The sequence below is a fragment of the Entelurus aequoreus genome, linkage group LG28 (assembly GCF_033978785.1).
Source record: "Entelurus aequoreus isolate RoL-2023_Sb linkage group LG28, RoL_Eaeq_v1.1, whole genome shotgun sequence".
NCBI lineage: Eukaryota > Metazoa > Chordata > Actinopteri > Syngnathiformes > Syngnathidae > Entelurus > Entelurus aequoreus.
In genome coordinates, this window is record NC_084758.1 from 14253897 (window position 1) to 14364268 (window position 110372).

At 40.3% G+C, this 110372-nt stretch overlaps 2 protein-coding genes across 4 annotated transcripts; both read left to right on the top strand.

Moving 5' to 3' along the window:
* Window positions 1–2356: 2356 nt before the first annotated feature.
* Window positions 2357–14520, top strand: LOC133644990 (homeodomain-interacting protein kinase 2-like). Of its 3 annotated transcripts, none has more exons than XM_062039777.1 (9): window positions 2357–2485; window positions 9098–9289; window positions 10912–11093; window positions 11191–11314; window positions 11407–11520; window positions 13178–13264; window positions 13356–13549; window positions 13622–13861; window positions 13947–14520. In XM_062039777.1, exons 2-9 carry the CDS (start codon window positions 9176–9178, stop codon window positions 14233–14235), a joined length of 1344 nt encoding a protein of 447 aa, XP_061895761.1. In that variant the 5' UTR covers window positions 2357–2485; window positions 9098–9175; the 3' UTR covers window positions 14236–14520. The 3 variants fall into 3 exon arrangements, with proteins under 3 accessions (XP_061895761.1, XP_061895762.1, XP_061895760.1); XM_062039778.1 differs by lacking the exon at window positions 2357–2485 and adding an exon at window positions 8007–8052; XM_062039776.1 differs by lacking the exon at window positions 2357–2485 and adding an exon at window positions 8809–9027.
* Window positions 14521–32029: 17509 nt separating this feature from the next.
* Window positions 32030–90946, top strand: LOC133644842 (Golgi-associated kinase 1B-like). Its single transcript, XM_062039583.1, has 4 exons — window positions 32030–32783; window positions 66568–66767; window positions 79884–80110; window positions 90539–90946. Exons 1-4 carry the CDS (start codon window positions 32051–32053, stop codon window positions 90744–90746), a joined length of 1368 nt encoding a protein of 455 aa, XP_061895567.1. The 5' UTR covers window positions 32030–32050; the 3' UTR covers window positions 90747–90946.
* Window positions 90947–110372: the final 19426 nt, after the last annotated feature.

Here is a 110372-nt window from a genome sequence, read left to right on the forward strand (position 1 = left end):
TCAGTAGCTGTTTGACTATGTGGACTCCTTTCTCTCCCTTCCCATTGGATTGCGCAAACCAAGGGCTTAGACTTAGACTTAGAATTCCTTTTATTGTCATTCAAATTTGAACTTTACAGTACAGATAAGAACAAAATGTTGTTGCATTATACATACAGCAACGTTAATATTTGGTTACATGTCCCTTGGCAAGTTTCACTGCAATAAGGAGCTTTTGGTAGCCATCCACAAGCTACTGGTTGAATTTTTGACCACTCTTGACAAAATTGGTGCAGTTCAGCTAAATGTGTTGGTTTTCTGACATGGACTTGTTTCTTCAACATTGTCCACACGTATAAGTCAGGACTTTCGGAAGGCCATTCTAAAACCTTAATTCTAGCCTGATTTAGCCATTCCTTTACCACTTTTGACGTTGGTTTGGGGTCATTGTCCTGTTGGAACACCCAACTGCGCCCAAGATCCAAACTCCGGGCTGATGATTTTAGGTTTCCTGAAAAATTCGGAGGTAATCCTCCTTTTTAATTTCATTTAAAGCACCAGTTCCATTGGCAGCAATACAGGCCATGCTTGACGGCAGGCGTGGTGGTCCTTGGATAAAAGGCCTCACCTTTTCTCCTCCAAACATATTACTGGGTATTGTGGCCAAAACATCTGACATCACATGGACAAAGATAAGACCTTCTGGAGGAAAGTTCTGTGCTCGTGACAGAGCATCTGCCAGGACAATGTGCTGACCAGGTGTATAGATCAGTGACATGCAGTGAGGTTTGAGGTTGGGGAGGCACTGACCCACGAGTCAGATTTACATACATACAGTATGATGCTATGTCACTGACTCACAAGTCATATTTACAAACATGACAGTATGATGCAATGGCAAAGGCTCAAAAACATACAGCATGATGCTAGAATAAAAAAATTCAACCCACTTAGCACACAATTAACACGGCACTGCAGAGCAGACACTCGACAGTATATCTTACCTTTACTTGTAAATAAAGTCCATTCGCCTTTCCTTCTGGACGAAGATCTCTATGACTTTGTTGTAGAAGTCCTCCTTTTTCTCTTTTTCTTTGAGTTTTAAAAGTCTCTCTTTCTCAATTAAGATAATTGCCAGGGAAGAAAGTTGTCCTTGGTCAGTCCTATTCAGACTGAATGTTTTGATTATTTTCAATGTAGAAAACGACCTTTCCACAGACACCGTCAATGCAGGTATCTCTTTCTCTAGGTCGTCCTCAGACAAACTTCCATCGTTGTCTTCAGTCATCCCGGTTCTCCATACATCTGGCCAGATCCCGCATCATTCTTGAGTACGTCCGTCGTTCACATATGTTACAGTGGGACGTCCTCATGACCGGTGCCCATGTGTTGGCTCCCACATTACCAGTTTGCTGGCTGGCAGCTCCTGGTGTCTTTGGCAGTGTCCTGCTAGTCTCATTCTCCTAGCTGCTATTTTGTCGCTCACTCTGTGTATTGCGGCATAGAGATTCTCGTTGGTAACATGTGTACTCTTGCTGATGTTGAGCACTACACGGGGCACTCAGGTGTAGCACCCGTCTAGAGACCTCTGCAGGGTTGGCTTCAGGGTCCAGCATTCACTGCCATATAGGAGAACTGATTCCACGGTCGCGAAGAAGAAGCTTGAGTTTTTTTTGTCGGGGGACATTATAGTTCCACACACTGGCCATGTCGTTCAGGGCCCTCCATGCAAGTGCCTTCCTCACTTTTAAAACCTGCTCTGTTGAGTTGACCCATGAGCCCAGGTACTTGAAGTCATTGACTTCCTTCAGAGCAGTGGGCCCCATTCAGCAATAGGTTCATAACTTTTCCTCTTATCTTTCTTCCTAAGTGATTTCCTAAGAGGAGTCCATTAAAATTCATGACGTGTTCTTAAACGCCCAAATTGTTCCCACCTGCTGTTCTTAAGTTGCTGAATGTCAAATGGTTAGTGCGTGCGTGTCTATCATAATTTGCATATAAACACGCCCTTATTTCCCCAATATGCATATGTAAACGCCCTTAATGCTGTAATTTGCATAGGTAAAGGTCCTTCATTCCCCATATAAGGGCACAATTCCGGCGGAAAAGCCGAACATCAGACACACGGAGAAAACAAACAGATTACAGAAGAGAAATTCGTATTATCCCGCGGGGGAAATACATAATGTCAAAACGTAAGTTTAAGAAAGTGGGACTGCTGAGGTAGCCCCGAAGCGGTCAAATAAATATTCGTCACTTCAGCTTGTATGCTGTTTTTGGTTGCATTTGTCCACAATATTCAACAACTCTGTGGAATTGAAATAATCTGGGCTAAGAACCAAGGATTTCCATCGCCAAGCTACAGCAAGCAAGGCAAAGGATACAACTGCACATGGCAAAAATGTTTGCAGCATCTTTGGACACTCAAAGGCCACATTTGGATGCTACCTTACCCAAGATTTTGACAACAACACAATGGCCCACAGAAGCTAACAGCCGGTAAAAGGTATGTGCTTGTGGTGTCTCTGTCTCCCATTGGGACAATGCCTGTTTCAAGATGGAACCTCAGCATGGACTTTATGTCAATGATTGTGAAACCAACTCTGCACGCTTTTGGATTTGGATACCATGTATTGTTTGTGACAAATGGATTCAACAACCGTGATTTCAGCACTACATCTAAAGTACATATGAGTAGGAAGAAGGGATATGTATGGACATTTCTTCTCCTTTTACTTTTGAGCGGTGATATACAACTTAATCCAGGTCCCAGGAAAAATATCAACACAAATGTAGCTGAGTTGCATATTAAGGATCTTCAACAGCACCATCTTGTGGATACTTCTGGCATTGCCCTGATGAGGACTTCCACTGGCCCTGAGCAAGATGGAGAATTCACAATGAAGCTGAATTCGATGCCGCCCATGAGCCATGAACATTCAACAAAGTTAACAAGTGCAAAATATGCAACCAACAAGCAAAAAGAACTGAAATATTTTCACACTGTCAATCATTCAAAGGTGATATTGGACTTAAAAGCCAAGCCAAAAGGCATATTTGGAGGCCATCTTAACATTCGAAGTCTGTTGTCAAAGTTAAATTAAAGGCCTACTGAAATGAAATTTTTTTATTTAAACGGGAATAGCAGATCCATTCTATGTGTCATACTTGATCATTTTGCGATATTGCCATATTTTTGCTGAAAGGATTTAGTATAGAACAACGTCGATAAAGTTCGCAACTTTTGGTCTCTGATAAAAAAAAAAACCTTGCCCCTACCGGAAGTAGCGTGACGTTGTCAGTTGTTCACTCCCTCATATTTTCCTATTGTTTTCAACGCAGCTAGAGCTATTCGGACCATTACCCCATTAATTTGAGCGAGGATGAAAGATTTGTGGACGAGGAACGTTAGAGTGACGGACTAGAATGCAGTGAAATACATATTTTTTTTCGCTCTGACCGTAACTTAGGTACAAGCTGGCTCATTGGATTTCTATTGTGGATCACGGATTTGTATTTTAAACCACCTCGGATACTATATCCTCTTGAAAATGAGAGTCGAGAACGCGAAATGGACATTCAGTGCCTTTTATCTCCACGACAATACATCGGCAAAACGCTTTAGCTACGAGCTAACGTGATAGCATCGTGCTTTAACTGCATATAGAAACAAAAAAAATAAACCCCTGACTGGAAGGATAGATAGAAAATCAACAATACTATTAAACCGTGGACATGTAAATACACGGTTAATGCTTTCCAGGCTGGCGAAGGTTAACAATGCTGTGCTAACGACGCCATTGAAGCCTACTTAGCAACCGGACCGCACAGAGCTATGCTAAAAACATTAGCTCTCCACCTACGCCAGCCAGCCTTCATCTGCCAAGCTACAGCAAGCAAGGCTTGGATACCATGTATTGTTTGTGACAAATGGATTTTTTTTGTGGTAAAAATGCCCCTGTGACAACTTCTTTGCAACGTGTAGTTGCCATTAAATTCTAAGTTAATGATTACTTGCAAAAAAAAATTAAGTTTCTCAGTTGGAACATTACATATCTTGTCTTTGCAGTCTATTCAATTGAATAGGGCTGGCATTGTCTTGTTGAAATAAGCAGGGGCGTCCATGGTAACGTTGCTACATATGTTGCTCCAAAACCTGTATGTACCTTTCAGCATTAAAGGCCTACTGAAAGCCACTACTACCGACCACGCAGTCTGATAGTTTATATATCAATGATAAAATGTTAACATTGCAACACATGCCAATACGGCCGGGTTAACTTATAAAGTGACATTTTAAATTTCCCGCTAAACTTCCGGTTGAAAACGCCTTTGGATGATGACGTATATGGGTCATTTTTTTTATATGGTGCCTTTTGCGTCCCCAGTATAAATCATGTCATATTTTCTCAAAATATTTACAATTGCTCATTCCATTAGTTTCTTTGTGTATGGTAAATTGTTGTCTATCATAAATACAGTGATATGGGCTTCAAACATTAGAATATATATTTTTTAAAGCTTTTGTTAAAGTTCTATTATGCGATTTTGCCATGTCCCTGGTGCTGTTTATTCAACTTTAATCTAGAAAATAACAAATAAAAACATATATTTTTAATTTTTTTTTGTTATGATATAATTATCATAGACAAGCTCTCTTTAGTCATATGGTGTATATTATCAAAATCGTAAAAAGAATTACAAAAAAATAAGGTTCTATGTCTGTCCCTGTGGTCGCTGTCCACTCTGTTAAGTTGCGTTACTGTCCCTTTAAGAAAACAACCACATTTGTCAGTGACATCATTCTCATCAGGTAACATCACACCAGTGGCGGGAAACTCAACTCTGGTAAGCTGTGTGGTTTTTTAGCTCTCTTACTATCTGATGTTGATGTTTTTATGAAGTGAATTTAATGTGGTTGAACATAACGTGTCCACTCTGTTAGGCCTAAATAATAAGGAGATCAATCAAATTGAAATTTTTCAAAACATGTTTGTGTGAAATTATAGATTTCTTATCAATTATTCAAGTCCATGCTAGCTGTTATGTTAACACAGGCAGGCTGAAGGCTAACTTTAGCTCAAAATGTCCACCGTGTTAGTGTCCACCGTGTTAGCCTCATTCAACTAACACGGTGGACATCAACCTAACAGAGTGGACATGTATATAGTAATGTTGACTTATCACAATGTATATGTAGTGCTATTATGCATTCAACAGCAGTTTCTTTCATAATTCTTGGTTAATCATCACTGCTGTTGCAAAATATCATATACAGCAAATACATTGGTGTTAAAAGTACAGTGTTAATGCTATGTACTTGTAGTTACATAAAGATATGTAAGGGGTTGATAATAATGATATAACATTTTAGTAATTTGTATCATAATTCATATTTCTTAAGAAATGAAATAGATTAATATCCCCCGTTCTCAAAAATGCCCTTGTTTTTCTCAATATATGCTATTTAAAAATGTATGTATTCTAAAAATATATCTGCTTAGAGTGAGGGATATACAATCCATATAGGAAAGTCATTATACAGGCAATCATGCACTGAAAACACATGTATGCTGTTATGCATATGTCCTTAACAGAGTGGACATATCCCGTGTGTCACCTCTCATTAATATAGCTAAATATACTATGATTTAGGTGCCTGAGTTCGACCAATATGTTTTTCAGCAAGTTACATATGTCATGTATACAATAGAACATAAAAATATTGGTAAATCAACTATTTATTTTTTACAAGTTATGAAGTCCAAATGGCACCCTATAAAAAAAACGACCCGTATGCGCGTGACGTCGAGAGATCCACGGAAGTGTTTGGACCATATTGGACACAATACACAGAGCTCTGTTTTCTTCGACAAAATTCCACAGTATTCTGGACATCTGTGTTGGTGAATCTTTTGCAAAGAAGAACGTTGTAGGTGTATGCGGCTGGCTGTAGCAACACAACAAGGAGGACTTTGACTTGGATAGCAGACGCTTAAGCGGCGAACTCACCTTGACTTCCTACGTCTCCGGACCGCCGACCGCATCGTCAAACGCTGGAACGCAGGTGAGCACGGGTGTTGATGAGCTGAGGAGGGCTGGCTGGCGTAGGTGGAGCGCTAATGTTTTTAGCATAGCTCTGACGAGGTCCCGTTGTTAAGTTAGCGTCGTTAGCAACAGCATTGCTAGGCTTCGACAGGCGTCGAATACACATTAACCGTGTATTTACATGTCCAGTGTTTGGTTCGGTGTCTCCTTATAATAGTATTGTTGATCTTCTGTCTATCCTTCCAGTCAGGGATTTACTTATTTTGTTTCTATCTGCATTTGAGAACGATGCTATCACGTTAGCTCAGTAGCTAAGTGTGTCACCGTTGTATTGTCGTGGAGATAAAAGTCACTCTGAATGTCCATTTCGCGTGCTCGACTCTCATTTTCAAGAGGATATAGTATCCGAGGTGGTTTAAAATACAAATCCGTGATCCACAATAGAAAAAGGAGAGAGTGTGGAATCCAACGAGCCAGCTTGTACCTAAGTTACGGTCAGAGCGAAAAAAGATACGTCCGGCACTGCCTCTAATTCTTCACTCTAACGTTCCTCATCTACGAATCGTTCATCCTCGCTCAAATTAATGGGGTAATCGTCACTTTCTCGCTCCTAATATCTCTCGCTCCATTGTAAACAACGGGGAATTGTGAGCAGCACTACCGCTTGTGACGTCACGCTACTTCCGGTAGGGGCAAGGTTTTTTTTTTATCAGCGAGCAAAAGTTGCGAACTTTATCGTCGATTTTCTCTACTAAATCCTTTCAGCAAAAATATGGCAATATCGCGAAATGATCAAGTATGACACATAGAATGGATCTGCTATTCCCGTTTAAATAAAAACAATTCATTTCAGTAGGCCTTTAATGGTGCCTTCACAGATGTGTAAGTTACCCATGCCTTGGGCACTAATACACCCCCATACCATCACACATGCTGGCTTTTGAAATTTGTGCCTATAACAATCCGGATTTGTTCTTTTCCTCTTTGTTCCGGAGGACACAACGTCAACAGTTTCCAAAAACAATTTGAAATGTGGACTCGTCAGACCACAGAACACTTTTCCACTTTGCATCAGTCCATCTTAGATGAGCTCGGGCCCAGCGAAGCCAGCGGCGTTTCTGGGTGTTGTTGATAAATGGCTTTCACTTTGCATAATAGAGTTTTAACTTGCACTTACAGATGTAGTGACGAACTGAAGTTACTGATAGTGGTTTTCTGAAGTGTTCCTGAGCCCATGTGGTGATATCCTTTTATGTCCTGGGCATGACGTTAAAGTGCATCCGGCAGTGGAGGCTCCTCTATGGGGTCTTGGGGCACTAGGAGGTTAACCCCTTTACTTATGTTACCCCAGGTGGCCCTTGGCAAAGGCCTAGTACCTGACTGCCCCCTAGCCAGGGATACGGTAAAGACCTCAACGGCGGAGCAGGCGGAAACGGTAGATTTAAGAACTACCACAACGGCTGCGATGGCGGAAGAAGGCTGCAGCAGAAAAGGGTCCCCAGTCTTCTTGGACTCCATGCCCCTGGACCCTGACCCGATTCTGTCAAGGATCGTGTGGTGACTGTCTGTGCACCAGTCTCCCCACGTAAAACGAAGTCACGCACAGGCAGCCTCCATAAAGGGATACACCCCTACCAGGAGGATAGTCATACTCATTCGAGTGACCGCCGACGATGATATCCTTTACACACTGATGTCGCTTTTTGATGCAGTACCGTCTGAGGGATCGAAGATTACAGGCTTAGCCGCTTACATGCAGCGATTTCTCCAGATTCTCTGAACCTTTTGATGATATTACGGACGGTGATGGTGAAATCCCTAAATTCCTTGCAATAGCTGGTTGAGAAATGTTCTTAAACTGTTGGACAGTTTGCTCACGCATTTGTTGACAAAGTGGTGACCCTCACCCCATCCTGGTTTGTGAATGACTGAGCATTTCATGGAAGCTGCTTTTATACCCAATCATGGCACCCACCTGTTCCCAATGGGCCTGTTCACCTGTGGGATGTTCCAAATTAGTGTTTGGTGAGCATTCATCAATTTTCTCAGTCTTTTTTGCCACTTGTGCCAGCATTTTTGAAACATGCTGCAGCCATTAAATTCCAAATGAGCTAATATTTGCTAAAAAATAACAACGTTTCTCAGTTTAACCATTAAATAACTTGTCTTTGCAGTCTATTCGATTGAATATAGGTTGAAAAGGACTTGCAAATCATTGTATTCTCTTTTTATTTACCATTTACACAACGTGCCAACTTCACTGGTTTTGGGTTTTGTAATACTATACTTGCAAATGATACTCGGAAATGTAAGAAAACAAGAAATAAAAAAACAGGACAGCATCATTATCAGCTGTTAAATGTAAAAAAAAAAAATTTTTTATTATCAAACAATTTAATAACATATGAACACAACAAACATACCAAACATTTTTATAGTTGAGTACCTGTATTGATTTCCAGTTACTGTTCAATGTAAAATGTACCCATCCCTACTCTTCCTGATTAGCTCTGTAGTCAAAATATATTGCAGCAATTGCATCCCGCAGGTCCAAAATCAATGTTCACATTAACAATTGTAAAAATCTCCTACGGTCGATTTCTCGACCCCTTTCATGACGATGCTCCTCGATGGCATCACGGTCACCTGACCTGCATGTATTTCTACGTGTGCGTATGTGATTGTGATGTCACGTCGCATCGTCACATTCTCAAAGGCATCAACGCTGCGAGTGTCGTTCATTCATTCGCGAGGTTACCGACATTCCCGAGTGTCGGCGTACACGTAGACACGGAGATGGACTCGTACGGTGTATTCGGTGACCGTATAGTCCCGGGAGCCAGGCTTTACTCGGCGTCCACCAGCTACAAGGTGCTGTCCTTGCTGAGCTGTGGTACTTTTGGCAAAGTTGCCAAATGCCGCAAGATGGATAGCAACAAAACAGTGGCAGTTAAAATGATCAGGAATCAAGGCAGCTTTGCAGAGCAGGCTAAGATCGAGGTAGGCGTGTACTCGAGTAACAACCCTAAAAACATTCCTGAGCCAATAGTTGATCACTTTGTATCTGCAGATCGACATACTACAGAAATTAAAAAAGATCGAAAACTCCAAAAAACACCTGGTTCTGTGGAATCGTGTCTTCAGCGACATGGGGCATATTTGTCTTGAGTTTGAGTATCTGGACAAAAACCTTCACGACTTTATGAAGGAGCGGCAATCAAAACAGCTCCAGGTGAAGGAGATCCGTCCCATCATCCAGCAGGTATGTTCACTGCTGTTTACAAACCCCGTTTCCATAGGAGTTGGGAAATTGTGTTAGATGTAAATATAAACGGAATACAATTATTTGCAAATCCTTTTCAACCCATATTCAATTGAATGCACTACAAAGACAACATATTTGATGTTCAAACTCATAAACTTTATTTTGTTTTTGCAAATAATAATTAACTTAGAATTTAATGGCTGCAACACGTGCCGAAGTAGTTGGGAAAGGGCATGTTCACTACTGTGTTACATGGCCTTTCCTTTTTAACAACACTCAGTAAAGGTTTGGGAACTGAGGAGACACATTTTTGAAGCTTCTCAGGTGGAATTCTTTCCCATTCTTGCTTGATGTACAGCTTAAGTTGTTCAACAGTCCGGGGGTCTCCCTTGTGCTATTTTAGGCTTCATAATGCGCCACACATTTTCAATGGGAGACAGGTCTGGACTACAGGCAGGCCAGTCTAGTACCCGCACTCTTTTACTATGAAGCCACGTTGATGTAACACGTGGCTTGGCGTTGTCTTACTGAAATAAGCAGGGGCGTCCATGGTAACGTTGCTTGGATGGCAACATATGTTGCTCCAAAACCTGTATGTACCTTCAGCATTAATGGCGCCTTCACAGATGTGTAAGTTACCCATGTCTTGGGCAGATCACACATGCCGGCTTTTACACTTTGACCCTATAACAATCCGGATGGTTCTTTTCCTCTTTGGTCCGGAGGACACGACGTCCACAGTTTCCAAAAATAATTTGAAATGTGGACTCGTCAGACCACAGAACACTTTTCCACTTTGTATCAGATGAGCTCAGGCCCAGCGAAGCCGACTGCGTTTCTGGGTGTTGTTGATAAACAGTTTTCGCCTTGCATAGGAGAGTTTTAACTTGCACTTACAGATGTAGCGACCAACTGTAGTTACTGACAGTGGGTTTCTGAAGTGTTCCTGAGCCCATGTGGTGATATCCTTTACACACTGATGTCGCTTGTTGATGCAGTACCGCCTGAGGGATGGAAGGTCACGGGCTTAGCTGCTTACGTGCAGTGATTTCTCCAGATTCTCTGAACCCTTTGATGATATTACGGAGCGTAGATGGTGAAATCCCTAAATTCCTTGCAATAGCTGGTTGAGAAATGTTTTTCTTAAACTGTTCAACAATTTGCTCAGGCATTTGTTGACAAAGTTGTGACCCTCGCCCCATCCTTGTTTGTGAATGACTGAGCATTTCATGGAATCTACTTTTATACCCAATCATGGCACCCACCTGTTCCCAATTTGCCTGTTCACCTGTGGGATGTTCCAAATAAGTGTTTGATGAGCATTCCTCAACTTTATCAGTATTTATTGCCACCTTTCCCAACTTCTTTGTCACGTGTTGCTGCCATCAAATTCTAAAGTTAATGATTATTTGCAACAACAAAAAAAGTTTATCAGTTTGAACATCAAATATGTTGTCTTTGTAGCATATTCAACTGAATATGGGTTGAAACTGATTTGCAAATCATTGTATTCCGTTTATATTTACATCTAACACAATTTCCCAACTCATATGGAAACGGGGTTTGTAAAATGGAAAACACCTTGGAGAGATTTAACTACGTCTTTGTCGACCTTCCAGCTGGTTAGCGCTCTTGACCACTTGAAGTGTGCTCATATGATTCACGCCGACGTCAAGTTAGAAAACATCATGTTGATCGACCATCAGCAGCAGCCATACAGAGTCAAAGTAAGTGACTTCAGCTCGGCCCACGAGGCGTCTGTCACCAAACAGAACTCCAACACACAGAACCACTCATACCGGTAAGGCCTTCCAAGTAGACACTCAAACATGATGAGTTTCAGGAAGCTATTTGTAGTTTTCAAGGCTACCAAGACTTGAGTTATCGTCCTATTGCAGGTCTCCAGAGATCTTACTTGGATCTCCGTACAACGAGGCAATAGACATGTGGTCTGTCGGTTGCGTGACGGCTTTTCTGTACCTTGGCGCTCAACTTTACCCTGGCAGGAATGAATATGAAACGGTAAAAAACACATATATGTTTCTACATTAAGCCCACTGACATTTTGTACAAAGATTGCATTCCATTGTATCTGTGTTGTCTTGTTTTTTAAGATCAGGTACATCATGGAGACCCAGGGTCAGTTTCCAGAAGACCTCCTGGCCTCTGGTAAAAACACCGGAATCTTTTTCCAAAAGGAGAACAAAAACTGTACCTGGAAACTGAAAGTAGGTTATCTTTTCATTTTGAAGCTAGCCTTAAACCGGGAGTTAGCAACCCGCGGCTCCCTGGAGCATTTTTAAAACAGGATTAAAAAATGGAAAAAGATGGGGGAACATTTTTTTTTTTGTTTTACTATGTTTTTTGTTTGAGGACAAACATGACACAAACCATCCCAATTGTTCGAAAGCCCACTGTTTAATATGTTTGTGTGTATGCTTCACTGATGACAGTATTTGGTGAACACCGTTTTGTCCTACTAATTTCGGCGGTTCTTGAACTCACCATAGTGTGGACTGTGGCGCAACAGTTTGTTTACATGTAAAATCTTCCACTCCTTCGTTGTCTCATTTTGTCCACCAAACGTTTTATGCACAAAGGTGCACTTTGTTGATGTTATTGACCTACTGGAGTGCTAATCAGGCCTATTTGGTCAGTGCATGACTGCAAGCTAATCAATGCTAACATGCTATTTAGGCTAGCTGTATGTACATATTGCATCATTATGCCTCATTTGTAGGTATATTTGAGCTCATTTAATATCCTTTACTTTTATCCTCTTTGTATATAATTTAGTTTTGCATGTCTCGTGACACATTATCTGTACGTAACATTGGCTGCATTTCAGATAGTTAGTGTGCCATGTTGTTCCAGACCACAGCAAACGTTACCTAGCTTTCCAAAGATTGTAATAAATCTATTAAAAGAAGACAGCCTGACATTTCCTTTTAACTTGGACACACACATCTATACATTTGGCCAGTAATTTCCAGGAGTTACCTCACCTTCTGAATAGCCTCTGATTTACTAATGATTTCTAATGTTCAAATCAAATCAACTTTATTTATAAAGCACATTTAAAATTTACCACAGGGGTAGCCAAAGTGCTGTACAATGGGCAGGTTAAAAGATAATACGAGAACCGAGCAAACACAACACAACACAAACAGAACACAATAAAAAATAAATAAATAAAATAAATAAAACATATAAACAGGTTCACAGCAGGTGTATTATGGGGCGCCATTGCAGAGTGTTAAAAGCCATGGAATAAAAGTATGTTTTTAAGAGAGATTTAAAAACAGGAAGAGCGGAGGCTTGTCTAACACTCAGAGGTAGGTCGTTCCAGAGCTTGGGAGCAGCAGCGGCGAAAGCTCTTGTCACCTCTAAGCTTCAGCCTTGTGTCTGGGACCGTCAGTAGCAGCTGATCGGCTGATCTTAGGGATCGGGTGGGGCAGTAAGGCTGAAGGAGGTCGGAGAGATATGTTGGCGCGAGGTTGTTTAGACATTTAAAAACAAATAAAAGGAGTTTAAAATTGATTCGGTAACGCACAGAGAGCCAGTGAAGGGACGCTAATATAGGGGTGATGTGCTCACGTCTGCTATGTTGTATGTTATAAAAATGTGTAGAATAAATATTACATTTCAACATTTCTGTCAACGAAGATTTGCTTCAGCTTGCGACACAGTCATTTTGATAGTAGGCTATTATAGCTAATATAGACACTTACATCATGTGTTGCTTTCATTATAACACTTATATAAGACTTCATTTTTTTGCGGCTCCAGACATTAGTTTTTTGTATTTTTGGTCCAATATGACTCTGTCAATGTTTTGGGTTGCCGACCCCTGCCTTAAACAAACCAAAACTACCATCTCTTCAGACACCGGAACACTACCAACAAGAGACAGGATTCCTAGCACGGGACACGCGGAAAATCAAGTTGAACTCTCTCAACCACCTCCTGCAAGTAGGTGATCACAGCAAAAATATAAAGAACAGGACTAAAAACCCAAAATGTAACTGTTGTGCTATTTTAACCATTGTTTTGATTTGGGTAGTTTCAGCCGTGGGTTTTGGTTGCCAAGTACCCTGCTGACAAAGATATCCATGCAGATGATAAGCAGATGTTTGTGGACATGCTGAAGGGAATGCTGCACCTTGAAGCGTCTAAGCGAATGACGCCCAGTCAAGGACTGGCGCATCAGTTCATCAGCATGAGACACTTAAAACCTCATCAAGACATCAGCACTTAGTACGTTAACTCCATTAGACAGCCATCCATCAGACGCAAAATCTGTAACGTTTTGATTTTCTTGTCTCGCAGCGCAAAGTCCTGCTACGAGATAATGGCCCAGTGTGAGAAGGACACATCTCATGCCAGTAAAACAAAGTCTGCGACCTTGCAAAGGACTTCTTCAAAAAGTTCCCACACTGTCCAGCAGAATCACACCACAAGAAAAGTCAACTCAGGAAGGAACAGGACAAGGTCCAATGATGGAACCATAATGCAAACACGTGATCTCCCCAAAAGGCTTAAAATTGGAGGTGAAGACTATCAGCAGAGGTACGCGTTCTCTACCGATCACTGCCTTTCTGGTTCAAAAAAGCTCTAAATGTGATTTAGTTTGTCCATCTACCTCCACATGTAGGCTAAGAGTGGATCAGCCCACCGACCAACCCATCCAAAAAGAAAGAAGCCCAGCTGGGCCTCACCTCACCTGGCCTTTAAACTTCTCAAGACGGGTGAAGGATTCTAAGTACCTGAAACCCAAAACTAGATTTGCTGTGCGCTTCATGGAGGAGCAAAGTGGAAGAGATGAACACCACAGTCCGACTCGAACACACCACCACCTTGGCCGGGTAACAAAAGCTTCCATCGGTAGTGAATCATTCGTCTGGACTCTAAGAAAGGACCCTTCAAAAAGCATATTGACTTAATTGACTCTGGATGCTGCATTTTTAGTTTATTCCTGCTGGTGTCAGCAGAGGACGAGCTATGGAATATTAGAGGATTGCTCGAGCTGAATAGAGGAGGTGGTCAAGCATTCTTGAGAGGCTGAGGCCTGGATTCTACTGTTTCATACGTGGGCATTCATTGGTGTCCTAGCTAAATTCATCTACCTCCTATTATGATGTCACTGCTATTGCTAATGTAATATGACGTTGGATCAATGACGGACATCTCAAAAAGCTACAGAAATTCGATATATGCCTGCACAAACAACTGTCCTCATTACAATTAAAGTTTTTAATGTAATTTTACACACATTCTCTATGCTGTGTATGGAATATTTCCTTGCGTCTTGTCACTAAAGTGTTGCTTAACCCTATAAAAAAAAAACATCATAAAGATAATTCACTGTGGAGGGCTAATCTCACGCTATAATAACTCCCTTCGACGAAGTGTCAAAAGATGGAGCTTACTGTTTTAATGACATTCAGACTTTACTTCAATCAATAACGGAGCAGCATCTCCTCCGCCAGAAATGTGTCCCGTGAAAAACCGTCCAACCAGAACTCTCAAATAACTAAAGTTTCTTGGGTGAATAATGTAAACTCACTATACCGGTATGTTTTAGTGCTTTCATGGTGAGTTTACTGACAGATATAAGTAAGAACTGTACACTACTTTATATTATAAATGGCAACAGCGGAGGGTGAATGTCCCATAACAAGATGATAGAGACAAAGAAGAAGCTTATCGACTACGGTGTCGGCACAGACTACAAAGGCGGATTCGCGCAATTTTAAGGATCTATGCAGATCCCAAATACAGATCAGCTGGTACCACAAGGTAAGAAAAGTTGCTTTTATATTATTGCAAAACAAAACACCACATAATATGTCTTACCTTATACACACACCATAATAATATTCGTATGTTGAAGCACAGTACAATCCATCAAGCGGTCCGGCTTCATAGCTTACCAAAGTCGTACTAAAACATTTTGATGGATTTTTGAGTGCCGTGTGTAATGTTCTATATTTTCAATGGAACATATAACATGTTGTTGTTGTTTACTTGAGTCATATTGCCATCATACTGCAGTCTACCCGTATCTCTTATGTTTGATTGCCACCATGTACCAAATAAAATTGCTTCGAGGTCGGTAAGCCAAACCAGAATTATTCTCTACATAAGGCGCACTGTCGAGTTTTGAGAAGAATAAAAAAGATTTTAAGTGCGCAGTGTATTACAGTTTACATGTATCACACCAAAATGAAGTCTCTTTAGGTATAAGTGAGACCAATGTTTCCCTGCAACTCATCTTGCTAGCTTATTGTAACCAATGATCAGCTGGCATCAAATTCTAAAGTTAATGATTATTTGCAAAAAATAATGTTTATCAGTTTGAACATCAAATATGTTGTCTTTGTAGCATATTCAATTGAATATGGGTTGAAAAGGATTTGCAAATCATTGTATTCCGTTTATATTTACATCTAACACAATTTCCCAACTGATATGGAAGCGGGGTTTGTATATGGGCGGTATAGCTCGGTTGGTAGAGCGGCCGTGCCAGCAACTTGAGGGTTATATATATATATATATATGTATATATATATATATATATATATATATATATATATATATATATATATATATATATATATATATATATATATATATATATATATATATATATAATATGTATGTGTGTGTGTATTAGAGATGCGCAGATAGGCAATTATTTCATCCGCAACCGCATCACAAAAGTCGTCATCCACCCGCCATCCACCCGAACTAACATTTTATCAAAACCACTACCGCCCGCCACCCGCCACCCACCCGTTGTTATATATCTACTATAGACGATGCAAGGCATTAGTGAGGTTAGAAAGCTTTTGCTTGTTAAAGAAAGGAGACTGATCCAATGCAGCAGAGACATTCAATGCGTGCCACGCATTAATATCTCTTGGCCACGCATTAGTGGCTAAGAGATATTAATGCGTGATAACATTATTTATCATTATTATAATATTATTGTCATTTCCATTAAGAAAGTGTTGACTATTGTTATTTTTTCCCCCTGGTCTTTAGTATTCCCTTTTTTAGTTTGTCGCGTACCACGTTTGCCATCATTTTATGTTTTTCTTCTTCCTCTGTTGTGTTGTGGTGTGCTGTGTCACGCCAAATTTCTTCCCCCTCCCCCTACAAAAACATCCTCCCTCCCCATTTACTTCCGTGGTCATGTTTCCTCTTACGTCATTGACAGCGATCGATAGCACTTCGGCTTTGACTGCCCGTCGCTGGAAGGATACTTCGTCTTTGACAGCTGCTGGAATCTGAAGAAGTCGATTATTGTTTTTTTTTTTGTACAGGCGCGAAACAGGACAGTTGCGTGCTGGTTAAGGACCCCCCGCAACTTTGTGACTTTATTGGACGCAGCCCCGGAAGTAAATGGGGGGGGGGGGGAGGTGTGTGTAGGGGGGGAGAAATTTGGCGTGGCAGCTGCAGAGTGCTGCTCGTTTTTCGTATGTGGGTAACAACATTTAACTATGTATATATATTTCCGAATTGGTTCAACCGCCTCCCGCCCGAATCTATTTAAAATCTATTTTTTTCGTTATGCATCCGCCCGACCCGCGGCTTATCCACGGACTCCGCGGTTGTGTCCGCAAACCGCGCATCTGTAGTGTGTGTATATATATATATATATTTATATTTATATATTTATATATATGAACTCCTCTGAAGAGCAGGGAAACCTGTGAAACAGACCTGTAGGGATGAAATAGCCTCCGTATGTTTTTTCCTGACCTAAGGAATATATATATATATATATATATATATATATATATATATATATATATATATTTTAAATAATATATAATAATATATATATATAGCTAGAATTCACTGAAAGTCAAGTATTTCATACATACATACATATATATATATATATATATATATATATATATATATATATATATATATATATATATATATATATATATATATATATATATATATATATATATATATATATATATGGGAATAAGCGGTAGAAAATGGATGGATGGATATATATATATGAAATATATATGAAATACTCGAGTTGGTGAATTATATCTGTAAATAACCACGCCCCCAACCACGCCCCCCGTCCCCAAACACCCCCCACCCCCCACCACCCCACCCCCGACCAAGGCCCCCACCCACCCCACCCCGTACCCCCCACCTCCCGATATTGGAGGTCTCAAGGTTGGCAAGTATGCAATAACATCAACAAAACTCACCTTTGTGCATTCAAGCACAACATTAAAAGTTTGGTGGACAAAATCAGACAGAAAAAGAAGTGGCATAAAACACGTCCTATAAAGTTGGAGAAAGTTATACATGTAAACAAACTACGGTGAGTTCAAGGACCGCCAAAATTAGTAGGACAAAACGGCGCTCGCCAAATACTCGAATCAGTGAAGCATGTTTAATATAAACAGTGTGCTTTATAACAATTGGGGAGGTTTGTGTCATGTTTGTCCTCCAACAGAAATCATACTAAAACAAAAAAAAAAATTTTTTCCCCCCCAACTTTTTCCACTTTTCATACATTTTGGAAAAAGCTCCAGAGAGCCACTAGGGTGGCGCTAAAGAGCCGCATGCGGCTCTAGAGCCGCGGGTTGCCGACCCCCGCTCTAGACTGAAGACTTAGACTTAGACAAACTTTATTGATCCACAAGGGAAATTGTTCCACACAGTAGCTCGGTTACAAAGGATGGAAAGGGTAAGGATGGAAAGGATAATGCAGGTATGAAGTAGAAGTAGTAGTACGAAAAAATATAATCTTGTTCGCCCACGTCCTGTAATGAAAACCTGAACGCTTCGAAATTTAGCATCCTCCATATGTCTTATCTATATGGGTAAAGTTTGAAAATGATCAGAGGAAATATCTTGGAGGACCCGGTTACAGAACAACACCTGGAAAAGGCGAACATCTGGCGAAAATGACCGTTTTGAATGTGTTGAGGTTTAAAATGTACAGAAAAGACACAGAGTGGTATGTTTAACAAATTAGGCACACAACTTATCTACAAAACCCAAAACCAGTGAAGTTGGCACGTTGTGTAATTCGTAAATAGAAACGGAATACAATGATTTGCAAATCCTTTTCAACTTATATTCAATTGAATAGACTGCAAAGACAAGATATTTCATGTTCGAACGGAGATTATTTTTTGTTGAAAATAATCATTAACTTAGAATTTAACGGCTGCAACACATTGCAAAAAAGTTGGCTTTTTTAGGCTTCATATTGCGCCACACATTTTCAATGGGAGACAGGTCTGGACTACAGGCAGGCCAGTCTAGTACCCGCACTCTTTTACTATGAAGCCACGCTCTTGTTACACGTTGCTTGGCATAATCTTGCCGAAATAAGAAGGCTACATAAGTTGCTCCAAAACTTGTACGTACCTTTCAGCATTAATGGTGCCTTCACAGATGTGTAAGTTACCCATGCCTTGGGCACTAATACACCCCCATACCATCACACATGCTGGCTTTTGAACTTTGCACCTATAACAATCCGGATGGTTCTTTTCCTCTTTGTTATGGAGGACACGACGTCCACAGTTTCCAAAAACAATTTGAAATGTGGACACGTCAGACCACAGAACACTTTTCCACTTTGCATCAGTCCATCTTAGATGAGCTCGGGCCCAGCGAAACCGGCGGCATTTCTGGGTGTTGTTGATAAATGGCTTTGGCTTTGCATTGTAGAGTTTTAACTTGCACTTACAGATGTACATTGGCACATTTTCACTTTGGACCTTGGAGGCCAAACATTTGGACACCACTGCCCTACAAATTCTACCTAGCAACAAAGTGACCTGACCAGGAAAAATGGATTGACTGCAAAAAATGGGCTTGTAGACACAAATACTGGTGTCCCATTAAGTCTTTTTAAAAGACACAGTACTGTACTGTAATTTTCCATCCATACCCCACCCTTCGAGGTTGATGCCTCATATAAAAACACTAGCAGCTATAATCCAGGGAGGCCCCGAGGCTCAGCTGGTACATGGCCACATTTTTGATGTGTGCAAGCTGTGGAATATCGCCAAGCTCCTGTTATTGCAGGTTCTTTACTCATCTTCAATGGAGGCCATTCAAAAGCTAGTAGAAAATAATGCACTGTGTGCCTTCAAATGACGAAAATAAACTTTCTATCCTCAGAGATAAGAACTGAAACTGTTTTGATGAAGCTCAGAGACGAACATGCATGCCAGATGTGTGCGGCCGGACAAAAAAAGGGAATTGCTGAGCAATACATGTAGCACAGGATGATTTTCCATGGGAGACAGGTCTGGACTGCAGGCGGGCCAAGAAAGTACCCGCACTCTTTTTTTTACAAAGCCACGCTGATGTAACACGTGCTGAATGTGGCTTGGAATTGTCTTGCTGAAATAAGCAGGGGCGTCCATGAAAAAGACGGCGCTTAGATGGCAGCATATGTTGTTCCAAAAGCTGTATGTACCTTTCAGCATTCATGGTGCCTTCACAGATGTGTAAGTTACCCATGTCTTGGGCACTAATACACCTCCACACCATCACACGTGCTGGCTTTTGAACTTTGCGCCTATAACAATCCGGATGGTTCTCTTCCTCTTTGGTCCGGAGGACACGACGTCCACAGTTTCCCAAAAAAATGTGAAATGTGGACTCGTCAGACCACAGAACACTTTTCCACTTTGCATCAGTCCATCTTAGATGAGCTCGGGCCCAGCTAAGCCGGCGGCGTCTCTGGGTGTTGTTGATAAATGGTTTTCGCTTTGCATTGTAGAGTTTTAAACTTGCACTTACAGATGTAGCGACAAACTGTTGTTACTGACAGTGGTTTTCTGAAGTGTTCCTGAGCTCGTGTGGTGATATCTTTACACACTGATGTCGCTTTTTGAGGGATTGAAGTTCCGTAACATCATCGCTTACGTGCAGTGATTTCTCCAGATTCTCTGAACCTTTTGATGATATTACGGACCGTAGATGGTGAAATCCCTAAATTCCTTGCAATAGCTGGTTGAGAAATGTTGTTCTGAAACAATTTGCTCAAGCATTTGTTCACAAAGTGTTTGTGAATGCATTTCATGAAAGCTACTTTTATGCCCAATCATGGCACCCACCTGTTCCCAATTAGCCCGTTCACCTGTGGGATGTTCCAAATAAGTGTTTGACGAGCATTCCTCAACTTTCTCAGTCTTTTTTGCCACTTGTGCCAGCTTTTTTGAAACATGTTACAGGCCTCAAATTCCAAATGCGCTAATATTTGCAAAAAATAAAGTTTTCCAGTTGGAACGTTAAGTATCTTGTCTTTGCAGTCAATTCAATTGAATATAAGTTGAACAGGATTAGCAAATCATTGTATTCTGTTTTTATTTACCATTTACACAACGTGCCAACTTCACTGGTTTTGGGGTTTGTATATAAAGGGTTTTGTGTTTTTATTTTTGGGTGTCTGGATGGACTTAATTTACATTATGTCTTACCGCTGTAAAACAAATGACCTTATTTAAAAAATGTAATGTACCATTTATTTAAGTATTTATGTTCTCTATAACCACATCCACACTCTGGAAGTGTCATAAGTAGTAGCTTCCTCCTAGACTGGAGTGGACATTGGCAAACACTAAAAACTCTTCAAAGACCATATTTTCCGGACCCTTGGGTGCACCGGATTATAAGGCGCACTGCCGATGAATGAATCTATTTTCAATCGTTTTTCATATATAAGGCGCACCGGATTATAGGGCGCATTAAAGGAGTCATATTATTTATGTATTTTTTTTAAATGTAAAACACTTCCTTGTGGTCTACATCAGTGGTCCCCAACCTTTTTGTAGCTGCGGACCGGTCAACGCTTGAAAATTTGTCCCACGGACCAGTGGGGGGGGGGGGGGGGGGTGGTCCGTGGGACAAACTAAAAAATATATATATATTTTTTTTTTACATAAATAAATACAATCATGTGTGCTTACGGACTGTATCCCTGCAGGCTGTATTGATCTATATTGATATAGAATGTATATATTGTGTTTTTTATGTTGATTTCATAAAAAAAAAAAAAAAAAAAAAAATAATTCTTGTGCGGCCCGGTACCAATCGGTCCGCGGACCGGTACCGGGCCACGGCCCGGTGGTTGGGGACCACTGGTCTACATAACATGTAATGGTGGTTCTTTTCAAAATGTTGCATGGATTATGTTTTACAGATCATCTTCAAGTCAAGTATCAACAGTATGTAAAAAAAAAATCACGATTTTATAAGAAAAAAAAATATTTTAAGAAAATGTAACGGTTTCATTGTTTCAAGAAAGTCATGATGTTAAGAGGAAAACGTTATTAGTATCACTATGTAAACAAAATGACGATCTTATGAGAAAAAAACATATCTTTCACGAAAATGTCACAATGACATGCAAATAAAATTACCTAATACTATGTGAAAAATGTTCACAATTGTTTTGAAACTAAAATTGGACGTAAAATAAAATTTGAAGAATGAAGTCTTAGTAGCAGAAAGAAAGAAAAACTCCTGATCGTATGAGAAAAAAGTCACTTAACAAGAAGTAGCCTCCCAACAATGTGTAAAAAATGAGGCAAATATTTTGACTCGGGGGGGCCAGATTGAGAGGGAAAAAAAGTGTCGGGAGGGCTAACATGTATGTGTATATACATGATATATACACATTTAGCTGTAAAAATCGGCTGTACCGTATGTGTGTTTGGGTACCTTTTATCAGGAACACTCAAATTAAACCACCTCAAAAAACAGAATGGAATGTTACCGTTTTTTTACTTAATGGGACACCTAAAATGTACATTAAAATAAAGAAAGTGGGATTTACAATATTAACTATAAACAATAAAACACTGAATATCAACAACATATGAACGTCGCTCCTCTTTGACTTTTCAGACCAAGCAAAACACTACACAAATGTAAAAAACAGCAAAATATGAATGCATAGTGTAATAAACACCTACAATATGATATATTATCACGTAAAAATCTGCTTCCGCATCTGTTTCGGACACAGGCGTTTGGGGCTGGCTGCTCTGGAAATAAACCCCGCCCACTCTGCTTTGTTCCTCGTCTGAGCTGCTGTGACCTAGATTACCCTAATAACTTGTATAACACTCAAAAGCGCAGCTTTCAACCATTGAAATACTTTCTATAGTTCAAGACTTAAAGGCCTACTGAAAGCCACTACTAGCGACCACGCAGTCTGATAGTTTATATATCAATGATGAAATCTTAACATTGCAACACATGCCAATACGGCCGGGTTAACTTAAAAAGTGCAATTTTAAATTTCCTGGGAAACTTCCGGCTGAAAACGTCTATGTATGATGACGTATGCGCGTGACGTCAATCGTTGAAACGGAAGTATGCAGACACATTGAATCCTATACAAAAAGCTCTGTTTTCATCGCAAAATTCCACAGTATTCTGGACATCTGTGTTGGTGAATCTTTTGCAATTTGTTTAATGAACAATGAAGACTACAAAGAAGAAAGTTGTAGGTGGGATCGTTGCTAAGTTAGCTTCAATGACGTCATTAGCAACAGCATTGTTAAGCTTCGCCAGGCTGGATAGCATTAACCGTGTAGTTACATGTCCATGGTTTAATAGTATTGTTGATCTTCTGTCTATCCTTCCAGTCAGGGGCTTATTTCTTTTGTTTCTATCTGCATTTAAGCACAATGCTATCACGTTAGCTCCGTAGCTAAAGAGCTTCGCCGATGTATAGATAAAAGTCACTGTGAATGTCCATTTTGCGTTCTCGACTCTCATTTTCAAGAGGATATAGTATCCGAGGTGGTTTAAAATACAAATCCGTGATCCACAATAGAAAAAGGAGAAAGTGTGGAATCCAATGAACCCTTGTACCTAAGTTACGGTCAGAGTGAAAAAAGATACGTCCTGCACTGCAGTCTAGTCCTTCACTCTCACATACGTCATCCACAAATCTTTCATCCTGGCTCAAATTAATGGGGTAATCGTCGCTTTCTCGGTCCGAATCTCTCTCGCTGCTGGTGTAAACAATGTGAGGAGCCTTTCAACCTGTGACGTCACGCTACTTCCGGTACAGGCAAGGCTTTTTTTATCAGCGACCAAAAGTTGCGAACTTTATCGTTGATGTTCTCTACTAAATCCTTTAAGCAAAAATATGGCAATATCGCAAAATGATCAAGTATGACACATAGAATGGATCTGCTATCCCCGTTTAAATAAAAAAAATTCATTTCAGTAGGCCTTTAAGGTCATTTAAAAACAGCACTGCACATCAAAATGGCGGCGATAGTTTTGATGTTAAAGGTCTAAAAAAATTATGTAGAACGTGAAAATCTTAATGCATGCAGCCCGTGGGCCGTTTTTTGCCCAGGTCTAAGATAAGGTGATAATGACAAGCGAATACATTGCTCAATAGCATAATAGAATAGTTTATTGTTTAAAAAAAAAAAAATCGGACATGAAAAAAAGTCTCAATATGACGAATAAAATTGCCGTGTTATGGAAATATAAGCCTGGTACCAGGTGTATATGAATACTAGGGATGATGTTTGATAAGAAATTATCGAGTTCGAGCCTATTATCGAATCCTCTTATCAAACCGATTCCTTATCGAGTCCAGATAGGTTGTTGTGTATGGAAAAAAACACACAATATTTGGTTTAACAAAAGCTCACTTTTATTATATAAGAAAAAAATAAAATCTAATAAATAAATAAATATTGACTGTTACCCCCCTAAAAAAAAAGAATAAATATTGACTGTTGTTACCCAAAGTATATTAAGTGGGATTTTTCAGAAAAACAAATATATACAGTAACACAAAAACAACCTGTCTCTGTGATCACTATAGGTGTATAAATAATAATATAGTGTTAAATAAAATCAGTCCCTTGGGCACAAAACTGAAAATAATACAGCTCTCCAAAAAGTGCACTTCTGCTGCTATTTGACATAACTGTTTGTTATGATGCTTTGACATTTTTGCACTTTATTTCTTTATTGAAAGAAAATTCTTTGAAGAGAAAAGTTGTTTGCAAATGTGGTTACAATGCTAAAAAAAATGAAAAGTTAAAGCTAAAAAAAGAAATACACTTTATTGCGTTAGCATTATTTCTTTATAGGGGGAAAGATGTGATATTATGAGCTAGGCTAGGGACTATAACAACTACACTACCCAGAATGCAACGGGAGTGACGAGCATGCGCGGTAGCCTCGAAAAGTGTTGTTGCACGTCACCACCCGGCAGCTAAGAATGAGGTTATGAGCACGCTGTGAAAGTAAACGTCAAGAACTCAGCCAACACGCCTCGTCTGCATTATTTATAATTAGACAGACAACACATATCAGTGTTTCCCATAAACTGCCAAGATACCTGTGGCGGTGGGGGCGTGGCTATGGGCGTGGTCACCATGACATCATCGAGTAATTTGCATAATTTACAACAATGATATGATTTTCTCTAAAAAGGCTAAAAAAATGTATACTTACTAATTAATAATAACAGTTTTGTTTTAAACGTCCATCCATCCATCCATCCATCCATTTTACAATACAATTACAACACTTTATGTACATATTTATATACAGATTTGAACAATAAGTTATTCACTGAAATATATTTATTAATTGTGGTTCTTACAAAGAATATATCTTATAAAATATAAAAGCTAAAATGTCTCTTAAAGCTCTGCCCCTTTAATTAGTGCATACTAAATAATTTAACTTTAGCCTACTACTACAACCATATTATTTACCAGCAACATAAAGTGAAACAGAGGCAGAGGTGTCCTGCCACAGTCAGTAACAAATAAACAGAAAACAGTAGTGGTCAAATACAAATAAGGCAACAAGAGAAGTATCCTACACTTCTCTTTTGTAAAGTAAATCTGAACAGCCTATATGGGCATCTACCTCAACAATATAATTTGCCTGAGAAGCTGGACAGGACAAAAAAAATAAATAAATACAAATAAAAATAAATAAAAATAAAAATACATGTTTTTAATTTTTTTAATTTTTTTATTTGTGGCGGACGTAATTCTTTCGTGGCGGGGCGCCACAAATAAATTAATGTGTGGGAAACACTGCATACACAGTGTGATTTTGTTTTGTTTACAAGGAAAGAAAAACAAAAGTTAAAAAAGGGAGATATGTTGTATATATATGTATGTATGTGCTGCGGTTGCTTTAAGAACGTTGCGACAGCTGCCGTAAAGGAGGTGCGTTGCTAGCCTGGTTGCTATGCTTCCGGTTGGTCGTAAAAGTGTTGGTCATGTGTTTGTACCCTGCTCAAATCTCTCAGTAAAGTTATTCATTGGATTATACCAGGGGTCACCAACCTTTTTGAAACCAAGAGCTACTTCTTGGGTACTGATTAATGCGAAGGGCTACCAGTTTGATACACACTTAAATAAATTGCCAGAAATAGCCAATTTGCTCAATTTACCTTTAACTCTGTTATTATTAATAATTAATGATATTTATCTTTGTGGAAACACTGATCATCTTAATGATTTCTCACCATAAATATATATAGAAACAGATAAATATCAATATGCAACACTTTATTTTTATATTTTCTCCAAGTGCACATTTTTCAAATTGAACATTTTCAAATGATCACTTCTAAGACAGTCTTGTGAAATCACAATATCCCATTTTAACTAGCTAGCCACTAACATTTTTTAACAAATCATGAATTACTTTGCACCATGTTTGTACAAATAATAACTCATGTAAAATACAAAAGTAAACTCCCAAATTTTTAAATCATGTCACACTTTGAACTGGACACCAAATATGTTATCTGTTTCTTTGTCAGTTAGTGGGAAGCCTGGCATTGCATGCTGTTAACTAGTGTGTTGTACTCTGGTGTGTAACTTGACACTGCAACTCTGAGTGAGTCTTGCAGATGTGCATCAGTGAGGCGTGTTCTGTGTTTGTTCTTGATGAAGTTCATGTCAGAAAAGGCTGATTCACAAAGATAAGATTTTTCCTCATTGTTTGCGAAACCTTCTTAATCTTTTGGACATATTTTCACAGCAATCTGGCCTTAAGCTTCCATCCATCCATCCATCTTCTTCCGCTTATCCGAGGTCGGGTCGCGGGGGCAGCAGCCTAAGCAGGGAAGCCCAGACTTTCCTCTCCCCAGCCACTTCGTCCAGCTCCTCCCGGGGGATCCCGAGGCGTTCTCAGGCCAGCCGGGAGACATAGTCTTCCCAACGTGTCCTGGGTCTTCCCCGTGGCCTCCTACCGGTTGGACGTGCCCTAAACACCTCCCGAGGGAGGCGTTCGGGTGGCATCCTAACCAGATGCCCGAACCACCTCATCTGGCTCCTCTCGATGTGGAGGAGCAGCGGCTTTACTTTGAGCTCCCCCCGGATGGCAGAGCTTCTCACCCTATCTCTAAGGGAGAGCCCCGCCACCCGGCGGAGGAAACTCATTTCGGCCGCTTGTACCCGTGATCTTGTCCTTTCGGTCATAACCCAAAGCTCATGACCATAGGTGAGGATGGGAACGTAAATCGACCGGTAAATTGAGAGCTTTGCCTTCCGGCTCAGTTCCTTCTTCACCACAACGGATCGATACAGCGTCCGCATTACTGAAGATGCCGCACCGATCCGCCTGTCGACCTCACAATCCACTCTTCCCCCACTCGTGAACAAGATTCCTAGGTACTTGAACTCCTCCACCTGGCCTTAAGCTTAATTATGATAAATGTAAAATGTTAATGATCGGAAATCTAAAGGGAACGTCCTTTCGAATGGAATGCAAAGTGCCTGTTTTGTGGACAGATGGACCAGTTAACATACTTGGTGTTGTTGTCCCAGAAAATCTGGAAGATCTAGGCTCAGTAAATTATGATAATCGACTAAGAAAGCTGGACAAAATTATGCAATTATGGAAAGGGAAAACCCTAACCTTGTATGGTAAAATGTCTATTGCCAACTCGTTAATTATTCCTTAATTTATTTATTTGTTTTTGTCATTACCAGCTCCATCACAAAACTTTTTTAAGATTTATGAGCGGAGGGTCTTCGATTTTGTCTGGAACGGCAAACCAGAAAAGATTAAAAGAAAGGTTTTGTACAATGAGTATGAATATGGGGGCCTGAAACTTCTCAACCTTGAAGCTATGTGTCCGTCTTTAAAAGCATCAATTGTTCCAAAGATGTATTTAAACATTGAGTGGTACACAAATGTCCTGTTGGACAAAAAACATGTACTGTATCAAAAGAAATTGTATCCTTTTTTACAAGTGATCCCCTCCCATTTTTCTTATGTAGAGAGTCTGCTGGGAAACATGGCGGGGTTCATAAAAGAAACAATCCACTCATAGTGGTGTTTTCAATTTTATGTGCCAGAAAAAAGAGACGATATTTTGCAGCAGATAATATGGATGAACTCTAATATTGTAATAGATGGAAAGCCTTTCTGTTGGAAAAATATGTTTGAAAGAGGAATCATTTTTGTCAATGATATTATCAATCAATCAATCAATCAATGTTTATTTATATAGCCCTAAATCACAAGAGTCTCAAAGGGCTGAATATCAATGAGAATGGTAAAATTATGAAGTATGATGAATTTAGAACTATGTATGGTGATGCTTGCTCAAGCTTTTCATTTAATCAACTAACTGGAGTAATTGGGAAAAGATGGAAACAAATAATTAATTATGGAACTACTAAATTATTAGTTTGTAAACCTCTAATAAGAAATTCTAGTTGGCAAAAAGGAACTAAAATAAATGGAAAAATATATAATTTTTATTTAATAAAGAAATCTTTAAAGGCTGCCCCATACAACACATATGGAAAATGGGAGGACTTTTTTGACTGCCCGTTGCCATGGGATGCCATATTCAAACTAATCTATAAAACTACTATCGATGTGCAAAATCGTTATTTTCAAATTAAAATTATTTATAACTTCTTACCGACAGGGAAAATGTTAAAATTGTGGAATATGGCAGAGTCAGATGATTGCCGATTTTGTTGTCAGGAGCCTGAATCCACCCTGCATTTGTTTTGGTATTGTCATATTGTGTCTTTGTTTTGGGTGGAAGTTGAAAAAATGTGTTTAAGGATTGGTTTGTTTATGAAGCTTAATGTGGTTTCTGTTATTTTAGGAGAGTTCATTGACAATCATGATTTAGTCAATTTAATTATAGTACTCGGTAAAAGGTTTATTTTTAAGGCCAAAAACAGATATTCACTTAGTATTACTTTCTTTAAAACATTTATTCAGTATTTTCTAACTTTAGAAAGTTACATGGTTGAAAACGATAATGATGCCAAAAAACATTAAAAAAAAGATGAGAAGTCCTCAAAGGCTTATTTTGAAAGTATAATTATGTTTATAGATTATATGATATCTGTTGTTGTGTTCCCTAATTTGAGTGACCTGGACATAATCTGGACTGTACATAAATGCTTATTTTGAAAATGTAATTTTGTTTATAAATTATATGCAATCTGTTGTGTTCCCTAATTTTTTTCTGTGTACATGAATGAAGGTGTGTGTTGCTGAGTCCGACTTGGACATTATCTGCACTGGGCCTGGTTTTAAAAACCCTTTAAACAAATCTAATTTCATTGACAACCTGGTCTGTTGAAGATAAGGCCCTTTTTTTTAAAATAAAATAAAATAAGATAAATAAATAAAAAACATTTTCTTGGATAAAAAAGAAAGTAAAACAATATAAAAATAATTACATAAAAAATAGTAATTAATGAAAATGTTAGTGGACCAGCAGCCTATACAATCATGTGTGCTTCAGGGACTGTGTCCCTTGCAGATGTGTTGTCTATGTTGTGGGAACCAGAATATTGGTAGCAGAAAGAAATAACCCCTTTTGTGTGAGTGGGTGTGGATGAGTGTGCATGGGGGAGGTTGTTTGGGTTGATGCACTGATTGAAAGTGTATCTTGTGTTAGATTTAATTTAAAAAAAAAAAAAAAAAAAAAAAAAAAAAATTTTTTTAATTTTTAATTTTTTTATTTTTATTTTTATTTTTTAGAACTGGCCCGCGGGCGACTCATCTGGTCCTTACGGGCGACCTGGTGCCCGCGGGTACCGCGTTGGTGACCCCTGGATTATACCTTTTGTTTTGAACTTTATTACACCTTGGAGCGCTTTTTCCGGTCCATTGTTTTTCCTGCTTTCCCTATCTGCGCCTAATGACTGAGCTACGTGACCTTATTTCTTGTGATGTCTCAAGGGGCATTTCTGGTCGGGACGAGATTCGTTCCCAGAGATTCGAATATAGAACCAACTCTTTTTCTTTACTATAGTGGTCTCGATAACGGGTACCGGTTCTCAAAAAGGGATTCGAGTCCGAGGACTCGGTTCTTTTCTTATCAAACAACCGGGAAAACCGGTTTCGAGTATCATCCCTAACACCTGGTATTTTGCTTTAAAGGCCTACTGAAATGATTTTTATTTATTTAAACGGGGATAGCAGATCCATTCTATGTGTCATACTTGATCATTTCGCGATATTGCCATATTTTTGCTGAAAGGATTTAGTATAGAACAACGACGATAAAGTTTGCAACTTTTGGTCTCTGATAAAAAAAAGCCTTGCCTGTACCGGAAGTAGCGTGATGTAGTCAGTTGTTCGCCTCCTCATATTTTCCTATTGTTTTCAACGCATCTAGAGCGATTCAGACCGAGAAAGCGACGATTACCCCATTAATTTGAGTGAGGATGAAAGATTTGTGGATGAGGAAAGTGAGAGTGAAGGACTACAGTGCAGTGCAGGACGTATCTTTTTTCGCTCTGACCGTAACTTAGGTACAAGGGTTCATTGGATTCCACACTTTCTCCTTTTTCTATTGTGGATCACGGATTTGTATTTTAAACCACCTCGGATACTATATCCTCTTGAAAATGAGAGTCGAGAACGCGAAATGGACATTCACAGTGACTTTTATCTCCACGACAATACATCGGCGAAGCTCTTTAGCTACTGAACTAACGTGATAGCATCTGGCTCAAATGCAGATAGAAACAAAAGAAATAAACCCCTGACTGGAAGGATAAACAGAAGATCAACAATACTATTAAACCATGTACATGTAAATACACGGTTAATAATTCTTAACCTGGCAAAGCTTAACAATGCTGTTGCTAACGACGCTGAAGCTAACTTAGCAACTTAGCAACCGGACCTCACAGAGCTATGATAAAAACATTAACGCTCCACCTACGCCAGCCAGCCCTCATCTGCTCATCAACACCCGTGCTCACCTGCGTTCCAGCGATCGACGGCGCGACGAAGGACTTCACCCGATCACAGATGCAGTTGGCGGCTAGCGTTGGCTAGCGTGTCTGCTATCCAAGTAAGTCCTCCTTCTTGTGTTGCTACAGCCAGCCGCTAATACACCGATCCCACCTACAACATTCTTCTTTGCAGTCTCCATTGTTCATTAAACAAATTGCAAAAGATTCACCAACACAGATGTCCAGAATACTGTGGAATCATGAAATGAAAACAGAGCTTTTTGTATTGGATCCAATGGGCTACCGATACTCCTGTTTCACTGGCTACGTCACGCGCATACGTCATCATCCAAAGGCGTTTTCAACCGGAAGTTTAGCGGGAAATTTAAAATTGCGCTTTATAAGTTAACCCGGCCGTATTGGCATGTGTTGCAATATTAAGATTTCATCATTGATATATAAACTATCAGACTGCGTGGTCGGTAGTAGTGGCTTTCAGTAGGCCTTTAATATGCAGCATTGCACTGTACAGCTGTTGTGTTACAGGTGATAAAGCAAAACATCGTTAGTGTTATATTTAATTTTGTAATAATGTCGACGGTCAGTCAGAAACTAGCTGTGGGCCAAAAATGGGGCTGGTGCCGCACTTTGGACACCACTTCTCTTACACCAGGGGTGTCAAACTCATTTTAGATGGGGGGCCACATGGAGAAAAATCTACTCCCAAGTGGGCCGGACAGGTAAAATCACGGCACGATAACTTAAAAATAAAGACAAATTCAGATTGTTTTCTTTGTTTAAAAATAGAACAAGAAAATTCTGAAAATGTACAAATCATAATGTTTTTTTGTTTTTTTTTACACTTACATGTTGCGGTTAATAGTATTCTATCTTTATTTGTCGTTATTTATATTTTCTGAATACATTATGTGATAATGTTCATCAGTCAACTCATTGGTGTTAATTTTCAATCTATTACGATAAAAAAATTATATCAAAATCAAATTACAGGATGTCATTCATGTAAGTTTGCTCATTTTCCTTAACTGGTGCACTAACATCATGTGGTTTATTTTATTTTTTTTACATATGTAGCATAATCTACAAAGATGCAAATAACTGCTATTGTGACATCTAGTGGACACATTTAGAACAGCAGTTTCTTTCATTCAAAAATTTTGGTTCATTTTTATACTTAGCAAACTCATCCCACGGGCCGGATAAAACCTGTCCGCGGGCCTGATCCGGCCCACGGGCCGTACGTTTGACACCCCTGTCTTACACGCTAGTATATAAACAGCTTTGCTAAAACTACGACGCCGTTTGCACAGTAGTGTCCACATGTCATGTTCCTGGTACCAACAGGGAGGATGGGAGGGGATAAAGTTCTGGCAGGTCCACAGTGGCAATGTTTTTCCAGGGCGCAGTTGCATCCTGTCAAAAGAAATAGTCCCATGACTCCCATCCAAAACCAGCCTCTGTTTGGAGCTCATCCACCATGACCAGAACATAAATGGGTCTGAAGCGCGACTTGTCACGGTTCTGGTTCCGGAGGTGCTCCCTTCCAAAAATGACTTTACTGCTCGCACTCATATATGTTGTTTATTCATGTTTTGGGTGTAAAGTGGACTTTGGTCTGCTGAGCCGGACTGGAGCAAAAGTGCGGGTGAGTGTTTTGCCAAATGAGGACGTGTCGGTTCCGACCCGCCCCAACGTGGTGTACATCACTCTGAAATCCAACCGCCTCAAACCGGCCAACATTCGCGGCACAATCCGACCCAAACTGAGGAGCAAAGCGAGAAGAATCACACGCGAACATCAAGAGTCCATAAAGGGCAAACGGACTTACACGCCGGATTGGAGAGCAGAAGGAGCGGAACCTCCTGGGAGTCCGATCCGGATTTATAGCAAGAGCGCGCCGCCGTGGCTCAGTGCGCGCGACGTGGCCACCATGCGCGCTCTCGCCAGTGCCAGAGTCGTGCGCGTCCACGCCCGAGGACCGCTGCTGATCTTGGAGGAGGAGCCGCAGAGCAGCACTCACCTGTGCGGAGGACCGTGCGGGCAGAACAGCACCCACCTGTGCGGAGGACCGTGCGGGCAGAACAGCACTCACCTGTGCGGAGGACCGTGCGGGCTCGTCCACGACCCGGCTGACTCGGTGGAGGTGTTCGCCTTCCATTTGGACCGAGTGCTCGGACTTAACAGGACTTTGCCGGCCGTGAGCAGGAAGGTGGCCTTCTTACACGGTGGGTCACAACAGTTAGTTAGAAAATATTGTTGGTGTTACTCTTTTTTTTTTTTTCCAGTCTTTATCCGACACCGGGCAAACAAGTTCTCTTAAATGACTCCTTAAACATTAGCTTACTTAACGTTAATTTACACTTCTTCTACATTACTTAAAAAACAACAACACTGTTTGCCCACAGCGCCCCTTAGTGGTGAGGACGAACACATTTTGTTGTTTACTTAAAGGCCTACTGAAATGAATTTTTTTTTATTTAAACGGGGATAGCAGATCTATTCTATGTGTCATACTTGATCATTTCGCGATATTGCCATATTTTTGCTGAAAGGATTTAGTATAGAACAACGACGATAAAGATTGCAACTTTTGGTATCTGATAAAAAAAAGGCTTGCCCCTACCGGAAGTAGCGTGACGTAGTCAGTTGAACATATACGCAAAGTTCCCTATTGTTTACAATGATGGCCGCATGAAGTGAGAGAGATTCGGACCGAGAAAGCGACAATTTCCCCATTAATTTGAGCGAGGATGAAAGATTTGTGGATGAGTAAAGTGCAAGTGAAGGACTAGTGGGGAGTTGAAGCTATTCAGATAGGGAAGATGCTGTGAGAGCCGGGGGTGACCTGATATTCAGCTGGGAATGACTACAACAGTAAATAAACACAAGACATGCATATACTCTATTAGCCACAACACAACCAGGCTTATATTTAATATGCCACAAATTAATCCTGCATAAAAACACCTGTGTGTTTGTTACGCTAGCTCCTAGCTCCTCTGCTAGCTCCTAGCTCCATAGAACACGCCAATACAATTCAAACACCTGATCAACACACACAATCACTCAGCCCAAAAGACCGTTCACCTAACCCAACGTTCATAAAGCTTATATATTTTTAAAAAGTTACGTACCTGACGCGCACATACGGTCAAGCTATCAAATGTTTAGCAGCCAAGGCTGCATACTCACGGTACCTGATATTCAGCTGGGAATGACTAAAACAGTAAATAAACACAAGACATATATATATACTCTATTAGCCACAACACAACCAGGCTTATATTTAATATGCCACAAATTAATCCTGCATAAAAACACCTGCGTGTTTATTATGCTAGCTCCTAGCTCCTCTGCTAGCTCCTAGCTCCGTAGAACACGCCAATACAATTCAAACACCTGATCAACACACACAATCACTCAGCCCAAAAGACCGTTCACCTAACCCAAGGTTCATAAAGCTTATATATTTTTAAAAAGTTACGTACCTGACGCGCACATACGGTCAAGCTCTCAAATGTTTAGCAGCCAAGGCTGCATACTCACGGTACCTGATATTCAGCTGGGAATGACTACAACAGTAAATAAACACAAGACATATATATACTCTATTAGCCACAACACAACCAGGCTTATATTTAATATGCCACAAATTAATCCTGCATAAAAACACCTGCGTGTTTGTTATGCTAGCTCCTAGCTCCTATGCTAGCTCCTAGCTCCATAGAACACGCCAATACAATTCAAACACCTGATCAACACACACAATCACTCAGCCCAAAAGACCGTTCACCTAACCCAATGTTCATAAAGCTTATATATTTAAAAAAAAGTTACGTACATACGCAAAAAAAAGTTGCGCACATACGGTCAAGCGATCAAATGTTTAGAAGCCAAAGCTGCATACTCACAGTAGCACGTCTGCGTCTTTGTCATCCAAATCAAAGTAATCCTGGTAAGAGTCTGTGTTGTCCCAGTTCTCTACAGGCGTCTGTGTATCGAAGTCAAAAGTCCTCCTGGTTAGAGTCTCTGTTATCCGAGTTCTTCCATCTTGACTGCATCTTTCGGGAATGTAAACAAAGAAGCGCCAGCTGTGTACTGTTGTGGCTGACTACGTTCGAAAAATACGTCCATTTCGCACCGACAACTTTCTTCTTTGCTTGCTCAGCTTCCTTCTCCATAATGCAATGAACATGATTGAAACAGATTCACGAACACAGATGTCCAGAATACTGTGGAATTATGAAATGAAAACAGAGCTTTTTCGTATTGGCTTCAATGTGGAAGGCATACCCGTGTTCCCCGGGCTACGTCACGCGCATACGTCATCCTCAGAGGCGTTTCGAACCGGAAGTTTAGCGGCAAATTTAAAATGTCACTTTATAAGTTAACCCGGCCGTATTGGCATGTGTTATAATGTTAAGATTTCATCATCGATATATAAACTATCAGACTGCGTGGTCGGTAGTAGTGGGTTTCAGTAGGCCTTTAAAACGGGGGTGTCAAACTCAAATACAGAGTGGGCCACAATTTTAAACTGAACAAAGCCGTGGGCCAAGGTTGAACAAATTAACCTTTTAATAGGGACCCAAACAAGTTTTGCATTGAATTTTGAACAAGCAAGGCTTATATAACTTTATAGTGACATGCAAAATCGAGTTTCAAAAAATAATAATTCAAAAATATCAATGGCATATCAAATAAAATGTAAATAAAATTGAATGCCTCTTTTCTATTTGCAGCCTTCTGAGGTAAATATCAAAATAAGCTTTTTCCACCGGCTAATAGAAAATTTGAAAATAAAATAATGAATGAATCAAACATTAAAGCCTTGAAGTAGCAAGAGAAAGTGCATGAATAAAACGTTAATTATTGCTCAGTTTGCTACACTGATTTGCTTTAACACCGAATATGGAACAAGCAATGCTTATATAACTTAATAATGCAAAATCAACTTTCAAAACACAAATGAAAAAACAAATGATATATTAAAAAATGGAATGCCTCTTTTCTATTTGCAGCCTTCTGACGTAAATTTCAACATTAAAGGCCTACTGAAACCCACTACTACCGACCACGCAGTCTGATAGTTTATATATCAATGATGAAATCTTAACATTGCAACACATGCCAATAAGGCCGGGTTAACTTACAAAGTGCAATTTTAAATTTTCCGCTAAACTTCCGGTTTAAAAACTCCTTTGGATAGGACATATGCACGTGACGTAGCCAGTAGAACAGAGGTATGGCTCCCCCATTGAGGCCAATACAAAAAGCTCTGTTTTCATTTCATAATTCCACAGTATTCTGGACATCTGCGTTGGTGAATCTTTTGCAATTTGTTTAATGAACAATGGAGGCTGCAAAGAAGAAAGTTGTAGGTGGGATCGGTGTATTAGCGGCTGGCTGTAGCAACACAAGGAGGACTTACTTGGATAGCAGACGCGCTAGCCGATGCTAGCCACCAACCGATGCTAGCCACCAACCGATGCTAGCCGCCAACCGCATCTGTGATCGGGTGAAGTCCTTCGTCGCGCCGTCGATCGCTGGAACGCAGGTGAGCACGGGTGTTGATGAGCAGATGAGGGCTGGCTGGCGTAGGTGGAGCGCTAATGTTTTTATCATAGCTCTGTGAGGTCCGGTTGCTAAGTTAGCTTCAGCGTCGTTAGCAACAGCATTGTTAAGCTTTGCCAGGCTGAGAATTAATAACTGTGTAGTTACATGTCCATGGTTTAATAGTATTGTTGATCTTCTGTCTATCCTTCCAGTCAGGGATTTATGTATTTTGTTTCTATCTGCATTTGAGAACGATGCTATCACGTTAGCTCAGTAGCTAAGTGTGTCACCGATGTATTGTCGTGGAGATAAAAGGCACTGTGAATGTCCATTTCGCGTGCTCGACTCTCATTTTCAAGAGGATATAGTATCCGAGGTGGTTTAAAATACAAATCCGTGATCCACAATAGAAAAAGGAGAGAGTGTGGAATCCAATGAGCCAGCTTGTACCTAAGTTACGGTCAGATCTTTCCAGTCAGGGATTTATTTATTTTGTTTCTATATGCAGTTAAGCACGATGCTATCACGTTAGCTCCGTAGCTAAAGTGTTTCGTCGATGTATTGTCGTGGAGATAAAAGTCACTGTGAATGTCCATTTCGCGTTCTCGACTCTCATTTTCAGGAGGATATAGTATCCGAGGTGGTTTAAAATACAAATCCGTGATCCACAATAGAAAAAGGAGAGAGTGTGGAATCCAATGAGCCAGCTTGTACCTAAGTTACGGTCAGAGCAAAAAAAGATATGTTTGCACTGCATTCTAGTCCGACACTAACGTTCCTCATCCACGAATCTTTCATCCTCGCTCAAATTAATGGGGTAATCGTCGCTTTCTCGGTCCGAATCGCTCTAGCTGCGTTGAAAACAATAGGAAAATATGAGGAAGCGAACAACCGACTACGTCACGCTACTTCCGGTAGGGGCAAGGCTTTTTTTTTATCAGAGACCAAAAGTTGCGAACTTTATCGTCGTCGTTCTATACTAAATCCTTTCAGCATAAATATGGCAATATCGCGAAATGATCAAGTATGACACATAGAATGGATCTGCTATCCCCGTTTAAATAAAAAAAATCATTTCAGTAGGCATACTGAAAGCCACTACTACCGACCACGCAGTCTGATAGTTTATATATCAATAATGAAATCTTAACATTGCAACACATGCCAATACGGCCGGGTTAACTTATAAAGTGCAATTTTAAATTTCCCGCTAAACTTCCGGTTGAAAACGTCTTTGGATGATGACGTATGCGTGTGACGTAACCAGTGAAACGGAAGTATTGGTACCCCATTGAATACAATACAAAATAGCTCTGTTTTCATCTCATAATTCCACAGTATTCTGGACATCTGTGTTGGTGAATCTTTTGCAATTTGTTTAATGAACAATGAAGACTGCAAAGAAGAAAGCTGTAGGTGGGATCGGTGTATTAGCGGCGGACTAAAGCAACACAACCAGGAAGACTTTGACTCGGATAGCAGACGCGCTAGCCACCGACCGCACGGATGATCGTGGTGAAGTCCTTCGTCCTTCCGTCGATTGCTGGAACGCAGGTGAGCACGGGTGTTGATGGGCAGATGAGGGCTGGCTGGCGTAGGTGGAGCGCTAATGTTTTTATCATAGCTCTGTGAGGTCCCGTTACTAAGTTAGCTTCAATGGCGTCGTTAGCAACAGCATTTTTAAGCTTCGCCAGGCTGGAAAGCATTAACCGTGTATTTACATGTCCCTGGTTTAATAGTATTGTTGATCTTCTGTCTATCCTTCCAGTCAGGGATTTTTTTTTTTTTTATATATATGCAGTAAAGCCCGATGCTATCACGTTAGCTCAGTAGCTAAAGAGCTTCGCCGATGTATTGTCGTGGAGATAAAAGTCACTGTGAATGTCCATTTCGCGTTCTCGACTCTCATTTTCAAGAGGATATAGTATCCGAGGTGGTTTAAAATACAAATCCGTGATCCACAATAGAAAAAGGAGAGAGTGTGGAATCCAATGAGCCAGCTTGTACCTAAGTTACGGTCAGAACGAAAAAAGATATGTCTTGCACTGCATTCTAGTCCTTCACTCTAACGTTCCTCATCCACAAATCTTTCATCCTGGCTCAAATTAATGGGGTAATCGTCGCTTTCTCGGTCCGAATCTCTCTCGCTGCTGGTGTAAACAATAGGAAAATATGAGCAGTCCTTCCTCCGGTGTCGTCACGCTACTTCCGGTAGGGGCAAGGCTTTTTTTTAATCAGAAACCAAAAGTTGCAAACTTTATCGTCGTTGTTCTCTACTAAATCCTTTCAGCAAAAATATGGCAATATCGCAAAATGATCAAGTATGACACATAGAATGGATCTGCTATCCCCGTTTAAATAAAAAAAAAAATCATTTCAGTAGGCCTTTAAAACTAGAGATGGCTCCTTTCCTTTAAAAGAGCCGTTCAAAAGAACGTCTCATTATTATTGGGTGAATGCTCCAAAGCATTCACACATGTGGTTTTCTACACCAAAATGTATCTACCGTATTTTTCGGACTATAAGTCGCTCCGGAGTATACGTCGCACCGGCCGAAAATGCACAATAAAGAAGAAAAAAAACATATATAAGTCGCACTGGAGTATAAGTCGCATTTTTGGGGGAAATTTATTTGATAAAATCCAACACCAAGAATAGACATTTGAAAGGCAATTTAAAATAAGTAAAGAATAGTGAACAACAGGCTGAATAAGTGTACGTTATATGAGGCATAAATAACCAACTGAGATATGTTACTGGTATGTTAACGCAACACATCATGGCAAGAGTCATTCAAATAACTATAACATATAGAATATGCTATACCAGGGGTGTCAAACTATTTTTAGATCGGGGGCCACATGGAGAAAAATCTACTCCCAAGTGGGCCGGACTGGTAAAATCACGGCACGATAACTTAAAAATAAAGACAACTTTAGATTGTTTTCTTTGTTTAAAAATAGAACAAGGACTTTCTGAAAATGTACAAATCATATTTTTTTAAAAATTTGTTTACAGTTGCGGTTAATAGTATTTTATCTTTATTTGTCGTAATTTATATTTTCTGAATAAATTATGTGATAATGTTCATCAGTAAACTCGTTGGTGTTAATTTTCAATTTATCAAGATAAAAAAATATATGAAAATCTAAATACAGGATGTTATTTATGTAGTTTGCTCATTTTCCTCGACTGGTGTATTAACATCATGTGGTTTATTTTGTACATATGTTGCATCATCTACAAAGATACAAATAATATCTATTGCCACATCCAGTTGATACATTTAAAACAGCTGTTTCTTTCATTCAAAAATTTCAGGTGAATTTTTACACTCGGCAAACTCATCCCGTGGGCCGGATAAAACCTGTTTGCGGGCCTGATCCGGCCCGCGGGCCGTACGTTTGACACCCCTGTGCTATACGTTTACCAAACAATCTGTCACTCCCGATCGCTAAATCCCATTAAATCTTCCTCCTCGGTGTCGCTCCTGGTATGCCCCGCTAGCGTCCATTCTTTCTGCTGCTCGATCGCCGTTTTCTGGTGCATATTTCACTACGTCCAGCTTGTAATTTGCAGTATATGATTGCCTTTTTGGTGCCATTTTCGTTCAGTCTTTCTCAGTTTTTATAAGTTACCGCCAACGTTGATGTGATCCATTTTAATAGCTCCAGCAGTAGCGTATAGCATTTAGTAGTGATGGGTCCGGCAACGTCGATGCATCGGCGCATGCGTCAAGCTCATTGAGCGATTCCCTGTGTCGGTGCGTGTACCGCTTTTAGAAAGTCACGTGACCGATCATGAGCTGTTTTGGTCACGTGATCGATACGCGAACTGTGTCGCTCTGACGCCTGCTCTGTGCCCTGTGAGCAACGTTCCCTCTAAGGTGCGCGCCTGCGCAATTGCGCACTGCTCAAGCGTACCCTGCGCACAGCAAATATATGCCGCGCACCAAATCAATCCCATCTGAATTCTAAACAAAATATACAAAATTATTCTGTGTAATTTTGCAATGCAACTCTGAGTGACAGTGACAACAATCGGCCCTAACGGTGTTCGTCAACACCGTTCAATTATTGTAACGTCTATCGAGATGCTTCGAGGACAAGAATTATATCGATCACTTTATTGAGCAAAACTGTTTATATTCGGCCATAACCACACCAAAAACATGAGTAAAAAACTTCTATCTCGAAAAACTAGTCATTTTCTGCCGTACAAACCAACTTGTCATCTGTCACCAACACGCATACCACTAAGCCACTGGTGCGTTTATGACCACACAAAAAGTCTGACAACTCAAACACCACACAAAGTTACACTATGACTCCTCAGTCATACGTGTGCTTATTCTACTGTCATTTATTATTAATGTTAATTTATTGATATTAATCATGGAATGCTGTTACTAGAGAAAGTTACAGGAATGCACACTTCATCCTATGCTTACATTTCATTGTGCAACATGAGGATGTTTAAGGGGAACTAAATGTGATCTCTGAAAGGGGTACAAATGATTTCCAAAGCAGGACCCCCACCCAGACATATTGTACAATACTAATCCATAGCTTATGAAAAACAAGATTTCTTTTATTTTCATTACAAGTGGGCCAAATCACTAATATTACAAAATAAACTCATGAAAATGACTCCTCTCATTTGAGTGTTATTATAAAAGATTGGTTTGAGACAGGTATTGCCACGTGTGATGTTGCTCACATGTGCTCCACTGAATGCTCAGGGAGTTTTTGTGTTTGCCCACACACATGAACAATTAGAGGGAACATTGCCTGTGAGCGGGTCTTTTCTACAGCCGGAGAAATAATAACTAAGAGAAATCGTCTAAAATTTAATACGTTGGACAAACTGTTTTTTTTTAATAAAAATGTGTAAAAAAAAAAAAAAAAAAATCCCAGTCCACAAGCATCCTCATTCACAACACGTTCTCTTAGTTTTCCATGTTATGATACATGTTCACATTATTTATTGACTGTATCTAAAAAAGATAAAAATATATTTTTATTTAAATGAAGATATGAAATAATCCTAAATGAAATACAATGACTTGGTTTATATTATTGTATATACTAGGTCATAAAATCAGTGTCAGTTGAGTCGGTCCATAGGTTGCCTGTAGGGATTTTTAATGTCCAGCAGATGTCAGTATTTAGTGACACAGTATCGACACAGTATCAATACAGTTTTGCAATGTGTCGAAACGCTTCATGACGCCTCATCAACCCATCACTAGCATATAGCAGTTAGCATTCCAAAACCCACAATGCACTTCTGCCATGACCCGCCCCCGCCGAATTCTTATTGGTTGGCGTGTGAGTGACAATTGCTGACGTGTGTGTGACGATTGCTGCCATTTGCTTCGTTGCTCACGCGAATGAGATAAATAATATTATTTGATATTTTACGTTAATATGTTAATCATTTCACACATAAGTCGCTCCGGAGTATACGTCGCACCCATGGCCAAACTATGAAAAAAACGTCGACTTATAGTCCGAAAAATACAGTATTTATTATCGTGTGAACGCTCCAATGCTTCTTCTTCTCCAGATTTTGGCACGCTCTCCCTTCCACATTTTTCACCCGATTCAAATCGTTCCAACTTCAAACTGTTCAGCCTATTCGGGAATCGCGGGATTTCCCTTGACAAATTCCAAAAATTCTCAGATTTCTCAGAATTACAGGTTTTCCAGGACATTTTTCAGACTTCCACCATTTCCACATTTTTCAACCGATTCAAATTATTCCACCTTCCAACACATTCTACCATCCTGGAAATTCAAACTACCCTTTTTCAAGTTCCAAAATATTCCAGGATTTTCCAGAATTCCGGGTTAGTCAAAGCCTTTCCACCCTTTTTTCTGGCGACTACTCCTTCCACATTTTTTAACGCATTTCAACCGTTCCACCGTCAAAACATTCCTCTTAACCAGGACAAAAAAGGAAGTTGTTTTTTAACTAGAAAAATTCCCGGTTTTCCCGAAATTCTAATAACATTTCTCAATTCAACATGTTACACTTCAACATTTCTGAACCGATTTGAAAAATTCCAACCCTAACCATTTCAACTCATTCAGATCATTCAAGTTTTTTTTTTTTATCATTTTCAAAAAACTTTGACAGTAATGTCACTGTTTTTAATTTTCTCTACCCTAAAGAACTTTGTAACATGTAATAATATATATAACACTACACAAATAACAAGTAAGAATACAATGTATATGTATATAAAACTGTTAATAAAATTTGAATAAAAAAAATTTAAACAAAATTGGACTACCCTACCTAGTGTGTGTAGGCTTAACCTACATCCAAACAATGAACCAAAAAAGTGAATCTAAGTCTAAAAAAAAAGAACTAATTCATTAAGATAAACAAAAATACAATAATAATGTAGAAATATAAATATTTTTACGAAGTTTCATTTTTTAGTCTGTTCTTAGTCGGGTGATTTGTTATTGTTTCTGCATATGCATTAAAACAACGGCTTACAACTGCAAAACAAAACATTCACTTAACATAACTGTTCAAAAGACTCGATTTGTTCGTAAATGTCATATCTGTACACAAAACGACATAACTGGGCACATTTTGGCATCCATTTGATACCAATTAAATCCATACATTTGAAATACTTTTTCATTTACATTTAAGCGTTTTGCCGGGTAGCTTAGATAGGTAGGTGTGTGGCTTGCTAGACAGGGTAGGTAGCTAGTACAGGCGGTAATCTTTGGGCACTTTAGGATTCGATTACGATTCAGGGACTACAATCGGATTATAAATAAATGATTTATGCATATCTAATTAATAAATTAAAGGGGCACCGTAAATAGGTCTGTGACTATTAAAGTCAAAAGGTAGTTATCGGGGTTGTGCGATATAGACAATATACCATTTAAATTGGATAAATTTGGCCCGCAATAGAGCTTTTAAGAGTATCGTCATATCATGATAATGTACTGTATGTTGATGACACATATTAGCTGTGTGTTACTAATTTGACGGCTACAAGCGAACAAAAGCGTATTTACGAAATATAGCATTCTTGCTAGCAATCCTCGCCTCAATGGTGGAAAATAAACTACGGTTCATACAAGTATTGTCACTGGAAGACAAGGACTAGCTGAACATGCTACACGACACATCATAGATGGATATGCTAACCGTTAAGCTAGAGCTTTTGAAGGTAGGCGGACCGATTTTAAATATCGATCCTACCCCTTTTCTACCTCATAGCAATTCCAATACTAACACATTTTCACTCCTTTTTCTTCATTTGTACATAATTTACATACATTTATTCTGAATACAACAGTTATTTACATAAATAGTTAGGAATTTATGATTCACATAATGAGATGATCAGTATATCATTTTTAGTATGTTCAATACGTTTGTCCTAATTCTCCCTTGTACTTTGTAAACGCTTGTAGTTTTAACAGTTTCTTAAAGTGAATCATATTAGTACATTGTTTGAAAAAATTTGCTTAATCCATTCCATAATTTAATTCCACATACAGTGTTGGAACTGACGCGTTACTGTAACGCCGTTAGTTTCGGCGGTAACTAGTAATCTTAACGCGTTATTTTTTATATTCAGTAACTCAGTTACCGTTACTACATGATGCGTTACTGCGTTATTTTACGTTACTTTTTATGTAGTATGAAGTGTGTTTTATCGGAGCGCTGCAGTGTCATCGTTCTGATTCTTCTTGGGTCACAAGAGACATGCGCTTTGTGTGTGTCTGGGTGTGAGTGTGGGTAGTGAGGGGAGGGGGGGGGGGCATGTCTGATCATGGCGGAGCACAAAGAAAATAACATTTTAGTTAAATGTAAATTGTGCTGTGGATCAAAGATCCCATCTACTGCCCAAAAAGCTTTGACGAAGCTAGTAAAGAGAGACAGAGACTCCGATGCCACTTCCCCTCCACCACCACCACTTAAGGATGAACTCTGCCTCTGCTCATCATTCAGCACTGAAGGTACACACTCTGTCAATCAATGTTCCCTCTAATTTTTCATGTGTGTGAGCAAACGCAAAAACTCCCTGAGCATTGAGTGGAGCCCATGTGAGCAACATCAGACGTGCACACTGTGGCTACACCAGCAGCACACCTGTCCCAAACCTGACTAAATAACAAGTTCCATCTCCATCCTTCCATCCATCCATTTCTACCGCTTGTCCCTTTCGGGGTCGCTGGAGTCCTGCTTTGGAAATAATGTGTACCCCTTTCAGACATTGCATTTAGTTCCCAATTAAAACATTCACATGTTGCACAATGAGACGTAAGCAGGGGGTCATGTGTACATTCCTGCAACTTCCTGTTTGTAAAAAATATATTTTTATTAGTATTTATTTAATATGCTAACAGCATTTCATGATTAATATTTATAAATGAAGATTCCTAATAAATGACAAGAAGGGAGAAGGTGTAAATCTCGCGCCAGGCCGTACCCATATCCGCAGCAGGTCTCCAAGGTGAACAGCCTCTGGCATGTTAGAACAAGTAGATGTTCTAACAAGTAGATGTTCTAACATGCCAGAGGCTGTTCACCTTGGAGACCTGCTGCGGATATGGGTACGGCCTGGCGCACATTTGATTGGTAAATCATAGTGTAAACGACCTGTAATGACACTTTATGTGTGGTGTTGGAGTTGTCCGACATTTTGTGTGGCTGTAAACCAGGGGTCACCAACCTTTTTGAAACCAAGAGCTACTTCTTGGGTACTGATTAATGCGAAGGGCTACCAGTTGGATACACACTTAGATAAATTGCCAGAAATAGCCAATTTGCTCAATTTACCTTTAACTCTATGTTATTATTAACAATTAATGATATTTACACTTAATTGAATGGTTTAAGAGAGGAGAAAACACGAAAAAAATGACAATTCAATTTTGAAAGTAAGTTTATCTTCAATTTCGACTCTTCAAAATTCAAAATTCAACCGAAAAAAAGAAGAGAAAAACTAGCTAATTCGAATCTTTTTGAAAAAATTAAAAAAAGAATTTATGGAACATCATTAGTAATTTTTCCTGATTAAGATTAATTTTAGAATTTTGATGACATGTTTTAAATAGGTTAAAATCCAATCTGCACTTTGTTAGAATATATAACAAATTGGACCAAGCTATATTTCTAACAAAGACAAATCATTATTTCTTCTAGATTTTCCAGAACAAAAATTTTAAAAGAAATTCTAAAGACTTTGAAATAAGATTTAAATTTGATTTTACAGATGTTCTAGATTTGCCAGAATAATTGTTTTGAATTTTAATAATAATAAGTTTGAAGAAATATTTCACAAATATTCTTTGTCGAAAAAACAGAAGCTAAAATGAAGAATTAAATTAAAATGTATTTATTATTCTTTACAATAGAAAAAATAAATTTACTTGAACATTGATTTAAATTGTCAGGAAAGAAGAGGAAGGAATTTAAAAGGTAAAAAGGTATATGTGTTTAAAAATCCTAAAATCATTTTTAAGGTTGTATTTTTTCTCTAAAATTTTCTTTCTGAAAGTTATAAGAAGCAAAGTAAAAAAATTTATGAATTTTTTTAAACAAGTGAAGACAAAGTCTTTAAAATATTTCCTTGGATTTTCAAATTCTATTTGAGTTTTGTCTCTCTTAGAATTAAAAATGTCGGGCAAAGCGAGACCAGCTTGCTAGTAAATAAATACAATTTAAAAAATAGAGGCAGCTCACTGGTAAGTGCTGCTATTTGAGCTATTTTTAGAACAGGCCAGCGGGTGACTCATCTGGTCCTTACGGGCGACCTGGTGCCCGTGGGCACCGCGTTTGTGACCCCTGCTGTAAACGCATCACTGGCTAAGTGCCATATGTGCATGTGTTGGCGCAAGTGAGAAAGAGCGAGCGGCTGCTGTTGATATAACAAAGTTGCTTTTGGTCTGGTTTGTACTGCAGAAAATGACCACTTTTGCTAGATATCATTTTTTTTACTAATGTTTTGGTGATGTGTTTATGGCCGACAATAAAGAGTTTTGCTCAGTAAAGTGATGGATGGAATTCATGTCCTCAAAGCGTCTCGACAGACGTTACAATATTTGAACAAGGATGACGAAAAGTGTTTTCTCTGTCGTGTCGAAAATTGTTATGCTCTTATTTTTTTATTTGATTTTGTGCGTGGCATAGATTTGCCGTGTGCAGAGGACACTTGAGCAGTGCACAATTGCACAGGCGCGCACCTTAGAGGGAACGTTGCTGTCAATTCTCTTATATACTCTTTCATTCTAGACTTCTAGAGTGTTTGATTATCACATCACTCTAAATGTATAGACTATAAAGTTCACAAACATAAAGAGGGATCCTAGTGGGCCAGGCCAATCTTTCCTTATCTCTAAACTAAAACTGGGGAAATGTGTAGAGTGTTCTGGGCTTCAGACATGATTTTGTGTCAGAATTCCTTGAGGAAAAAATGCCTGGTTAGGCTTTGTGTATGTAGTGTGTGCCTTTCTTGCTTTACAGCTATGCTGTTATTATGCTGTTTGTTACTTATGTATGTTATGTTGCAGCTATTTAAAATAGTTTTGTCAATTTGTTTTGGCCAGAAACAAATTGGCCTTTGTAACATATCTTTGTCTTTGTGTGTTGTATGTAGACCACATTGCTTAGCAGAGTTCAGTGATGCAAAAGCATGTCAAGTTGATCAACACATTGTATTATTCTCCAGTGCAATAACAGTACTGAAATGAAGGCTAAAAGGGCATTAATGGGAGCTTTAAAAAAAAAAAAGAAGAAAAAAAGAAGTAACTTAATAGTTACAGTACTTTTCACAGTAACGCATTACTTTTTGGTGTAAGTAACTGAGTTAGTAACTGAGTTACTTTTGAAATGAAGTAGCTAGTAACTGTAACTAGTTACTGGTTTTCAGTAACTAACCCAACACTGCTGATATACTAGGGCAGCACGGTGCGTCTGCCTCACAATACGAAGGTCCTGAGCAACGTTCCCTCTAAGGTGCACGCCTGTGCAATTGTGCACTGCTCAAGCGTCCTCTGCGCACAGCAAATCTATGCCACGCACAAAATCAAATAAAAAAATAAGCGCGTAACAATTTTCGACAGAGAAAACACTTTTCGTCATCCTTGTTCAAATATTGTAACGTCTGTCGAGACGCTTTGAGGACATGAATTCCATCCATCACTTTACTGAGCAAAACTCTTTATTGTCGGCCATAAACACATCACCAAAACATTAGTAAAAAAAAAGATATCTAGCAAAAGTGGTCATTTTCTGCAGTACAAACCAGACCAAAAGCAACTTTGTTATATCAACAGCAGCCGCTCGCTCTTTCTCACTTGCGCCAACACATGCACATATGGCACTTAGCCAGTGATGCGTTTACAGCCACACAAAAAGTCGGACAACTCCAACACCACACATACAGTGTCATTCCAGGTCGTTACACTATTATTTATTTACCAATCAAATGTGTGCTTATTCTAGTGTCATTTATTAGGAATCTTCATTTATAAATATTAATCTTGAAATGCTGTTAGTATATTAAATAAATACCAATAAAAAATATTTTTTACAAACAGGAAGTTGCAGGAATGTACACATGATCCCCTGCTTACATCTCATTGTGCAACATGTGAATGTTTTAATGGGAACTAAATGCAATGTCTGAAAGGGGTACACATTATTTCCAAAGCAGGACCTCCACCCAGACAAACAATACAAGTACACAGTTCATGAAAAACAATATTTTTTGTTATTGTCATTGTAAGTGGGCCTAAACACTTATATTAGAAATGGAAATGACTGCTGTCATTTGATTATAATAATAAGAGAATGTTGTCTGTCTATCTGTGTTGGCCCTGCGAAGAAGTGGGGACTTGTCCAGGGTGTACCCCGCCTTCCGCCCGAATGCAGCTGAGATAGGCTCCAGCACCCCGCGGTAGAAAATGGATGGATGGATGGATGGAGATTGAACTCGTTATTTAGTCAGGTTTGGGACAGGTGTGCTGCTGGTGTAGCCACAGCGTGCACGTCTGATGTTGCTCACATGGGCTCCACTGAATGCTCAGGGAGTTTTTGCATTTGCTCACACACATGAAAAATTAGAGGGAACATTGGTCCTAAGTAGTCGTGAGTTCAATCCCGGCCTCGAGATCTTTCTGTGTGGAGTTTGCATGTCCTCCCCGTGACTGCGTGGGTTCCCTCCGGGTACTCCGGCTTCCTCCCACCTCCAAAAACATGCACCTGGGGATAGGTTGATTGGCAACACTAAATTGGCCCTAGTGTGTGAATGTGAGTGTGAATGTTGTCTGTCTATCTGTGTTGGCCCTGCGATGAGGTGGCGACTTGTCCAGGGTGTACTCCGCCTTCCACCCGATTGTAGCTGAGATAGGCTCCAGCGACCCCGAAGGCTACTAAAGATTCTAAGTGTTGTACCTGCATACAAATGTTTTAAGTTACATGTTCCTCTAAGGTTATATAGAATAATTGTTGTACATTCTTGGGTAGCAGGTTATAGTTTGCTTTGTACATAATTTGAGCTGTTTGAAAAAGCACCAAATCATTGAATTTCAATAATCTTGATTTAATAGATAAAGGGTTTCTATGTTCTCTATATTCAACATTATGTATTATTCTACTTGATCTTTTTTGTATACTTTTTTTATTATTTCCCCATATTTCTACACAATAATTCAGATATGGTAACACTAGCGAGCAGTAGAAAATATGGAGTGGTTTTTGGTCTACAACATATTTTGCTTTATTCATTATTGAAATATTTCTTGCTACCTTGTTGTATATTTTGTATGATATTTAAAGGTAATTTCCTCATCTATTATTACACCCAAAATGTTGATTTCTTCTCCTATGTCTACTTGTATTTGTGTTTAACTTTCTCTTCTACTGTTACCGAATAGCATTATTTTAGTTTTACGCTGCCTGACCAGGGCTCAGAAAATCAGTAGAGACTCCTCCCACCCCCAACAAGGACTATTTTCACTGCTGGACTCTAGAAAGAGGTGTCGCAGCCTCCATAACTGCTTCTTCCCTCAGACCATAAGACTCTTGAACGCATCATAATAATCCTCTCAATTCCGCCCAAAAACGGATTAACTCGCTGGAATATAAAGACAATATAACACACATCCATAAACGTGGATGCATATGCAAAAATTCAATATGTTTATCTGTACAATAATCTATTTATTTATATCTGCACCTTATTGTTCTTTTATCCTGCACTACAACTAGCTAATGCAACAAAATTGTGTTCCTATCCGTACTGTAAAGTACAAATTTGAATGACAATAAAAGGAAGTCTCTCTCTCTCTAACTGATAACAGTAGTTCAGCCGTGATATACTCATGTAAAAATTTGATTTACAGCCCCGATATATTGTTATTGTTTTAATTTCAATGTTCCGTCCTCCACCGTTTGACCAATCGGAAAGTCTGTGAGTGTGTCACGTTACGCACAGCCATCTTCGTCTAACTACTGCCACTGGTAAAGTTACTAAACTTGTCAGACCTTAATAAGTCTAAAAGGCGTCGTTACGATTCTTTACTTATTCATGACAAAGCCAGGAACAAAATGAGGATTTGTATCGGGGATGCCTTTGAAAGATGGAGACCATGAAATATGAAATATTTCATATTTCAGTCATTCACAACTCCTCCAACACGAACATTATTGTTTTTGCACTTTTGGCTTCTTATTAAATAACTTTTTTAAGTAGATTCAATCTTGCACGTGGAAACTTTAAGTGTGGGCTTTAGTTGATACAACACTCCCGTCAGGGGGTGCATTCTACGCCGGGGGTGCATCATCCGGCACAACACCTGTTATATCAGTGCAACAGAGTCCAATAAGCACTCCTTAATAAACTCTCCGTCAGAAAATGCCTTACTTTTTCTGGCGATTTTGTGAGAAATGACGAAACTTGTCCTGACGGCTGCATTCTGGGGGTGTGAAATTTGGCAAAAAGTCCTTGTTGGGTTTGCAGTTTTACCATCAACGCATCAGCCTCCCTTGCGGGCGCTTCATCAGACGGATTCCGTTATTTTTCCTCTTGCTTCGTCGTGTAGTGCCGATTCAAATTATATTCTTTAAACACAGCATGATGTGTACCACAAATTAAGCACACGGCTTTACCTTTAATTTCTGTAAAGAAATACTTGGCAGTCCATGTCAGTGTTTCCCACACATTCATTTATTTGTGGCGGCCCGCCACGAAAGAATTAAGGCCGCCACAAAAAAAGGTTTTTTAATTTTTTAAAAATGTTATTTATTTATTTATTTATTTGTCCTGTCCAGCTTCTCAGGCAAATCATATTGTTGATGTAGATGCCCATATCGGCTGTTTAGATTTACTTTACAAAAGAGAAGTGTAGGATCAAGATTTTTGGAGCTCTTTGTTCAGTGGATCAGATGTTTGATGAAGCTTTGTGTCTATCTACCACCACTACTGTTTTCTGTTTATTTGTTACTGACTGTGGCAGGACACCTCTGCCTCTGTTTCACTTTATGTTGCTGGTAAATAATATGGTTGTAGTAGTAGGCTAAAGTTAAATTATTTAGTATGCACTAATTAAAGGGGCAGAGCTTTAAGAGACATTTTAGCTTTTATATTTTTATAAGATATATTATTTGTAAGAACCACAATTAATAAATATATTTCAGTGAATAACTTATTGTTCAAATCTGTATATAAATATGTACATAAAGTGTTGTAATTATATTGTAAAATAGCCACGCCCCCACCGCCAAAGGTCTCTTGGCAGTTTTTTGGAAACAGTGATGTTGGAAACACGGCATTCGTCATCAACTTTTCTCTTTTTAGCGTCTCATCACTTGTCGCTGTGCACCTTCACTCACACGCCCATAAATAACACTTTTCAAAATAAAAGCAGCACAGTTGCATTGCATGCACGACATAGATGTTTTTTAAACTTTATTTTGTAATTTGTGATTGCCGCTGTTCACATTCACTCACAATCACACACGCGCATACGTCCACACGGAAGTAATACAAATAACGCTTTTCAAAACAAAAGCAGCACCGTTGTATTGCACACTCGACATAGATACTTTTTTAAATGTATTTTGTAATTTATGATTGGCCTCACGCGGGCCGGACAGGGACGCACAAAGGGCCGGATGTGGCCCGCGGGCCGCAGAATGCCCAGGTCTGTCATAAGGCATACTGTAACGCTCAATGAAACACAGAAAACATCCCTAAACTGTGCTAGCACTGTTTCTAACGCGAGTGTAGGTCTGGGCCAGAGGTCGGCAACCCAAAATGTTGAAGCAGCCATATTGGACCAGAAATACCAAAAAAAAATCTGTCTGGAGCCAGAAAAAATCAAACGCCTTATATAATTCTTATAATGAAGGCAACACGTGTTTCTATTACAGTGTTTCCCACACATTCATTTATTTGTGGCGGCCCGCCACGAAAGAATAACGTCCGCCACAAATTTTAAAAAAAATATATATATATATTTTTTTTTTGTCCTGTCCAGCTTCTCAGGCAAATCATATAGTTGATGTAGATGCCCATATAGGCTGTTCAGATTTACTTTACAAAAGAGAAGTGTAGGATACTTCTCTTGTTGCCTTATTTGTATTTGACCACTACTGTTTTCTGTTTATTTGTTACTGACTGTGGCAGGACACCTCTGCCTCTGTTTCACTTTATGTTGCTGGTAAATAATATGGTTGTAGTAGTAGGCTAAAGTTAAATTATTTAGTATGCACTAATTAAAGGGGCAGAGCTTTAAGAGACATTTTAGCTTTTATATTTTATAAGATATATTTTTTGTAAGAACCACAATTAATAAATATATTTCAGTGGATAACTTATTGTTGAAATCTGTATATAAATATGTACATAAAGTGTTGTAATTATATTGTAAAATGGATGGATGGACGTTTAAAACAAAACTGTTATTATTAATTAAGTATACATTTTTTGAGCCTTTTTAGAGAAAATCATATCATTGTAGTAAATTATGCAAATTACTCGATGATGTCATGGTGACCACGCCCATAGCCACGCCCCCACCGCCACAGGTATCTTTGCAGTTTATGGGAAACACTGTATTAGCTATAATAGCCTACAATCAAATAACTATGTGTCGGCTGACACAAATTTTCGTTAACAGAAATGTTGAAATGTAAAATTTATTTTACACATTTTTACAACATTGGAAAACATTAGTAAAATGGAGGCTTCTCAGAGGGTGAGATAACTCCCGGAAATGAATGGCTAAAGGAATAGATGTGTGTGTCTAAAAAAAACGTCAGGCTGTCGTCTTCTGATGGACTTATTATGATCTTTGCAAGCAGGGTAACGTTTGCTGTGGTCTGGAACAACATGGCACTCAAACAACTATCAGAAATGCAGCCAATATTGCATACGTGTCATGAGACATGCAAATATAAATTAAATACACAGAGGACATAAGTCAAGGAAATTGAATGATCTCAAATATACCTACAAACTAGGCATAATGATGCAATATGTACATACAGCTGGCTTAAATAGCATGTTAGCATCAATTATCTTGCAGTCATGCACTGACCAAATTAGCTCTCCACACAAGTCAATAACATCAATAAAGCTCACCTTTGCACAGTATAAAACATTTGGTGGACAAAATGAGACGAAGGAGTGGTATAAAACACGTCTTTCTGTGGCAGAAAGACGTGTTGTACTTGTAAACAAAGTACGGTGAGTTCAAGGACCGCCAAAATTAGTAGGACAAAACGACACTCGCCAAATACTCTCATCAGTGAAGCAGGTTTAATATATACAGTGGGATTGCTAACAATTAGGAAGGTTTGTTTCATGTTTGTCCTTCTAAAGAAACCATATTAAAACAAACAATATATTTTTCCCCCACCTTTTTCTATATTCATACATTTTTGAAAAAGCTCCAGGGAGCCACTAAGGCAGCGCTAAAGATCCGCATGTGGCTCTAGAGCCACGGGTTGCCGACCCCCGGTTTGGACGATATGGACCAAAACCCATAAGCCCATGAATTAACCCATAGATGGAAATATTCATTGATGTAACTAAATATCTCCACCATTCCTTGTGTCTAAGGAATGGATCCCAAATACACAAAAACGGGTACCAACATGTAAGAAAAATAAGTTTTGCATAATTGATCCCAACTTGAGGTGTTTTAAAATAAGAAAAAAATTAAAAGTCTTGAAAATAATACAAGAAATGTCAAATATAATCTCCAATCTTATTAAAAAAAAACATTTAGAAACAAAAAAACTAAATGTGAATTTAAGTGCCTGGTTTAAGAGGACATGTTTAAACGTCATCACCTTTAAAGGCCTACTGAAACCTACTACTTCCGACCACGCAGTCTGATAGTTTACATATCAATGATGAAATCTTAACATTGCAACACATGCCAATACGGCCGGGTTAACTTATAAAGTGCAGAAACTTCCGCTTGAAAACGTCTATGTATGATGACGTATGTGCGTGACGTCAATGGTTGAAGCGGAAGTATTGGGACACATTGTATCCCAATACAAAATAGCTCTGTTTTCATCGCAAAATTCCACAGTATTCTGGACATCTGTGTTGGTGAATCTTTTGCAATTTGTTTAATGAACAATGGAGACTGCAGAGAAGAAAGCTGTAGGTGGGATCGGTGTATTAGCGGCTGGCTGCAGCAACACAACCAGGAGGACTTTGACTTGGATAGCAGACGCGCTATCCGACGCTATCCGCCGACCGCATCGATGATCGGGTGAAGTCCTTAGTCGCGCCGTCGATCGCTGGAACGCAGGTGAGCACGGGTGTTGATGAGCAGATGAGGGCTGGCGTAGGTGGAGCGCTAATGTTTTTATCATAGCTCTGACGAGGTCCCGTAGCTAAGTTAGCTTCAATGGCGTCGTTAGCAACAGCATTGCTAGGCTTCGACAGGCGGCACAGCATTAACCGTGTGGTTACAGGTCCAGTGTTTGGTTCGGTGTCTCCTGATAGTAGTATTGTTGATCTTCTGTCTTATTTCTTTTGTTTCTATCTGCATTTAAGCATGATGCTATCACGTTAGCTCCGTAGCTAAAGTGCTTCACCGATGTATTGTCGTGGAGATAAAAGTCACTGTGAATGTCCATTTCGCGTTCTCGACTCTCATTTTCAAGAGGATATAGTATCCGAGGTAGTTTAAAATACAAATCCGTGATCCACAATAGAAAAAGAAGAAAGTGTGGAATCCAATGAGCCTTTGTACTTAAGTTATGGTCAGAGCGAAAAAAGATACGTCCTGTACTGTACTCTAGTCCTTCACTCTCACGTCCTCATCCACAAATCTTTCATCCTCGCTCAAATTAATGGGGTAATCGTCGCTTTATCGGTCCGAATCGCTCTAACTGCATTGAAAACAATGGGGATATTTGAGGAGCCCTTCAACCTGCGACGTCACGCTACTTCCGGTACAGGCAAGGCTTTTTTTTATCAGCGACCAAAAGTTGCAAACTTTATCGTCTGTTCTCTACTAAATCCTTTCAGCAAAAATATGGCAATATCGCCAAATGATCAAGTATGACACATAGAATGGATCTGCTATCCCCGTTTAAATAAAAAAATGTCATTTCAGTAGGCCTTTAACAATGGTGTTTTTATAAGTAAACTTTATTATAAGACACACACACACACATTTTAGCCAGGAACACCCGCTTCCCAACTGCTTCATGATGCTGTGACAGAATATGTCCTGAAAATTCCTTTTAAAAAGTCATTAATTATAGTTACTCGTTGCTTTACCAAAAAAGTAATTGATTTGCCGTGGAGTTTGCATGTTCTCCCTGTAACTGCTTCCTCCCACCTACAAAGCCATGCACCGGGGGGTATAGGCTGATTGGCAACATTAAATTGGCCCTTGTGTGTGAGTGTGAGTGTGAATGTTGTCTATCTGTGTTGGCCCTGTGATAAGGTGGCGATTTGTCCAGGGTGTACCCCGCCTTCCGCCTGAATGCAGCTGGGTTAGGCTCCAGCACCCACCATGACCCCGAGAGGGACATGCGGTAGAAAATGGACGGATGGTAATTAATAACTAGGGAAAGTAATTAATGTGATCCTTAAATAAAAACAAATACATATCTGGCATAATGCAGTTGGCAGTTCTTTTGAATCTTTTGCTGGTTTGTGTTACCTTTTGTTTAATAAATAGATTGAATTTGATTCCATGGCTGTATGTTATTGTCAACAAACGGTGTATTATTTGGATGGCAAGTGTGTCACTTCAATCATTGATTTGTTGTTTAATTTTCCCTCCGACCCTCGTAGTCACTTGTGCCATGTGTTTGTGTCAAGTTTTAAGGTGGTGAAAAAAATGTTGCCTTTTACTGACCGGTGCCTCCAACTATAACCTTGTTTCTGTCGGAAAAGCGAGTGTGTGAGCCGGGAGGAGTGGTGCGCCCCTATATGTGCATGGCGCAGGAAGGAGACACACACACACAGTGATCAGTGACATGTCCGCGTCAATCACTTGTCCATTTGGTTATGGTTTAAGATTATTTCAAACATGCTTTACAGAATGATGGGCAAACATTTTACTGTAGTTTTATAAAATTTGGATGGATATATTTAGGAGCAAAATGAAATTAATGGGTTGAAATCCCTATTTGTAATGTGCGCAATATTTTTTTTTTCAAGTCGCATGGACTTGCCAACCCTCCCGTTTTTATTCAGCGCCTCTCCCGACAACCTCCCGGCAGAGATTTTCTCCCGACAAACTCCCGGTATTCAGCCGGAGCTGGAGGCCACGCCCCCTCCAGCTCAATGCGGACCTGAGACTGAGTGGGGACAGCCTGTTCTCACGTTCGCTTTCCCACAATATAAACAGCTTGCCTAACGAATGGAAACAAGAATTTCAGTTCATCTAGGACATTTCGAAGGGGAAGATGTATGTTGCCTGTAAATATGTAGAACAGACTTCTCCATTGAACACGGTGGCCAAAATGATATACTCATCATGAACGGAGAAGTTAAACAGGACAATACTGCCATGTAATGGATAGCCACCGGAACACTGAAATTAAAGTATTTCTTTTATGTAAATAAAATAAATAAATATATGTATATATATATATATAGCTAGAATTCACTGAAAGTCGAGTATTTCATATATATATATATATATGTATGAAATACCAAGTTGGTGAATTCTAGCTGTAAATAACCACGCCCCCGCAAAGTTCGCAACTTTTGGTCTCTGATTAAAAAAAAAAGCCTTGCCTATACTGGAAGTAGCGTGACGTAGTCAGTTGATCGCCTTCTCATATTTTCCTATTGTTTTCAATGCAGCTAGAGCGATTCGGACCGAGAAAGCGACGATTACCCCATTAATTTGAGCGAGGATGAAACATTTGTGGATGAGGAACGTCAGAGTGACGGACTAGAATGCAGTGCAAGACATATCTTTTTTCGCTCTGACCGTAACTTAGGTACAAGATGGCTCATTGGATTCCACACTCTCTCCTTTTTCTATTGTGGATCACGGATTTGTATTTTAAACCACCTCGGATACTCTATCCTCTTGAAAATGAGAGTCGAGAACGCGAAATGGACATTCACAGTGACTTTTATCTCCACGACAATACATTGACGAAACACTTTAGCTTCGGAGCTAACGTGATAGCATCGTGCTTAAAGGCCTACTGAAACCCACTACTACCGACCACGCAGTCTGATAGTTTATATATCAATGATGAAATCTTAACATTATAACACATGCCAATACGGCCGGGTTAACTTATAAAGTGACATTTTAAATTTGCCGCTAAACTTCCGGTTCGAAACGCCTCTGAGGATGACGTATGCGCGTGACGTAGACCGGCGCACACGGGTATGCCTTCCACATTGAAGCCAATACGAAAAAGCTCTGTTTTCATTTCATAATTCCACAGTATTCTGGACATCTGTGTTCGTGAATCTGTTGCAATCATGTTCATTGCATTATGGAGAAGGAAGCTGAGCAAGCAAAGAAGAAAGTTGTCGGTGCAAAATGGACGTATTTTTCGAACGTAGTCAGCAATAGCAGTACACAGCCGGCGCTTCTTTGTTTACATTCCCGGAAGATGCAGTCAAGATGGAAGAACTCGGATAACAGAGACTCTAACCAGGAGGACTTTTGACTTCGATACACAGACGCCTGTAGAGAACTGGGACAACACAGACTCTTACCAGGATTACTTTGATTTGGATGACAAAGACGCAGACGTGCTACTGTGAGTATGCAGCTTTGGCTTCTAAACATTTGATCGCTTGACCGTATGTGCGCAACTTTTTTTTGCGTATGTACGTAACTTTTTAAAAATATATAAGCTTTATGAACCTTGGGTTAGGTGAACGGTCTTTTGGGCTGAGTGATTGTGTGTGTTGATCAGGTGTTTGAATTGTATTGGCGTGTTCTATGGAGCTAGGAGCTAGCATAGGAGCTAGGAGCTAGCATAACACATACCGTACCGTACGTGCGCGTCACGTACGTAACTTTTTAAAAATATATAATCTTTATGAACCTTGGGTTAGGTGAACGGTCTTTTGGGCTGAGTGATCGTGTGTGTTGATCAGGTGTTTGAATTGTATTGGCGTGTTCTATGGAGCTAGGAGCTAGCAGAGGAGCTAGGAGCTAGCGTAACAAACACGCAGGTGTTTTTATGCAGGATTCATTTGTGGCATATTAAATATAAGCCTGGTTGTGTTGTGGCTAATAGAGTATATATATGTCTTGTGTTTATTTACTGTTGTAGTCATTCCCAGCTGAATATCAGGTACCGTGAGTATGCAGCCTTGGCTGCTAAACATTTGACAGCTTGACCGTATGTGCGCGTCACGTACGTAACTTTTTAAAAATATACAAGCTTTATGAACCTTGGGTTAGGTGAACGGTCTTTTGGGCTGAGTGATTGTGTGTGTTGATCAGGTGTTTGAATTGTATTGGCGTGTTCTATGGAGCTAGGAGCTAGCAGAGGAGCTAGGAGCTAGCGTAACAAACACGCAGGTGTTTTTATGCAGGATTAATTTGTGGCATATTAAATATAAGCCTGGTTGTGTTGTGGCTAATAGAGTATATATATGTCTTGTGTTTATTTACTGTTGTAGTCATTCCCAGCTGAATATCAGGTCACCCCCGGCTCTCACAGCATCTTCCCTATCTGAATAGCTTCAACTCCCCACTAGTCCTTCACTTGCACTTTACTCATCCACAAATCTTTCATTCTCGCTCAAATTAATGGGGAAATTGTCGCTTTCTCGGTCCGAATCTCTCTCACTTCATGCGGCCATCATTGTAAACAATAGGGAACTTTGCGTATATGTTCGACTGACTACGTCACGCTACTTCCGGTAGGGGCAAGCCTTTTTTTTTATCAGATACCAAAAGTTGCAATCTTTATCGTCGTTGTTCTATACTAAATCCTTTCAGCAAAAATATGGCAATATCGCAAAATGATCAAGTATGACACATAGAATAGATCTGCTATCCCCGTTTAAATAAAAAACATTCATTTCAGTAGGCCTTTAACTGCATATAGAAACAAAATAAATAAATCCCTGACTGGAAGGATAGACAGAAGATCAACAATACTATTAAACCAGGGACATGTAAATACACAGTTAATGCTTTCCAGCCTGGCGAAGGTTAACAATGCTGTTGCTAACGACGCCATTGAAGCTAACTTATCTACGGAGCTAACGTGATAGCATTGGGCTCAAATGCAGATAGAAACAAAATACATAAATCCCTGACTGGAAGGATAGACAGAAAATCAACAATACTATTAAACCATGAACATGTAAATACACGGTTAATGCTTTCCAGGTTGGCGAAGCTTAAAAATGCTGTTGCTAACGACACCATTGAAGCTAACTTAGTATAACGGGACCTCACAGAGCTATGATAAAAACATTAGCGCTCCACCTACGCCAGCCAGCCCTCATCTGCTCATCAACACCCGTGCTCACCTGCGTTCCAGCGATCGACGGAAGGACGAAGAACTTCACCACGATCATCCGTGCGGTCGGTGGCTGGCGTCGGCTAGCGCGTCTGCTATCCGAGTCAAAGTCTTCCTGGTTGTGTTGCTGTAGTCCGCCGCTAACACACGGATCCCACCTACAACTTTCTTCTTTGCAGTCTTCATTGTTCATTAAACAAATTGCCAAAGATTCACCAACACAGATGTCCAGAATACTGTGGAAATATGAGATGAAAACAGAGCTATTTTGTATTGTATTCAATGGGGTACCGATACTTCTGTTTCACTGGCTACGTCACGCGCATACGTCATCATCAAAGGTGTTTTCAACCGGAAGTTTAGCGGGAAATTTAAAATTGCACTTTATAAGTTAACCCGGCCGTATGTTAAGATTTCATCATTGATATATAAACTATCAGACTGCGTGGTCGCTAGTAGTGGCTTTCAATAGGCCTTTAAGTAAGTGTCTCAGAGGGTTAGATAATTCCTGGAAATTACTGGCTTAAAACTGCTAAAGGTATAGATGTGTGTGCCCAAGTTAAAGGAAAGGACAGGTTGTCTTCTTCTAATGGATTTATTACAATCTTTAATAGCTGGGTAACGTTTGTTGTGGTCTGGAACAACATGGTAACGTTTGCTGTGGTCTGGAACAACATGGTACACAATCAGAAATGCAGCAAATATTACATACAGATCATGTGTCATGAGACATGCAAGTATAAATTAAATACACAGAGAACATACCGTATTTTCCGCACTATAAGGCGCACCTTCAATGAATGGCATATTTCAAAACTTTGTTAATATATAAGGCACACCGGATTATAAGGCTCACCCATGCATCCATTAGATGGAGCTGCGCTAAAAGGAATGTCAACAAAACAGTCGGATAGGTCAGTCAAACTTTATTAATAGATTACAAACCAGCGTTCTGACAACTCTGTTCACTCCCAAAATGAATAAACAGCTGTTTTATTATTTTCCCCGAGGTAAAGTCAGTGACGTGGTGTTTTGTTTATCTTTTAACAACAGCAAGGTATAACAGTAGTGCAACATTTATATCACATAGTGGAGGGGAACTTTTCCCTGATTCATTAAACAGGTAAAAAACAGTGATACTGTTACGGTAAATCAAACGTTAGTGCAATCACAATATAGTAACACTCCAAATAGTGCAGAGCAATAACAATATATCAATAACTCATCGTTGCTCAAATGTTAATGTCACACAACACAACACACAAAATAAACATGTAAAGCTCACTTTAAAGTTATTCCTCATCCATGAATCCCTCAAATTCTTCTTCTTCAGTGTCCGAATTAAACAGTTGGGCGGATACGGCATCCGTCTCGTCGAAGTCGTCATTAATGGAGTGCTGGAATGCTGGAATGCTGCTCTATTCCCGTGTTCTACTGCGTGACTGATCGTCTTAAGTTTAAACTCTGGATCGTAAGCGTGTCTCTTAATAGGAGCCATTTTGGGGTCTTTACATAAACAAACAAATGGTAATCAAAACGGCACGCCTCGCGCAGTCATATATCCCAGCATGCACCGCGCGCTTCCTCTTCTTCTACAGGGGCGGCTGCTTACCGTAGAAGAATAACTTCTTCTACGGGGCAAAATGAAGTTGGCGGCTGCTTACCGTAGTTGCGAGACCTAAACTTTATGAAAATGAAGTTTAGGTTTGTTGTGGCTCAATATTAGTCCATATATAAGGCACACCGGATTATAAGGCGCACTGTCAGCTTTTGACAAAATTGGAGGTTTTTAGGTGCGCCTTATAGTGCGGAAAATACGGTAAGTAAAGGAAATTAATTGAACTCAATTATACCTACAAACGAGGCATAATGATGCAATATGTACACACAGCTAGCCTAAATAGCATGTTAGCATGGATTATTTGCACTCCACGCAAGCCCATAACATCAACAAAGCTCACATTTGTGCATTCACGCACAGCATAAAACGTTTGGTGGACAAAATGAGACAAAGAAGGAGTGGCATAAAACACGTCTTTCTGTGGCAGCGACAGAGAAAGTTGTACACGTAAACCAACTACGGTGAGTTCTAGGACCGCCAAAATTAGTAGGACAAAACGGTGCTGGCCCAATACTCTCATCAGTGAAGCATAAACACAAACATATTGAACAGTGGGCTTTCTAACAATTAGGAACGTTTGTGTTATGTTTGTCCTCCAGACACATTATTAAAACAACAAGTATATTTTTCCCCCCATCTTTTTCCATTTTTGAAAAAGCTCCAGGAAGCCACTAGGGCGGTGCTAAAGAGCCGCATGCGGCTCGAGAGCCGCGGGTTGCTGACCCCCATACTAGGTAAGTACTGTCAGTGTTTCCCATAAACTGCCAAGATACCTGTGGCGGTGAGGGCGTGGCTATGGGCGTTGTCACCATGACATCATCGAGTAATTTGCATAATTTTCTACAATGATATGATTTTCTCTAAAAAGGCTCAAAAAATGTATACAGTTTTGTTTTAAACGTCCATCCATCCATCCATCCATTTTACAATATAATTACAACACTTTATGTACATATTTATATACAGATTTGAACAATAAGTTATTCACTGAAATATATTTATTAATTGTGGTTCTTACAAAAAATATATCTTATAAAATATAAAAGCTAAAATGTCTCTTAAAGCTCTGCCCCTTTAATTAGTGCATACTAAATAATTTAACTTTGGCCTACTATTACAACCATATTATTTACCAGCAACATAAAGTGAAACAGAGGCAGAGGTGTCCTGCCACAGTCAGTAACAAATAAACAGAAAACAGTAGTGGTCAAATACAAATAAGGCAACAAGAGAAGTATCCTACACTTCTCTTTTGTAAAGTAAATCTGAACAGCCTATATGGGCATCTACATCAACTATATGATTTGCTTGAGGAGCTAGAAAGGACAAAAAAAGAAAAACATTTATTTTTTATTTGTGGGGGACGTAATTCTTTCGTGGCGGGCCGCCACAAATAAATGAATGTGTGGGAAACACTGACTGTATTTTTCAGACCATAGGGCGCACCGGATTATAAGGCGCACTTCCGACGAGCGGGTCCATTCAGGTCTGTTTTCATACAAAAGACGCACGAAAGGGGTCATATTATGAATTTAAAACATTTCCTTGTGGTGTACATAACATGTAACAGTAGTTCTTTGGTCAACATGTTACATAAATTATGTTTTACAGATCATCTTCAAGACACTTTCTGACCGTCGCTTAAGGATGTGCCGTTTTGTGGGCGGTCTCATTACGTGGCCCCACTTTGACAGCGTCTTTTCCCTGCCATCTTTGTTGTAGCGGTGTAGCGTGCAAGGACGGGAGTGGAAGAAGTGTCAAAAGATGGAGCTAACTGTTTCAGTGACATTCAGACTTTACTTCAATCAAAAACGGAGCAGCATCTCCTCATCCGTGGCTCACTAGTGCAACAACAACGCCGGAAATGTGTCCTGTGAAAAAACGTCCGACCGGAACTCTCAAATAACTAAAGTTCATTGTGTGAATTAAGTAAACACACTTACACCGGTCGTTTTTAGCGCTTACATAGCGAGTCTACTGACAGATATAAGTGAGAACGGCACAGACTACAATGGCCAACGTGCGCAAATTTTCACGACTTATGCAGATCCCAAATATACATTAGCAGACCAGAAAGTAAGAAATGTTGGTTTTGCATAATATTGCGAAACAAAATGCCAGATAATACGTTTGCTACTAGGTGCCATTTTGTGTTGTTTTACCCTAAGCAAGTGTTGGAGTCATTGTTTTCTCGCAGACCTTTTAAAGACCTACTGAAACCCACTACTACCGACCACGCAGTCTGATAGTTTATATATCAATGATGAAATCTTAACATTGCAACACATGCCAATACGGCCGGGTTAGATTAGTAAAGTGCAATTTTAAATTTCCCGCAAAATATCCTGCTGAAAACGTCTCGGTACGATGACGTCTGCGCGTGACGTCATGGATTGTAGCGGACATTTTGGGACACCATTGTGGCCAGCTATTAAGTCGTCTGTTTTCATCGCAAAATTCCACAGTATTCTGGACATCTGTGTTGGTGAATCTTTTGCAATTTGTTTAATGAACAATGAAGACAACAAAGAAGAAAGCTGAAGGTGGGAAGCGGTGTATTAGCGGCCGGCTGCAGCAACACAAACACGTAGCCGGTGTTTCATTGTTTACATTCCCGAAAGGAGACAGTCAAGCTTTACCATTGGCCTGTGGAGAACTGGGACAACAGAGACTCTTACCAGGAGGACTTTGAGTTGGATACGCAGACGCGGTACCGTGAGTACGCAGCTGCGGCTTCCAAACATTTGATCGCTTGCCCGTACGTGCGTGCCGCTATGTGCATGTCACGTACGTAACTTTGGGGAAATATATGTGCTGTATGAACTTTGCGGAGGTGAACGGTACTTTGGGCTGTGGGATTGAGTGTGTTGTGCGGGTGTTTGATTTGTATTGGCGGGTTATATGGACGGGAGGGGGGAGGTGTTTGTTATGCGGGATTAATTTATGGCATATTAAATATAAGCCTGGTTGTGTTGTGGCTAATAGAGTATATATATGTCTTGTGTTTATTTACTGTTTTAGTCATTCCCAGCTGAATATCAGGTCCCACCCGCCTCTCACAGCATCTTCCCTATCTGAATCGCTTCCACTGCCCTCTAGTTATTATGCAGGATTAATTTGTGGCATGCCCTCTAGTCCTTCACTCTCACTTTCCTCATCCACAAATCTTTCATCCTCGCTCAAATTAATGGGGAAATCGTCGCTTTCTCGGTCCGAACCGCTCTCGCTGCTGGTGGGAATGATTGAAAACAATGTGCAGATGTGAGGAGCTCCACAACCTGTGACGTCACGCTACTTCCGGTACAGGCAAGGCTTTTTTAACAGCGACCAAAAGTTGCGAACTTTATCGTCGATGTTCTCTACTAAATCCTTTCAGCAAAAATATGGCAATGTCGCGAAATGATCAAGTATGACACATAGAATGGACCTGCTATCCCCGTTTAAATAAGAAAATCGCATTTCAGTAGGCCTTTAAGCGACGGACACAGTGATCCAGACAAGCAGCAACAATGGTAAAAATCCCAGTAGATGTTTGACCAAGTTTCATCATAAAACTTGGTCAAACATTTGTAAGTAGATATAATTTGTGCATAAAGATGTTTAGTTTGTTTTGTATCGAAAATGCTGACTTTGTGTTGTTTTTTTGTCTGAGTAACGATCAAGCCTCGTTTAATAAATGTAGTGCTAAATTTGACCAGTAGAGGGAGACAACGCTAATAGTGATAGTCACATACAATGTTAGGTGCATAAATGTTGTGTAAATCCCCAATGGACATTATTTATGTAAAATACACAATGGACATTATTTATGTAAAATACCCGATGGACATTATTTACCTAAAATACACAATGGCGTTATTTTTTTGTTACGTTTATTTTATGGTTATATTTTCAGTCTTACAAACCTAAATGAAGGAAGAAGTGTAAGAAATAAAACTAAGGAAATAAAATAATTTAAAAGAAGGAACATCAATCCTCAACATAACTTCTCAAGCTTTTGTTTCTTCATACCGTTAACTAGCTGCACACGCTAGAAACGAGTAGCGAGGGCAGAATAATGCATTTATTGACAGTGCGGTGTGAAAGTCAATGTGTTTACTTTGTAATTAAGTAAACACAGTCTCAAAGAAATATAACTTGCGGAGGCACTTTTTGATGAAACATCCACATTTCGAAGCTCTCGGGCTCTTGAAACTGCGCCCCCTTCATTATGTAGTTGAATAGCCCAGTTGTACACACCATAATACCCGTATGTTGTAGCACAATATGACTGACTACGATAGCCGTAATGCTCCGACGATCCATCAAGCGGTGCGGCTTCATAGCTTACCAAAGTCATACTAAAACATTTGACAGATTTTTGAGTGCCGTGTGTAATGTTCTATATTCTCAAGGGAACATTTAAAGTGTTGGTGTTGTTTACTTGAGTCATCTTGCAGTCTACAAGTATCTCTTACTGTATGTGTGACTGTCATCTGCTGGTCACACTTAACATTACACCATGTACCAAATAAAATGCTTTGAGGTTGGTAAGTACAACCAGAATTATTCCATACATTAAGCGCACCGGGTTATAAGGCGCACTGTCAATTTTTGAGAGAATGAAATTGATTGATTGATTGATTGAGACTTTTATTAGTAGGTTGCACAGTGAAGTACATATTCCGTACAATTGACCACTAAATGGTAACACCCGAATACGTTTTTCAACTTGTTTAAGTCGGGGTCCACTTAAATTGATTCATGATACAGATATATACTATCAGATATATACTATCATCATATAAAGTGCAGTCATCACACAAGATAATCACATTGAACTATTTACATTATTTACAATTGGGTGTGGAGGGGGGGGGGGGTAGGATATGGACAGCAAGTAGTGGACATAGAGAGAGAGAGAGAGATCAGAAGGCATAAGAAAAAGTATCTGCATTTGATTGTTTACATTTGATTATTAGCAATCCGGGGAGGGTGTTAGTTTAGGGTTGTATCTGCCTGGAGGTGAACTTTTATTGCGGTTTTGAAGGAGGATAGAGATGCCCTTTCTTTTATACCTGTTGGGAGCGCATTCCACATTGTTGTGGCATAGAAAGAGAATGAGTTAAGACCTTTGTTAGTTCGGAATCTGGGTTTAACGTGGTTAGTGGAGCTCCCCCTGGTGTTGTGGTTATGGCGATCATTTATGCGGTATCAGGGAGGTGTAGCAGATTTTATAGACTAGGCTCAGTGCAAGTTGTTTAACTCTGTCCTCCACCCTGAGCCAGCCCACTTTGGAGAAGTGGGTAGGAGTGAGGTGGGATCTGGGGTGGAGGTCTAGAAGTAATCTGACTAGCTTGTTCTGGGATGTTTGGAGTTTAGATTTGAGGGTTATGGAGGTGCTAGGGTACCAGGAGGTGCATGCGTAATCGAAAAAGGGTTGAACGAGAGTTCCCGCCAGAATCCTCAAGGTGCTTTTGTTGACCAGAGAGGAGATTCTGTAGAGAAATCTCGTTCGTTGGTTAACCTTTTTGATTACCTTGGTTGCCATTTTATCACAGGAAAGGTTCCTCTAGAATGGAACCTAGGTAGGTGACCTCATCTTTCCTGGTGATAACAATGTCACCCACTTTTATAGGGAAGTCATTGAAGGATTTTAAGTGCGCCTTAATAGTCTGAAAAATACGGTACATAGATTGGTAATCAAGTAAGTTAGATTAGTAATTTCTCTGTGACCTAGCAAGCCCACTTGGTATAGGCTGCAATCTGGGCACAGAAAAGAAGACAGGTATAATCGCCAGGGTCGGTCTTTATATTTTGTCTCAGGCTTACGCTCCATTGTTTTGTCTGTCCTCCCTTTTTAGATGGCCAGCCCAGTCCTGTGGTGGCATGGAAACCCTCGCTCTACCCAGATGACGCTGTGAGGTTAACTTGGGGCGAGTACCAGCGATCACTAAAACAGAGGTGCTGGCTGAAGAATATCACTCGGAAGCCAGCCTCCAGCTGCTCTACCATCCATCACTTTGAGTGGAGCAAAATGGCACTCTTTGATTTCCTCCTGCAGGTAACAGAATGTATGTTTTAGAAATGAGAAAATGAAAAAATACCATTACAGGTAGTGATGATGATAGTGATGTGTGACTTCACCTTTGGCCTTCCTAAATCCTTCCAGTATTTCACTGATAAAAACAAATGAAATACTATGAGGAAACCATTTTTGGCTGAAAAGATGCGTTATTTCCTGTTTGGGAGTCCTCAATCACACACTGTCAGGACTTTGGCAATGGGACCTAAAGAGGGAGAGGTCAGAAGTATATTGCATTCCAATGAAAGTGCCAACATTTGCTGATAACGTCTAGTCTTGAATTTTACAAAAAAAACCTAAACGTGCAGCATTTCTGGAGAGCACTAAATGAGTGTGTGGAGGTTGCCCTCCCGTGGGTCCTCCAGACCACCAAGCATTGCCATGAGAGCCCGGATCAGTGTTACAATAGAGTTTTTATTTGTGATTTTTCAGCAGCTTGCTTTCCAGCAAGTGTCTGTTCGTTGCTCTCGCTCCAGCTCCAACACCCTCTCTCCTCCCGGCTGCTGCTTATACAGAGCGACAGGTGATTAGACAACAAGGCCCACCTGGGCCATCTACGCACCTGTCGCTGACTTCGAGGCCGGTCCTGGCACACCCCGTTCTGCTGCAGGCCCGCGGGCCACGCCCCCCCTCCACAGAGTGTTTCTCAGTATGGTTGCATGGGTATGTCCCCGAAATCCTAACCCATCTTTGAACACTGCGAACCCGCGACACTGAGAGGGACAAGCAGTAGAAATGGATGGATAAACACTCCGAGATGATTTGTATTCGTCGGAATTAGTTATTGTTCTTTTAAGATCTTTGTTGTCAAAGGTCAGACCATTTGGGTTCCATTGTATATCCAAACATTCTAAAATTACTGTCTGATATCCAAGCAAGGACTTTGTAGATTTTAAACACATCCCACCAAAGAACTAGATCAACTTAAAGGCCTACTGAAATGAGACTTTCTTATTTAAACGGGGACAGCAGGCCCATTCTATGTGTCATACTTGATCATTTCGCGATATTGCCATATTTTTGCTGAAAGGATTTAGTAGAGAACATCGACGATAAAGTTCGCAACTTTTGGTCGCTGATAAAAAAGCCTTGCCTGTACCGGAAGTAGCGTGACGTCACAGGTTGTGGAGCTCCTCACATCTGCACATTGTTTACAATCATGGCCACCAGCAGCGAGAGCGATTCGGACCGAGAAAGAGACGATTACCCCATTAATTTGAGCGAGGATGAAAGATTCGTGGATGAGGAAAGTGAGAGTGAAGGATTAGAGGGCATTGGAAGCGATTCAGATAGGGAAGATGCTGTGAGAGGCGGGTGGGACCTGATATTCAGCTGGGAATGACTAAAACAGTAAATAAACACAAGACATATATATACTCTATTAGCCACAACACAACCAGGCTTATATTTAATATGCCACAAATTAATCCTGCATAACAAACACCTCCCCCCTCCGTCCATATAACTCGCCAATACAAATCAAACCCCCGCACAACACACTCAATCCCACAGCCCAAACAAATACCCAGAATCCCATGCAGCCCTAACTCTTCCGGTCTACATTATACACCCCCCCCCGCTACCACCAAACCCCGCCCACCTCAACCGACGCACGGAGGGAGGGGGGGTTGATGTGTGGGGGGGTTTGGTGGTAGCTAGGGCTGCATGGGATTCTGGGTATTTGTTGTGTTGTGTTACGGTGCGGAGGTTCTCCAGAAATGTGTTTGTCATTCTTTTTTTGGTGTGGGTTCACAGTGTGGCGCATATTTGTAACGTAACAGTGTTAAAGTTGTTTTATACGGCCACCGTCAGTGTAAGCTGTGTGGCTGTTGACCAAGTATGCCTTGCTGTCTTCTACGTGTGCTAGTATAAGCTTTGTACAACATGTGGCCGGGCTGGCACGCTGTTTGTGCTGGCTATTGAGGACAATAAATGCAGTGCTCGTTTGTGCTGGTTATAGAGGACAATAAATGCAGTGCCATTAGAGCATGCCCTTAATTTAGTTGATAGGGTGAAAATTGGAGAATATTTGCCCCGGGAGATTTCTAGGAGAGGCACTGAGATCCGTAAGTCTCCTGGGAAAATCGGGAGGGTCAGCAGGTATGCAGCTGAGCCGCATCAGAGTGGTCAAAGAGCCGCGGGTTGCCGACCCCTGACCTAGGTGTTTGTTATGCGGGATTAATTTGTGGCATATTAAATATAAGCCTGGTTGTGTTGTGGCTAATAGAGTATATATATGTCTTGTCTTTATTTACTGTTGTAGTCATTCCCAGCTGACTATCAGGTACCACCCGCCTCTCACAGCATCTTCCCTATCTGAATCGCTTCCACTCGCCACTAGTCCTTCACTTGCACTTTCCTCATCCACAAATCTTTCATCCTCGCTCAAATTAATGGGGAAATCGTCGCTTTCTCGGTGCGAATCGCTTTCACTTCTGGCCGCCATCACTGTAAACAATAGGGAACTTTGCGGAAATGTTCAACTGACTACGTCACGCTGCTTCCGGTAGGGGCAAGGCTTTTTTTTGTCAGATACCAAAAGTTGCGATCTTTATCGTCCTTGTTCTATACTAAATCCTTTCAGCATAAATATGGCAATATCGCGAAATGATCAAGTATGACACATAGAATAGATCTGCTATCCCCGTTTAAATAAAACAATTTCATTTCAGTAGGCCTTTAAAAAGGTCAATAACTCATAACACCATTGATTGTAATTCATTATTATTTTTTGAGCAATTACACTTTAAAACAAATCACACAAAAATTATTGGGGAACCAAAAGGGTCATACTCATTAAAGTGTTAAAAAATAAATTATAATTTTTTTTTAATGTTTACTTTTAACACAATAATCTCGAGATCAACTTCAGATCTATCAGTCAATTATACGTTATATGTTGTTGTTTGTTTTTTGTTCGTTGTAGGCCCTTCTTTAAAAAATGTTTATATGGCAAACACAAAATATGCAACATTTTCCCAAAAAAATATCTCAAAGTGCAATATTTAATGTGACGTAATTGGAGCCTTGAATAGGTCAATAATTCATAATAACATTGATTTTGATTCATTATTATTTTTTAAAGAAAGAAGCTTTGTGTTATTAGAGTAAACATTGCAACATTTTCTTGTTACATTTCACCTGTTTGCTCTTTCATACCACTTTTTATGTTTTTAATTTTTTTAATCGTATTTTAAAATGGGCCGTGGGGCCATTAAAAAATGACCTGCGGGCCGCAAATGGCCCCCGGGCCGCACTTTGGACATCCCTCACTTAGAAGGATTTCAAGGAGCTACTGTTAGGAGTTATTGTTCATGTTCCTGATGGCTGAGGGGAAAAAACTGTTCAGGTGGCGGGAGGTGTGGGTCTGGATGGAGCGTAGTCTCCTGCCTGAGGGGAGAGGGGAGAATAGCGTGTGTCCAGGGTGAGAAGAGTCAGCTGTGATCCCACCCACACGCCTCCTGGTCCTGGAGGAGAACAGGTCCTGAAAGGGATGGGAGTTTGCAGCCAATCACCTTCTCAGCAGCACGTACCATGCGCTGCAGTCTATTCTTATCCTGGACTGTGGCGCCAGGGAACCACACGGTGATGGAGGAGGTGAGGATGGACTCGATGATTGCTGAGTAAAACTGCACCAGCATCTCGGTCAGCACCTTAAGTTTCGTCAGCTGCCGCAGGAAGTACATCCTCTGCTGGGCCTTCTTGATGAGGGAGCAGATGGTCGGCTCCCACTTGAGGTCTTGGGTGATGGTGGTGCCCAAAAAACGGAAGGAGTCCACAATGGATGATAAATAATAAATGATAAATGGGTTATACTTGTATAGCGCTTTTCTACCTTCAAGGTACTCCAAGCGCTTTGACAGTATTTCCACATTTACCCATTCACACACACATTCACACACTGATGGCGGGAGCTGCCATGCAAGGCGCTAACCAGCAGCCGTCAGAGGCAAAGGGTGAAGTGTCTTGCCCAAGGACACAACGGACGTGACTAGGAGGGTAGAAGGTGGGAATTGAACCCCAGTAACCAGCAACACTCCGATTGCTGGCACAGCCACTCTACCAACTTCACCACGCCGTCCTTAGAGTCAATCAGGGTGAGGGGGGATGGTGGGGCTGGGACTTTCCTGAAGTCCATGATCATCTCCAATGTTTTCTGGGCGTTCAGCTCCAGGTTGTTGTGGCTGCACCAGGACGTCAGCCGGTCCACCTCTCTCCTGTAGGCGGACTCGTCGCCAAATAAGTGTTTGATGAGCATTCCTCAGCTTTTATAGTCTTTTTTGCCACTTGTGCCAGCTTTTTTGAGACCTGTTGCAGGCATCAAATTCCAAATGAGCTAATATTTGCAAAAAACAACTATGTTTTCCAGTTTGAACATTAAGTATCTTGTCTTTGCAGTCTATTCAATTGAATATAGGTCAGGCATGTGATTTTTCCACCTAAAGTCGGAATTCCGTCTTTTTTAATCTCGGGGAAAAAAAAAAAATTATCTTCCGTTTTTCCGTTTTTTTTTCCGACCCTAAATCAAGATTCGAGACGTAGTTTATATTACGCCGTAGTTGATTGGTCGATATGTTCCTTGTGACCAATCAGGACATCTGTTATGAATGATGACGTTAATAACGTCATCATACCGCCATTTTCCATATGTAAACGATGTCGGTTCTCGAGAGAAAGGACGCTTTACGAGTAAAATAAATTGATAAACATGTCAAAAATAAGTTTCGATGGGACTGGATGGAAAGGGAAATCACTGATACTGTTGGGAAGAAGGAAGTTACGACTTTGTTCGGTGATTTTATTCGGAAAATCGATCGTCCCGGAAAGGTTTTGTGCACGTGGTGTCATGATAATATTGACTATGGATCACGAGGTTTCAAGGCTTTGGAAGTACATGCGAAACGCCAAAAACATATGAAACAACTTGAAGCAAGGAAAACAAATTTTTCACTAGCTGGTACTTTTGGATGTCAACCGAAAGTGACATCGAGAGGAAAGATCCACCCACAATCCACTTCAGTTGCAGACAGGGTTGTTAATAATGAGGTAAGCTAAAAAATATTTGCTTGCGAAATACGCATGTTTGTTTTAAATATTAACCAATTATTGCTTAGCAAAATATAAATGTTTTTTTCTAAAAATAAAAAGACGTGAAAATATATTATGAAATTACAGAAATTCAAAGAGTCGCATTATTGATTCCAGTTAACAATTTATTTGAAATGAATTTGCATATAATACTATGTTGTAATATTAAGTTCTTATGTAGTCTGTTGAAACTATTGTCAGTGGTGTAACAATCTTGAAGGTAAATATTTTCACACTTGTTTCATGCAATATGCCAGTGTCCTCACATTATTATTATTTCCTATTTTCAAATATGAGTAAACAATACTAAACATGTTTAATTATTTTCATAGATTTATATCCTATTTTGGCGAAAAGAATGAAATGTTTACATTTGGTATTTTATTAAATACATTTGCAAGGAAAGCTCATGTTAGGGCTGGGCTCTCCGAGAAAGCTAATGTGTGAAGTGAACTGAAGTAATGTGGTAATACTGTAGATCAGGGGTCACCAACCTTTTTGAAACCAAGAGCTACTTCTTGGGTACTGATTAATGCGAAGGGCTACCAGTTTGATACACACATATAAATTGCCAGAAATAGCCAATTTACCTTTAACTCTATGTTATTATTAATAATTAATTATAATTATCTTTGTGGAAACACTGATCATCTTAATGATTTCTCACAATAAATATATATAGAAACAGATAAATATCAATATGCAACACTTTATTTTTATATTTTCTCTAAGTGCACATTTTTCAAATTGAACATTTTCAAATGATCAATTTTAAGACAGTATTGTGAAATCACAATATCCCATTTTAACTAGCTAGCCACTAACATTTTTGAACAAATCATGAATTACTTTGCACCATGTTTGTACAAATAATAACTCATGTAAAATACAAAAGTCAACTCTCAAATTTTTAAATAAATCATGTCACACTTTGAACTGGACACCAAATCTGTTATCTGTTTCGTTGTCAGTTAGTGAAGACCAAGTCTTTAAAATACTTTCTTGGATTTTTAAATTTTTTTTGAGTTTTGTCTCTCTTAGAATTAAAAATGCCGAGCAAAGCGAGACCAGCTTGCTAGTAAATAAATAACAATTAAAAAATAGAGGCAGCTCACTGGTAAGTGCTTGTCAAGTGTTTTGCTTTTTTCACTGTGCTTATCCCACACTTGAAGGGATGTACCAATGCTGAATGTGGCTTCTGGATTTCACTCAAAAGACCAGACCGTCGTTATTTTTTTCCTTTTATTTTCCTTTAGTTTGCAACAGTTTTTCCAACGAAGAAACAGCTTCTTTTTTCTTCTTTAGTCTTTTTAGCAGTCTTTAGCAGTGTTAGTAGACTTTAGTTTCTTTAGCTGTCTTTAGTAGCCTTTAGCTTCTTTAGTAGGTGAAAAACCTTTAAGGACAAAACACCACAAGATTAACATGCTGTAAAAAATCAATCAATTATCAATCCCATAATTTACAATTATTAATTAGGCTATCAAACACTTAACAAATAAGTGCAAGAAAATGGATTCATATTTTCCCTTTAAGTTAATTAAGATTTTAAATAGTCTCAACATAAATGCACCAAGATACATATAAAATACATTTAACACCAGAAACACAATAGATAAATGCAGCAGAAAACCCAATATGCAAACACATAAATACCTAACCAATTAACCACCTATTTTAGATACATATTTAAAATCCATATCCAATATAAATATATTATTAATTTAGCAGTGAAACACTCAATCTTAAACGCTGTCTACTGGTAGAAAAATACCCCTTTTCTATGCCCTCACTAGCAGCCAATGATCCAACACAGTTAAATCCAACACTTTAAGTTGAGCGACTTCACCCTCCTGATGAAGCAAACTGCTCCAACATTTATCAAACTAAGCAAAGAATCACAACACTTCCTTACTAAACAACAGTTACACAAAACACCGTGTGTATTTAGCCTCCAGACTAAGCACGCTACATGTACACAACTCCCCGCACCCCCCGACCCCCATCTCACCAGCGCAACAGGTGCGCCACACCCACAAAGAGAAATAAAGTGCAATCTTACCGGCTGTCCGTTCAGCTTTTGGTTTAGGTACACTTTTGGCACAACTCTGTGTTATCTGTAATGAACCAAACCTTTCTCCACTCTGCGCTGGCGTCTTTTGTACTCCTTGATTTGACACAGCTGTCTAATTACAGGGCTCGCGCACCAGCAGACGAGACAGGAGCGCGCCGCGTTATACCTGCGCGTGAACGTCAACTGATAATAATGCCGAATTATATACATTTCCTGGGGTTGCCTAGGTGAATAGGGATGTGGATGTGCTCTAAAATAAAATATAATTTTATTAAGTGAGGTTTGGCTGGTTGCCAAGCAGCCGCAGTTACGCGCTCGCGCATCAGCTGACGAGAGTGCTGCTATTTGAGCTATTTTTAGAACAGGCCAGCGGGCGACTCATCTGGTCCTTACGGGTGACCTGGTGCCCGCGGGCGCCGCGTTGGTGACCCCTGCTGTAGATAATAACACTGATCAATGTGACACCTGTGGATGTGAAATGAACACAAGATGTAAATATTAGTGACTAATACTGTTGGGACTGAACCATATACAGTGATCCATTAGGATCATTGGGTTATGTATGTTCTATTAATGATGTTTTCATGTCTTTAAACACTAAAATATTTTCTTCAAATGGTGCTGTCTTTGTTAATTTTAGCATGTTAAATTGGTGAAAAACCAGGAGCTTCGGGGGGCGTTGCCACCCTTGTCCCCCGGAAATTTTTTCAATCTTTTTCATTGTGGTCAAATCACATGCCTGATAGGTTGAAAAGGATTTGCAAATCATTGTATTCTCTTTTTATTTACTATTTATACAACGTGACAACTTCACTGGTTTTGGGTTTTGTATAATGATTGTATTGTGTTTACCGTTATTGTTTGTTTAGCCAGTAAAAATTGTCAACCAACTGTAATTTATTTTGCTAAAAAGGAAACCCGACAGAAGGCAAATCATTGACGTGATCAAAATATTTGAGGATTAAGTAAAAGCATGTCAGTTTTTATCCATTTTTAAACCATATAGTGATAAAAACCAAAGCAATTTTTCCCATAAGAAAAATAAGGCCGTATTTTGCGGACTACAGAGCGCTCCAGTATGAAGTACAACATTTTACAAGAAAAAAATATTTTTCAATATACAAACCCCGTTTCCATGTGGGTGGGGAAATTGTGTTAGATGTAAATATAAACGGAATAAAATAATTTGCAAATCATTTTCAACCCATATTCAGTTGAATGCACTACAAAGACAACATATTTGATGTTCAAACTCATAAACTTTTTTTTTTTTTTGCAAATAATAATTAACTTAGACTTTCATGGCTGCAACACGTGCCAAAGTAGTTGGGAAAGGGCATGTTCACCACTGTGTTACATGGCCTTTCCTTTTAACAACACTTAGTAAAGGTTTGGGAACTGAGGAGACACATTTTTGAAGCTTCTCAGGTGGAATTATTTCCCATTCTTGCTTGATGTACAGCTTAAGTTGTTCAACAGTCCGGGGGTCTCCCTTGTGCTATTTTAGGCTTCATAATGCGCCACACATTTTCAATGGGAGACAGGTCTGGACTACAGGCAGGCCAGTCTAGTACCCGCACTCTTTTACTATGAAGCCACGTTGATGTAACACGTGGCTTGGCGTTGTCTTGCTGAAATAAGCAGGGGCGTCCATGGTAACGTTGCTTGGATGGCAACATATGTTGCTCCAAAAGCTGTATGTACCTTTCAGCATTAATGGTGCCTTCACAGATGTGTAAGTTACCCATGTCTTGGGCACTAATACACTCCCATACCATCACACATGCTGTCTTTTAAACTTTGCGCCTATAACAATCCGGATAGTTCTTTTCCTCTTTGGTCCGGAGGACACGACGTCCACAGTTTCCAAAAACAATTAGAAATGTAGACTCGTCAGACCACAGAACACTTTTCCACTTTGTACCAGTCCATCTTAGATAAAAAGCCGACGGCGTTTCTGGGTGTTGTTGATAAACGGTTTTCGCCTTGCATAGGAGAGTTTTAACTTGCACTTACAGATGTAGCGACCAACTGTAGTTACTGACAGTGGGTTTCTGAAGTGTTCCTGAGCCCATGTGGTGATATCTTTTACACACTGATGTCGCTTGTTGATGCAGTACAGCCTGAGGTCACAGGCTTAGCTGCTTACGTGCACTGATTTCTCCATATTCTCTGAACCCTTTGATGATATTACGGACCGTAGATGGTGAAATCCCTCAGACAAAACTTTTTGTTTCTTTGGTTGTTTTGGAGCTAAGGCCATGATAGCAGTAATTGCACACATGCGTTCGTCTTCTTCTTTTAGTTTTCTGGTGGCATGCAGGCCTTCGCATCGACTTCCGTCTTTTTAACAAATGGGGTAAGGGCGAGTGATGTATGCCATGAAGCAAGTCAGCATGTTTGTTGTTTTTTGTGTGGCACCCTCCTCAAAGTTGATAAGTGCCAGTGAAAGCGAAACAGACCCCTTCAGGCCATGAAAGAGGTGTCATTCAACTAATTGTTAGTCCATGTATCATCTCAAAAGTTATGAAAACGTGTTATGAAGGTTGAAAAGTTACTTAGTGCTGCTTTAAACCATAACAAAAAGCGTGTATCTCAAACTACTCGTAAGTTAAGATACCACCGTAGTATTGACATTTTTCTCCCACTGCTAATCTGCCATGACTGCTCATTTTTTTACTACCCTGTTGCACACTCCAAAAACCCTCTATCAGCTTGCTGCCATTCCAAATCAGGGACACAATGTGACCATCATAGTTATCGCCTCCGTTTCCTGTCGAACCTTTGCTGGAAATTTCCAAATCCCCTGTCAATCAAGTATTGCAGAGTGAGGATGGAAGGTAGAGATTGTCTCTAAGGCAGGAGTCACCAACCTTTTTGAAACCAAGGGCTACTTCTTGGGTACTGATTAATGCGAAGGGCTACCAGTTTGATACACACTTAAATAAATTGCCAGAAATAGCCAATTTGCTCAATTTACCTTTAACTCTAAGTTATTATTAATAATTAATGATATTTATCTTTGTGGAAACACTGATCATCTTAATGATTTCTCACAATAAATATATATAGAAACAGATAAATATCAATATGAACTAGGTCAGAGTTCATTTATATTAAACACAAAAAACACTTTACATTTTAAGTGTTTATATTTATATATTGTCATTTGTAAGGTACATGTAAGTGTGATTTGAACAAGAATAGCTAAATAAATAAATCTATATATATAAAAAAATGGGTATTTCTGTCTGTCATTCCGTCAAACATTTTTTTTCCTTTTACGGAAGGTTTTTTGTAGAGAATAAATGATGAAAAAAACACTTAATTGAACGGTTTAAAAGAGGAGAAAACACGAAAAAAATGAAAATTAAATTTTGAAACAGTTTATCTTCAATTTCGACTCTTTAAAATTCAAAATTCAACCGAAAAAAAGAAGAGAAAAACTAGCTATTTCGAATCTTTTTGAAAAAAATTAAAAAATTAATTTATGGAACATTACTAGTAATTTTTCCTGATTAAGATTAATTTTAGAATTTTGATGACATGTTTTAAATCCAATCTGCACTTTGTTAGAATATATAACAAATTGGACCAAGCTATATTTCTAACAAAGACAAATCATTATTTCTTCTAGATTTTCCAGAACAAACATTTTAAAAGAAATTCAAAAGACTTTGAAATAAGATTTAAATTTGATTCTAAAGATTTTCTAGATTTGCCAGAATAATTTTTTTGAATTTTAATCATAATAAGTTTGAAGAAATATTTCACAAATATTCTTCGTCGAAAAAACAGAAGCTAAAATGAAGAATTAAATTAAAATGTATTTATTATTCTTTACAATAAAAAATAAATAAATTACTTGAACATTGATATTTAAATTGTCAGGAAAGAAGAGGAAGGAATTTAAAAGGTAAAAAGGTATATGTGTTTAGAAATCCTAAAATCATTTTTAAGGTTGTATTTTTTCTCTAAAATTGTCTTTCTGAAAGTTATAAGAAGCAAAGTAAAAAAATAATGAATGTATTTAAACAAGTGAAGACCAAGTCTTTAAAATATTTTCTTGGATTTTCAAATTCTATTTGAGTTTTGTCTCTTAGAATTAAAAATGTCGAGCAAAGCGAGACCAGCTTGCTAGTAAATAAATAAAATGTAAAAAATAGAGGCAGCTCACTGGTAAGTGCTGCTATTTGAGCTATTTTTAGAACAGGCCAGCGGGCTACTCATCTGGTCCTTACGGGCGACCTGGTGCCCGTGGGCACCGCGTTGGTGACCCCTGCTCTAAGGTTTAGAGCATGGGTGTCAAACTCTGGCCCACGGGCCAAAATTGGCCCGCCGTGTAATTTCACTTGGCCCTTGAGGCGATATCAAATTAACACTAAAGCTGGCCCGCCGATTATATAGAGCGGCGGTGCCGCGGCAACACCGCATTCACCGCTAATTCTCATACTTGCCAACCCTCCCGGGAGACTCCCAAATTTCAGTGCCCCTCCCGAAAATCGTCACATCAGCTTTTCATCCAGTCCAACAAGTGCTGGCCCAGTCACATAATATGTGCGGCTTCTGCACGAACACACTAGTGAATGCAAAGCATACTTGATCAACAGCAATACAGGTTACACTGAGGGTGTCCATATAAACAACTTTAACACTGTTAGAAATATACGCCACACTGTGAACCCACACCAAACAAGAATGACAAACACATTTCGGGAGAACATCCGCACCGTAACACAACATAAACACAACAGTGCAAATACCCAGAACCCTTTGCAGCACTAACTCTTCCAGGACGCTACAAGGTGTGTGTGTGTGTGTTGGGGGGGCGGGGTTTGGAGGTAGCGGGGGTGTATATTGTAGCGTCCCGGAAGAGTTAGTGCTGCAAAGGGTTCTGGGTATTTGTTCTGTTGTGTTTATGTTATGTTACGGTGCGGATGTTCTCCCAAAACGTGTTTGTCATTTTTGTTTGGTGTGGATTCACAGTGTGGCGCATATTTGTAACAGTGTTAAAGTTGCTTATACAGCTACTCTGTGTAAACTGTATCGCTGTTGATGAACTATGCGTTGCATTTACGTGTGTGTGCGTACAGAAGCCGCTCTTATCTTGTGACTGGGCGGGCACGTTGTCAGAATGAATGAAAAGCGGACGTGACGTCAGCTCGTAGAGGACGTTAAAAGCAGTTCCTGTAAGGCACGCCCCCAAGACTGTGGAATACGAGATATAATGACTGATGAACACCTTGGTTGGATAATGAAGGTTGCCTCAGCTCAAAGCCAGAGCCCCGACATTAATGAACTAGCATCCAAGAAAAGATGGCAGGTATCTGGCTTGGGCACATCAGATTAGATCAGTGTGTTGCAACCTGAGCAGTTTAAAGTCCTGAATGGTTGCTTTATTCATTATTTTCTTTTCAAATGTATTAGCCTGTGGAAAAAGTTAATGTTGATATTTACCTCAGAAGGCTGCAAATAGAAAAGAGGCATTACATTTTTATTTAAATTGTATTTGATATGCCATTGATATTTTTTATTGTTATTATTATTATTTGAAACTCGATTGTGCATGTCACTATAAAGTTATATAAGCCTTGCTTGTTCAATATTTAATGCAACAGTTGTTTGGGTCCCTATCAAAAGGTTAATTTGTTCAACCTTGGCCCGCGGCTTTGTTCAGTTTTAAATTTTGGCCCACTCTGTATTTGAGTTTGACACCGCTGGTTTAGAGGTTATCACAGTCAACGTGTGCAGTGGGGTTGATATATTGCTTGAATAAGCACCCCTTTGTGCTATCATCTTTGCTGCTATCTTATAAAATGAACACACTACAGTTGAGCAGTAGAGAGAACTTTCATATCGCAAGAAAGCCCAGAGAGGGTTATCTTCTCCACACTGCGATGAGTATGCTGCATCAATCTTGTTTCGTCCGAGTGCAGATTCACAACCGTCTGGATCCGAGCTGCTGTGGCTTCAGTCCCCGGCAGCAGGACGCTTGCTACGAAGCCGGCCGCCATCTTGAATGCGCAGACCAGGACCGGATCAAACTGGCAAACATCGTGCACAGGGGCCAGGACCCCCGGCATCTGGTCCTCACTGCCAACAAGGGCTACTTTGACCGCAGCGAGGACAACCTAGACTTCAGGCTGCTGGAAGGAATCAAAGAGTAAGTGGATTATATTGTTTTTGTATGCGAATGTTTAGCTCCTTGTGCTTGACAGACTATGTTACATTAAAGTTTGTCATGCCTGCTTTGGGCTGTCTTAAAAATGTCAATCAAGTCATTCTATGACAGGCCTGGGCAATTATTTTGACTCGGGGGGCCAAATTTAGAGAAACAAATGTGTCTGGGGGCCGGTATATATATATCTATCTCATACTTGCCAACCCTCCCGGTTTTAGCGGTAGACTCCCGGTATTCAGCGCCTCTCCCGGCAGAAATTTTCTCCCGACAAACTCCCGGTATTCAGCCGGAGCTGGAGGCCACGCCCCCTCCAGCTCAATGCGGACCTGAGTGGGGACAGCCTGTTCTCACGTCTGCTTTCCCACAATATAAACAGCTTGCCTGCCCAATGACGTCATAACATCTAGGGCTTTTAGAGAGTAGAGTGCACAACTGCGCACACAACAAGGAGACGAAGCAGAAGAACGAGGAAGTTACAGACATGGCGACGCCGTCGACGAGCAAGATGAAGAAATACGCTTGCAAGTTCCAAAACGAATGGGAACAAGAATTTCAGTTCATCCAGGACAGTTCGAAGGGGAAAGGGTATGTTGCCTGTACATTTTGTAGAATAGACTTCTCCATTGAACACGGTGGCCGAAATAATATACTAATTCATGAACGGAGAAGTTAAACAGGACAATGCTGCCATCTACTGGATAGCCTCCGGAACACTGAAATTCAAGTATTTATTTTATTTATATGTATAATAAAATAAATATATATATATATATATATAGCTAGAATTCACTGAAAGTCAAGTATTTCATACATATATATATATATATATATATATATATATATATATATATATATATATATATATATATATATATATATATATATATATATGGGCAGCACGGTGGTAGAGGGGTTAGTGCGTCTGCCTCACAATACGTAGGTCCTGGGTTCGATCCTGCGCTCGGGATCTTTCTGTGTGGAGTTTGCATGTTCTCCCCGTGACTGCGTGGGTTCCCTCCGGGTACTCCGGCTTCCTCCCACCTCCAAAAACATGCACCTGGGGATAGGTTAATTGGCAACACTAAATTGGCCCTAGTGTGTGAATGTGAGTGTGAATGTTGTCTGTCTATCTGTGTTGGCCCTGTGATGAGGTGGCGACTTGTCCAGGGTGTACCCTGCCTTCCGCCCGATTGTAGCTGAGATAGGCTCCAGCACCCCCCGCGACCCCAAAAGGGATAAGCGGTAGAAAATGGATGGATATATATATATATATATATATATATATATATATATATATATATATATATATATATATATATATATATATATATATATATATATATATATATATATATATATATATATATATATATATATATATATATATATATATATATATATATATATATGAAATACTTGAGTTGGTGAATTATAGCTGTAAATATACTACTCCCCTATTAACCACCCACCCACCCCCCGGTATCGGAGGTCTCAAGGTTGGCAAGTATGATCTATCCATCAATCTATACCAGGGGTGTCCAAAGTGCGGCCCGGGGGCCATTTGCGGCCCGCAGCTAATTGTTTACTGGCCCGCCACACATTCTGCAAAAATTGCAAAATTCATAGTATTGCAAAAATAAAAATAAACATTTAAAAAAGTGAAATGAGGTGAAATCTAACGAGAAAAAGTTGCAATGCAGGCTGGTTTTTTTTCTTTTGTCTTTCTTTATTTTTCTTTTTTTTGCCATTGCTCAAAAAAAAAAGACAAAAAATCTATGTTATAATGAATTATTGACCTATTCATGGCTCCAATTACTTCAAAAATGTCATTTTAAAATGTTTTATGTGGAAAAAATATTGCATTTATTGTGTGGTTGCCATATAAAAACATCAAAGATTTCTTTGACAAAAGAGCATAAAAACAAACAAAATAATAGTTCAAACGTAAAATCGACAGATATATCTGAAGTTGATCTCGTAACTTAAGTGTTGAAAGTAAAAAAAACCTAATAAAATAATATCACTTTATGAGTGGGGGACCTTTTGGATCCCAAACATATTTAGTGGGATTTAATTAATATTTTCACTGATTTCTCAAAAATATTAAATAATTAAAATCAATGGTGTCCTGCATTATTGATCTTTTAGAGCTCATATACTGCATATTTCAGTTTTACTATAAAAAAAACTAAGTTGTTTTTGAAGCCATAAAACATTTTTTTAAAAATTTGTATTACTTTATATCAACTTGAAGTTGATATAGAAATTTACTGTAAGCATTAAATAATAATAAAAAAAAAAATAATCTGACTTATTTTTAACATTTTAATGACTGAGACCCTTTATGGTCCCCGGGACACCTAAAGGTAAAATAAAAAAGCATATATTTATGTATTTATTAAAGAATTACAATCAATGGTGTCCTGCATTATTGATCTTTTAGAGCTCTAATTACTAAATACTGCATATTTCCAGTTTTGCTATAAAAAACAAAGTTGTCTTTGACAGAAAAAGCATAAAACCTTTTTATTTATTTATTTTTTTATTTTTTTACTTCTTATCAACCTGAAGTTGATATAGAGATTTACTGTAAGCGTTAAATTAAAAAAAATAAAAATAATTTGACTTATTTTTAACATTTTAATGACTGAGACCCTTTATGGTCCCCGGGAGCCCTAAAGGTTAAAAAAAAAAATCCATATATTTTGTTATGGTTTGAAAATTAAAAATATCAAAATGGCCCCCGCATGCTTAAATTTTTCTGTGTGCGGCCCTCAGTGGAAAAAGTTTGGACACCCCTGATTTATACATATACAGGTATACATACACATATATATATATATGTAAGCTGTGAAAATCTGCTGTACAGTATGTGTGCTTGGGTCCTAATTTTAGGAACACTCATACAAAACCTCACAATAATGTCTTGAATGCTAAAAACGTTATGCCATTCCGCTTTAAAAAACAAAATGGAATTTTTTTATTTTTTTTTACAGAATGAGACACTCAGAATGTACATGAAAATAAAGAATGTGGGATTTACAATATTAACTATGAAGGATAAAACACTGAATATTGACAAAATATGAATATCACACCCCCTCTCGATCGACACATTTTACAATCAAGCAAAATGCAACAAACACAGCGAAATATGAACTTGAAAGGTAAAAAAAACCCACCTACAATCTGATATATCTGATATATCACCAAGCTTTAGACCTTTGTTGTAAAAATCGCCTTCTGCGTCTGTCCCTGACACCCGCACTTCAGGCTGATGCTCTGGAAACACTGTGTGGAAACGCTCCCCACCCACACTGCTTGGTGCCTCCTCTGACTGCTGTGACTTAGATTACCATAGTAACTAATTACATTACCATAGTAACTATTCAGATAACCATAGTAACTAATTAGATTACCATAGTAACTAGTATATCATGCAAAAAGCGCAGATTCCAACCATTGAAACTCTTTGTATAGTTCAAGACTTCCGGTCATTTGAAAACATCACTGCACATCATAATTGAAACTACAGTTTCCATCTTAAAGATCTAAAAAAAATATTTGGGAATGTCCGGCGGGCCAGACTGAAACGCTTAAAGGCCTACTGAAATGAAATTTTGTTATTTAAACGGGGATAGCAGATCCATTCTATGTGTCATACTTGATCATTTTGCGATATTGCCATATTTTTGCTGAAAGGATTTAGTAGAGAACATCGACGATAAAGTTCGCAACTTTTGGTCGCTGATAAAAAAAAAGCCTTGCCTGTACCGGAAGTAGCGTGACGTCAGAGGAGGAAGGGCTGCTCCCATTTACCCATTGTTTACACCAGCAGCGAGAGAGATTCGGACCGAGAAAGCGACGATTACCCCATTAATTTGAGCGAGGATTAAAGATTTGTGGATGAGGAACGTGAGAGTGAAGGATTACAGTGCAGTGCAGGACGTATCTTTTTTCGCTCTGACCGTAACTTAGGTACAAGGGTTCATTGTATTCCACACTCTCTCCTTTTTCTATTGTGGATCACGGATTTGTATTTTAAACCACCTCGGATACTATATCCTCTTGAAAATGAGAGTCGAGAACGCGAAATGGACATTCACAGTGACTTTTATCTCCGCGAATAATACATCGGTGAAGCACTTTAGCTACGGAGCTAACGTGATAGCATCGGGCTTAACTGCATGTAGAAACAAAACAAATAAGCCCCTGACTGGAAGGATAGACAGAAGATCAACAATACTACCAAACTCTGGACATGTAACTACACGGTTAATGCTTTCCAGCCTGGCGATGCTTAGCAATGCTGTTGCTAACGACGCCATTGAAGCTAACTTAGCTACGGAACCTCGACAGAGCTATGCTAAAAACATTAGCTCTGCACCCACGCCAGCCCTCATCTGCTCATCACGACCCGTGCTCACCTGCGTTTCCAGCGATCGACGGTACGACGAAGGACTTCACCCGATCACTGATGCGGTCGGCGGCCCGGAGACGGAGGAAGTCAAGGTGAGGTCGGCGGCTAGCGCGTCTGCTATCCATCTCAAAGTCCTCCTGGTTGTGTTGCTGTAGTCCGCCGCTAATACACCGATGCCACCTACAACTTTCTTCTTTGCAGTCTCCATTGTTCATTAAACAAATTGCAAAAGATTCACCAACACAGATGTCCAGAATACTGTGGAATTTTGAGATGAAAACAGAGCTTTTTGTATTGGATTCAATGGGCTCCGAATACTTCCGTTTCAACGATTGACGTCACGCGCAAACGTCATCATACATAGACATTTTCAACCGGAAGTTTAGCGGGAAATTTTAAATTGCACTTTATAAGTTAACCCGGCCGTATTGGCATGTGTTGCAATGTTAAGATTTCATCATTGATATATAAACTATCAGACTGCGTGGTCGGTAGTAGTGGCTTTCAGTAGGCCTTTAACAGGCCGCATGCGGCCCCTTGGCCCTAATTTGCCCGGGTCTGGCCTATGCTAATGTGCTCATTCTGCTCAACTCAAAGAATCAGCTTCTCATCTTTAGCAAGTTAGGGTTTATTGACATGCCAACATTGGCTAATTAGCGTCAATTAGCATGGAACTCAGCAAAATGTTCAATAAGAAAGGCACGCTCAATTTTTTTTTTTTGCATATTTGTTGTCTGTGGAGCTTTATCCACAAGATCTGTTCAGAGTAAACATGCTAATGACACAACATTAAATAACTTCAAATAACAATAGTATTTATTATACATTATTATTTATTATAATATACAAACATGATTTTTAAGCCATGTTCTCCGCTGGAAATACAAATACAGTGTTACATCAGTTTTTTTACGCCCCACTTTTCGTATGATTTTGTTTTTGTACATCGTCTAGATTATTGTTCGGCCCAAACTAGCAAACTAATTGCTTTGATTTACATGACGTCACGTGCGGGTCATTAAATATGCGTGGTGGTCAAGCCAACATCTGTTCCTAATGGGTCCTAGGCGCCATTTATCCTTTCTCAAAGAAAAATGCCCTATGTTTGGGTTCTTTTCGGCTGTATGAACCATTCAAATCCCGAAAATGCTAAAGGTTTATTCAGAGTTCCTCAAAAGGTAATCAAAAAGGGCGAAAGATGCCAGGATTTTACGAAAGATTTCGTAAAAGAGAAGACAGAGGTCTTCTCTTTTTTACGAAATCTCTCTTGTCTTATCCCCTTGTCCCCGCAATTTCCACCTCTGTCTCCCTTTTTTTCTCTTTCTATCCCCTCCTTCTCCGGTTCAGCTGCGCCAAATAATACAAACCCCAAAACTAGTGAAGTTGGCACGTTGTGTAAACCGTAAATAAAAACACAATACAATGATTTGCAAATCCTTTTCAACCTATATTCAATTGAATAGACTGCAAAGAAAAGATACTTAACGTTCGAACTGGAAAACTTAATTTTTTGCAAATATTAGCTCATTTGGAATTTGATGGCTGCAACATGTTTCAAAAAAGCTGGCACAAGTGGCAAAAAAGACGGAGAAAGTTTAGGAATGCTCATCAAACACTTATTTGGAAAATCCCACAGGTGAACAGGCTAATTGGGAACAGGTGGGTGCCATGATTGGCAACAAGAGAAGTATCCCACATATGGGCATCTACTTACCTGAGTAGCTGGACAGGACAAAAACAAAACAAAAAAACAATTGTTTGTCTGTGTTAGCGATTTATAATAATATTGCTGATACCTGGTTGATATTCAGGTTACAACGTGTAAATTAAAGGCCTACTGAAATGAAATTTTCTTATTTAAACAGGGATAGCAGGTCCATTCTATGTGTCATACTTGATAATTTCGCGATATTGCCGTATTTTTGCTGAAAGGATTTAGTAGAGAACATCGACGATAAAGTTCGCAACTTTTGGTCGCTGATAAAAAAGCCTTGCCTGTAGCGTGACGTCACAGATTGTGGAGCTCCTCACATCTGCACATTGTTTACAATCATTCCCACCAGCAGCGAGAGCGATTCGGACCGAGAAAGCGACGATTTCCCCATTAATTTGAGCGAGGATGAAAGATTCGTGAATGAGGAAAGTGAGAGTGAAGGACTAGAGGGCAGTGGAAGCGATTCAGATAGGGAAGATGCTGTGAGAGGCGGGTGGGACCTGATATTCAGCTGGGAATGACTACAACAGTAAATAAACACAAGACATATATATACTCTATTAGCCACAACACAACCAGGCTTATATTTAATATGCCACAAATTAATCCCGCATGACAAACACCTCCCCCCTCCCGTCAAACACCCGCACAACACACTCAATCCCACAGCCCAAAGTACCGTTCACCTCCCCAAAGTTCATACAGCACATATATTTCCCAAAAGTACGGGCAAGCGATCAAATGTTTGTAAGCCGCAGCTGCGTACTCACGGTAGCGCGTATCCAACTCAAAGTCCTCCTGGTAAGAGTCTCTGTTGTCCCAGTTCTCCACAGGCCAATGGTAAAGCTTGACTGTCATCTTTTGGGAATGTAAACAATGAAACACCGGCTACGTGTTTGTGTTGCTGCAGCCGGCCGCTAATACACCGCTTCCCACCTACAGCTTTCTTCTTTGCTGTCTCCATTGTTCATTGAACAAATTGCAAAAGATTCACCAACACAGATGTCCAGAATACTGTGGAACTTTGCGATGAAAACAGACGACTTAATAGCTGGCCACAATGCTGTCCCAATATGTCCGCTACAATCCGTGACGTCACGCGCAAACGTCATCATACGAGACGTTTTCAGCAGGATATTTCGCGGGAAATTTAAAATTGCACTTTATAAGTTAACCCGGCCGTATTGGCATGTGTTGCAATGTTAAGATTTCATCATTGATATATAAACTATCAGACTGCGTGGTCGGTAGTAGTGGCTTTCAGTAGGCCTTTAAGTATTGTAGACAGTTTTTGGATGTTTTTTCGAGGGCCTTTTGGGCGGAATAGAACTCTCTCATAAACTGCCTTGTTAGCCACCTCATACTTGCCATTTTTTACGACTTAGAATTCTTAAAAAAAAGAAAAACATATGTGTTCTTGTCTTACATAAGGATTGTGAATGATAGGCAAAATTCCCAAAAAAAAGGGCAGTTCCCCTTTAAGTCTTTAAGACAGATATTCCTCAAGTTTGGCCTCCTCTCCTATTCTGGCTAACGTCCGTTGTGTTCCCGGTGCACAAAGGTCTAATAAGGCATACTTCATTGAATTTGGTGTGGAACAACACCATCAGAAAACCAGGTCCTCTTCAAAGTCCTCTCACAACAATTCCCATACACACACTCCAAATCAGGGGTCACCAACCTTTTTGAAACCAAGAGCTACTTCTTGGGTACTGATTAATGCGAAGGGCTACCAGTTTGATACACACTTAAATAAACTGCCAGAAATAGCCAATTTGCTCAATTTACCTTTAACTCTATGTTATTATTAATAATTAATGATATTTATCTTTGTGGAAACACTGATCATCTTAATGATTTCTCACAATAAATATATATAGAAACAGATAAATGTCAATATGAACTATACTAGGTCAGAGTTCATTTATATTAAACACAAAAAACACTTTACATTTGAAGTGTTTATATATATAGTATATTGTCATTTCTAAGTTACATGTAAGTAAATAAAAATAGCTAAATAAATCTATATATATAAAAAAAAAAGGGTATTTCTGTCTGTCATTCCGTCGTACATTTTTTTTTCCTTTTACGGAAGGTTTTTTGTAGAGAATAAATGATGAAAAAAACACTTAATTGAACGGTTTAAAAGGGGAGAAAACACGAAAAAAATGAAAATTAAATTTTGAAACAGTTTATCTTCAATTTCGACTCTTTAAAGTTCAAAATTCAACCGAAAAAAAGAAGAGAAAAACTAGCTAATTTGAATCTTTCTGAAAAAATTAAAAAAATAATTTATGGAATATCATTAGTAATTTTTCCTGTTTAAGATTAATTTTAGAATTTTGATGACATGTTTTAAATAGGTTAAAATCCAATCTGCATTTTGTTAGAATATATAACAAATTGGACCAAGCTATATTTCTAACAAAGACAAATCATTATTTCTTCTAGATTTTCCAGAACAAACATTTTAAAAGAAATTCAAAAGACTTTGAAATAAGATTTAAATTTGATTCTACAGATTTTCTAGATTTGCCAGAATAATTTTTTTGAATTTTAATCATAATAAGTTTGAAGAAATATTTCACAAATATTCTTCGTCGAAAAAACAGAAGCTAAAATGAAGAATTAAATTAAAATGTATTTATTATTCTTTACAATAAAAAATAAATAAATTACTTGAACATTGATTTAAATTGTCAGGAAAGAAGAGGAAGGAATTTAAAAGTTAAAAAGGTATATGTGTTTAAAAATCCTAAAATCATTTTTAAGGTTGTATTTTTTCTCTAAAATTGTCTTTCTGAAAGTTATAAGAAGCAAAGTAAAAAAATAAATGAATTTATTTAAACAAGTGAAGACCAAGTCTTTAAAATATTTTCTTGGATTTTCAAATTCTATTTGAGTTTTGTCTCTCTTAGAATTAAAAATGTCGAGCAAAGCGAGACCAGCTTGTTAGTAAATAAATAAAATGTAAAAAATAGAGGCAGCTCACTGGTAAGTGCTGCTATTTGAGCTATTTTTAGAACAGGCCAGCGGGCGACTCATCTGGTCCTTACGGGCGACCTGGTGCCCGCGTTGGTGACCCCTGCTCTAAATGTTCAGCTCCTTACTTGACTTCCTGTGACTGATCACATGACCCAATACTGTTGTTGGTGTAGCGCAGGGGTCGGCAACCTTTACCACTCAAAGAGCCATTTTGGCAGGTTTCACAAATTAAAGAAAATAATGGGAGCCACAAAAAAAAATTTTAAATTTAAAATGAAAAACACCGCATACAAAGCTTAAATGCTTTGTGCTATGTTAACCAGGGGTCTCAGACACACGCACTGGCACGCACTATACTTAGAAATTTGATGTTAGTGCGGCCCGCGAGTTTTGAATGAATGGCGCTGGATAGCGTCATACTTGCCAACCCTCTCATTTTTCCCGGGAGACTACCGGATATCAGGGCGTGATGGCACTGCTTTTGGCGCCCTCTTCAGTCTACCCAAACAGTGTACCTGCTCGACCACATGTACAATGCAGTTTCGGCTTGCTCACGTAAGTGACAGCAAGGCGTACTAGCTCAGCAGCCACACAGCTTACACTGACGGTACCAATACCCAGAATCCCATGCAACCCTAACTCTTCCGCTCAACCAACGCACGGAGAGGGGGGGGGCGGGGGGGGTTGATGTGTGGGGGGATTTGGTGGTAGCGGGGGTGTATAATGTAGACCGGAAGAGTTAAGGCTGCATGGGATTCTGGGTATTGGTTGTGTTGTGTTTACGTTGTGTTACGGTGGGATGTTCTCCAGAAATGTGTTTTTCATCCTTTTTTGGTGTGGGTTCACAGTGTGGCGCATATTTGTAACGTAACAATGTTAAAGTTGTTTGATACGGCTACCGTCAGTGTAAGCTGTGTGGCTGATGAGTAAGTATGCTTTGCTGTCTCCTATGTGTGCAAGTAAAAGCTACATACAACATGTGGCCGGACTGGCACGCTGTTTGTAAATGCTATAGGGGACAATTATTGCAGTGCAATTAGGGCACTCCCTTTATATAGTAATTAGAATGTAAATATGATTATATTTTCCCTGGGAGTTATCTATGAGAGGCACTGAGATCCACAAGTCTCCTGGGAAAATCGGGGGGGTCGGCAAGTATGTAGCTGAGCCGCATCAGAGTGGTCAAAGAGCCGCATGCGGCTCCGGAGCCGCGGGTTGCCGACCCCTGGTGTAGCGTATGAGTCCAACCTGAACATGTGTGCCTTTCACTCGGACCCCCTTTCTCCAGGCTTCCTGAGCGGTCCGTGTCGGTGCTGAGGAGCGGGCGGCTGAGGGAGAAGCTCCTGCAGTCGCTCTTCCTGGACCAGACCTACTGGGAGAGCCGGGGCGGCCGAACGGGCATCGACAAGCTCATTGACGTCATCGAGAGACGGGCCCAGGTCCTCCTTACGTACGCCAACGCGCACGGCATTGCGGCGGTGGCCATGAGCGAGTGATGGGACGGTAACTAGGACTGAAAGAACCTTGTTGGCGTTCACTTTGTCTACTTTTCTGTCCCGTTGTGAACCCAAATACGGCCATCTTTAACTTCATGCTAATTATCACCTTCAGCCCTTATTTTTGCCTTATCTCCATTATTTTCTCTCTGGAATGAATGTGCTGATAAAAGGTTACAGTCACACGGCGTGCCATCTGGCGTGATTTATGACAAACAACACACTTTGCATTTTTCATTAGCACTTTAACAACAGCAGGAATAAAAGAGACCTTTCATCAGGGGTGTCCAAACTTTTTCCACTGAGGGCCGCACATTGAAAAATCAAAGCTAGCAGGGGCCATTTTGATATTTTTTATTTTAAAAAGCAATACAATATATGCATAAAAAATATACATTTAGGCTTCCACTCAGACTTGATCCCGGGGACCCCAAAGGGTTTTGGTCCAAAAAATGTAACAAATTATTCAGTATTATTATTTGTGTTATTATTCAAGTTTTTAAATCTCTAGATCAACATTAGGTCTATCTGTCTATATAACATTTAAATATTTAAATTGTATGCTCTTTTTGTCAAAGAAAACCCTTTTTTTTAAATGAAAAAAACACAAAATATGCAATATTTTCACCCAATAAAATTTTTAAGTGGGATATTTGAGATTATATAATAACTGGAGCCTTAAAAACGTCAATAACTCATAACACCATTGATTTTAATTCATTATTATTTTTTGAGCAATGACACTTCAAAACTAATCACACTAAAATTGTAGGGGATCCAAAAGGGTCCTACTCATTAAAGTGTTAAAAAATAAATTATAAATTATATATTTTTTTTTACTGATTACTTTTAACACAATAATCTCGAGATCAACTTCATATCTATCTGTCAATTATAAGTTTTATTGTTGTTTATGTTTTTTGTTTGTTTGTTTTAGGCCCTTCTTGAAAAAAAACAGCTCGTTTTTTTACATGGCAAACACAAAATATGCAACATTTTCCCCAAAAAATATCTCAAAATATTTAATGTGACGTAATTGGAGGTCAATAATTCATAATGACATTGATTTTGATTCATTATTATGTTTTCAAGAAAGAAACAGCCTACATGGCAGCTTTGTGTGATTAGAGTAAACATTGCTACATTTTCATGTTACATTTCACCTGTTTGCTCTTTAAATACCACTTTTAATGTTTTTAATTTTTTTCAATCATATTTTTAAAATGTGCCGTGGGGCCGTTAAAAAATGACCTGCGGGCCGCAAATGGCCCCCGGGCCGCACTTTGGACACACCTGCATTTCATCATCTGATTAGCAACGATTAGCAATGAAACATTATCTACAACAAAATAGATATTGTATAAAGTTCACTGTTGGCGTTAACTTCGTGTCTTTTTACGCATTGAAATCAGAAAAGACCCGCATTTCCGGAAGTCCGCGCTTGCCCGGGACGCAATTTTTAAAAAATTTTTAACCGACCTTGCCTTCTCCGGGTCAAAACTCCGGTGTAGTTGTTTTTTATTGATTATCACTTTCCGCCGGTGTTTTGTTTTGTTTATATTTGCCGAGTCAAATTTCCGTCCCCGTTTATTGTGTTTTTATTGGTCGACTTCAAAGTAATGAACTTTGCGGTACAATTTCTTCAATTCTGATTCGCCAAAAGTTTTATCAATCACAAATACTGCATTTCCGGTATTAGGACTCTCGCGTGTGAACACCTTTACGACCAGGTGCACTGATTTTCAAAGATCCAGCCTCATCAGGCACCAAGAAACATCATGTTACACCTTTCCAGCTTGTCTGCTCCCAGACCGTGGTCGAGGAGCGCGAGTGAGACGTTCCCTCCAGGGCCGATATATTGTCGGGGGTAACACCCCAAGTGAGTACCTACAGTTCCGCTCTTGCCCACTTACTTACACACATCACTCACCCCACATATTGCCATTCTTATAGGGCCATCACGAAGCCAGAGATGAAATGCTAGAGGCATTGAGTGCCACTCTATTAAATGACATTGAAACTAACTTGCCAAATTCTAAGTTTGTTGGCATTATTTACCATGAAAGTGTAGATTGGCGGTTTTTAAACGACTGATGATCTTTGTCATTTGTCATATGCATGTATGCCAGGTGTATTCAGCGCTGCCTGTAGGAGCAAAAGTCACCGCCGCTGTCCAGGGTGCTGAGGACGAGCACCATCGGGCAGGGGCGGGGCATGTGCTGACGGCGAGACACAGCTGGCAGGTGACTAGATTTCACAGGTGGTACGTGTTAATCTAATCATCTGTTGTCTTTAACAGCAAGCGGCCGGGAGCAGAGGGAGAGAGAGGATACGGACGTGACTGAAAAGTCACGTTCTGGGAGAGAAATCTGTTGTTGGAAGAAAACATTATCATTGAAACCTTGTTGAACCTGCACGCTTGGCTCTTGTGCCGTGTCTTCGGTGGAACTGCTAGGAAGCGACTTCCACAGAACCCTCCATCCATCCATCTTCCTCCACTTATCCGAGGTCGGGTCGCGGGGGCAGCAGCCTAAGCAGGGAAACCCAGACTTCCCTCTCCCCAGCCACTTCGTCCAGCTCTTCCCGGGGGATCCCGAGGCGTTCCCAGGCCAGCCGGGAGACATAGTCTTCCCAACGTGTCCTGGGTCTTCCCCGTGGCCTCCTACCGGTCGGACGTGCCCTAAACACCTCCCTAGGGAGGCGTTCGGGTGGCATCCTGACCAGATGCCCGAACCACCTCATCTGGCTCCTCTCAATGTGGAGGAGCAGCGGCTTTACTTTAAACTCCCCCCGGATGGCAGAGCTTCTCACCCTATCTCTAAGGGAGAGCCCCGCCACCCGGCGAAGGAAACTCATTTCGGCTTGTCCTTTCGGTCATAACCCAAATCTCATGACCATAGGTGAGGATGGGAACGTAGATCGACCGGTAAATTGAGAGCTTTGCCTTCCGGCTCAGCTCCTTCTTCACCACAACGGATCGATACAGCGTCCGCATTACTGAAGACGCCGCACCGATCCGCCTGTCCATCTCACCATCCACTTTTCCCTCACTCGTGAGGCAAAATACGTCACTCAAGGCAAAATACGTCACCCAAGACTCCGAGGTACTTGAACTCCTCCACTTGGGACAGGGTCTCCTCCCCAACCCGGAGATGGCACTCCACCCTTTTCCGGGCTAGAACCATGAACTCGGACTTGGAGGTGCTGATTCTCATCCCAGTCGCTTCACACTCAGCTGCGAACCGATCCAGTGAGAGCTGAAGATCCTGGCCAGATGAAGCCATCAGGACCACATCATCTGCAAAAAGCAGAGACCTAATCCTGCAGCCACCAAACCAGATCCCCTCAACGCCTTGACTGCGCCTAGAAATTCTGTCCATAAAAGTTATGAACAGAATGGGTGACAAAGGGCAGCCTTGGCGGAGTCCAACCCTCACTGGAAACGTGTCCGACCAATGCGGACCAAACTCTGACACTGATCATACAGGGAGCGGACCGCCACAATCAGACAGTCCGATACCCCATACTCTCTGAGCACTCCCCACAGGACTTCCCGAGGGACACGGTCGAATGCCTTCTCCAAGTCCACAAAACACACGTTCCACAGAACCCCTTTCCAAAACACAATATAGAATGTGAGATTACAGTTACAAAAAAGTGGGACCCCAAAAATGTACTGTGAGACCCCATTTTTATGATTAGATGGGGTCCATGGGACCCCATTTTGAAAATTCATAGCGCCAACACTGAAGTTTATATGCACACCAACATTAGGAACACTCACACACTCGAATGAGGTCTAATGGAGGAGAGGTTTCTAATAATGTGTTTCTCTACTGCAGCTTATAACGTAACCAAAAACAACTCTGTGTGATGCAGTGCGAGATGCATCTTCAAACTACCACAGTAATATCAAATACATTGTTTAATTAATATCTCCAACATTAATGACATTTTTGAGGCTAATAGGAGCTGCTTAGATTTGACAGTCAGTGATTAAGTCCATTAGTATGCTGTAGTTTTCCATTATTTTTTTCCCGAGTTTACATTTTAATTGCTGAAGAAACGTTAGGTCGGATGGTCATTAAAAACAAGCACCACTTAGATTTCCGTGTCGGTATGTACAGAAAATGATATTTGATGTGACCCTCGCATGGAGCAGATAGTAATTTGGATGAGAGTCAGAGTGAGGCGCCGTCCGCTTTGTGAGCTTTGCAGTCCAAAGAGGCTTTGCGAGTTATTTTTTGGTGACTGTGACGGTCATTCTTGGGGCTGTTATTTTAACCCGTCTGCACACACATTGGCGGGCCTGGGTGTGTTTGTCTTAGACCCTCACCCCCGTCTCCACTCTTTATAGTTCCCATAGTGATCTGTAGCATAACTTTCTACATCGAATGGTTGAGTAATGCACACATTCCATGTGGTCTTACACTTTATTAGGAACACCTGGACAACAATTATCAATCTTAAATAGTAAATGCACTTCTTTATTTATTTTGTCTATCATACACAATCCTTATGTAAGACAAAAACGCATAAGTTTTCCTTTTTTAAAAAAAAAAAGCATTTTAAATCGTAAATAAACGTTCACAAAGCTCAGCTAACAATGGAGCCAATAAGAGTCACTCTTTCTGCCTATAAAGCGTTTTGAAAAACCTCCATCGAAAATGTTATATACATGCAGTAAGTATATATGTAATGTAGTAACATTCATAATACCATGCAGTGTTTCCCATAAACTGCCAAGATACCTGTGGCGGTGGGGGCGTGGTCATCATGACATCATCGAGTAATTTGCATAATTTACTACAATGATATGATTTTCTCTAAAAAGGCTCAAAAAATGTATACTTACTAATTAATAATAACAGTTTTGTTTTAAACGTCCATCCATCCATCCATTTTACAATATAATTACAACACTTTATGTACATATTTATATACAGATTTGAACAATAAGTTATTCACTGAAATATTTTTATTAATTGTAGTTCCTACAAAAAATATATCTTAGAAAATATAAAAGCTAAAATGTCTCTTAAAGCTCTGCCCCTTTAATTAGTGCATACTAAATAATTTAACTTTAGCCTACTACTACAACCATATTATTTACCAGCAACATAAAGTGAAACAGAGGCAGAGGTGTCCTGCCACAGTCAGTAACAAATAAACAGAAAACAGTAGTGGTCAAATACAAAAAAGGCAACAAGAGAAGTATCCTACACTTCTCTTTTGTAAAGTAAATCTGAACAGCCTATATGGGCATCTACATATACTATATGATTTTCCTGAGAAGCTGGACAGGACAAAAAAAAAAAAAAAATTTTTAATTTTTTTTATTTGTGGCGGACGTAATTCTTTCGTGGCGGGCCGCCACAAATAAATGAATGTGTGGGAAACACTGCCATGTAAAAATGACATATTTTGCTTTTTTTAAGCATACGGCAGCTTATTAATTTCACAGATGCATCACAACGTTTACTTTTTCTTTCCACAGCAACACTACTAATCATGGCAGACTTCATGAGACAACAAAGAAAGAAAAATGATGATCCAGAAACGTATGTTTAATCCTGAATACACAATCTGCAAGTTTTAGAATCTGCGTGATAAACATATCCAGCCAGTACTGTAGCAGCATTTCTAAGTGCTAAACATGATATACAATCACTTACTGTACAATGTCTACTCTCACTGGGATGCCAACCTTCCCGTTTAGATGAAAAATTATTGATATTCCTCACAAAAAGGTTAAAAAAAAGTTGCCATTAACGAGGTCGAATGTCAAAGTTGCCCAACTTCTCAGTTTATGCCCACAGCCTTCTACTATCCAGGTGAGAGGCATGATTTATAATCTACAATTAACTTTTACCAACTCTGAGGCGATGCAGCAGCTCAATACAAGCCACCGCAGGCACTTTCACATTTATCTGGGTCAGTGGTTCTTAACCTTGTTGGAGGTACCGAACCCCATCAGTTTAATATGCGCATTGACCGAACCCGAACCGTAATCATAAAATGATGTTATTATATCAAAGAAATACTAATAAAGGTATATTTTACAAACAGAAAGTTACAGGAATGTACACATGATCCCATGTTTACATCTCATTGTGCAACATGTGAATGTTTTAGTGGGAACTAAATGCGATATCCGAAAGGGCTACACATTATTTCCAAAGCAGGACACCCACCCAGATATATAATACTAGTACACAACTCGTGAAAAACAATATGTTGTAGTCATTGTAAGTGGGCCAAATCACTTATATTAGAAAATAATCTCATGGAAATGAGTCATAATAATAATAAAATAATAATAAAACATTGAACTTGTTAATTAGTCAGGTTTGGGACAGGTGTGCTGCAGGTCTGACGTCGCTCACATCTGCTCCACTGAATGCTCAAGGAGTTTTTGCGTTTGCTCACGCGTGTGGAAAATAAGAGGGAACATTGTTTGCGGGTATCCATAATACGCCGACAGGGAGAAGTTTTTATTTACACGATGAGTCGGGCGTGTCTTGACCTCCGCGGCGGAGGCTCTGCCGTTCGGCAGAGCCTCCGCCGAGTGAGGCCGACTCACCGACTCACCGAACCCCAAGGGTTAGATCGAACCCAGGTTAAGAACCACTGATCTGGGTATATAAAGTTCCCCCTCTGTCCACCAAAAACTAACCGGGTAGATTTAGTTCTTCAGGAACCTTTCGGAGTTCCTGCTAGTTAGGTGTGAATTTTGGAAGGTACCCGGAACCTTTTCGGGGCCGGTCTGTGATGTCGTACGCTGATTGGTTGAACACAGCTGAGGGCGTTCCTAAAACGTATTTTTCAAACACAGGACCACTATCAGGATATACACAGTGACTTGTTTTTTTCTTATTGTGTGAACGCTCCAAAGCATTCATTCACACATATGGTTTTCTACACCAAAATTCATCTATGTATTAAACTTTGATTTTGGCGCGCTCTACCTTCCACATGTTTTATCCGATTCAAACTGTTCCAACTACAAACTGTTCAGCCTATTTGGAAATTGCGGGCTTTCCCTTGAAAAATTCCCAGAATTCCCGGCTTTTCCGGGACATTTTTCCCATTTGAAATGAATTGGCCATTTTTCAAACTTTCACCATTTCCACATTTTTCAATCTATTCATACCATTCTACCATCCTACTACCCGTTTTCCAAGTTCAAAACATTTCCAGGATTTTCTAGAATTCCTGGTTTTCCAAACCCCTATTTCCACCCTTTTTTCTGGCGACTACTCCTCCCACATTTTTCAACCCACTTCAACCGTTCCACCGTCAAAACATTCTTCTTAATTAGGACTAAAAACAAAGTCGTTTTTTTAACTTGACCCAAGTCAAGACCCAAGCCGCCAAGACCCAAGCCAAGCTTCACCGCCTGCCGCACCCACGCCAGACTCGTCTGCTGTGCACCCACGCCAGACTCGTCTGCTGCCGCTTCCATGCCTGACTCGTCGACTGCTTCCACGTCTGCCACAACGAGGACGCGCGCAACTTCCACGCCTGCCACGACGACGCGCCCGCCTCCTCGTCGGCCACGGATGTGGCCATTCCCGGGTCGTCCACCACGCCAAGTACGCCGACCTCCTCGTCGACCACGGATGTGGCCGTTCCCGGGTTGCCCACCTCGTCAGGTGCAGTGGCGTTCTACGCGTCGCCGCCACCTAACTCTGCCCTGGTGGATTCGGGACCACTTGGTCTGGCGACCCACCGCCAAGTCCCCCTCCCGCCATACTTGCCAACCCTCCCAAATTTTCCGGGAGACTCCCGAAATTCAGCGCCTCTCCCGAAAACCTCCCGGGACAAATATGCTCCCGAAAATCTCCCCGATTTTCAGCTGGAGCTGGAGGCCAGCCTGTTTTCACGTCCGTTTTCCCACGATATACACAGCGTGCCTGCCCGATCACGTTATAACATCTACGGCTTTTAGGGAGAGCACAACTGCGTGCTCAACAATGTGACGAAGCAGAAGAACGAGGAAGATACAGCCATGGCGACGCCAACGACGAGTAAGATGCAGAAATACGCTTGTAAGTTCCAAGCCGCAGCTGCGATTGGACCTGGATAGCCTCCGGGAAAAAGTAATGGAGTACCAAGTGCTTGGCACAACGTTCCCTCTAAGGTGCGCGCCTGCGCAATTGCGCATTGCTCAAGCGTCCTCTGCGCACAGCAAATATATGCCGCGCACCAAATCAAACCCATCTGAATTCTAAACAAAATAAACACATTTATTCTGTGTGATTTTGAAATGCGACTCTGAGTGACAGTGACAACAAGCGGCCCTAACGGTGTTCGTCAACACCGTTCAATTGAACACTGTTCAATTATTGTAACGTCTGTCGAGATGCTTCGAGGCCAGGAATTATATCGATCACTTTATTGAGATGGTTCTGGCCCGGAAAAGGGTGGAGTGCCATCTCCGGGTTGGGGAGGAGACCCTGCCCCAAGTGGAGGAGTTCAAGTACCTCGGAGTCTTGTTCACGAGTGAGGGAAGAGTGGATTGTGAGATCGACAGGCGGATCGGTGCAGCGTCTTCAGTAATGCGGACGCTGTATCGATCCGTTGTGGTGAAGAAGGAGCTGAGCCGGAAGGCAAAGCTCTCAATTTACCGGTCGATCTACGTTCCCATCCTCACCTATGGTCATGAGCTTTGGGTTATGACCGAAAGGACAAGATCACGGGTACAAGCGGCCGAAATGAGTTTCCTACGCCGGGTGGCGGGGCTCTCCCTTAGAGATAGGGTGAGAAGCTCTGCCATCCGGGGGGGGGGGGGGGGGGGCTCAAAGTAAAGCCGCTGCTCCTCCACATGGAGAGGAGCCAGATGAGGTGGTTCGGGCATCTGGTCAGGATGCCACCCGAAAAAAAACTTCTATCTCGAAAAACTAGTCATTTTCTGCCGTACAAACCAGGCCACAACCAACTTGTCATCTGTCACCAACACGCATACCACTAAGCCACTGGTGCGTTTATGGCCACACAAAAAGTCGGACAACTCAAACACCACACAAAGTTACACTATGACTCCTCAGTCATACGTGTGCTTATTCTACTGTCATTTATTATTAATGTTAATTTATTGATATTAATCATGGAATGCTGTTACTAGAGAACGTTACAGGAATGCACACTTCATCCTATGCTTACATTTCATTGTGCAACATGAGGATGCTTAAGGGCAACTAAATGTGATCTCTGAAAGGGGTACAAATGATTTCCAAAGCAGGACCCCCACCCAGACATATTGTACAATACTAATCCATAGCTTATGAAAAACAAGATTTCTTTTATTTTCATTACCAGTTGGCCAAATCACTAATATTACAAAATAATCTCATGAAAATGACTCCTCTCATTTGAGTGATATAATAAAAGATTGGTTTGAGACAGGTGTGCTGCTGGTATTGCCACGTGTGATGTTGCTCACATGTGCTCCACTGAATGCTCAGGGAGTTTTTGTGTTTGCTCAGACACAACATTGCTTGGCAGTGAAGATCTTCCTCAGGAAGCAAAGATTGACTGGTTTTGGGCCATGCCAGGGAGAGATGGAAGATACCAGACTCTGGTGCATTTGATGAAAGCACTTTTGTGCGTGCCACACAGCAATGCATCATCAGAGAGGGTGTTCAGCATGGTTAGAAAAATAGTGACAGAGAATAGAACAAGGATGGACCATTCAACCCTTAACTCACTCCTTTCCTGCAAATTAAATTTCACAGATGCTGCCCACACCTATGCTCCTTCAAAGGCTGTGCTTCTGGCTGCAAAGCATTGCACTTTCAAGTGCAACAATGAGTCGATGAGTGGTATGTGTGTGTATATGTGTAAATAAATGTACACTGAAATTCAAGTATTTATTATATATATATATATATATATATATATATATATATATATATATATATATATATATATATATATATATATATATATATATATATATTGTTGCGTTTGACCAGATGTTCCTCCAAGTGGGATGTAAAACGCTGGTCAGTCCCAAGTTCCTTAGATGACATATAAACTGAACTCAAATGTACCACCAAGCACAGGATAGGTATTTTGTAATTTATTGTCAAATATTTGAGAATAGAGACCAGCCTCGAACAACACATACGAATGCGTAGCCCAAGTTGATCTGACAACATCCCAGAATGCACTCTCCTCTTCAATATCTCCCCCCCCCCCTGCCCCCCGCCCTCACGGCCGCACAGATGCCCATTGTGTCCGTTATCTCAAGTCGGCCCGAGAAGGGAAGCAGGGAGGACTCCTCTTCTCTGCCGTCCACAGTGCAAGCACTTTGTCATGAGACGATCAAAACAATGAAAAGAGAGTACAAGATGGAACATTAGCTATTTAAAATATGACTATAGAAATATAGAAAGAAGTAACTCTTAATTATGGATAAATGTGGATATATGCATCCGTCAATTCCCCCTTCAAGATCTTCTAAAAAGATATTTACCTCTAGTACAACACTTCTAAAGCACGCCCCACATTAAAGTAGGTGCTGTTCTTTTTTCTTTTTTCGAGCAAGCTAGCAATAAAATAAAAGCATAGCTACATGGGAGATAAATGGAGGGAGTTTATGTCAATGTCGTCATTGTCAGGGAAGGAAACTAGCAAATCTCGAAAGTCTTAAAGTCACCACTTTGCTAGACCCCCTTCAGAGACATAGCAAACCTAGAGACAGGGTGGGGTTGACCTTTGACAGCTCTAACAAAGATGCGGGTGCATGGGCGATAAAGCAACCGCATGAGGCTATAATGGCCAAGAAAACTTTAAAGGAGACTAGGGCAGACTTAATTATGTCAGTCCACCTGCCAAAGGTGGTCTAGAGCCAATCTTTAAAGGGGTCAGAGACACCGAAAACTTCAGTAAGTTCCTTAGACAGGGCTTGGAGGCCTTCTAAGGCCTTCTGAACCAAGCCATTTATGTCAGTCAACTTAAAGGGGGCGGGATAAGTGTGGGGAAAGGATGTCCAGCGGAACAAGCAACACAGTCACCCAGGTTTTGGCTCTTAGCCATGCTAGTCATCCACCTGAGCCATAGGTTGCCTGCACCTGCTCCTAAGGTCAAAGCTACCAGGCCTTCGGTGGTGATGTCATTAGCACGCACAGATGTGAGAGCCTTTGAAACACCACCGAGGTGGGGTGGTACTTTGGGTGCTACAGAGGGTGTAGAGGTAGTTAACACCCTCTCAAGGACATTCATTTTAATAATTCCTTTAGAGTCTGTATCAATCAGGTCAACCCCCAAAACAACATAAAAGGGACGATGGGCACCACTTACCAGAGTATGTTGTCTGCATCCGACACCAATGGTTCAGGGTTGAGTCGTTACTACCACGGTAATAGCTATTATGTCCCCCGCAATTAAACACACTGCATAGGTCAAAAAGAAGTCTTGCTGTCCCCTTTGACCCAGTCTATTTAAAGTCCGCCATATGTTCTAAGACACTTGTCAGTCACTGTCGTCGGGAAGGAAGAACTGAGACACAAAGACAGTAGAACAAGCCCAAGCAGCAGTCTGTCAGGGAATACTAGTCGGGTGTAACATCCTGCCTTTTGTCTATCAAAATCAGAGTAATTCAGGTAACGAAACGGGGATAAACATCAAACTTTTCACTTAATGTAACGACACAGATAGTTATGCTGCAAACAAGCAAAAGAAATTGGATAACTTCGAGTATAAAGGCTGGTCTCAAATAAGGATATACAATATAGAAGTTGAAAAGAGTAATATAGGTAGAAAATCTCTCTCAGCGTCGTCTTCTGGGCTGTAGGATTATGTGTGTGTAATTAAAGCCTCGCTCTTCTATGACCTAGAGGGGGAGAGGTTACTAGCACAATCACCCCTTATGTGTGTTACCTCGGTAACACACACTAAAAATGAGTCGTTTTCTGCTCCCGTTCTTCTTCAGATGCCTCAGGCTCAAAAGGCGCTGCTATGGGGTCGAGTGGGGCAGATGTAGTGGCGATGTCAGCAATGACATCCGCTGGTAATCTGTCAGGTTCTTCAGCAGGAGTGTAGAGGGAGAGGTGGTACCAGGTGTCCCCTTTACCAGCTAGTCGAAGGGCCTGAGACGTCCGTTCCACGACCTTGAAGGGACCAGTCCACCTGGGCTCCGTCCACTTGCGTTTGATGACCTAGATCTTGACCCTCTCAGCGGGCGGAAGGGAATCTGGAGTGGCGGGCTGTCATCCTCGTATCTGTACAGAAGAACTGGCACACAAATTCTGCATTTTTTTGTGTAAAATACCATTTTGATTTTACGCTGAGTCCTCCTTCCATGGGGGGCTGCTGGTCCTGGGAAGGTCTGACCTGTATGCAGCTCATAGGGTGAAAAACTCAAAGGGCGGTAAAACAGTTTTATTCACGGACCTTCGAATGATCATTAACGCTAATTGCAACATGTCAATCCAATTAAATTTGGTCTGTGCACAGATTTTAGCCAATTAGTTTTTAATGTTCTGGTCCATCCTTTAAACCTTACCTTGGGACTCAGGATGGTACCCCAAACCTGTGTTCTAGTCCGAAAGCCTTTACAACCAAGGCTAAGTTAGTATTTTTTTAAATGGTTGCCGTTGTCTGACCTAATCTTTTTGGGGAAACCATGTCGGGGTACTAGGTCATTCACAAGTCATTTAATTACTGATATTGCATCCTCTTTTGAGGTTGTTGTTGCTTCCGGCCAACCACTGTGATTGTCAACACAAGTCAGTACGTACATTTTCCCTTGTACCGTATTGATCATATCAGTGAAATCAAAGACTATACATGGTTCACCCTCACCTCCTCCATATTGTAAATTTGATCTACTAAAGTACTATCGATGTGTAAAATCGTTATTTTCAAATTAAAATTAGTTATAACTTCTTACCCACGGGAAAAACGTTAAAACTATGGAATGTGTCAGAGTCGGATGATTGTCGATTTTGTTCCAAGGAGTCTGTATCCACCCTCACTCACCCCCTTCTGTTTCTGAAAAAAGGACTGTTAGTCATACTATCACTTTCAGAAACATCTAAGAAAAAGGTCAGCTAATAGTCAAGTAGCGGAGGGCAGGTCATGTTTGAGGTCAATGATTGTCTCTTCAGCCTCTATGGTCCACTGGGGGGTTGTGTTAGGGTAGGGGACCCCTTAGCAATATCACAATTAACTCAAACTCATCTGAACCCTAACTTTTATGTAACTTATTCAATATGGTGAAAGTAACAAAATATGCTCATATTTATAATGTCACAAATACAAGAAAAATACTACCCTTATGGCGGATGCTTTAGCAATAGTATTTTGAAATTTTACCACACCTGGTGCCCCCAATAATTCATTAAGTCAAGCTCATGTTGTAGAAAGTCGAATGATGCGGACACGTTTGTTACTGAATACTTTCTATCAGACTTCTGCCATGGCAACTATGTGTATGTAATGAGCAACTATAATTATTTGATATGCTTAAATGTGTAATGTGTCGTTTTAGCTCAGCTGTTGTGTAGCTGCTAGCTCCTCGTAGCCTACAGGTGTCTAAAGTGCAGCCCATAGTTATGTGTTTAACACAACTATGTGCTAAACCTAAACAATTGAAAATGTGGTATTTGGGTGTCGGTGTAATGTTTGGCAGCTACGCCGTGTCTTATCATTGCACCTAAGTTCTTTGGTTTTGTAGGCGAGACAGAGAGCAAGTGAACAATGTGGGACACAATTGTGTCCATCTTATACCATGCTAGTTGTTTCAAAGATAGGTCAACATGAGCAGCCACACCTTGAGTTCCAACATATATAAATAATCATAACATATGGCGAGTCGGGTGGCAGAACACACGGAAGCATCTCAGTCAGTCAGGGTTTTCACTGTTAGAGCAGTTGGATGTCAGCCATTCCTGTTGTTTCAGGCTGTGGTCTGAGCTCATGGGGGAGTCTTGGTAGTGGTGTCGCAGCTGGGTGGTTGAGCCGTCAGGTAACACCAGGAAAGTTCCTTCTGTGCGATATTGAATGTCAGGGTACAGTCTGTAAAGTAGGTCATTACCAATCTGGCAGGGTGTGTGCAGGTCAATCACGAAGGGGTGCTTTAGTGTGTGTCCCGCAATCTGAACCGGAAGTGGTTTGGTGACAGGTAACCTTCTTGTGACCCCAGCGAAGCCTTCGACCTTTAAAGAGGAAGCACACAGTTTCTTTGGTACCTCTGCATTCAGAATCGAATGGGGGGCGCCAGTGTCAATCACGAACTGATAACATTGTCCGTTGACACTCATGTCCAGCAGGGGGCCAGTCTGTATCTCCTGCTGGGGCTCCTGCGGTGGGCGCCTTTTGCCACGCTTTTGTGTTCGTTTGTTGGCACTACGGAACCTTTCCTGTTCGGAAATGTTCGGACAGTCACGACTCCAGTGACCAGGCTGGTCACAGCCGAAACAGTGTCCACCACCCGAGTCCAACCGCACGTCTGTTGAGGATTCTTTCCTCTACCTGTTGGAACTCAAAAGCAAGGTCACCCACTGCTGAATATACCCTAGCTGATCTTTGACCTTTTGGTTCTTTTAACCTTTTATCTTCAGCGATCTGTAATTTAAGTAGTCGTTTCCTTGTTGCTCTGTCATTAGCGTCATTAGGTCAACAATTGCTTGCATGTATGCATCGGCAAGAGACTTATATTGTAGTATGTCCAAAGTGTTAATGTCATGTGTCAAAAATGTCTGCCGGAGAAAATGGTCAGACGTGTACAAGGGGTTAATTTTCGGAGGCAGGATTAATTTTAGAGGGGGCGTGTTAATACCTCCTTCTCTTGTCACTGGAGTAGGGGGCGGTGTCCTAGTCAAAGTCTGGGCGGGTCGTTTGAATTGTCTTGCCTATGCGCGGCAGACAAAAAAACAATCAGTTCATTCTGTCATTAATCATCGGTTCTTTTGCTGCATTTCGTTTTTCCACGTAATCCCCGTTTACTTTTATCATACGCCAAACTCTTAAATTCTCTCCCTGAGTGTTCCATTTTCACCAGCGCACACACACACACACACACACACACACACACACACACACGCACACACACTAAGCAGCACACACACACACGAGCACGCGTAAGCACTCCCGCACACACACACTCAGCAGCACACACACACACGAGCACGCGTAAGCACTCCCGCACACACACACACACACACACACACACACACACACACACACACACACACACACACTCAGCAGCACACACACACACGAGCACGCGTAAGCACTCCCACACACTCACACTCAGCAGCACACTCTCTGCGTTTCACTTCACCATAAAACTTCCAGTTACTTTTTTTTAATTGTTTTATTTTATTTTACCAAATGTTTGAGTTCACGACTTTTCGAGTATTGTAAACTCCCCTTTTTCTCTACCTGGTAGTTCCATTGTCGACAACCGTCCATTCAATTGATCATTACACAGTAATGACTAATCACATTTTCCCCAGCCGCCATCACATTCTTGTCTGTCACACTCCTTGGCCATTGTGTCCATTTTTTTTTTCAGGGGCCTCGAACCCCTGAGGGTCTTTAACCCCCAAACCATACGGCGGCCTTTAACCCCGTACTTTTATCATACAATATGCAGCTAGAGCCTCTAACTCTAACCCATGCAATTTATCGTACAATACGCAGCTAGAGCCTCTAACTCTAACCCGTGCAATTTATCGTACAATACGCAGCTAGAGCCTCTAACTCTAACCCGTGCAATTTATCGTACAATACGCAGCTAGAGCCTCTAACTCTAACCCGTTACTCTTTTAGGCGGCGACCAACTACCCAGGGTGAGCCACACCCGACTATTTGCTTACTCGTCAGTGAAGCAGCCCGTCACGGTAATCTTGACACAATGACGTGAGTGGTATTAACAACTTTTATGCAATGGTGGCTACGGCAAAATGCAACCAATCTATCAAAATGCAATCAATCAATCAATCAAAATGCAATCAATCTATCAAAATCACCACTCTGTGTCTGGGGTACAATTCTGTGTTTGACTTACAGACCTCAGGACAGACTCCTAATGCAGATTTTATCTAAAAAGAAAGGTTCTGCTTACCTTGAATTATGTTTTGGCCATGTGAGTCTGTCCAGAAGATTGCAAGAGAAGGTCCAATTGTCAGCGTGTCATCTCGGACGAAGCCCCCAAATTGTTGCGTTTGACCAGATGTTCCTCCAAGTGGGATGTAAAACGCTGGTCAGTCCCAAGTTCCTTAGATGACATATAAACTGAACTCAAATGTACCACCAAGCACAGGATAGGTATTTTGTAATTTATTGTCAAATATTTGAGAATAGAGACCAGCCTCGAACAACACATACGAATGCGTAGCCCAAGTTGATCTGACAACATCCCGGAATGCACTCTCCTCTTCAATATCTCCCCCCCCCCCCCCCCCCCCCCTCCGCCCTCACGGCCGCACAGATGCCCATTGTGTCCGTTATCTCAAGTCGGCCCGAGAAGGGAAGCAGGAGGACTCCTCTTCTCTGCCTCCTACTTCAAGGCCGTCCACAGTGCAAGCACTTTGTCATGAGACGATCAAAACAATGAAAAGAGTACAAGATGGAACATTAGCTATTTAAAATATGACTATAGAAATATAGAAAGAAGTAACTCTTAATTATGGATAAATGTGGATATATGCATCCGTCAATATATATATATATATATATATATATATATATATATATATATATATATATATATATATATATATATATATATATATATATATATATATATATATATATATATATATATATATATATACACACACACTACCGTTCAAAAGTTTGGGGTCACATTGAAATGTCCTTATTTTTGAAGGAAAAGCACTGTACTTTTCAATGAAGATAACTTTAAACTAGTCTTAACTTTAAAGAAATACACTCTATACATTGCTAATGTGGTAAATGACTATTCTAGCTGCAAATGTCTGGTTTTTGGTGCAATATCTACATAGGTGTATAGAGGCCAATTTCCAGCAACTATCACTCCAGTGTTCTAATGGTACAATGTGTTTTCTCATTGGCTCAGAAGGCTAATTGATGATTAGAAAACCCTTGTGCAATCATGTTCACACATCTGAAAACAGTTTAGCTCGTTACAGAAGCTACACAACTGACCTTCCTTTGAGCAGATTGAGTTTCTGGAGCATCACATTTGTGGGGTCAATTAAACGCTCAAAATGGCCAGAAAAAGAGAACTTTCATCTGAAACTCAACAGTCTATTCTTGTTCTTAGAAATTAAGGCTATTCCACAAAATTGTTTGGGTGACCCCAAACTTTTGAACGGTAGTGTATATATATATATATATATATATATATATATATATATATATATATATATATATATATATATATATATATATATATATATATATATATATATATAATAATATATAACGTGATCCAAGTGGCTATGGACCATTACCACATCCCACATTACATCCCATACCTGGGAGACATCAAGCTACGATTCCAAGCAGCCATGTTCACAACAAAATGGCAGCCAGTGGAGAAAGGAATAGTGACAGGGTGCACCATCTCCCCCATCTTGTTTGTCATGGGAATGAACCTGATAATCTCTGCAGCGATCACAAAGTCAAGAGGACCAAAGACTGCAGCAGGAAGCCAACAACCAGCAATCAGGGCATTCATGGATGATCTTACCGTGATAACACCAACTCACGTGCAGGCAAGATGGGTCCTGGCGGAACTGGATCATATGGCTACTTGGGCAAAGATGATCTTCAAGCCCAAGAAATCAAGGTGTCTGGTGATCCAAAAGGGAAAAACAACGGGAAAGTTCAAGCTGCTTGTTCAGGGGGAAACAATCCCGAACATCCAGGGGAACCCTATTAAATGCCTTGGAAAGTGGTATGATGATTCCATGACAGATACAAACAGCATCTCCAGCACCGAAAATCAAGTTGAAGAATGGTTGAAAAAGATTGACAAGTCTGGTCTGCCTGGGAAATACAAGTGCTGGATCTACCAGCATGGCCTACTCCAAAGACTTATGTGGCTTCTCACTGTGTACGAAGTGGCCATAACAACAGTTGAAGGGTTGGAGAGGAAGTTGAACAAGCATCTTCGTAAATGGTTGGGAATACCCCCAAGCTTTACATCTACGGGGCTCTACATAAGGTCGGGTCAGCTCCAGCTCCCCCTGTCTTCAGTTGTGGAGGAGTTTAAAGTCGCAAAATGCAGACTTTCCCTGATGTATAGGGACTCCCAAGATCAACTCATCAGGGAAGCTGGAATAAGAACAAGATCTGGCAGGAAGTGGGCCGCCAGCACTGCTGTTACCCAGGCAGAATCATCTCTCAGGACCAAAGATACCATCGGAAGCCCTTGCACTGGAAGACAGGGTCTAGGAACATCACATTTCCAGCAGTGGTCCAAGTCCACTCCCAGGGAAAAGAGGACCATGATCCAGGATGAAGTTTGAAACCTTGAGGAAGAAGGAAGAAGAGCTAAAGCCGTCGAGCTCGCAACCCAAGGTGCCTGGACAAGGTGGAACCTTCCCAAGAGGACCGTGACGTGGAGTGAACTGTGGAGGCTGGAGCCGTTTCGTATCTCGTTTCTACTCCGAGCAGTATACGACACCCTGCCGACCCCAGTCAACTTGCATAGGTGGGGAATGAGGGAGGACCCGCTGTGCAGGTTGTGTGGCGGTAAAGGAACTATGGCGCATATTCTTTCTGGGTGCAAAACAGCATTGACCCAGGGAAGATACAGGTGGCGCCATGACAGGGTGTTGGCAATGCTCGCAAACATCTTAGAGCAAGAGAGGAGAAAGAAACACCACGCCAAAACTAAGCCACTGCTGAGCACCATCACCTTCGTGAAAGAGGGTCATAGACCAGTTGTCCAAGGCCAAGCCAAGCAAAACTTCCTGCAGTTGGCCCAGTGTTGGGAGATGGAGGTCGACCTGGGGAGGAAGCTCCTCTTCCCAGAGGCGGTACTGTCCACCACTCTAAGACCAGATATAGTTATGTGGTCCCCAGAGGGAAAGAAAATCATCCTGGTGGAACTTACTGTCCCATGGGAGGAGGGATGTGAGGAAGCGGCAGAGAGGAAGAAAACAAAGTACCAACAACTTGTCCAGGACTGCCGGGACAAGGGGTGGATGGCATGGCTGATGACAGTGGAAGTTGGATGTCGAGGATTCCCTGCTCAATCTGTGTGGAATCTGATGACAAAGGTCGGATTGAGAGGTCACTCGAGGAAAACAGCCGTTCGTAGGCTGGGAGAAGCGGCAGAGAGAGCCTCCTGTTGGCTCTGGCATAAAAGAGAGGACAATAGCTGGAAGCCTGGATGAGAGGGGCAGTGATCTGGCCAATCACTGCTGACCCACCAACCGGAGAGTGTTGTGGTTAAGGGTCGAAACACTCGGTGAACGTTGGGGACCACCTGATGACCTCTTGTCCAGGCCAAAGCTTTATCCATTAGAAATGGATTAAAATAGCATCTTTGATGTATTTGCAAACTATATATATATATATATATATATATATATATATATATATATATATATATACAGTATAATACTGAAAGTCAAGTATTTCTTATATACAAACGTGTATATTTCAACACAGATA

Coding starts and splice junctions, on each gene's coding strand:
- LOC133644842 (XM_062039583.1), top strand. CDS start 32,051: ATGGGTCTGAAGCGCGACTTGTCACGGTTCTGGTTCCGGAGGTGCTCC. Junction 32,784..66,567: donor GAAGGTGGCCTTCTTACACG/GTGGGTCACAAC, acceptor CTCCCTTTTTAG/ATGGCCAGCCCAGTCCTGTG. Junction 80,111..90,538: donor CTGCTGGAAGGAATCAAAGA/GTAAGTGGATTA, acceptor CCCTTTCTCCAG/GCTTCCTGAGCGGTCCGTGT.
- LOC133644990 (XM_062039776.1), top strand. CDS start 8,824: ATGGACTCGTACGGTGTATTCGGTGACCGTATAGTCCCGGGAGCCAGG. Junction 11,315..11,406: donor GCAGGAATGAATATGAAACG/GTAAAAAACACA, acceptor TTGTTTTTTAAG/ATCAGGTACATCATGGAGAC. Junction 13,862..13,946: donor GGTGAAGACTATCAGCAGAG/GTACGCGTTCTC, acceptor CTCCACATGTAG/GCTAAGAGTGGATCAGCCCA.